General features: G+C 41.7%; 7 protein-coding genes across 7 annotated transcripts; 5 read left to right on the forward strand and 2 right to left on the reverse strand.

Annotated features, from left to right (window-relative positions):
- The first annotated feature begins 24,187 nt into the window (after window positions 1-24,187).
- Window positions 24,188-27,807, forward strand: LOC110684809. Its single transcript, XM_021861241.1, has 6 exons — window positions 24,188-24,515; window positions 24,645-24,809; window positions 26,753-26,833; window positions 26,931-27,056; window positions 27,222-27,320; window positions 27,431-27,807. Exons 1-6 carry the CDS (start codon window positions 24,398-24,400, stop codon window positions 27,502-27,504), a joined length of 663 nt encoding a protein of 220 aa, XP_021716933.1. The 5' UTR covers window positions 24,188-24,397; the 3' UTR covers window positions 27,505-27,807.
- Window positions 27,808-41,193: 13,386 nt separating this feature from the next.
- LOC110684885 lies at window positions 41,194-44,673 on the reverse strand. The gene is made up of 2 exons (XM_021861322.1): window positions 42,912-44,673; window positions 41,194-42,518 (listed from the first exon to the last, which is right to left on the reverse strand). Exons 1-2 carry the CDS (start codon window positions 44,671-44,673, stop codon window positions 41,194-41,196), a joined length of 3,087 nt encoding a protein of 1,028 aa, XP_021717014.1.
- Window positions 44,674-62,742: 18,069 nt separating this feature from the next.
- Window positions 62,743-71,741, reverse strand: LOC110684886 (transport inhibitor response 1-like protein Os04g0395600). The gene is made up of 7 exons (XM_021861324.1): window positions 71,656-71,741; window positions 66,202-66,309; window positions 65,896-66,027; window positions 65,722-65,788; window positions 64,607-64,694; window positions 64,406-64,497; window positions 62,743-63,518 (listed from the first exon to the last, which is right to left on the reverse strand). The coding sequence occupies exons 1-7, from the start codon at window positions 71,739-71,741 to the stop codon at window positions 62,871-62,873; spliced, it is 1,221 nt and encodes a 406-aa protein (XP_021717016.1). The 3' UTR covers window positions 62,743-62,870.
- Window positions 71,742-93,654: 21,913 nt separating this feature from the next.
- On the forward strand, window positions 93,655-95,921 carry LOC110684888. The gene is made up of 4 exons (XM_021861326.1): window positions 93,655-95,135; window positions 95,236-95,477; window positions 95,684-95,771; window positions 95,873-95,921. Exons 1-4 carry the CDS (start codon window positions 94,438-94,440, stop codon window positions 95,919-95,921), a joined length of 1,077 nt encoding a protein of 358 aa, XP_021717018.1. The 5' UTR covers window positions 93,655-94,437.
- LOC110684887 (F-box protein SKIP23-like) lies at window positions 93,885-94,394 on the forward strand. Its single transcript, XM_021861325.1, has one exon. The coding sequence runs from the start codon at window positions 93,885-93,887 to the stop codon at window positions 94,392-94,394; it is 510 nt and encodes a 169-aa protein (XP_021717017.1).
- Window positions 95,880-97,249, forward strand: LOC110684773. Its single transcript, XM_021861205.1, has 2 exons — window positions 95,880-96,346; window positions 96,949-97,249. Exons 1-2 carry the CDS (start codon window positions 95,942-95,944, stop codon window positions 96,958-96,960), a joined length of 417 nt encoding a protein of 138 aa, XP_021716897.1. The 5' UTR covers window positions 95,880-95,941; the 3' UTR covers window positions 96,961-97,249.
- Window positions 97,250-113,144: 15,895 nt separating this feature from the next.
- Window positions 113,145-116,176, forward strand: LOC110684810 (protein IQ-DOMAIN 14-like). Its single transcript, XM_021861242.1, has 4 exons — window positions 113,145-113,937; window positions 114,198-114,431; window positions 115,103-115,792; window positions 115,902-116,176. The coding sequence occupies exons 1-4, from the start codon at window positions 113,407-113,409 to the stop codon at window positions 115,911-115,913; spliced, it is 1,467 nt and encodes a 488-aa protein (XP_021716934.1). The 5' UTR covers window positions 113,145-113,406; the 3' UTR covers window positions 115,914-116,176.
- Window positions 116,177-127,485: the final 11,309 nt, after the last annotated feature.

The raw sequence follows: 127,485 nt of genomic DNA on the forward strand, positions 1-127,485 counted from the left end.
AAGTACCGCTTTCCTACCCCAGGAAAGAGAAAACCTGTTCGTCATATTCAGGCGGACGGCTCGAAGAAAACATACACAGATGCTCGGCTATTGCTAGAGCAGAAAAAGAATGACCGATTGTCAGAGTCGGCCTCTACTTCAGACTTCCAAGATAGTCTACGCAATACCTCGATGAGGTATACTCAGTCGCATCATGAGAGTCAGTCAGGCGGTACCTCCCGTCAGTCCGGCTTTCACAGTGACCAGGCGGTACCAAACTTACCGTTTGTACCGCAACAACAATATTTCTTGCAGCAACCTCTGTTTGGAGGACATGCGGCAAAGAATGTCCAACCTATGGACTGGCAGCTACGGTTGCTTAGACTTGGAGAACAGCCGTCGGCTTTCTCCAAGGAAATTACAGAAGCCGCTCAGCCGGCCAAAGTGAAAAATGTGTTAGTAGGCGCCTATGATGGCACTACTAACCTAGAAGACCATTTGATTGCATTCACCAACCTGATGTATCTTCAAGGGTTGGATGATCCCACTTGGTGCAAATGTTTTCCAGCGACTCTCAAAGGAATCGCCCAACAATGGTTCGGCAACCTGCCGACTGGTTGTGTAAATAACTTCAGGACGCTTGCTTACTTATTTACCTCCAACTTTGCCATGAACATACCTGCGAAGAAGACGACCCTAGATTTAGGGACGATTCAGCAGGGCGAGAAGGAGGGGCTTCGTTCTTACATCAGGCGGTTTAACCTAATGAGAATACAGATTCAAGGGTTACCAGATGAGGTAGCCTATATTGACTTTTTCAGAGGCCTCAAAGACGGGTCGACCTTCAAATTTGATTTGGTTCGAAAGAGGGTGGCGACTCTTCAAGAAGCCTTGATTGAAGCAGAAGCCTATATACAGGCGAATGATCTTTGTAGTACGGGAAAACAGTCGAACGGGAAAAGGTTCGACAAAAAAGAAGGACGACAGAGCCAGTCGTCTAATAAAGATGAGAAAAAGAGAAAAGAGGTCTGGGCGGTTGATTCCTCTAAACAGCCGGCCCAGAAGAAGAAGAAAGAGTTCAAACCATACTCCCCAAAGTATGCGTTTAACAAGGATAGCCAAGCTATCCTAAAAGAAATCAAGGGACGGATCTCAATTGAGAAGCCGGCCCCCATGAAGGGTTCTGCGAGCAATCGGAACCAAGAAAAATTCTGTGATTATCATGAAGATGTTGGTCATCAAACCAACGAATGCATCAGTCTCATGCGGTATCTGGACCGCCTGGCTGAGCAAGGCGATCTTGACTCTTATGTCAAGAAATCTGAGGGGAACAATTCCTCGAAAAAGCAGTCGGCCAAAAAGAGTCAACAAGCCGACAGCTCTGATACAGATGATGCAGTCGTCTACACCATTGCAAGCGGCTTCTCAGGAGGTGGCCCCACTATTAGGGGCAACAAAGACAATATCAGGCGGCTAGACGTAAATTCCGTTCACCAAGAACGACCCTCCAAATATTCATTTCCTGAGATTGTCATCACTGAAGAAGATCTAGGAGGGGTAAGGGGGCCGCATGACGACCCCATCGTTATTGAATGTAAGGTGGCCAACCAGAGAGTTGGCCGAATCCTCATAGATACCGGCAGCTCCTCAGATATTATCAGTAGCAAATGTCTGTCAAAACTCAAATATCAGACTGATTGCATACATCCGGTATCCCACCCTCTAGTAGGGTTTGGAGGAGGAGTCGTCCACCCAGTGGGACGAGTGGATTTACCCATCCGCCTGGGTGAAAAAGGAGAAGGACGACACATGGTAGTCCGGTTCCTAGTAGTAGAAGAACTCTCGACCTACAACATGATTCTGGGACGACCAACCCTGAATAATTCCAAGGCTGTTATAATCCCATCTCTTATGTTGCTCAAGTTTGAGAGGGATGATGGAACAGTCGGATCTCTAAGGGGAGATCAGAAGATGGCCCGAGAGTGCTATCTCTCGGATATCAAGCCCACTGTTATGGCCGCTGGGTCAAGTGGTGGAAAAACAGACCTTGACAATGTCAAGAAGAGAGCGCTTGTTCAAGAAACAGGCGGCAAGAAGAGAAAGGCGGCCCAGATGGGAGCCGCAAGAAAAGAGAAAAAATAGCAATCATTGGCAGAGGAGCGGTCGGATGAATTCCGCCCTCAGCCGGCTGGTGAGCATACGGACCTGATCTTAGGCGACTCGCGTCCTGACCGAGCAGTCAAGGTTGGGACGACTTCTTTGAGAGTCCTGGGTGACGACTTTCACCAACTCTTGAAAGAATACAAAGACATCTTTGCATTCGAAGTCCATGAAATGCCAGGCATCAGTCCTGACCTGGCGGTACATAAACTGGCTGTGGATCCGAAAAAGAAGGCGGTAAGGCAGAAGAAGCGGAACCATGGTGAAGAGAGAAGTCAGGCGGCAGCCTTTGAAGTTAAGAAATTACTTGATGCAGGGTTCATTCGGCAATGTTACTTCCCAGAGTGGGTTGCAAATGTAGTGCTTGTTAAAAAGCCGAATGGTACCTGGCAAATGTGTGTAGACTACACAGACTTGAACAAGGCGTGCCCCAAGGACAGTTACCCTCTGCCTAAAATTGATAATCTGGTTGACTCAACAGCCGGTCATGCTCTAATGAGCTTTATGGACGCCTACTCTGGTTTCCACCAAATTCCTTTATGGAAGAAAGATCAGGAGAAGACGGCCTTCGTCACTGATCAAGGGTTATACTGTTACACGGTCATGCCGTTTGGTCTGAAGAATGCCCCGGCCACCTTCCAGCGAATGATAAACACTGTGTTCTTTGATCAGATTGGGAAGAACGTCGAGGCATATATTGATGATATGATTGTCAAGTCTAAGCTTCAGACAGATCATCTGAAGGACCTCCGAGAAACTTTCGCCACACTCAGGCGGCACCATGTCATGCTCAATCCCAAGAAATGTGTATTTGGAGTTGAGTCTGGGAAATTTCTCGGATTCCTCATCAATCAGAGAGGAATAGAGGCGAACCCTGAGAAGGTGCAGGCGGTCATCGACATGCAGTCGCCTCGTACCGTCCGAGAGGTTCAGAAGCTAACAGGTTGTCTGGCGGCCTTGGGTAGATTTCTAAGCCGATCAGGCGACAAATGCTTATACTTCTTCCAGGCCATTAGGAAGAAGGCAAGGTTTGAATGGGGGCCGGATGCTGAGGCGGCCTTCCAGAAATTGAAAGTTCACTTGCATTCCTTGCCGAGGTTGGTCAGCCCTTTGCCCAAAGAAGTACTCTACATGTACCTGGCCGTCTCTGATCATGCGTTAAGCGCTGTTCTCCTTGCTGAAAGAGACGGCTGCCAGCTCCCGGTCTACTTTGTCAGTCATGTACTAAAAAATGCCGAGTTGAGGTATCCCCTAGTGGAGAAATTTGGTCTTGCACTCTTCATGGCTGTTAGAAAATTAAAGCCCTACTTTTTGGCACATGCAGTCGTCGTGTATATAGACCAACCTATCAAGCGGCCATTGACCACCATGGAGTCGTCAGGCCGGATGATCAAATGGGCCATAGAAATTCAGAGCCTAGAAGTTACTTTCGAGCCTAGAAAAGCAGTGAAGGGGCAAGCCTTTGCTGACTTTATTGTTGAGATGACTCGTCCTCCTGACTCTCAAGTTCCAGACCAAGTCTGGAAGGTATATGTGGACGGAAGCTCTACTTCAAATGGTTGTGGAGTAGGCGTCATATGTTAGCCGCCAGAGGGCGACAGGTACGAGTATGCTCTACGCATAAGTTTTCAGGCCTCAAACAATGAGGCAGAATATGAAGCTTTACTAGCCGGAATCCGCATGTGCAAGGCGGCAGGGGCAAGAAAGATAGACGCATGTTCCGATTCACAATTGATAGTGAGTCAGTACAATGGCGAATACGAAGCAACCCATCCGGCCATGATCAAGTATTTACAGGCGGTCCGACAAGCAGTCGGCTCCCTTGAGGATTTCCATCTGACTCAAGTGCCGAGATCAGAAAACAACCAGGCGGATGCACTTTCAAAATTAGCATCATCCTTCCTGTGATACTCCTCGAACTGTTTTTTGGGAAGTAATGGAGAGGAGAAGCATTGAGGAAGACCCTATTGGAATCCTAGACAGAAGCTCAACCTGGATGGATCCAATAAGGGCATATCTGACAGACGGTACCTTGCCGGATGATCATCACCAGGCGGCTGCGCTGAAAAAACGGGCAGCCAGTTTTGAAATGATAAGGGGAGAACTTCACAAAAGAGGGTACCTCCAACCCTTCTTGAAGTGCGTTACTCTAGAAAAGGGGAGAGAGATACTAGACGATCTCCACTCTGGTTACTGTGCTTCGCATGTAGGCGGCAGGTCGCTTGCCCAACGGACAAGACGGCTGGGCTACTTTTGGCCTACTTTAGAAGCAGACGCCATGGAGATGATGAAAAAGTGTGACAAGTGCCAAAGGTTTGGCAAACTAATTCACCGTCCGGCTACTGACCTCACTACCATTCATAGCCCACTACCGTTTGCTAACTGGGGCATGGATATTCTGGGTCCCTATGCGCCTGCTACAGGCAGTAGGAAGTACATACTTGTTGCAGTCGACTACTTCACTAAATGGGTGGAGGCGGAGGCTGTAAAGGGAATCAAGACGAAGGATGTAATTTCGTTCATCTGGAAAAATGTCATCACTCGGTTCGGAGTTCCCATGTCTATGGTTTTTGATAATGGTCCCCAATTTGAGACGCTTGTTCTCAAAAGCTGGTTGGGTGACCAAGGTATCGCACACCACTTCGCATCAGTCGGCCGTCCACAAGCAAACAGCCAGGTAGAAGCTTTTAATAAAATCATCTCAGACGGTCTCAAGAAAAAGATTGAACGAGCAGGCGGCCTATGGGCAGACGAACTACCACATGTTCTCTGGGCCATTAGGACGACTGAAAAAGGGGCGACTGGAGAAACTCCATTCCTCCTAACTTATGGTGCGGAAGCTGTTCTTCCAATTGAACACTACGAGCCGACTCTTCGAGTAATGTTATATGACGAAGAGGCAAATTGGGAAGCCATGCGCCTGGCATTAGACTCACTCCCAGAAAGGAGGGGCAATGTTGTCTTGCGCCATGAAATTTACCGCCTGAGAATGACCAGATCATACAACAAGAAAGTGCACAGGCGTCCACTCAAAGTAGGGGACTTTGTACTCAGAAAAATGGAAGTAGTCGGTAGGGCTAATGAGTCTGGAAAATTAACTCCCAACTGGGAAGGACCCTACCAAATCTATAAAGAGGTCAGGGACGGTACCTACCGTCTGGAAACACCAGACGGCCAACCGTTGCCTCGAACCTGGAATGTAGATAACTTAAAGAAATATTATTTTTGAATAATGTAAATAGCCGAGAGCTAATTAATAAAGTTTGCTGTTTCATTCAATTTTGTACTAAGAGGGGCATGCCTACTGACCAACAGTCGGCTACTCTCCATGTTTGATTTTAATTCTTACTAAAGAGGGGAACGCCGCTTGTTTCACACAACCGGCTACTCTCCCATAACACAGTTCATTAAGAACTATCAAAGGCTCATAGCCGAAATGATCAGACCAGGCGCCAGGCCAACTGATCCAAATATTAAACTAATTCGACCTGTCCCAACATTATAGCAGGCGTCCGGCGGCATCCATCCGGATGAAATTCGTCGCAGAGAGCAGCTCCCTTTTGGGTGGAACATTGTTCTATAAAATCATTACACGGCACCTATACGACTGTCTAATTAAGACAACCACGTAGCCGTTTCCCGGGCAAGGATACCTCACTTAACTGACTAATCAGGTCAAACAAGTGTTTGCAGTAACCATCCGTGTCAACCAACCGACTGAACTATTTGGGATAAGAACAGCCGGTATCTTATGAGTTAATAGCCAACAAACATTGGCGAATAAAGGGGAACAACCGGTACCCACCGCTTGAAACCTCTACTACTCAGTCATTCGGCGACTAAGTAACAATCATGTTTACTTGGTCACTCCTTAAAAACTTAGTATGAAACTAAAAAGGTGTTCACATAGCGCCTATTTACACTAAGTTAAATATAGCAGGGACCAGTCGGCCTAGACCGCCTAGTGTCTCTAGCCTAAAAAACATGGCAGGTAGGAAACCACTTTACAAATGACAGGACCGCCTACCTAAAGGGGATCCAGTCTTTAAAATGAGTCAATTACCGATTGGATAAATGGCCGACTGATCGCCTAGCCCGGAAACAGACAACCAGTCGTCCAGGGGCATAGGCGGCGTGACTACCTCTCTGCAACTATCGGCCATGCAAAACAGTCGGTATAGTATGCAATTAGATATCAGAGTTTCGATACTTAGCAAAATAAAAAGCACAAATTCGAAACATTTTGTCAAAAAGGCGACCTAAAATAATGGTCGCCTGAGTTATATTAACAGCCGGCCATAAAGACCGGCATAAATATTCATGACCCCGGCCCCTTGGCCGGGTAAAAGAAACAAAAAGAAAAATATTCAGAGCCCCGGCCCCCTGGCCGGGTAAACAGAAACAAACGGCACGCAGGCCGTAGAAAGAAGACAAAAAGCTTAGGAAGGGGGCAGATCTTCAATAATAGCAGCTGCCGCCTGGTCAGCACTCTTTTTGCTGGACTCGGCTTCAGCTGCATCTTTCTTCAATGCATCCACCCCAAGCGACACCAGCGCCACTACCGGCTCCTCCTCCTCCAACGCCTCGTCCTCAGCAGCCGCCAGAATCTCTTGATTGTATCTATCAGAACACTGGCGGTACGTTTTTTCCCATGAGGAAAAGTAGGCATTGGGGAAGAGGCGGCCCCAGGTCAGGCGCTGGATCTGAGCAGAGTCTTCCATCATCTCTCGGACCAGCTCCTTCTTTTCCTGCTCGGCCTTTGCCGAGAGCTCCTGAGTGAGGCTCTTCTCCTGATTCGCCAGGCGCTCCTTAGCGGCCGCCAAGGATTTCTCCAAGGTGTCGTATGAGCTTGCTTTTTGGCGAAGAGGTCTCACCTCGGTCTTGAGATTGTTGATGGTCGCCTCCAGCTCATTATTTTTCTTCTGGGCCGCCTCCAACTGAGCCCGGATAGCAGAAGTAGCCTCCGCCTGATAATAAAGAATATCAGTTGTCAAAATCTCATTTTGGGCAATTTGAAACATTGCCTTATCACAGTCAGAGGCGGCCATAGCTTTTGCAACCTTTACCTCTTTGTTCTTCCTGTCAAGCGGCTTGCGAAGGCCGTTTACTCGGAGCAGGGCCTACGTAAAAGAGAACAAGCGTCAGTTTTCAAACAAAAAACAGGCGTCCTGGGATTTAAATAACAAGAATATGCTAAGTATACCTCAGCAAGGACCCCTGCGATCCCGTCCAGGTCAAGGGTGCCGACACCCCTGACCGCCTCCCTTTCAGCCGGAGGGACGGCTTGAATCATAGACTTGGCCACCTCGACCAAGTCTGGCTCCTGGGGGCCGGCTGTATCAAGCATAAACAAGCATGTTAGACCTAGCAAAAGGAAAGCAAGTTTGAATTCACAAGGACAGTTTCATACTCCTAGGCGGCCTGATTGGAGTTTGAGAAGGGGTGGCCGGCTGTTTCTCAGCCGCCGCATGCTTCCTGGCAGTACCAGGAGAGCTCGCAAAAGTCGTCCTCCGGGTCTTGGAGTCCGGCTGTTGGGAAGAAGAGGTTCTTGGAGTGCCCGTCTAAAAAAAAAAAAAAAAAAAAAAAAAAAAAAAAAAAAAAGAAAGCACTCGGTCAGTATATACATAAACCCAACTCCAAAAAGAGAGTGCAAGGCTTGGAACTCACCAAGGGCGCCTCCTTGTTGGGGGAGTCGGTTGAGGATTGTTGCATAATAGAGGCCCGCAACATGGCCGCCGCAGTCTTGGAAGCGGTGATCTTGCTCATGGCGTCCGCTGCAACGACAAAAATACCAAGTTAATAAAAGATAAACAGTAACGCATGGAAAAAAAGAGTATTCGACAGGCCGGCTACCTCTTGAACACCGACTGCTAAGGCCATAGGCGGCCAAAAAGTACTCGTCATAGAGCCACTTGAAGCTCGGGACGCAGTGCAGGGGTACTTGCTCTCGTACCCCTGTAGTAGAGTCGACCCTCGACTCTACTTTGAAGAGTCCTTTATCCAGGATCTCTTTCTTAGCCTTTAGAGGAACAGGCGGCATGCTGCGGCCGCCTGCAAGAAGAGGCGGATCCCTGTTCCACCTGTTGAATCGCTTGTTCAGCTCTTTGTCTGAACTTTCAATGATAAGGAAGGTGCTTCGCCAATCCTTCCACTTGTTTTCTTTACCTCTTGTCATGAGGTAGCCTCTGTGGCTCGTCAATTGATACCAGCCGGTACCGCCTGCCTTAGGGGTCCGGCTGAGGTAGTTCATGTGGGCGAAAGCCTCGGAGTTTGGCTCCACCCCGTGCAGTTCGCACCCGGCCACATAGCCGAGTACGTTGAACCAGGAGTTTGGGGCTAACTGCCATAACCCCAACTCATACCCATCCAAGATCCACTGAATAGCCGGATATAGTGGGAAGCGCAACCCAAACCTGATGGCCGCCTCGTAGCAGCCAAAGCAGGCGCTATCATAACTAGTACCAGCCGGCCAGACGACTGTGTCTTCTGGATCCGGCACAAAAACTAAAAATCCGGGGCCCATTGTGTGGTTCGCAATAAAGCTCCCCACTCTCTCTTGCATGGCCTTGATCCGGCCCTGAGGGACAGTGCAGTAGTAAGGGGTATTTTGCTCTCGGTAAGAGGCGGATGGCTCCGCCCAATTGTCCCCCTTATCAACTGCATGAGAAAGCCTCGCCTCTTGTAGGCGGTTGTTTTTCTCTTCTGTGTCTAAGGAAGCATGACCAGAAGAGCTAGACTCGGACTCCTCAGAGGATGAGTCTGAAGAGGACGACTCATCCCCTCTCCCAGAGGGGCCCGCCTCCTTTCCTCCAATAGGAGTAGGAGAGAATGTAGACGTGTCAACGGCAAAATGGGACGGGGTCATCTTGAACCCTCCCTCAGAACTGTCGGCGGTCAAGCCGCCTTGGTCCACTTCCGCATCTGGCGCCTGGTCAGATGTTTCACTAATCGGCACCCGGTGGGAAGAGCCGTCTGAGTTCGAGATCATAGCAGTCCTTTTTGTTCTGGCCATTATGTTCTGCATAGACACAGAGACAGTCGGACTTTGTATAAAGGGCAAAGATGGGTCCGGAAAAGGGCAGGCGGCACTCCTAGTCCTAGATTCAGCCGTCCCCGGTGACCGGCTGATCACTAACCTAGGCCGTGTCGTGTGCTTCCGTGGTGCCATTTCAAAAAAAAAGAAAAAGAATAAAATAAAAAGAAAATTAAGAGTAAGAGAACCGACGGTTACCTGAACGAGTGAAGCTGACGGAGTTCTGGAAATTCTGAGTAGCCGGCTTGTCAGAGCAGGCGGCAGGCAGAAAGTGTTCGGGATGTCAGAGCAAGTTCAGGGGTCCGAATGTTCTCTTCAAAAGTTCTCAAGTGTGAAAAAGACTGAAGTCAACACACTCTTATATAGGGAAAATTGAGAAGGCGAAGGGTCACTCCCAAATTCAAAACTTGAGCGGGAAAATCTCCCGGCCTCTCACCGAGTGACAACTGTAGCAGACCGTCGCCTGTTACGGTCCGACACCTATCACAGGTAACACGTGACCAGTCACGTGCCACCTGTGAGGGGCAAATGATTAGGGGATTTCTATCCACCAATCACCGTCTGACAAGTGGACCAACCAGGTTCCGCCACGTGTCCTTCACGTAGGCCAATAGGAGCCTGCCACGTGTCAATCGCAGATACGTCCTCTACGGACCAATTGAGACACGACACGTGTCCTTCCCATGACACATGGGAAAATCAGCCAACAAGGCCCAATCCTGTTTGGAGGCCCAGTCAGCCCTAGGTTTACCCTAAACCTAGAGAGTGGCACGCTTCCCAAGGTTATAAATACCTTCATTAATCCTCATTAAGGGGGATTACGCACATTTAACACTCTCACCTAGAGAGACCAAAACAATTTTATTTCCGCATTAATTACTCCTTAATCAAGTACTAACTTGACCGTCGGAGGCGGATCTCCAATCGTCCGGAGCATCCGTTTGTTTTGCAGGTACAGGCGTCCGGTTCTAGTCTCGGAATTGTAACTCTCCCGTAGGACACAAAAAACCTCGAAACAATTTCCACTGCTTTTTTTTTTTGTTCTACATGATTTTCCTAAAAAACCTTAATTTGATAGTAACCTAATTTTGATGGTTTATTGCGGTAAGAATAAAGAATTTTGATGAATTTGATGGTTACTTAAAATCTGCGTTAATCCTGGTTTAAAAGTGAAAAAAAAGAACAAAAAAAAATGTAGGAATTTTTATCAATGAACTATGATTAGTTTATGAACTACAGTATGAATGATAAACTTAAGAAATGTGATGAAGTGTTGTTTGGGAAGAAATCAAATACTCTGTAGGAATGATTTAAAGAAGGGGCAACGCGTCATTTGGGAAATACCAGAACAAAAGCTTTTTTTCCTTTTTTTTCACATATATTAAAAAAATTAAAAAATTAAAAACGACAGGTGGCACTCTAAATTTCCTTTAAGTTTTCCTAGTATTAAATATTAGTATAGATTTACTTTATATTGGAAATTATTTTTTAACAACGTTTTATTTATAAGACGTATGTATTTGCATACATCTTACTATATTAGTTATGAACATTTGATGATACAAAAATGAACATCTGATAAGTTGAAACATGAATAAATAAAAATGAACATTTTATGATGTAATACTTCTATAAATACTGTTTCGGGGTTTTCTGATGTCCTGCGGGAGAGTTACAATTCCGAGACTGGAACCGTACGCCTGTACCTGCAAAACAAACAGATGCTCCGGATGATTGGAGATCCGCCTCCGACGGTCAAATTAGTACTTGATTAAGGAGTAATTAATGCGGAAATTAAAGTGATTGGGTCTCTCTAGGTGAAAGTGTTTAATGTGTGTAATCTGCCTTCTCTCCCTTAATGAGGATTAAGGGAGGTATTTATAACCTCGGGAAACGTGCCAATCTAGGTTTAGGTTAACCTTGGGCTGATTGGGCTTCCCTCGGAAGTTGGGCCTAGGTGACCGGCTTCTCCATTAGGCATGGAGTATGCCACATGTCATGACATAATAAGTCCAGGGTGGACGAATAAGCGTGTGCCACATGGCAAGCCCTGAGAGGTCCAACTAGGGGACACTTGGCAGGACCTGATTGGCCCACGTGGCGCATTCCGATTGGTGGGAGCAAAATCCCCTAATCATTTGCCCCTCACAGGTGGCACGTGACTGGTCACGTGTTACCTGTGACAGGTGTCGCCCTGTAACAGGCGACGACCTGCTACAGGTGTCACTCGGCGAGAGGCCGAGAGATTCTCCCGCCAAAATTTTGAATTCTGGAAGTGACCCTTCGCCTTCTCACTTCGCCTATATAAAGGAGTGTTGACTTCGGTCATTTTCACACTTGAAAATTTTGTGAGAGAACATTCGGACCCCTGAACTTGCTCTGACATTTTGGACCCTTTCTGCCTACCGCCTGCTCTGATAAGCCAACTGCAAAGGATTTTCAGAACTTCATCAATCGTCACTCGTTCAGGTAACCTTCGGTTCTCTTACTCTTAATTTTCTCTTTACTTTATTCTTTTTTGAAATGGCACCACGGAAACACACGACACGACCTAGGTTAGTGATCAGCCGGTCACCGGGGACGGCTGAATCTAGGACTAGGAGTGCCGCCTACCCTTTTCTGGACCCATCTTTGCCCTTTATACAAAGTCTGACTGTATCTGTGTTTATGCAGAGCATGATGACCAGAACAAAAAAGACTGCCAGGATCTCAAACTCAGACGGCTCCTCCCACAGGGTGCCGATTAGTGAAACATCTGACCAGGCGCCAGATGTGGAAGTGAAACAAAGCGGCTTGAAAGCCGGCAATTCTGAGGGAGGAGTCAAAGTGACCCCTTCCCATTTTACAGTTGACAATTCTACATTCTCTCCTGCTCCTTTGAAAGGAGAGGAGGCGGGCCCCTCCGGGAGAGGAGAGGAGTCGTCCTCTTCGGACTCGTCAGAGGACGAATCCGAGTCTAGCTCTTCTGGCCATGCTTCTCTGGACACAAAAGAGAAAAACAGTCGCCTACAAGAGGCGAGGCTTTCTCACGCAGTTGAGAAGGGGGACGATTGGGCGGAGCCATCCGCCTCTCACCGAGAGCAAAATACCCCCTACTACTGCACGGTACCTCGGGGCCGGATCACGGCCATGCAAGAGAAAGTGGGGAGCTTTATCGCAAACCACACAATGGGCCCCGGCTTTTTAGTGTTCGTGCCGGATCCAGAGGACACAGTCGTCTGGCCGGCTGGTACCAGTTATGATGGCGCCTGCTTTGGCTGCTACGAGGCGGCCATTAAGGCTGGGCTGCGCTTCCCACTACATTCGGCTGTTCAGCGGATCTTGGATGGGTATGAGTTGGGGTTTTGGCAGTTAGCCCCGAACTCCTGGGTCAACGTACTCGGCTATGTGGCCGGGTGCGAACTGCACGGGGTGGAGCCAAACTCCGAGGCTTTCGCCCACATGAACTACCTCAGCCGGACCCCTAAGGCAGGCGGTACCGGCTGGTATCAATTGACGAGCCACAGGGGCTACCTCATGACGAAAGGTAAAGCAAACAAATGAAAGGACTGGCGGAGCACCTTCCTTATCATTGAGAGTTCAGACACAGAGCTGAACAAGCACTTCAACAGGTGGAACACGAATCCGCCCCTTCTTGCAGGCGGCCGCAGCATGCCGCCTGTTCCCCCCAAGGCTAAGAAAGAGATCCTAGATAAAGGACTCTTCAAAGTAGAGTCGAAGGTGAACTCTACTTCAGGGGTACGAGAGCAAGTACCCCTGCACTGCGTCCCGAGCTTCAAATGGCTCTACGACGAGTACTTTTTGGCCGCCTGTGACCTCAGCAGTCGGTGCTCAAGAGGTAGCCGGCCTGTCGAATACTCTGTTGTTCCGTGCATTTCTTGTTATGACTTTTATTAACTTTGCTATTTGTTTTTGCAGCGCACGCCATGAGCAAAATTACCACCTCCAAGACTACGGCGGCCATGTTGCGGGCCTCCATCATGCAACAGTCTTCAACCGACTCCCCCAACAAGGGGGCACCCTTGGTGGGCTTCGAACCTTTCACCCTCTTTTTGGAGTTGTGTTTATGCATATACTGACTCTTTTCTTCTTTTTTAGACGGGCGCTCCAAGAGCTTCTTCTTCCCAACAGCCGGACCCCAAGGCCCGGAGGACGACTGTTGCGAGCTCTCCTGGTTCTGCCAGGAAACATGCGGCGGCTGAGAAACAGCCGGCCACTTCTTCTAAAACTCCAGCTGGGCCACCTAGAAGTATGAAATTGTCCTTGTAAATTTTAGACTTGCTCCCTTCTTTACTAGGTCTAATCCGTTTGTTTATGCTTGATGCAGCCGGCCCTCAGGAGCCTGACTTGGTCGAAGTGGCCAAGTCTATGATCAAAGCCGTACCTCCAGCTGAAAGGGAGGCGGTCAAGGGTGTCGGCACCCTTGACCTAGACGGGATTGCAGGGGTCCTTGCTGAGGTATACTTAGCATATTTTTGAGTATTTGAATTCCAGGACGCCTGTTTTCTTTTTTGTTTGGAAACTGACGCCTGTTCCCCTTTTTACTTAGGCCCTGCTCCGAGTGAACGGCCTTCGCAAGCTGCTCGATCGGAAGAACAAAGAGGTAAAGGCTGCAAAAGCTATGGCCGCCTCTGACTGTGATAAGGCAATGTTTCAAATTGCCCAAAATGAAGTTCTGACAATTGATATTCTTTATTATCAGGCGCAGGCTACCGCCGCTATCCGGGCTCAGTTAGAGGCGGCCCAGAAGAGGAATACCGAGCTGGAGGCGACCATCAACAACCTCAAGACCGAGCTGAGACCTCTTCGCCAAAAGATGTCCTCATACGAAACCTTGGAGAAATCCTTGGCGAGCGTAAAGGAACGCTTGGTGACCCAGGAGAAGAGTCTTACTCAGGAGCTCTCGGAAAAGGCCGAGCAAGAAAAGAAAGAGTTGGTCCGAGAGATGATGGAAGACTCTGCTCAAATCCAGCGCATGACTTGGGGCCGCCTCTTCCCCAATGCCGACTTTGCCTCCTGGGAAAAAACGTACCGCCAGTGTTCTGATAGATATAATCAAGAGATCCTGGCGGCTGCTGAGGAAGAGGCGTTGGAGGAGGAGGAGCAGCCGGTAGTGGCGCTTGTGCCGCTTGGGGGTAATGCATCGAAGAAGGATGCAGCTGAAGCCGAGTCCAGCAAAAAGAGTGCTGACCAGGCGGCAGCTGCTAATATTGAAGATCTGCCCCCTTCATAAGCTTTATGTCTTCTTTCCCCGGCCTGCGTGCCGTTTGTTTGTATTTACCCGGCCAGGGGGCCGGGGCTCTGAATATTTTGCCGGTCTTTAATGACCGACTTCCTTTTAATGAATATTTTTGTTTTGCTTCAAATTTGTTTAAGTATTGAATATTCTGATATCCAATTGTACACTATACCGACTGTTTTACATGTCCGATAGTTGCAGACAGGTACGGATAGTTAGTCACGCCGCCTATGCCCCTGGACGACTGGTTGTCTGTTTCCAGGCTAGACGATCAGTCGGCCATTTATCCAATCGGTCATTTGTAAAATTAACCAAGTAGGAAAGTGGTTTCCTACTTGTCATGTTTTTAGGCTAGAGACTTTAGGCCGTCTAGGCCGACTGTTCCCCGCCATATTTAATCTAGTGTGAACAGGTGCTGTATGAACACCTTTTTAGTTTCATACTAAATTTTTAAGGAGTGACCAAGTAAACATGATTGTTACCTAGTCGCCAAGTAACTGAGTAGTAGAGGTATCAAGCGGTGGGTACCGGTTGTTCCCCTTTATTCGCCAATGTTTGTTGGCTTTTAACTCATAGGTTGTTAACCTAGCAGGAGTAGTGGTTGAGAGCCCCTGTTTTCTAAAAACAGGCGGACGACTCATACCTTTTAGGCTCCATACTAAGTTTGAGAGAGTGACTATGAGTTAACTTTTGTGTTACTCAGTCGCCGTCACTCCTGCTTGAGTAGTAAAGGTACCAGGCGGCGGAGGCCGGCTGAACCTTTTGATTCGCCAATGTTTGTTGGCTATTAACTCAAGAGGTACCCCCTGCATTTATCCCAAGTAATACAGGCGGTCATTTGACTCAGATGTCAACTGCTACCACTGGTTTGGTTAGTGATAGAGTTATCATTGTCTCAAAAACGGCTACGTGGTTGCCCTTGGGGACAGTCGTATAGGTGTCGTGTAATTAGTTTATAGAGCAATGTTCCACCCAAAAGGGATCTGCTCTCTGCGACGAATTTCATCCGGAGGGATGCCGCCGGACGTCTGCTATGATGTTGGGACAGGTCGTATTAGTTTTGAAGATTGGATCAGTTGGCTTGGCGCCTGGTCTGATCATTCGGCCTGTGGCCTTGGTTAGTCCTTTGGTGGACGCAGATGCTAAGTAAGAGGAGGGCAGCTGCCTATTTAGGCACAGGGTCGGCCAGGCCACCATCATTTTTAGTTAAGTATAGGAGGATGGCCGTCTGTCTTGGAATCGACTGTATGTCCAGACGGCATGCCCCTATGGTGATAGAGTAAAATATTCAATGGAGAGTAGCCGACTGTAAAGGTACAGGCGGCATGCCCTCTGAAGATAGAGTAAAATACTCAATGGAGAGTAGCCGACTGTAAAGGTACAGACGGCATGCCCCTCTGATGATAAAGTGAAATACTCAATGGAGAGTAAAAATGACTGTTTGTCAGTAGGCATGCCCCTCTTAAGTAAAAATGAAAATTGAGTATGGAGAGTAGCCGACTGTTTGTTAGTAGGCGTGCCCCTCTTAGTACAAAATTGAATATCATGTATGCAAACTTTTATTAAGTAGCCCTTGACTATTTACATCATTCAAAAGAAATATTTCATAAGATTATCTACATTCCAAGTTCGAGGCAACGGTTGGCCATCTGGTGTTTCCAGACGGTAGGTACCGTCCCTGACCTCTTCACAGATTCGGTAGGGTCCTTCCCAGTTGGGAGTTAGTTTGCCAGACTCATTAGCCCTCCCAACTGCTTCCATTTTTCTAAGTACAAAGTCCCCCACTTTAAGTGGACGCCTGTGTACTTTTTTGTTGTATGATCTAGTCATTCTCAGGCGGTAAATTTCATGGCGCAAGACAGCATTGCCCCTCCTTTCAGGAAGTGAGTCTAATGCCAGGCGCATGGCTTCCCAGTTTGCCTCTTCGTCATATAGCATTACTCGAAGAGTCGGCTCGTAGTGTTCTATTGGAAGAACAGCTTCCGCACCATAAGTTAGGAGGAATGGAGTTTCTCCAGTCGCCCCTTTTTCAGTCGTCCTAATGGCCCAGAGAACATGTGGTAATTCATCCGCCCATAGGCCGCCTGCTCGTTCAATCTTTTTCTTGAGACCGTCTGAGATGATTTTATTAAAGGCTTCTACCTGGTCGTTTGCTTGTGGACGACCGACAGATGGAAAGTAGTGTCCAATTCCTTGGTCACCCAACCAGCTTTTGAGAACAGGCGTCTCAAATTGGGGACCATTATCAAAAACCATAGACATGGGAACCCCGAACCGAGTGATGACATTTTTCCAAATGAATGAAATTACATCCTTCGTCTTGATTCCCTTTACAGCCTCCGCCTCTACCCATTTAGTGAAGTAGTCGACGGCAACAAGTATGTACCTCCTTCCGCCTGTAGCAGGCGTATATGGACCAAGAATATCCATGCCCCACTTAGCAAACGGTAGTGGGCTATGAATGGTAGTGAGGTCAGTAGCCGGACGGTGAATTAGTTTGCCAAACCTTTGGCACTTGTCACATTTTTTCACCATCTCCATCACATCTGCTTCTAAAGTAGGCCAAAAGTAGCCCTGTCGCCTTGCCCGTTGAGCAAGCGTCCTACTGCCTATATGGGAAGCACAGTAACCAGAGTGAAGATCATCTAGTATCTCTCGCCCCTTTTCTGGAGTAACACACTTTAAGAAGGGTCGAAGGTACCCCCTTTTGTGAAGTTCTCCCTTTATTATTTCAAAACTGGTTGCTCGTTTTTTCAGTGCTGGCGCCAGTTGATGATCATCCGGCAGGGTACCATTTGTCAGATATGCCCTGATTGGATCCATCCAGGTTGAGCTTCTGTCTAAGATTCCAATAGGGTCTTCCTCAATGCTTCTCCTCTCCATTACTTCCCAAAAAACAGTTCGAGGAGTATCACAGGAGGCGGATGATGCTAATTTTGAAAGTGCATCCGCCTGGTTGTTTTCTGATCTCGGCACTTGGGTCAGATGGAAATCCTCAAGGGAGCCGACTGCTTGTCGGACCGCCTGTAAATACTTGATCATGGCCGGATGGGTTGCTTCATATTCGCCATTGTACTGACTCACTATCAATTGTGAATCGGAACAGGCGTCTATTTTTCTTGCCCCTGCCGCCTTGCACATGCGGATTCCGGCTAGTAAAGCTTCATATTCTGCCTCATTGTTTGAGGCCTGAAAACTGAAGCGTAGAGCATACTCGTACCTGTCGCCTTCTGGCGACTGACATATGACGCCTGCTCCACAACCATTTGAAGTAGAGCTTCCATCCACATATACCTTCCAGACTTGGTCTGGAACTTGAGAGTCAGGAGGACGAGTCATCTCAACAATAAAGTCAGCAAAGGCTTGCCCCTTCACTACTTTTCTAGGCTCGAAGGTAACTTCGAGGCTCTGTATTTCTATGGCCCATTTGATCATTCGGCCTGACGACTCCATGATGGTCTGTGGCCGCTTGATAGGTTGGTCTGTATACACGACGACTGCATGTGCCAAAAAATAGGGATTCAATTTTTTAACAGCCATGAAGACTGCAAGACCAAATTTCTCCACTAAGGGATACCTCAACTCGGCATTTTTCAGTACGTGACTGACAAAGTAGACCGGGAGCTGACATCCGTCTCTTTCAGCAAGGAGAACAGCGCTTAACGCATGATCAGAGACGGCCAGGTACATGTAGAGTACTTCTTTGGGCAAAGGGCTGACCAGCCTCGGCAAGGAATGCAAGTGAACTTTCAATTTCTGGAAGGCCTCCTCAGCATCCGGCCCCCATTCAAACCTTGCCTTTTTCTTAATTGCCTTGAAAATGTATAGGCATTTGTCGCCTGATCGGCTTAGAAATCTTCCCAAGGCCGCCAGACAACCTGTTAACTTCTGAACCTCTCGGATGGTACGAGGCGACTGCATGTCGATGACCGCCTGCACCTTCTCAGGGTTCGCCTTTATTCCTCTCTGATTGATAAGGAATCCGAGAAATTTCCCAGACTCAACTCCAAAGAAACATTTCCTGGGATTGAGCATGACATGGTGCCGCCTGAGTGTGGCGAAAGTTTCTCGGAGGTCCGACAGATGATCTTTCTGAAGTTTAGTCTTGACAATCATATCATCAATATATGCCTCGACGTTTCTCCCAATCTGATCAAAGAACACTGTGTTTATCATTCGTTGGAAGGTAGCCGGGGCATTCTTAAGACCAAACGGCATGACCGTGTAACAGTATAACCCCTGATCAGTGACGAAGGCCGTCTTCTCCTGATCTTTCTTCCATAAGGGAATTTGATGGAAACCAGAATAGGCGTCCATGAAACTCATCAAGGCATGGCCGGCTATTGAGTCGACCAGGTTATCAATTTTAGGCAGAGGGTAACTGTCTTTGGGGCACGCCTTGTTTAAGTCTGTGTAGTCTACACACATTCGCCAGGTGCCATTCGGCTTTTTAACAATCACCACATTTGCAACCCAGTCTGGGAAGTAACATTGCCGAATGAACCCTGCATCAAGTAATTTTTTAACTTCGGCGGCTGCCGCCTGACTTCTTTCTTCGCCATGGTTCCGCTTCTTCTGCCGTACTGGCTTCTTTTTCGGATCCACGACCAGTTTATGTACCGCCAGATCAGGACTAATGCCTGGCATTTCATGGACTTCGAATGCAAAGATGTCCTTGTATTCTTTCAATAGTTTGTGAAAGTCGTCACACAGGTCCCTTAGAGCAGTCGTCCCAACCTTGATTGTTCTGTCAGGACGCGAGTCATCTAAGATCAGGTCCGTATGCTCACCAGCTGGCTGAGGGCGGAATTCATCCGACCGCTCCTCTGCCAATGATTACTATTTTCTGTCTTTTCTTGCGGCCCCTGTCTGGGATGCCTTTCTCTTCTTGCCGCCTGCTTCTTGAACAGGCGCACTCTCCTTGACATTGTCAAGGTCTATTTTTCCACCGCTCGACATAGTGGCCAGAACAGTGGGCTTGACATCCGAGAGATAGCACTCTCGGGCCATCCTCTGATCTCCCCTTAGGGACCCGACTGTTCCATTATCCCTCTCAAACTTGAGCAACATAAGAGATGGGATTATAACAGCCTTGGAATTATTCAGGGTTGGTCGTCCCAGAATCATGTTGTAGGCCGAGAGTTCTTATACTACCAGGAACCGGACTACCATGTGTCGTCCTTCCCCTTTTTCGTCCAGGCGGATGGGTAAATCCACTCGTCCCATTGGGTGGACGACTCCTCCTCCAAACCCTACTAAAGGGTGGGATGCCGGATGTATGCAATCAGTCTGATATTTTAGTTTCGACAGACATTTGCTACTGATGAGATCTGAGGAGCTTCCGGTATCTATGAGGATTCGGCCAACTCTCTGGTTGGCCACTTTACATTCAATAACGATAGGGTCGTCATGCGGCCCTCTTACCCCTCCTAGATCTTCTTCAGTGATGACAATCTCAGGAAATGAATATTTGGAGGGCCGTTCTTGGTGAACGGAATTTACATCTAACCGTCTGATATTGTCTTTGTTGCCCCTAATAGTGGGCCGCCTCCTGAGAAGCCGCCTGCAATGGTGTAGAAGACTGCATCATCTGTATCGAAGCTGTCGGCCTGTTGATTTTTTTTGGTCGACTGCTTTTTCGAGGAAGTGTTCCCCGTAGATTTCTTGACATAAGTGTCAAGGTCACCTTGCTCAGCCAGGTGGTCCAGATACCGCATGAGAGTGATGCGTTCATTGGTGTGATGACCAACATCTTCATGATAATCACATAATTTTTCTTGGTTCCGATTGTTTGCAGAACCCTTCATGGGGACCGGCTTCTCAATTGAGATCCGTCCCTTGATTTCCTTTAGGATAAATTGGCTATCCTTGTTAAACACATACTTTGGGGAGTATGGTTTGAATTATTTTTTCTTCTTCTAGGACGGTTGTTTAGAGGAATCAGTTGCCCAGACCTCTTTTCTCTTCTCGTCTTTGTTTGACGACTGCTTCTGTCGTCCTTCTCTTTTGTCGGACCTTTTCCCGTCTGACTGTTTTACCGTACTACAAAGATCAGTCGCCTGTATATAGGCTTCCGCTTCAATCAAGGCCTCTTGAAGAGTCGCCACCCTCTTTCGGACCAAATCAAATTTGAAGGTCGACCCGTCTTTGAGACGTCTGAAAAAGTCAGTATAGGCTACTTCATCCGGTAACCCTTGAATCTATATTCTCATCAGGTTAAATCGCCTGATGTAAGAACGAAGCCCCTCCTTCTCGCCCTGCTGAATTGTTCCTAAATCAAGGGTCGTCTTCTTCGCAGGGATGTTCATGGCGAAGTTGGAGGTGAACAAGTAAGCAAGCGTCTTGAAGTTATTTACACAACCAGTCGGCAGGTTGCCAAACCATTGTTGTGCGATTCCTTTGAGAGTCGCTGGGAAACACTTGCACCAAGTGGGATCATCCAACCCTTGAAGGTACATCAGGTTGGTGAATGCCATCAGATGGTCTTCTAGGTTAGTAGTGCCGTCATAGGCGCCTACTAATACATTTTTCACTTTGGCCGGCTGAGCGGCTTCAGTAATTTCTTTGGAGAAGGCCGACGGCTGTTCACCAAGTCTAAGCAACCGTAGCTGCCAGTCCATAGGTTGGACATTTTTTGCTGCATGTCCACCAAACGGAGGTGGCTGTAAAAAATACTATTGTTGCGGTACAAACGGTAAGTTTGGTACCGCCTGGTCGCTATGAAAGCCGGACTGACGGGAGGTGCCGCCTGACTGACTCTCATGATACGACTGAGTATGCCTCATCGAGGTATTTCGCAGACTGTCTTGGAAGTTTGAAGGAGTGGCCGACGCTGACAATCGGTCACTCTTCTTCTGCTCTAGCAGTAGCCGAGCGTCTGTGTATGTTTTCCTCGACCCGTCCGCCTGAATATGACGAACAGGTTTCCTATTTCCTGGAGTAGGAAAACGGTATTTTGTGAAATCAAGGGCAGGTGGCTCCCACTTCCTATATTTAGGATGAGGGGTCGCCTCTCGCCCTTGAACTGGCTTCCTCTTCCGTGAAGTGGAGGGTTTCTTAGCCGACTGCTCCTTGTCCAGAGCAGGCGGCTTCTTGTTGATCAACTCTTGAATTTCTCCCTTGAAGTCCCTCATGAAGGTCATGAGTTCGTTCCTTGTGATGGGAGCAGACCCATCAGTCGGCTGCTGCCGAAAAGGCGGAGCGTCTGCTGGCTCGCTTCCAGTTTGAAGATGTTCCCGTTCCCTCCTTTCGGTATGACGGGTACGTCGGGCCCTTAGGGTCCCGTCTGAAGCTGTGTGAGCTTCAACTTCAAATTCATTCTCAGTATCGTGGTCCGACTGAACTAGAGGATCGTCCAGGGGACGTCTCTCTTCAGGAGCCGGTACAAACGTGGGTGCCATCTCAGAAGTACTCTCCCCACAGACGGCGCCAAAATGTTTCGGGGTTTTCTGATGTCCTGCGGGAGAGTTACAATTCCGAGACTGGAACCGGACGCCTGTACCTGCAAAACAAACGGATGCTCCGGATGATTGGAGATCCGCCTCCGACGGTCAAGTTAGTACTTGATTAAGGAGTAGTTAATGCGGAAATTAAAGTGATTGGGTCTCTCTAGGTGAGAGTGTTTAATGTGTGTAATCTGCCTTCTCTCCCTTAATGAGGATTAAGGGAGGTATTTATAACCTCGGGAAACGTGCCAATCTAGGTTTAGGTTAACCTTGGGCTGATTGGGCTTCCCTCGGAAGTTGGGCCTAGGTGACCGGCTTCTCCATTAGGCATGGAGTATGCCACATGTCATGACATAATAAGTCCAGGGTGGACGAATAAGCGTGTGCCACGTGGCAAGCCCTGAGAGGTCCAACTGGGGGACACTTGGCAGGACCTGATTGGCCCACGTGGCGCATTCCGATTGGTGGGAGCAAAATCCCCTAATCAAATACAATTTAGAAAATATATTAATTTGAACAAAAAATCTCGTTATAAAAGTGAACATCTAATGATAATAAAATTGAACATTTACCAATACAAAAATGAACGTGTTATAAAAATTTACAGAAAAATTCATATATGAAAAAGGGCGGGGCGGGGCACTCGCGGAGGGTGGGGAGGTGTAGGCAGTGTTCCCTCCCCGGGGGTGTAGGTAAAAATATGTAGATATTATGTGTTTAACTGTTTCTAGTTGGCTCGATTTTCAACAATGTAAGATCCTTTGGGTCTAATCATTGCATTTGATGCATTTGGGTCCGTTATTAATCAAGATTAAACATGTATGGGCACATTTTAGGCCTAATTAGTAATCGGACTAGGCTCTAAGATAATTTGGTCTCAAATGTGGGTTTTAACTTACTTCATAATGCATTTCGAAGTCCATAAACACTCCAACTTTGTTCTACCATGAAGAACAGGTTTTTGTAACATCATCGCACTTCCCGTCGTGACAGGAGGCCAAAAGTAGGTGTCTACACTTAGTCAAAAGACGTAAAGATAGAGAAGGGGAATTGGTAAGAGAATTAGAGAAAAGCATAAATGTGGAGTTAGCCCGACCCCCTCGTTCTCGGTCAAAATGTAGAAGTGCAATAGATGAGGTCATAATAGTGCACTAGATGGAGCATAGAAAACAAAAATTAGACAAAGGTTTAGACAACGGGAATTGGTTGGATCTTAATAAAGGATGAATATGTACCTGTATAAGACATGCTGTACATACTAGGCAATTCAACACTCCAAGTGCGGGTTGAGCTATTGGTGATAGGGTTGTTCATCGATCTAAGACCGGGCCAGACTGAAAAACAAAAATTTGAATTTCAAGAAATCGGAGACCGGATCGCTTAAGCTAGGACCGGATCTGGACGGGACTGGAAAAGTTGGTCCATAACCCGGACCGAACTGGTTTAGACTGATTTTGCAAATCTTTTTGAAAATATTCAAAATTTTGAATAATTTTACGAAAACTCAAAAAGAAGTTTAAGGGGGATAGCAGTTTTTGACATCTTTGTAAGTTTAGTACAAAAAAGGTCATACGATTAAAGTTTTCTAAACTTGTTAAGGATAATTTTAATTATTATTTGAGGATTTATGTATAATTTTGAAGCAAAAAACCGGTCCGATTTGCAAACCAATTAATTCGGTACGACCTGGTCCATTTTTTTGTTCCGTACCAGTTTTTGAACACCCCTAATCTGTGATAAGAAGTGTCATTCAAGCGAGACAATCTTTCTCATTAAACATTAAGCTGCAAACTGATTGTAACGTGACCATAGAATCCTTAAACGACCTAAATAGGACTGATTTGGTAGCCAAGAGCCTTGTCCTAGACTTTAACCATCTATGCAATTCCTTGTCCTCTTTTTGCAGTTGACATGTTCCAAGAGTAATTTATAATAGAGCCCATAATTAAGGCATTTAGGCTAGATAAAGTGCCTAGTTCTCTTTATATTTTCATTATAGTTATTTTTTTAATAAGTAGAACATGCAGATTGAAAACTTACGATAAATAAAAGTATCATTAAAGCATTGACCTAGAAAGAATTAATGTTCTATTGTGCTTTATTTTTTTTTTTTTTTTTTTGACAAGACTTATTAAAATCATTAAGATAAACATAAGTCTATGGTGGATTCAATATTTATTAATCCAACAAAAAAATGTGACTTATTCCTTCTTTTATTCCAAAACTTCCTCTAGATGGTAACCTAATTACTCATCCATTTCAAAGAAATTAGAAAAAGGGCCAAAAGAAGAAGTATCCCACAATTGAGATTTGAGAACCGGCCTTACAATTAAGGCACCTACATCAACTATTCAGCTCCCAACGGCCCACTCGTTCAAACTACACATCATTTTCTTTTTCGACTCCAAACAAAAACCATTTCAATTCGTCAAACTCTCCATTAAATTCCAACTACCATCTTCCACGCTCTTTTCTTTACTCCTTGGTCTTCTTCTTCACTTGTATCTTGCTTCAAATTACCCTATCATCCAAACTACAATCATGGCTTCCAATTCATCTCTTATTTTCGCGGTATTCGCTATTTTGATCACCATTTTGCAACCCTCTCTTGCTGATACTGAACCTGATTTCTTGTCTCCCCTTCTTTCTCCTATTCTTGGTTCGTCTCTCTTTATTTTCTTATTAATTTTACTAACTCTCTTCGTCTCTAAAAGTTTTTTCTGTTTCAACAACTGCGACGAGAGTATTAATTGGATTTGATTTGATTTGACTTGATTTGTTTTGGCAGGTAATATATGTAAAACGGTGGGATGTGGAAAGGGCAAATGCAAGACTTTCGGAAATAATGATTTTGAGTATGAATGTGAATGTGATCCTGGTTGGAGGCAAACTCTTTCTTCCAATTTTTCTTCTGATTTCAACTTCAAGTTCCTGCCTTGCGTCATCCCTAACTGTTAGTTTTATCTTATCTCTCCTTTTTTTCCTCTGTTTTATTGAATGTGTCAAAAAAATTTGTTTCCCTGTAATATTTTGCACATGGGTGAAGCTTGTTTAACTTTGAAATTATATATTTGTATTTGTCTTGTACTAGGAAAATCTTTTTTGTATGAAGTTTAGTTAAAACTTAAAACTTTAGTGATTTTATTTGTAGTTAGGATTGCTATACCTTAAGAGCTAACAATACAAGTATTGAATATATATTATAAATTGATTTTAATTTATTGATGTATGAGAAAAATAACTCCTTGATTAATGTTTGATTATTTGTATATTTGTTTGATATACCAACTTATTAACCCTTTATTATGAGTTTTATATACATTTCCATTAAAAACCCCTTCATTCGCGCTGTGAAATAAAGTAGGATAAAGTAAGATAATATAAAAGGTAGGTGGGTTCGTAAAAAAAAAGGTTGAATAAAGTAAGAGAAAGAGTGAAAGGGTTAATTATTGTGGGATAAAGGCGTTAAATGGTAAAGCAAAAACGCCATAAAGAGAATAAAACAAAGTAAGTAAAACAAAAATGAACTGACTTAATTATAATAGAAAGTGATTAGGACATAGAATAATGAAGTTATATGGAGTATATGGCTAGTATCATTTAGTCATTTAGTTACACCCTATGTTTGATTGTATAGATACTTTCCAACTTATATTCCCTTCAATTCTTAGATCATTTTGTATTTTACTTAGTTCCGGTTTTGTAATTTTAAGGTTGGAATTAACCTCTAGAAATGAAGCGGGTTTTGAATTAGAACACAACTCTACAAAATTAAGTGTTTGTTTAGTTGACATATACAATCATAGAAGTTGAAACTCGTAAGTAGAAGTAGAGTTGTTTGGATGACAAATACAAGAGAAATTGCATTTTCTATGAAATTTTACGTCATAGAAAATGGAAATTTTTGCTTATCTACGTCTCTCTAGGCAAGTCTAACTTCCCATGAGGAGTTTAAATCTATATACTCTGTCGAACGACATTTTTCCATATCTAGGAAAAGAAACTACATGGGAATAGAAGGGGTAGTGATTGTGGAATGAAAGAAACTGATATGCATGTTCAATTGTGTAACATATGAGTACATAGTTATGCAAAATAGGCAAACTTGCTAGTCAGTACTGTAAAGAAAGTCATATGAAGTACTGCTTCAAATTTCAATTACCATTGCTTTTACTTAGTTTAATGTAAGTTAGCCAACGGCAATGGAGAAAGTCTTCTATGGAAGTATTATAGGATGTAGCAAATGATAAAAAAAAACAAGCACGAGCTCAAATACACAGTATTTAGTGTTATATATCTAATACTCAGTATTTCCTTTGTTCTCAGAATGTGAAACAGATTTGTATTGTTTATGCAACTATTAGTTTGACAAGAAGATTTTGATGGATGATGTACCTATTTCCAAGTAAAAGTTGTTATTTTGTAGAATTTGTGGCTGTTTTCGAGTAGGTTTCTTTTATACAACAAACAAGCTTGAGTAAATTGAGCAGATCATATGTCGTAGTATCCCTACTTACGTCCTGAGTTTGAAGCTTGCTACCCCTTGTTCCCCACCATTTTCCCTGGGCACTCTAATTTACCACTTTGACTGCATAGATATTATCTCAAAGCCTAATTTTCATGAAATTCTTCTGCTTATATAATAATGTCGATGCTGTTCACGAAATTTCTTACTACATGAAAATTCTGTTGACAATGATTTCATAAATTCTTAAACAAAGTTGATTTGCTTCTTACCTTTGTATATTTCTCGAAATATTGTTCATAAATATGGCCTAATTTACAGCATGATATGAGTCATATTACTGAATTGGAAAGTTAAAATCAGGCATTTTCTGCATAGATTTTAGGTAGTAGACTAACTTTTGTCTCCTTGTTATTCTTATTACTTTGAAGGCACACTTAATTATTCCTGCTCAGAAGTTGCTCCCTCACCTCAGTCATCAGAAACTCCATCAAATGCATCAATTTTTGAACGTAACTACAGCAATGCCTTCTACAAATTCTCAGATCATTTTTTTATATATATAATGTAGCTGATGCTTATTTGACAAAACTCTTCTTTGTTTGATAGCTTGTAGATGGGCTAATTGTGGTGAAGGTGTGTGCAATAAAACAACGGCGTTCTCATATACATGTAATTGTAAAGAAGGATACAGCAATCTCTTAAACAATACTGGTTTCCCCTGTTTCAAAGAATGTAAGAACAATCATTTTCTTGGTCAAATCTAACACTATATATATTTGTAGATGTAAAGATTGGTCTTCGCTTCGTCCATGGATGTTTTAGGCCTAGACTTTATTTCAACTTGTTCCAAAATATGAATGTTGATTTTTTACTTTCATATATAACTATTATGTATAGGCTCAATTGGTGGAGATTGTCCGAACTTGGGACTAGGAATGTCGAATAAAACAACCACTCCACCTCCTAGCATTGCTGATAGCAGAGGCAGCAATCAAGGTAAAGGCTTCCTTAATTTCTTGTAGAATTTCTTCATTGCATTAAACTGACATAATCAGTGTCCTAACCTCTTCAATGCTTTTTTGGTTTGTTCTTGTCATCACCCTCAGCATGGTCGCAGAAGCACGTCTTGTCCCAACCAATGATCCTACTGTTGATTTCAGTTGCTGTTCTTGCTCTTTAAAGTTTTGATTGCTCCCTTGAACTTGTTTAGAATAGAATGCAAACTACTGGCTAACATTAAAGGCATTTAGCCTCGGTTTGAAGGTACAAATATGTAGAACACGCGTATATTGGAAGTCGAAATGCATGTGTAGTTCCTATGGAGCTTCTAGGACGTGTATTGTATATTGATTTATCATCTGATTCTAAACTTGAGCATAGGTATCTTTAGTTTTGCCATCATTTCAGGATATTTGTTTGTAGTCTTTCGGACGTTTTAGGAATTGGCTTTTTTTGGCTTTTGTATCATTTGTTGCTGATTTTATTACCATGCCGTACTTAGCTGAAACAATAGGTGATTTCTACTCATTATGATTAAATGATAAAGTTGATTTAGCCAATTAGACGGCATTTTAATGACTTTAGTAGATACTGTAAGACAGAATTTAAGATGGATGAAAAGAAGTTTTAGAGACCACTTAAGTTAACCTTTTCAATTATTATTTCATTAAACTAATAGTTAAGATGCTCGATCTCAAATAAAAAAAAAAAAAAACATTTAGTAGAATAGAAAACAAGGGAAAATTTGATTTCAGTAACCTGACCTTTGGCTGATATTTTTCACTAGGTTGGATTATTTATATCAAATTAGCATTTTGGCCTATGCGATGCACGGGTTTATTAATATTAGTAGTAAAATTAAAAAGAAGAAGAAAAAACAAAAAAAAAATCACTCATAGCTAAAGGTGTTAATTCGGATAACCTGATGGAGTTGGGGTTGGGTTTATTCAAGTGGGGTTTGTTCGAGTCGGATATGTTCGGGTCAAAATTATTCTTTTAACTCGGATCGGGTCGGGTCGGGTTAAATTCGGGTCAGATCATATTCGGTTCATGGTCTATCGAGTTCAGGTCATATATGGGTCGGGTCAACTCCAGCTCGATTCATGTTCGGTTCGGATAAATTCGAACTGGGTTCAAACGGGTTTGATCGATTAATTTTGGGTCAAATGAATTTGGGTCGGGTTGATTTCGGTTCGGTCAAGTTCGATTTGATTAAGATAAGGTTGATTCAATATTTGGTCGATTCCGATTCAAATCCTTTTCGTGTTTGTCTAGATTTTGGTCGAGTTAAAAAAATTCAATTTCCAAATAAGGTCATTTTTAAACTAGAGTAATTATTGAATTTTTACCTTATTATTGGGTGAATATCAAGTCATTCATGTGTCATTTCTCATATTGCATGGTTAATTATTACGAAATGCGAAGAATTAGTTTTGTCATTCAATCAATTCTTGTGTATTATTTATTTTTGAGCCAAATTTATATTGAATTACTATTGATGACTTATCATACCTACGTACATATATAAGTGAGACGATTAGTATTGAACTAGTGATAGACTGATAGATGATAGTCACATATGGTGATATAAAAAAAGAATGTCCTCTTTTTAAGGTACTACTCTTCAATTGTTTAATCTCATGAGGCTACGAATACTATTAGTTTGCTTTATTACTAATTCCATTTTTATAAGATATTTGTTAGAGTTTTAGACATTCTAACTTATTAATAATTAGTAAATTTGTAAATATATAGTAGAATAAGAACTTGAAAAAAAGGTCAATAATAGGTTAGGTTTAAAATTATGGCCGGGTTAAAATCGGATCGGGTTAAATTAGATCGGTTTAAAACTGGATCAAGTTAATATCAGTTCGGGTAAAACATATCGGATTAAATCAGTTATTTGTCGGGTCATTTTCGTTTCGGGTTGAGTTCAAGTTGGGTCAAATCAGTTTGGTTTGAGTTCAAGTTGGGTCATACTGATACGTGTCGTTTACCGTATAAAATTAAATTTTATTTTCCTAACTTAACCTTCAAAAATATTAACAACTAGTAAAAGGGTAAACAAGGGTCGATCCCACGAGGAGACTTTTAACTCTTAAATCAACGTTTAACTAAATTACGATATATTACGGAAATATACATAGTATACATTTATTCACATATGTAATAAAATGGGGGGTTTGTTTAAGATAATACTAAACTAATAAAACTAATACGGAACTAAACTAATAAGCTACTATTGACGACACAATGCAACTAACCATTCCATTAAATAGCTCTTACATGATTTAGTTTATTGGCAATAACATACAATTCACCTTGAGTACCACCAATTATAATTACTAGACTAACTGTAGAGCCTAAGATAACAAAGACTCCCTATATATCATCCCTTAATTTTAGTCAATTACGAACTAAGCCAAATTGACTCTAAACCATTCTAACTTATACAAATATGATCGCAACTCATATAATTTAGAAGTGGAAGCATTATAAACTAGGAGACATCATTAGTCCTAATTATTCTAATGACATAAATGCTTAAAATAATTAGATTGATCATGAACTTACTCTCTAATCTAAATAAAACCATAATCGCAAATCTCATATAAATTAGGTGTCACTTGACTATATGATTTAAACTAACAACCATTCACACACTAGTAACATGTATAATCGTAATTTAATCAATGAATTACAAGCAAGTTCAAATAATAATTAAACAAAACTGAAAAATGACTTAAACTAAAATATAATCAAATGTAATACCAATAATCCCATCAAGTTTTTCATCAAATGATCAAAATAATTCAAACAAGAAGTAATATGAACAATAGAGTTAAGAAGAAGACTTTGAATTATACTCCCAAGAATTGTTGAATAAACCCGGCTTCAAATTATACTCCCAAGAATTGTTGAATAAACCCGGCTTCGACCCCGAATTCACCGTCGTTCTTGTTCTACCTTGGATTCGAGACCAAGCTTCCCTCCAACGGCTATCTTCTCTTCACCAATTGCCCAATTCACGAACTCACTCAAATTACTTTGTAGTTGGTATATTTCGGCTAGGTTGTGTGTGTGTTTTTTTTTGTGGGATAATTGGGCTATACTTATATACCCAATTGTATAACTGATTTTCACGAATTTTCCTCTGCCAAACTGTATCTTGTATATAAGATAAATCTGGTGTCTTCATCACATTATACATCCGAAAATTTGGATAGAATTTACGAGAATTTGGGTATTTGGATGATTACCCTTTAGCCCTAGGGTGTTTCTTCGGTTTCATCGCCACAGGCTTTCTGCTTCTGTTCTTATCTTCTCATTGTTGCTTTCCTCATTCTTTAATTGTTTTGATGTTGCTTTCCTCCTTCAGTAGCGCACGTGCTACTTCTTTTATTTTTTTTATTTTTATTATTTTACTTGTTGGCTTGCTGGTTTGTTGAGATATTTCGTGCTGCTTGCCTTCAATTATTCGACTTGATGACTAATCCAATTTATCGTACCAAAAACACACAACATAAAATTAAGTATCAATTATTATAAAAATAATGAATAAAATAAAATAATGAATAAAATAAAATCTAAAATAATAAAAGTAAATAAAATCATAATTTAACCAATATAAAGAGACCATTGGACTAATATTAAGGACTAAAAATATAGTATATTATGCACTTATCACATATCGGGTTCGGGTTGAGTTCAAGTCGGGTGAAATTGGTGTTGGGTTAAGTTCAGATCGGTTAAATTCGGATCCGGATTAAGTTCAGGTTGGTTACATATTGGATTTGGGTCCTGAATTTCTCACTAATTGAAAAAATGAAATAGGCATCGCACAATGCGCACCGGTTTTTGAAAACCGGTGCTAAAAAAAATAGGCGGGATTGGGAAATAGAGTTTTCGCACCGGTTCCAACCAAGGTTCAAACCGGTGCGAATTTAAAAAAAAAAAAAAAAAAAACCGGTTCAACCCTAACATTTTCTAAACCCTTTATACTCCCTCAGCCCCTCTCTCTCTCTCTCTCATAATCCGCCTCTCTATTTCTTCTCTCCTTCTCTCTCTTCTCTCCTTCTCTGTAATCTCTCGTTCTTCTCTTCTTCTCTCTCATCTATCCTTCTTCTCTGATCTCTCATCTTCTTCTTCCTCATATATTCTCTCATCTTCTTCTTCTTCCTAATCTGTTCTCTCTTCCTCATTTTCGAAACCTTAATCGAAGTTTTGAAACCATCGCTGCCGCCGTTCATGCAAGCACCAGCCGATGTTCTTCTCTCTGTTAATTATTAGAAAATAAAAAATTTGAGGTTAGGGTTTCTGGGTTCGTAATACTTTTTTTTTTTTTGAGAAATTCTGGGTTCGTAACTAACCCTTACATTTTTGGTGTTTTAATTGGTGCAGGTAGTATTCCTCCAAAAAAAAAAAAATTACAACTGCAGCGACTATAGACGAAGGATTCAAGATTCAAGTTTGTTGTTCATTGTTACGTTTTTTTTTTTTTTTTTTTTTTATTGTAAAATAACAATTTATTTGATGCATATATATATATATATATATATATATATATATATATATATATATATATATATATATATATATATATATATATATATATATATATTCATGTATATTACGATTTTGGTGTACATGGTTGTTCATTTTTTTTCCGTGATTAATGTATATTAATACGTACTTTTTGGGTTTTGTTTTATTGTATGCTGATTTTGAAGTGAAAAAATTGCAATTTTTTTAATTTTTTTTTATTTTTTGACGGCATAATAGGCACCGGTTAACCGTGCCAATTGTAGTTAAAACCAAAAAAAAAATAAGCGCGGCACTTACTTTTAGCACCGGTTAACCGATGCGAAATCTCTTGGTTTTTGGCATCCCTCAAATCAGGATCGGTTCAAAATTGGTGCTAAATGGGGGTTTTGAACCGGTGCTGATTACCATTTTTTGCCTAGTTTTCTCGGGTCAAATCGGATTGGTTACAGTTCAAAACAGATGATTTTTTTAGACCGGTTAGGATTTGACACCTCTACTCATAGCCCAGCCTCCCTTGTAGACTTCGCTCCCCCCACCCCATTGACGTTTCAACGGCTTTAAGCTCGCCGGTGACCACCTCCCCTCCATAGGTCGCCAGCGCGAGCTTTTCTTCTTTTAGAGGGCAGCTCGGAGTTTAGTTGACTCCGATTTTTCCTTGAAGATCCGTGGGTGGCCGCCGTCACTAGGTGCTCTATAAGTAGTCTTTCCATTGAATCTATCTCCCTTTGTTCGCTTCTGAGTCTACATCATCACTGCATGCTTGCTTGTCCAGTTTTAGCTTGCTGTATTTTAATTAGATCTTGCTGTTTAGGTAATTTTAAAGTATGAGGGAATTTTCAAGTTTAGGACCTTTAATGTTGCATCACCTAGATCAGTTAGAGGAGGATGATACTGATGTTGAGAAAATGTTTGAGGAAACCAATTGTTTGGGGTAAAATTACCCCAGCCACGTGGCCCAATGGCAGCGCGACACGTGGCACCTTGGTATTGGTCAGCAGGGCTCCAATCCCATGCTGACACGTGTCCTAGGAACCCTAAATGGGGAACCAATGCTCTCCACTATTTATCCTCATTAATGGGGTATTCAATTGGCATTTAATTTACATTCACTTACATCCAATTGCATTCAATACAATCATAAAGACACTTACACCAAAACCGAGCAATCTTAATTGCGGAATTCTCCCATTACGCGAGAAGTAATTTTACTCTTTACGCACTTTCTTCCTCTCGTACATCACTGACTTGATCGTCGAAGGCGGAGCTCCCCCTAACCGGAGTCTTCTTGGTTTTGCAGGTATAGGCGGTCGAAGGACATTCTTGGAATTGTAACTCTCCCGCAGGACACATCAGAAAACCCTGAAACATTTGGCGCCGTCTGTGGGGAGAGTACTTCCATGATGACTTCTAATCCGGTATCACCGGATCAGGTCAAGCGGCCATCGGCCGAGCCTGAGTTCCAGACGGACCATGAAAGCGATGATGATTACGGACTCGACACCTATGTGGCCCCAGACGGGTCCTTCAGAACAAAGCACACCCGTTCCAGGGATAAGAAGGAATGGGAAAACATCCAAGCTGCTCCAAGCAACCCAGCCGGCAACCCGGTTGGAGCTGCACAGGCGGCAAAAGGCTCTGCTCCTGTCACGAGGAACGAACTCATGACCTTCATGAATAGTTTCAAAGGCGAAATTCAGAGCCTTATTCGGTCAGCTACTCCTAAGAAGAGTCAGTCGGCCAAGAAGCCTTCTAACAAGAAGGCAATCAAAGACCGGGTCCCTACCCCTCATCCAAAGCCAAAGGAGGGGGAGGGCCTCTGGTTCGATCAAAACCGGCTCCGCTTCCCGCAAGCGGAACCAAGAAAACCCATCCGGCACTTGCAGCCGGATGGTTCAAAAAAGATATTCTCCGACGCCCGAACGTTTCTCCAAGAAAAGAGAAGTCTGGCGTCTGCGTCGGCTTCAACGTCGACTTTTCCAAACAGTTTCCGTGACACCTCTAACAGGCGTACGGGAACAAGTCTAGCGAGTCAGACGGGCGAACCATCCGCCCGGTCTGGACCCCAAGTGATCCGACCTGGTCTATTTGGTTCGCCGAATGGGCTGGGTGGATCCCCTTTTACCCAAACGGGTCCGTTTGGCAGAAATGTGCAGCAGCCGTTCCAACTCATGGATTGGCAGCAGCGCCTGCTGAATTTGGGAGAACAGCCCTCGGCGTTCTCCCCTGAGATAACCCAGGAGACACAGCCGGCTAAGATTAAAAACGTGTTGGTAGGGGCCTATGATGGTACCTCCAACCCAGAAGATCATTTAATGGCTTATTCCAACCTCATGTACCTACAGGGGTTGGATGATGCCGTCTGGTGCTGGTATTATTTAGGGATTACTTTTCCTTGTGAGCATATAATTAATTGATTGGGGTAGGAATTTATCTTGTATTGATTATATTAGCGGTAATACTTAATTCTAGAGTCTTTATTATTATTAGATTTATTTTGTTAGTTCATAGTATATATTATTCAACTCATTATTTTATCTTGATTCGGCTATTATAATTCATAGAAACCATTGTTTAGTCCAACCTTCTCTGTGGGATCGACCCTGACTTACCCTACTACATATTAGGAGGTTTAGTTAGGTTTTTATTATTTTTGTTAGGTGTGCGACCGCCTACCAAATTTTGGTAGGCGTGTCGCGTACCTATCAAAAATAACCTAACAGACCAATACTAATGTAGACTGGTAAGCAAGGGTCGGATCCCAAGAGACTAAGGTTCAAAAATAATTAAATAGACTCGAATTTCTACTAAGCAAGAATCAATTATAATCGATAACTAAGGGTCTAAAATATAGGAAAAATTCGAAAATAAACTAAGTAAGATGATTAAATCAAGCAATTAAAAACATCCAAGATCTTAGTTTCACCACAATTATTATTGAAGCAATTGTAATTCTACCCTTAACATACGAATTCAATTGAACGGGGAAAAGTAAACCCTAATAAATACCAAGGATCTCTCTCGAGTATCAATGGCTTCCCTAACATACAATCAATCCTATTCTCATGGTATCATGCATATTAAAGACATTAAACACGTTACTCTCACTTCCTAATTATCAAACCCAACTACTCTCGTGTTGAGAATCAAACCCTAAATTGATTTACTCAATTCCGTTTATACCTAACTCTCGCTGTGATAAAAACAATGGAATAATCGCAATATTATAGTTACGTCTAACCTAGCATTGGCATAATCAAAATCAATTTAGCAATTCAATTGTTAAAGTTATTAAAGAATTTAAAGATTTAATTCATGCATCAATAATAATAGGGCTACACTAGATCTTGAATTAAAGAATCTACTCACACATTAAAGAAACAAAAACAATAATAAGTAATGAAAACATAATTAAATAACAAAGGATGAAAAATAAATACCAAATCTTGAATAAATTAATAGTAGAAACCTTGAATCTTGAATTACAAAACTTAGAAAATAATAATTGGAGAACTAGTTCTTAATGAGAGAATAAAATAAAATATGGCTTAATGAAAATTCAAGAAAAACAAGGCTAAAAAGTATTTATACGAACCTAAAAAAGATAAGAAAAACGACTAAGCCTTGGCGCACAAGAATCCCAGGAGGCACGGACGTGCCTCCTCATAGGCACGGACGTGCCTCTTTACGTAGCAAAATTGCTGCAGTTTCTGTCTTCCAGGCACGGACGTGCCTGATGCTGGGCACGGACGTGCCTGCTTCTTTACCTAGGCACGGACGTGCCTCTTCTGCTAGGCACGGACGTGCCTAGGGTCTTCTTTTGGCGCAGCTTCTGGCACAGAGGCACGGACGTGCCTAATGGGGAGGCACGACCGTGCCTACCTCTAAAATGCCATTTTCTTGATTTTTCTTCAATCTCCAAACTCCATGGGCTTTGACTTACTTCGTGGATCTATAATTTATCCAAATTAGCTCCATTATTCTTGAAAATCATCAAAAACAACAAAACTACCCATAAAAGCATCGGATTATCCAAAGTAGAGCAAAATACGCCAAAACGGACTCAAATACTCAACTAAACTAACAAAACTAACTAAAAACCAACCAAATAACATACACAAAACACGACTTATTAAACTCCCCCAAGCTAAACTAATGCTTGTCCTCAAGCATTTCACCATGAATCACAAGGGAAGAGAATGATAACCCCTCAAACAATCACAATGTGTCATCGAGTTCAAAATCACGATAAAAAACGAAACCAAGGATCAACATGTACAAAAACCGCCATTCATCTCATATAATTAGACTTGACAACCAATCTTACCACACATATCCCCATACCTACTCACACAAACATGAATAGTTCTCACTTTAGTTGTGAAAAATAAAAAACAATAACGCTCATGTGTTTTCGGGGTGAAATATGGAGCCACTCAACCTAAGCATAGCATGCATATCAACTTCACACAACCGGCCTCTTGAGGCTTGCAATGCAACTTTCTCCTCTTTTAGTGATTGATGCAAACACGAAAATCATGAAATCCATATTAGGTAAGCTCGGTAAATAAGGGTTGGACGACGTAATTTGGGAATGTGGTGCTCAAAATAAAACAAATCCTAATCCCACTACACATTCAAATGTCGGGTTCGATCCAACCTTATTTCCTCCAATCTCCATACAATTATGAACATAGCCCTTTTATTCTTTCTTTGCCTCATTTTTTTCTTCTTCTTTTTTTTTTTCACAAAGAGGAGGGAATTAATAAATTAAAGCGAATGGAAGAACTCTCAATTTTTTCAAAGGCCTTTAAGGCCATTTTTCTTTTCTTTCCTTTCTTCCTTTTTCTAATATCCCCTCTTTCTCTTGTTTTCTTTCCCTTTTTTTTCGGTTTTTTTTTTTCAACATCATTCACACTCATAGGGGTTAACAAATGTAAAACACCTTCAAAATAAACCTAGAAAAATAGCTCTAAAACTTTAAATGTAGGGTATCAAGAAGGGGTTAATATGGCTCAAATTGGTTCAACCTACGGGTGAATGTAAAATAAAAATAAAAAAAAACAAAAAGAAAAAAAAAACATGAAGGCCTAGAATGTGGAGGCTCTAAATTCTACAAGGAAATTTCAATCATCTTTTCGCGACATGCATCATAAAGTCTCAAATAGTCAAAAAGCAAGACCAAGAATTCGATTATGTGAAGGACAATCTAATCACACAAGAAGAAACATGACTGAGGTAGAGTGAAATCAGTCAAATAAGGCTCAAGACTCTCACCGGGTACACAAACTATTCACATAAGTAGAGCGGGGAGACCATCCTGGCCACTACCTAGCTCAATTCCAAGCACATCAATGAATGGGTTTTCGAAGACTCTCTTTTTTTCAAAAAGCACACAAATGTGATTATAATCATAGAAGCATAGTCATGCAATGGCATATTATTCGACATTAGAGAGAAAAAAGAAACTACCCAAAAACTGAAATAAAACTAATATATACATGGTGAAAAGCAAATCCTCCCCCAAGCTAAACCATACATTGTCCTCAATGTATGCATAAACCAAGGCAAATAAACAAGGGGAGGGGAAAGACAAACTACTGATCAGGGGGGGGGTGGGGGGAAAACCATACCTCGGGTCGGTACTAGGACCGCCCTAGAAGTGCTGTCTCATCATGCCCCCTATATCATAGAACTGAGACTGGAAGGCGGCAAGTTGATCTCACAGGTCGCCGAAGGTGGTCGCCATGCTATCATGGGACATCGACAGATTTGTGACCGCTCTCTGGGTCTTATTGACGTCCCTCCTCAAGTCACCCATGCTTAGCACAACATGGTTGAGATTGGCCCTCATGGAGGCTATTTGCTCCTCCAAAGTAGGTGGGGTGTGGGTCTCCTGATGTGGAGCATCCTGCTCCATGTGTGCATGTCCCTCACCACCATATGCTTGCCCCTGTCCTCCATAAGCATGCCCCTCACCACCAGGCAACTGGGCTCCTTCTCCCATAGGCATCGGGACTCCCTTCCCAGTCTGTGGTGGCCACATGAAATCAGGAGGGATAATCCATGTATCCCTCCCGGTCACCTGAGGGATCCCGAACTTCGGGAGGTAAGCATAAGGAACCGGTCGGGGTAGAGTGGGACGCCCGACCAACCACACAAAACCTTGGGCGTTGCGGCGCCTCTTCACCCAGCACATCTGCTGGAAACTCTGAAAGCTCATCGTGGTGGGGCCTCCAACCCTGTACTGGTCGATACCTGTCCAATCCTGCACATAGCCAACAACCAACAAAGAAAGCATACCACCTATAGCAATCTCCCCAGATCCCATGGCTACATTATATAGGTGGTCTAAAAACCATGCCCCAGGGTTAATCATGTCTTCTGCCTCAGTGGGGGTCGGGGTGGCAAAGCAAATGCCATAGAAAATAGAGTTCCTTGGCCGAGCAAACTCCTCCTGTGTTACATCTAGCAAAAAGGGTCCAAGAAAAGAGTCGGCATATAAGTCTCATGGCCGGGTGAACTATACATGAGGTCTTGGAATGGCTAGGGTAATAGTCATCTAGCCCAGTCAAATCCCGCCACATGTTAAGGTCACTGTAGCCGGTCAACCTACTGTAATTTGGTCTACCTATTTGGCCGAAGGTGGGGAAGCCTAACAGGACATTAACCTCCCTCACCGTAAGGGTGTGACGTTCACCAAACAAGTTGAAAGAAACGTCCCTAGGAGTGTGGCCGTCCGATCTACGGCGGACCTCTAAGGTAGAAAGGAACTCATAGGTGATATTGGAGTAGGTGTTGGCATGTTTGGCTAAGAAACCGTCCCAACCTAGTTGGTTAAGAATGCGTTGAACCTCACCTCCCATACCCAAGCTTTCCATGGCCTCTTGGTCAAAAAACCGTGTAGGCACTAAGGGTCATGATCTAATGCGAAGAAAATTGTTTAAGTGTTCTTCATTACCCTTAAAGTCGATCCCAAAAGTCTCGATGGGTGGGATATGGGCAAGTGATGTGGGAGAAGGTTGTGGAACGAGTGGGGTTCTAAGGCCCTTGGAAGAGGTGTTCCTAGGCCTATTTCTTCTTTGGTGAGATGAGGATGCCATGATTTCAATTAGCAAACAATGTGTATCAATTCAAGCACACAAACAAGCAATCAATCAACCACAAATTCACAAGGGTCCACAATAATTTAACAATACTCCAACAATGCTTCAAGATTAATAATGGTTTTTCAATCACACCACACCAAAATATAATCACAAATATCCAAACAAATAGAACAAACCAAACACAATTAACAATCTCCAACAATTTTTTTATGAACAATTGTTAGCAAATTATTCATGAAAACCTAGAGAGAGAAAGTGTGAGAAAAGGGGTTACCCAAGGTATGCTGGATGTTGAATACCCACAAATGATCCACAATTGACGTATGTAGCACCCTTGAATCCTTTCCTTGCCTTCCAATTGCTCCAAAGGACTTTAAATCAAAAAGCCCCAAATTGATTTTTGAATCTAGGGTTCTTGAAAAAATTGGTTAAAATTGTGTTTGGGATGATTTTTGTTGATAATGGAGTGTGAGAATGAAGTAGAAGGATGAGAATGTTGGAGATTATGTGAAGAATTGTGAGTTTGGGTGATGGATTGAAGAGGGGAAGGCCAAAAATCTTGAGTGGAAGGAGAGGAGAGAGAAACTCTTGAGTTTGAAAGTGGGGGAATTGTAAATGAAGGAGTAGGGATTGTGAAGCCCGTGCCTCTATTTCAGAGGGGGCACGGACGTGCCTTATGGGAGGCACGGACGTGCCTTATGGGAGGCACAGACGTGCCTCTTCAGAGATCAACTGTCAAAAACAATCTGCCTCAGGGGCACGGACTTGCCTCCTATGCAGTTTTAGTTTTTTTTTTTTTTTTTTTTAAATAATAAAAAAAATAAAATAAAAAGTAAAAATTAAATACGGAAAACTGAGGCACGGACGTGCCTCTCTAAACTTCCATCTCCCCAAACTTTCTGCCTTAGACGCACGGACGTGCCTCTGCAGAAATTGAATTTTTCTCCTTTTCCTTCCTTTTGGCGCTTTTCCTCCTTGTTTCTTCTTCCTTTTGCTCACTTTTCACCTAAATAAATACCATAAACGACTCAAAAACTAAAACACAAGAATCAAACCAAATAAATTAAAACGAAAAAGGAAAATAAAAATAAATAAAATAAATAAAAACGCCAAAAATAACGAACTAAAAGTGAAAACTAGAGAATGGGTTGCCTCCCATTTAGCGCTTGTTTATGAGGTATTTAGCTCGACCGTATGGCTTCTCATGGGCTTGGTGATGGGGACGAGAGTGTGATGTCCACCCCCTCATCGATGGGATCACCGACTCGGTAGTGCTTCACTCGTTGTCCATTGACTTTGAAGGGTTCCCCTCTTGTGTTTTCTAACTCAATCGTGCCATAGGGGAAAACTTTTCTAATCTTGAATGGTCCCGACCATCTAGACCGAAGCTTTCCAGGGAATAATTTTAACCTAGAGTTGAAAAGAAGGACTTGATCCCCTTCTTTGAACTCCCTTCTCACAAGATTCTTGTCATGCCACCTTTTTGTCTTCTCTTTGTATAGCTTCGAACTCTCATAAGCATCAAGGCGAAGTTCATCCAATTCGTTGAGTTGCAACAACCTATTCTCTTCTGCTGCTTTGGCATCAAAGTTCAAGCTTTTTATGGCCCAAAATGCCCTGTGTTCTAGCTCAACGGGGAGATGGCATGCTTTACCATAGACAAGCCTGTATGGGGTCGTACCAATTGGTGTTTTAAAGGCCGTTCGGTACGCCCATAGTGCATCGTCTAGCTTCACAGACCAGTCCTTTCTTGTTCGCGCAACAGTTTTCTCTATGATGGACTTGATCTCTCGGTTAGACACTTCTACCTGGCCACTTGTCTGTGGGTGATAACCAATTCCAAGTTTGTGGTGCACTCCACATTTTTTCAACATTGCCTTGAATCGATGCTCCAAAAAGTGTGTTCCCCTGATCAAAACACGTGGTAAACCAAAACGAGGGAAAATAACTTTCTTGAAAAACTTGCTTACCACACGAGCATCATTGGTTGGAGTAGCTATTGCTTCCACCCACTTTGAAACGTAATCAACAGCTAGCAATATGTAACGGTTGCCATGGGAGGAGGGAAACGGACCCATGAAGTCTATCCCCCACACATCAAACAACTCGACCTCGAGTATGTTATTAAGTGGCATCTCGTTCTTCTTGGAAATCGTGCCTGTCCGTTGACATCTATCACATGCCTTGACATAAGCATAAATATCTTTGAACATCGTAGTTCAGTAAAATCCACATTGCAAAACTTTAGCAACTGTTTTCGAGGGGCCTGCATGTCCACCACAAGGTAGGTCATGGCAATATGAAATAATATTACTTATCTCGGTTTCTGGAACGCATCTACGGATCATGGTGTCTGCGCATTCCTTGTAGAGGAAGGGATCGTCCCAGTGGTATCTCCTTACTTCAGAAAAGAATTTCTTCTTTTGTTGAGAAGAATAGCCATGAGGCATTGTACCTGTGGAGAGAAAATTGGCTAAGTCAGCAAACCAAGGGGATTCAGTCTGTAATAAAGCTAATAAATGTTCAGCAGGAAAAGAATCATCAAAAGGGATATCATCTCCATCTTCAGGGTCAAGGAGAAGACGGGAAAGATGGTCTGCAACGACAATCTCTGTTCCTTTGGTATCCCTGATTTCGATGTCGTAATCCTGTAGCTGGAGAATCCATCGAATCAGCCTTGGTTTGGCATGTGTCTTAGTCATCAAGTACCTCAATGCTGCATGATCTGTATGAATGATGACCTTGGAACCTACCAAATAAGAATGAAACTTGTCAATAACATATATAACTGCTAACATCTCTTTTTCAGTTGTGGCATAATTCATTTGAGCAGAGCTTAAAGTCTTGCTAGCATAGTATATGGCATAAAGCTTCTTCTCCTTCCTTTGCCCCAAAACAGCTCCCACCGCATAATCACTAGCATCGCACATGATCTCAAACGGCAGACTCCAATATGGGGGTTGCATGACTGGAGCAGTGATTAAAGCTTCCTTCAACCTGTTAAAAGCTTCAAGACAAGCATCAGAAAAGACAAAAGGGACATCCTTGGCCAATAGCTCAGTTAAAGGTCTAGCAATTTTCGAAAAATCCTTAATAAAACGCCGATAAAAACCTGCGTGACCAAGGAAGCTTCGAACTCCTTTTACAGAGTTAGGGGGTGGTAAGCGCTCTATAACCTCTATTTTGGCCTTATCAACCTCAATCCCTTTATTAGACACAACATGACCTAAAACAATTCCCTGTTGAACCATAAAATGACATTTCTCCCAGTTTAAGATTAGATTAACTTCTTTACATCTTTGGAGCACCTTTTTTAGATTTTCAAAACATACATCAAAGGTTGTTCCATAGAAGGAGAAATCATCCATAAATACTTCCATAGAGTTTTCTATGAGTCCTGAGAAAATTGCCATCATACATCGCTGAAAAGTGGCAGGAGCATTACATAATCCAAATGGCATCCTGCGATATGCAAAGGTGCCATATGGACATGTGAAAGTAGTCTTTTCCTGGTCACAAGGACAGATGGGAATTTGAAAGAAACCTGAATATCCATCCAAGTAACAGAAAAAGGAATGCTTTGCCAACCTTTCAAGCATCTGGTCGATAAAGGGTAAGGGGAAGTGATCCTTCAAGGTGGCCTTATTCAACTTCCTATAATCTATACACATTCGCCATCCTGTGACAGTTCTAGAGGCGACTGGCTCACCCTTGTCATTCTTAACAACGGTCATACCTCCCTTCTATGGTACTACTTGTACAGGGCTAACCCACTTACTATCTGAGATAGGGTAGATTATACCTGCAGCAAGCAATTTCAGAACCTCTTTTTTAACTACCTCCATCATATTAGGATTAAGTCTTCGTTGAGGTTCTACAGAAGAGGCATGATCGTTTTCAAGAATGATCTTATGCATACAAAAAGAAGGATTAATGCCCTTGATATCATCAATGGTGTACCCAATGACACTTTTATATGTTTTCAAAACGTTGAGCAATTGCTCCAATTTTGTGTCCTTGAGTTCAACATTGACAATAACGGGATATGAATTATTGGGACCAAGATATGCATATTTTAAGTTAGAGGGGAGGGGTTTCAACTCTACCTCGGGAGGCTTAGAACTCTCCCCAATACTCATTGCTTCCAATGTCTCTCTGATCGGGTTCTGATTTGGATTGGCCTTTGCTTCATTAAGTAACCTGGTATACTCCTTAGACTGCCAATCTCCACTATCATCTTCCTTCCCTAATAGCACTTGTTCGAGGGCATCATCATTTTGATTCAAGGGAAGTTGCTCGTTCTGCAGCTCATCGAGCACATCAACCTGACAAACAGTGTCTCCCATAGAAGGGGCACCCATAACATTCAAAAGTGAGTATTCCAATTTCTCATCACCTACTTCAAAAGTAATCTTACCTTTCTTCATATCAATAATTGCACCTGCAGTAGCTAAGAAATGTCTACCAAGTATAATTGGAACATTCACATCTTCATCCATCTCCATTACAACAAAATCACAGGGGATGAAAAACTTACCTACTCGGAGGGGTACATCCTTAAGTACGCCCAAAGGAAACTTCACTGACCTGTCTGCAAGTTGCAGAGATATGTGTGTGGGTTTGAGTTCACCCATCTGCAACTTCTTGCATATTGACAGTGGCATGAGGCTCACACTTGCACCTAAGTCACATAGCGCCCTGTTGATCTCAATATCTCCAAGCTTCACTGGAATTGAATAGCTACCTGGATCTCCTAATTTCTTAGGGAGAGTGTTCTGTAAAATAACACTGCACTCTGCATTCAAAGCAACTGTAGTATTCTCTTCTAACTTCCTCTTATTAGATAGCATATCTTTCAAAAATTTTGCATAGGAAGGCATTTCAGATATGGCATCTAGAAATGGAATATTAATATGAAGCTTTTTAAGTACATCAAGGAACTTACTGAAATTTTTCTCAAGTTTAGCTTGTGCTAACCTTTGAGGAAAAGGAACCTTAGGCACATACGGAGCAAGTGGCTTTGGTGGTGCTCCCTGTGAATCATCCTCGACCCTAGAGTTGTCAACTTCCTTTTCTCTTGCACCTGCTTCTTCAACAACCTCCCTTGATGGCTCCTTTGTATGAGATTGTTTAGTCTGGCCCGGGAAGGTTCCTGGAGTCTTTAGGGCTTGGCTAAATTGGTTGGCCAATTGGCTTATCTGATTCTCCATAAGTTTACCCTGAGCTTGCAACTGTTGGATAGAGCTATTTTGATGTTGGATAGCACTGTTTGTTGCGGTTATAAAGCTCTCTAATGTCACCTCTAGGCTTGATTTCTGAGGTTGTTGTTGCATTGGTTGTTGGGCATTGGTTGTTTTCTGTTGGAAACCAGGTGGTGGTTGGTTGTAGGTGTTGGATGGAGGTGGTGGTGGAGGGTTTTGTTGTGCTTGGGAATTTTTGTATGAGAAGTTAGGATGGTGTTTCCATCCCTCATTGTAGGTGTTGGAATAAGGGTCATAAGGTCTCTTTGAGTTAGAGGAGTAGAAAGCATTGGCTTGCTCGATTGACATCTCTTCTGTATTCTGCGAAATCTGTGGGCAATCTGGAGCAACATGACCCTGCACATGACATAACTGACACAACTCCTGTGGGGTGTTAGAAGTTCCTGCTTGGAACTTATCAAACCTGCTTGTTAGTGCTTGAACAGAACTAGTTAGCATAGTTAAAGCATCAACATCAAATTTACCTCCCTTTTTCACAGTGTTTCGGCCTCCATCTTCTCTATGAGCTCCCTAGCTTCAGTGGGGTTCTTTGTCAAGAGAGAACCTCCTGACGCGGCATCTATATAAATACGGAACTCATGAGTCATGCCATTGTAAAAGGTTTGCATCAAAATCCAATCTGGAATGCCATGGTGAGGGCATTGTCTCTGTAATCTTTTAAATCTCCTCCAAGCCTCATCGAGAGACTCATCATCTGACTGCTTAAAAGTTTGTAGCTCATTCCTCAATCTTTAAGTCTTCTCATTCCCTAAAAACTTCACTAGGAAGGCTTTCACTAACTTGTCCCATGTATCGAACGAGCCAGTACCTTCATCTCTTTACCACTCCTTTGCCCTGTCTCGAAGTGAGAAGGGAAAAAGGCGTAGTCTGATTGCATCATCTGTAACACCATTCAACTTCATAGTGTCACATTTCTCCAAAAAGCTATCTATATGGCTTATGGGGCAATTGTGTAGTAGCCTTGCAAATGAATCATTGGAGATGAACTGTATGAATTGTGGCTTGAGCTCGAAATGCTGAGCCGTGACTGGTGGTCTTATGATGCTTGAAAGGACTCCGGTAGTCGTATCAGGAATACCGTACTCCAAAAGGGATTTCGTTGGTTGGTCTACCATGTTTCTATTGGCTTGATTTCTCCTTCTTCTTCTACCTGCCCGTCTTCTTGCGGTTGCTTCGATTTCAGAATCAAAAGGTGCTAGATCTTCTGAACCTGAGCTTCGTGTGGGCATGCAACAAGAAAACTAGAGAAAGAGTATCAAAAACACAAGTGAAAGTAGCCGAAGCAACGAAATAAGCCTAGCAAAAATGAATAACAATTAATCTAGTGAAACCGTTAGTCCCCGGCAACGGCGCCAAAATTTGGTAGGCGTGTCGCGTACCTATCAAAAATAACCTAACAAACCAATACTAATGTAGACTGGAAAGCAAGGGTCAGATCCCAAGAGACTAAGGTTCAAAAATAATTAAATAGACTCGAATTTCTACTAAGCAAGAATCAATTATAATCGATAACTAAGGGTCTAAAATATAGGAAAAATTCGAAAATAAACTAAGTAAGATGATTAAATCAAGCAATTAAAAACATCCAAGATCTTAGTTTCACCACAATTATTATTGAAGCAATTGTAATTCTACCCTTAACATACGAATTCAATTGAATGGGGAAAAGTAAACCCTAATAAATACCAAGGATCTCTCTCGAGTATCAATGGCTTCCCTAACATACAATCAATCCTATTCTCATGGTATCATGCATATTAAAGACAATAAACACGTTACTCTCACTTCCCAATTATCAAACCCAACTACTCTCGTGTTGAGAATCAAACCCTAAATTGATTTACTCAATTCCGTTTATACCCAACTCTCGCTGTGATAAAAACAATGGAATAATCGCAATACTATAGTTACGTCTAACCTAGCATTGGCATAATCACAATCAATTTAGCAATTCAATTGTTAAAGTTATTAAAGAATTTAAAGATTTAATTCATGCATCAATAATAATAGGGCTACACTAGATCTTGAATTAAAGAATCTACTCACACATGATTAAAGAAACAAAAACAATAATAAGTAATGAAAACATAATTAAATAACAAAGGATGAAAAATAAATACCAAATCTTGAATAAAATTAATAGTAGAAACCTTGAATCTTGAATTACAAAACTTAGAAAATAATAATTGGATAACTAGTTCTTAATGAGAGAATAAAATAAAATATGGCTTAATGAAAATTCAAGAAAAACAAGGCTAAAAAGTATTTATATGAACCTAAAAAAGATAAGAAAAACGGCTAATCCTTGGCGCACAAGAATCCCAGGAGGCACGGACGTGCCTCCTCATAGGCACGGACGTGCCTCCTCATAGGCACGGACGTGCCTCTTTACGTAGCAAAATTGCTGCAGTTTCTCTCTTCCAGGCACGGACGTGCCTGATGCTGGGCACGGACGTGCCTGCTTCTTCACTTAGGCACGGACGTGCCTCTTCTGCTAAGCACGGACGTGCCTAGGGTCTTCTTTTGGCGCAACTTCTGGCACAGAGGCACGGACGTGCCTAATGGGGAGGCACGGCCGTGCCTACCTCTAAAATGCCATTTTCTTGACTTTTCTTCAATCTCCAAACTCCATGGGCTTTGACTTACTTCGTGGATCTATAATTCATCCAAATTAGCTCCATTATTCCTGAAAATCATCAAAAACAACAAAACTACCCATAAAAGCATCGGATTATCCAAAGTAGAGCAAAATACGCCAAAACGGACTCAAATACTCAACTAAACTAACAAAACTAACTAAAAACCAACCAAATAACATACACAAAACACGACTTATCAGGTGCCGATGCTTCCCGGTTACCCTGAAGGGCATTGCCCAACGGTGGTTTAGTAACTTACCATCCGGCTGCATCAACAACTTCAAGACCTTGGCGTACTTGTTTACGTCAAACTTCTCAATGAACATCCCGGCTACAAAGACAAGCCTCGATCTGGGGGCAATACAACAGGGTGACCGAGAAGGGCTCTGATCGTATGTCAGGCGGTTCAATCTAATGAGAATTCAGATTCAAGGGCTATCTGACGAAGTTGCTTACACAGACTTCTTTAAGGGTCTGAAGGATGGGTCAACCTTCAAGTTTGACCTCGTCCGGAAAAGGGTAGCCACCCTCCAAGAGGCGTTAATGGAAGCTGAAGCCTACATACAGGCGACGGAGCTTTGTGCTGTAAGGCAGCCGTCGGATTTCAAAAAATCCGACAGAAGAGACAGCCGGCAACAACAACAACAGCCGGCTAAAAAGGAAGAAAAGAAGAGAAAGGAGGTCTGGGCGGCAGACCGATTTGGTCAGCCGGCTCAGAAGCTCAGACGGAAATCTGAACCGTACGTTCCCAAGTACGAGTTCACAAAGGACTGCTCCTCCATCCTCATGGAGATCAAGGACCGGATGTCTCTCGACAAAAGAAAATGCTGCCAGTACCATGAGGATGTTGTCCATGACACTAATGGTTGCTATAGCCTCAAGCGGCTATTAGACCGTCTGGCTGATGAAGGGGCTCTAAAGTCTTATCTGCCCAAAGCCAAGGGCAACACCCTGGCCAAGAAAGGGGAGGTGGAAAAAGCTGTTCTTGCCAATTCAGAAACGGATGAAGAGACAATCTTCACAATAGCAGGCGGCTTTGCCGAAGGGGGTCCCACTATCCGGGGCACCAAAGATAACATCAGGAAGCTGGTTAACTCAGTTGAGGAGACCCAGGCTTCGAAAGACATCTTTCCTAAGGCAAGGTCAGGCGGCCTCACGATGACCCATAGTCATCGAAGCAAGGTTGCCAATCAGAGAGTTGGCCGGATCTTAATAGATACCGGGAGCTCGTCTGACCTAATTAGCTATCAGTGCTTGATCAAGCTCAAGTACAAATCCAATAGCATGCACCAGGTGCCCCACCCGCTTGTTGGTTTATGGGGAGGCGTAGTGCATCCGATAGGAAGCATAGATCTTCCCACACGGCTGGGTGAAAAGGGGGAAGGACGCCACATGGTGATTAAATTCCTGGTTGTAGAAGAGCTTGTCGCCTACAACATGATTTTTGGCCGTCCGACCCTCAACGAATCCAAGGCTGTCATCGTTCCCTCCCTCATGCTCGTCAAATTTGAAAAAGACGATGGTACAGTCGGTTCCCTTAAGGGGGACCAGAGGACGGCTAGGGAGTTCTATCTCTCTGACGTCAGGCCTACTATGGGGGCAGCTGGAGACGGCACCTCCATAGACCTTGATAACTGTGATACAGCAGTCCCGGCTCCAAGGGCAGCCGGTAAGAAAATAAAGGCGGGCCAGATGGATCCCGTCAAGCAAGAAAAATAGCAATCACTAGCCGGGGAAAGGTCAGATGATCAACGACCTCAGCCGGCTGGTGACTGCATTGATGTCGTCTTAGACGACAACCGTCCTGACAGAGCTGTCAAGGTTGGGACGCTTGCTTATGAAGGTTGGGAGCAGACCTGCTCCAACTTCTAAGAGAATTCAAAGACATCTTTGCCTTTGAAGTGGAAGATATGCCAGGCGTCAGCCCGGATCTAGCTGTCCACAAACTCGCCGTAGATCCTAAAAAGAAGCCGGTCAGGCAGAAAAAGAGGGATCATGGCGAGGAGAGATCTCAGGCGGCAGCGGTTGAGGTCAAAAAACTGTTAGAGGCTGGGTTCATCCGGCAATGCTACTACCCGGATTGGGTAGCAAACGTTGTCCTCGTAAAAAAGCCGAATGGTACCTGGCGGATGTGTGTAGACTACACAGATCTGAACAGAGCATGCCCAAAGGACAGTTACCCACTTCCAAAGATCGACAATCTGGTCGACTCTACAGCCGGTCATGCTCTGATGAGTTTCATGGATGCCTACTCAAGTTTCCACCAAATACCCTTATGGAAAAACGATCAAGAGAAGACAGCCTTCGTCCCTGATCAGGGGTTATTTTGTTACAAGGTGATGCCGTTTGGGTTAAAGAATGCACTAGCTACATTCCAGCGCATGATAAACACCGTCTTCATCAATCAGATTGGCAGGAATGTAGAGGCGTACATTGATGACATGATAGTCAAATCCAAGCTACAGATGGATCATCTACTGGACCTCCGAGAAACATTCACCACACTCAGGCGGCACCGGGTCATGCTTAACCCAAAGAAGTGTGTATTTGGTGTTGAGTCTGGGAAGTTTCTCGGATTCTTGATCGACCAAAGGGGCATAGAGGCTAATCCGGAAAAAGTACAGGCGGTCATTGACATGCGTTCTCCCCGCACTGTAAAAGAAGCTCAGAAATTGACCGGTTGCCTGGCGGCGTTGGGAAGATTTCTCAGCCGGTCAGGTGACAAGTGCCTCTATTTCTTCCAAGCCATCCGGAAGAGGTCCAGATTCGAGTGGGGTGAGGAGGCGGAAATGGCATTCCAGAAGCTAAAGCAGCATTTGCATTCGTTGCCAAGGCTAGTGAGCCCCTTGCCCCGGGAGGTCCTCTATATGTATCTAGCTGTCTCTGATCATGCCCTTAGTGCCGTTCTCCTCGCTTAGAGAGACGGTAATCAGCTCCCGGTGTATTTCATCAGCCATGTTCTTAAGAATGCTGAACTCCGGTACCCCATGATCGAAAAATTTGGGTTGGCCCTGTTCGTCGCAGTCAAACGGTTGAAGCCCTATTTTTTGGCTCACCCGGTGATTGTATATACAGACCAGCCGCTCAAGCGCCCAATGACCACCATCGAGTCATCCGGCAGAATGATCAAGTGGGCTGTTGAAATACAGAGCCTCGAAATAACTTTTGAACCCAGGCGGACAGTGAAAGGTCAGGCGTTTGTCGACTTCATTGTCGAGATGACTAGGCCGGTACAATCGGAAAATCTTGATCAGGTTTGGAAGTTATTCGTAGACGGTAGCTCTACGGTGAATGGCTGTGGTGCAGGCGTCATATGTCATTCTCCGGAAGGGGATAAGTTTGAGTATGCACTACGGTTCCGGTTCCAAGCCTCTAATAATGAGGCGGAGTATGAAGTCCTACTAGCCGGTATACGCATGTGTAAGGCAGCAGGGGCAAAGAAAGTCAACGCCTGCTCAGACTCTCAATTGATTGTTAGCCAATACAATGGTGACTACGAGGCCACCCATCCGGCTATGATCAAATATCTGCAGGCATTCAGAGAAGAGGCCGTGTCACTTGATGAATTTCATCTAAGTCAAGTGCCCCGGTCCGAGAATAATCAGGCGGATGCCCTTTCCAAATTGGCATCATCCGCTTCCTGTGATGCACCTAGAACGGTATTTTGGGAAGTCATTAGGAGAAGAAGCATTGATCATGACCCCATAGGTATCCTGGACCGAAGTGCCACCTGGATGGACCCCATCCGGGCTTACTTGGCAGACGGTACCTTACCGGATGACCCTTCTGAAGCAATGGCGCTCAAGAAGCGTGCTCTGAGCTTCGTTATACATCATGGAGAACTTCTCCGGAAGGGTTACCTACAGCCGTATCTAAAGTGCGTAACCCCTGAAAGGGGAAGAGAGGTTCTAGAGGATCTGCACGCGGGTTTTTGTGCCTTACACATAGGTGGCAGGTCCTTGGCAAGAAGAACCAGGCGGCAGGGTTATTTGTGGCCCACTCTTGAGGCAGACGCCATGGATCTGGTAAAACGGTGTGACAAATGCCAAAAGTTCGCCCGGCTGATACATCGACCGGCAACTGACTTGACAGCCATCTATAGTCCGGTTCCGTTCGCAAAATGGGGCATGGATATTTTGGGTCCGTATATGCCTTCCACAAGCGGTCGCCGAGATATTTTGGTGGGAGTAGATTACTTCACCAAATGGGTTGAAGTAGAGGCGGTCAAAGGCATAAAAACAAAAGACGTGATCTCCTTCATTTGGAGAAATGTCATCACCCGGTTTGGGGTTCGAATGTCTATGGTCTTTGATAATGGACCTCAATTTGAAACGCCTGTCCTCAAGAGCTGGTTGGGAGACCAAGGAATCTCCCATTGCTTCACATCCGTCGGCCGTCCTCAGGCAAACGGACAAGTTGAGGCCTTCATTAAGCTGATTTCAGACGGTATAAAAAAGAAGGTGGAGGGAGCCGGTGGACTATGGGCAGAGAAACTACCTTATGTCCTTTGGGCCATCAAGACCACAGAAAAAGGGGCAACCGATGAAACCCCGTTTCTTATGACATATGGCACTGAGGCGGTGCTCCCCATTGAACATTATGAGCCGACGCTTCGCATCATGCTATATGATGAGGCGGCTAACTGGGAAGCCATGCGACTTGCACTAGATGCTCTCCCAGAGCGAAGGGGCAACGCCAGCATTGCGTATTTTGTCTTGTAGGAGATTTTACCGCCTGAGAATGACAAGAGCCTACAACAAGCGGGTTCACAAATGGCCCCTGAAAGTAGGAGATTTTGTGCTTCGCAAAATGGAAGCAACTGGTAGGGCCAATGAACAAGGCAAATTGACCCCAAATTGGGAGGGACCCTACCGGATCTTTGAAGAAGTACGAGACGGCACATACCGCCTGGAAACCCCAGACGGTAGAAAGCTGCCTAGAACTCGGAATGTAGATAATCTCAAAAAGTACTACTTCTAGAAATTGTATAGTTTTTGTATATTTCTGTATATAATGAGAAAGATTCACTACATATAGTGCTTACATGCGCCATGTCTTGTGCTTAACACAAGCAGCCCCTTTTACCTGTCTTGTGCCCAACACAAGCGGGCCCGGAAATTTAATGAACCAGCCGGTGACGCCCATTCGGGTGAATTCATCGAAGAGAACATCTCCCATTTGGGTGGAAAATTGTTCTAGTGATCAAAAATCAGGCGGTCCTACCCGCCTGAATGATCCATGGCACCAAGGATTGTGGGCTAGCATTCCCAAACATGCATCCGGCCCCCTCTTTGGATCGAGTACCATTTAAGGTTGATCTCAAAACAGACAGCCGGTACCTAATGTACCGCCTAATCAACTAAGAGAAGGCAGGCCCCAACATTTGGGTTAGGCCAAAAATCTATGAAGGGTGTTCTTGCAAAAACCTAACCGGCAAATTGACACCCTAAATCCTTTGAAAGTCTTTCCCAAAAACCCAACCGGCAAATCGGTAAAAACGGTTGGCACTTAGCATTCAGCTAACGTCGTTAGCATTTGCGCTTATCATATGGATAGCCGCCTGGCACCATTTCATCTATGCCAGCCTCCTATCTAGGGGCAATTACCTATCCTAACCCCAACAAGTTAAACATTCAAGACATTCATGGTTTGACTTTAGAAAAAAGACTAATACTCATGGCCGCTACCACCATGGTTTACACAAGGCAAAGAGTACAATTGCTTGCGAAGACTCAGACGGTAATGGTACCGGTTGGGTTCTCTTGTCTACCCTCACAAATTCCTTTGCCTAGCTTGCGAAGACACAGACTGCAGAGATACCGGATGGGTTTTCTTGGTTATCCTCGCAAAAATTATTATACATAGCCGGCTTGCCGCTTGTATGGGCTGACTTCTTGCGTACAATAATACGCTTTGTGATAAATGCTTGATGATACCAATTGCAAGCTGTTTATTCGAGTTCATTCAAAGCAAGAAAAATGCGATATTCAAGACATTCAAAACAACAAAAAGAAAGAAGCAAATTCATTCAAAACCGGACCAACCGGTAGAAATATAGCAGAATTAACCGGCATAGCCGGTGAAAATATTACTGTTTACAAGATAAACCGGCACAGCCGGTAAAAATATCAGTACTCAAAATGAAAAACAATAGCAGAGTAAGCCGACCCTTCCGGCGCTATTACAAGATAATGCACGGCGCGCAGGCCGGGAGGTCGTTGCTACTCTACTTGCACTGTCACCCAGTCGCCCTGAGCCTGGCTCCCTTCCGGATGAATTGGGTCGGTGTTGGGAACGGAGCCGGGAGCAACCTCGTCCTCGAATGTTGCCTCCAAAGCAGCCGTTTCTGCCTGCATTCGCTGGAACTCAGCGTCCACCCATTGCTCATACGGTTCGGGCCCCGGCTGGCCCTCTTCTTCAGCCAGAATGGCCAGGTCTGCGTATTTGTAGGCGAGCTCCCAGACGTTGTAGTCTGCACCCGGGTGGATGATGGAGAACGCCCTCTTCATTCTGTTTTGGCAGTCCTGCTCATTCTCCTCAATGAGCCGGCTCTGATCAGCTTCTAGGGTGGCCTGGAAATTGCGCTGAGCATCTGCAGCCTCCTTGACCAGGCGGTCATTTTCTAATTGCAGCCGTTTGCTGCTCTTCTCCGCCTGGTCGAGCCGCTTGAGGGGCTCTTCATGATTTTTTAGCTCATCTTCAGCGTTATCCAGGGCCGCCTGGAGGTTGTCGATTTTGAGCTTGGACTCCGAGAGGGCCCGTTGGAGGGACTTGATCTGATCCGCCTGTTGCATGATTATAGATTTAGTTTCTAAGTCATGCACAATCATGGAATAGTGAGCAACGCCATGTGCGTCATCCGCAGAACGTTTGGCTCTTCTTACCTCTTTCTGCTTGCGGATGTAGGCCTTCTTAAGCCCCTCCACGCGGAGCAGTGCCTGCAAACAACAACACAACCGGGACCGGATGGGTGTACTACAAATTAAATGTCGGGTGGGTACTCATTGACTTACATCGGCCAGGTCGACCATCACCCGGTCGGCATTGAAGGTATTGATTCTAGGAATCGCCTCCTTCTTGCCCGGGGGACGGCTTTCAGCATGGCCCGGGCGTATTGAGCAGCGTCCGGCCAGCGTGGTGAGTTATCTTCACCAGAAACAGATGGTGAGAATGCTGCGTATGCTCCACCAACGGACAGCCGGCTGATCGGAGAATCTCCTGGCTGCGAAGAGGAGTATGACTTTACCCCCATGGGTAGGTCGAGCAACGTGAGGTTGAAGGGGTTTGTACCTTTTTGGGAAGCCTTTTGGCCTCCGGCAGAAGATGGACCGGTTGCGGTCCTTATTGGAGTTACCTCTTTCAAGGCCGTTTCAGTGTTAGACCCACTCGGGGTCTTTATTGATTTACCGCCGATCGTAGGCCGGGCGGTAGAAGCAGTTCTCCGCACCTTGAGTGCAGGCTCTTCAACAGACGGCCTTTGCCGGATCTGTTTTTGCAGAGAGCGGGGAATAACACCCCCATCCTGAGACAAGACCACAAACGGTCAAGTGAATAAATAGCTAAAACAGCATCAAAGCCAGCACATAGAGGAGATCAGGCGGGCTAACCTTTTTAGCCGCCTGAGCGGCAAGTTTCTTCTCCAGATTCTCCTTACGGATATCTGAAGCCTTCTTTGCGGGTGTTTTGGCAGTGGGCAGCATCTTCTTAGCTTCTTCTGCAAAACGAAAATACATCCGGTCAGAAATATGAATTTTACATTACAATCAAGAGAAAAAGGTCAGCCGGCATCAAATTAACCGGCTAGGGTTCGTAACCTTTGCTCTTAAACATTCTGCTAAGCCCACAGGCGGACAAGAAACACTCGTCCTTGAAAAATTCGTGTTTGGGCACCCAGTTCTTGGGTACCCTTATTATCTCTCCGGTTGTGAGAGAGGTAGAGGTCAGCTCGAAAAATCCAGAGTCTAGAATGGCCACCCTGTCATTATCAGGAACAGGGGGCAGCCGGCACTGCCCCAAAAGCTCTGGTTTCCGGTTGTAGGTCCGGTACTCCTTGTTCTCCTCTTGAGACGGAGCTTTGACCAGGTCGAACCGGTTCTTCCAGTCCGACCATTTGGACGGCTTGTCCAAGGTCATCATATATTGGGGGTGGGTTGTCAAGGTGTACTAGGCCCTCCAGCCGCCTGGACTCCGGCTCAAATAGTGCATATGGGCAAACGCCTCCCAGCTGCGGTTGAGACCCTGCATCTCGCAGGTGGCGATGTACCCTTAAATGTTCACCCAAGAATTCGGGGTGAGTTGCCAAACGCCTAGACCATACCCCCTAAGTATGGCCTTGATTGTGTTGTGAAGGGGGAAGCGGACGCCGGCTAGGAAAGCCGCTTCGTAGCATCCAAACCAGCTATTAGCGTTGGGCTGGTCATCTTCCCATACAACCGTCCCGAACTCCCCGGGAACGGTTATCTTGAATCCTCCACCAAGCGGTCGCTTGGTAATAAAGTCTTGTAGAGAAGACCGCATGAGGGCACGATCCTTCAAAGACACGGCGATCATGAGAGGGTCGTTTCGGCTTTGCCACGAAGGCCTCTCCGCCTCCTCGCTATCCTCTGACATGGTTAAGTAGCTGGCGCTACTGCTTTCAACCCGACCGTCATCAGAGCCGGATGGGGAGTTGGGACCCTCATTAACGAATCCTGGCTGCTCAGCCTCCTGAGCCGGAGAGGTCTCCTCGTTGTAGGAGCCTAGAATACTATCGCTTGGGGTGGCGGGGGTGCCGCCGGATGGTTCTCTGACCGCCTCCTCTGGGCCTTGTCTTTCAGGCGATAACTCGTTTGAGTCTCCGCCTCTGTAATTGGGGTCCATAGCTATTCCCCTAATTCTGGCCATTGTGTGATGCACAGACACGGAGTCGGTCGATACAGGCGTTGAAAAGGGGAAATTCCAAAGATCAGAGGCGGCATATCCAGTTCTAGACTCAGCCGTACTAATTGACCGGCTGAGTTCACAACTATGGTCCGGGTATGGGTATAAAGGGTCCATCTACCTATGGGATTTATAAACAAAAATGCAAGAAAAAGACGCAAACTGAAATACATGGAAAAGCAAGAAGGAATAAAGACGGTACCTAGAGTAGAAGAGAGTTGAAACCTCAAGAAATTTCTTGGGGATGCTTGCGAAGACACAGACGGTTGGAAGACCGGCTGGGTTCTCTGGGGTACCCTCTCGAAAAACTTTTGCTTGCTTACTACTTCACAGGCGGTCTGAAAACCGGCTGCTCGTAAACTATCAAGTCTCCGTGTGCTCTGAATTTCAAGTATCGGGTGCTCTCAAAGGCCGGATGCTCTCAAAATTCAAGAAAATTCACGAAGTTATAAATGAGCTCTCGTGTGCTTCCTTCCCTATTTATAGGGGTTGTCCCGGAAGGCGAAGGGACGTGACCCTTCACCTTCTGCTTTTCCCTCTTCCTTCAGTTAGAATCTGAAGGGGTTTCCAAAAAAAAAAAAAAAAAAAATTTTTTTTCATATTCTCCTCAGATCTCTTCTCAGGTGCCACGTGACACCTTGCCACGTCAGCACTTGAGAGGGGCAAATGTTTGGGGTAAAATTACCCTTGCCACGTGGCCCAATGGCAGCGCGACACGTGGCACCTTGCTATTGGTCAGCAGGGCTCCAATCCCCTGCTGACACGTGTCCTAGGAATCCTAAATGGGGAACAAATGCTCCCCACAATAAATAGTGGGGGAATCCTCATTAATGGGGTATTCAATTGACATTTAATTTACATTCACGTACATCCAATTGCATTCAATACAATCATAAAGACACTTACACCAAAACCGAGCAATCTTAATTGCGGAATTCTCCCATTACGCGAGAAGTAATTTTACTCTTTACGCACTTTCTTCCTCCCGTACATCACTGACTTGATCGTCAGAGGCGGAGCTCCCCCCAACCAGAGTCTTCGTGGTTTTGCAGGTACAGGCGGTCGAAGGGCATTTTTGGAATTGTAACTCTCCCGCAGGACACATCAGAAAACCCCGAAACACCAATAGTTTAGAAGGGGCTATCTTGTATGTGTCCGGATTGAAGGAAGAGGCAAATTCCTTGTTCAAATTGAATGATTTTTCTTTTGCTTTTGTGCTTTACAATAAGGGTATCAAATGCTTGTGTGTTATAATTTGTGCCATTTGTGAATATCCTCATACGCGTGAGGTTAGTCTTAAGCTGAAAGAATTAGCTATTAATCTGCATTCGAATATTGCAGCTAGTGCAATTAAACTCAAAAATTATAGTGTTGTTATTACTTCTTGTTCTCTGGTTTTGGAGTACAATAAAAGGAAAGTGAAGGCCTTATTTAGGAGAGGAGTAGCGTTAGAGAAGTCGAGATTTTTAGAGAAAGCATTTGGTGATTCAAGTTAGCAACAGAGATAGAACAAAAAAAAAACAAGGAAATAGTGAAGGAATTGGAAAGATTACAGAAAGTTAGCTATGTGGCAAGGAGTTAAGATTTGAGGAGAGAATGCACCCCCAACAGTGTGCTAATGAACAAAAAAGCCCAGCCATTGAAAGAATGATGGACTATGGCAAAAAACTTGTAGAGTCCAAGGAAGAGAAGAATAAGGAGGAGTGTCCTATTACTAAGCGTACTTAGCTAAAAACAAGAGCTACCAATGAGTGCCTAATTGGTAATCATGAGTCACATTCAAAGGGAGATAAAGATCCCTTGAGTATTGATAAGTTGAAAAACTCAAAGTAAAGGTCTTTTTCAAATCTTGGCCCTCCAGAAGCTTAGGTATCATTTGTTAATCAGTTAAAACCATCTGCATACTTGAGAATTGTCCATGCAAATTTAGATAAATTGAGGCATGGGAAAGAGTTGTGGCTTTATCAACCACAATTAATTTCTATGTTGAGGGTACGTACTCTTACCCCAAAAGAACTTACATAATGATGGAGACCCCCAATAAACATAGTTTGAGGGAAGCAGCAGTATCTCACTCGATACCCACTTTAAGTGTTACCCATGATGATGACACCAGTCCAAAAAAGTTGTCATCATCAACTGATGGAGAGGAGAATGCCTTTGTTAATGTGGAATTCAATTATGTTCATCTGCAACAAAAAGATGAGTGCAACAAGGAACCGAAGGAGCATCAAGTCCATGACCTAGATATGAAGGAGAACAGTAGGCCAGTTCTTAGGAAGGACAACGTTCTTCCATAGCCCAAGTTCAAGAGGAAGTCAAGAAGAAAAAACTTTTCTGAAGCAATGGCCAAATCCCAATCTGCAGAAGTGAGAACCAGAGAAAGGGCTTGAAGAAGAAAGAAGAGTTTGCTTCTTAATGTAGCCTATCCTAACATTAAGTCCAGTTTTCATGCAGGTATATATGAAGAGGAAGGGTGGTACGGGTACGGTAATTCTAAATCTAAGTGTAGTTGTATCCATTTTAAGACTACTCATAATCTAGCTTGTAGCACTAGAGAAAAGAAGTAGTTTTTGTTTTCCTGTTTTGCTTACTACATTGTAAAAAAATAAAACAAAATTAAATAAATAAATAAAATTAGAAGGAAAAAAAACTTTTTTTTTTGTTATTATTTTTTATTTTACATTATTCTTGAGAAAAATGAGAGTTTAAAAGGAAAACGGAGTGACAATTAAAATGCTCCCATAAATAGTACTTGTATGTAAACATTAAATACATATAGTGAATTAGTAATAAGGTTATAGTTTTTTTAAAGCATTAAAAAAATGGAGAAATAAAAGGGGGACACATGTCATTTGTGGCTTGTGTTATTATACACTAAGTATAGATAGATAGATCTATATTTAACGTAAGACAGAATTTAAGATCCAAGATCTAGAATTAAAAAAAAAAATTTAAAAATTAATAATAAATTATAGATTGATATTTTTTAACAAACAAAATTTTGTTATTAAAAACCATTTTTTTTATAATAAATTATTTTTTAGGATTGGTAACAAGACTAAGGCCCTATTCACTTCACCTTATTTTTGCTGAATTCAAATTACTTTTGGAAGAAATTGTCCGGAATAATTCGACCTTTGGCTCATCCGCCCAAAATAATCTCAATTTTGGATTATTTTTTAATAATCCCACCTTTAATATCAATTCGCTTTAAATGGTCCCAGATAACCGGTAACCTATAAAATAGGGTTTTTTTAATAGTTTAAAATACACATGTCACTACGTGATTCATCAAAAATTTAAAATTAAAAAATAATTGAATTTAACAAAATAAAAAATAGCCCTAAAAAAAATTAAAATAAAAAAAATAAAAAATAAAAAATCGACAGCCCCCAACCCCAACCCCACCACTTGAAGCTGCAGTTAACGGGGGGGGTGGCCTGAAAATGTAGACGGAGACAAGCTGCTGCTAACTGGTGGCCGAAATCATTGATGGGGACGGTGAGTAGAGCTGAAATTGAGATAGGGGAAGGGAATGAAGGTCGAAATCAGGGCAGAGGAAGGAGAGGGAGGCCAAAATTAGGACGGGGGAAGGGGAGAGTGTTTTAGGTATTTTTGGAATAACCTAAAAGGGGGTATGAATCCCTTGGGAGACAGATCCGGAATGCAACGTCTAGTTAACCGGAGATCCGCCTCCGACGATCAAGTTTGTGATCGGAAACGAAATTTTAGAGAGAGAAAGTAGAGAGAAGTGAGAGCATATTTTTGGGCATAGAGCCTTTTGGAATTATGTAGTTCCTTTCCCATCATGGAATCATGGGGTATATATAGGGAAGTAGGAGATCATGCTTCTAGGGTTTCATAACCTAGGAAGATCGGCTACCTTATACGTGGTTGACACGTGTATTAGGGTTTGCTTCATGCTAGGCATATTTCTTTTAATGGGCTTTGAGCCGTTCATTTTCTGGTATCTCTCTTAGGCCACGTGTCATGCTCATATTGGCCTTTTTTAGCTAAGCATGATGCCACGTGTCGACTTATAATAGGGCCACTTTTCGGCCTCTCATTTGTCTATAAAAGGGGGTAAAAATACCCATAAACATAAGCCCCTCGAGACGGGTAATTTCTCTTCTCAAGAGGGATTATACCTCTCGAAAATGAATTTATAACTTCTTTGGATTCGGCATCATGTCTACTTCAATTAAAAATGTTTGATTAACTTGGAAAATTTTTATACTTTGGCCGGTATGATATTTTCTAAGTTAATCATACTAATGATTGCCCTTGAACTAGTCAGATGTCGATCCTTATACTTTTAAGCCCCACTTTGATTGTCTTGTGACTAATGGGTTACTTTAAATACCTTCTTACAAGGTTTGTTTGGCTATTAAGCTTTTCCAATTCCTCTCATTTATTCGAATGAGGTTTGCGCTATTTGGTCTATCCCTTAAGGATCATTTTTGGACCTAGGCTTCACTAGTAGAAAAAACTAATAGGCAACCCCCCTATGGCAGCGGTTCATGAAAACCGGTGCCAACTAAAATGAGCGCCAATTAAAATTTCAGAGTTGGCAACGGTTAACCGTTGCCAACTGATTATTTTTTTTTAAAAAGAAAAAAAAATAAAAGGGTTAGAGTTGGCAACGGTTAACCGTTGCCAACTGATTATTTAAAAAAAAAAATAAATAAATAAAAGGATTAGTGTTGGCAATGGTTAACCGTTGCCAATTAATAAAAAAAAAATTGGGCTCCTTTTATTCTTTCCCTCAGCTGCCTCTCTATCTCTCTCTCAAATTCATTCTCATTCTAATTCATTCAGAGCTCCTTCTCTCTCATCTCCCTTAGAATTATCTCCAAAATCCGCATGCACCTCAGATCTCTCTAATCTCTTAAATCACTCGTTCTTCTTGTTTCCTGATATTCGCAAGGTATTTTCTTGAATTTTTTTGGTTGTTTTCGTGTTTTAATTTTTGGGTTCGAAATTTTTTCGTTTTTTTTGGGTTTTTCTAGGTTCGAATACCTGGTTTTTTTTTGTTTTTTCTCGATTTTTTCTCAATTTCTTAGTTTCTTGAATTTTTTGGGTTTTTTGGGTTTAAATTTCTGGGTTCGGATTTTTTTCGAATTTTTGGGTTCGAATTCCTTTGGTTTTTTCTGGGTTTTTGGGTTCGGATTGTTTTCTGGGTTTTGAAATTGATTGGTTCGAATTTTTTGGTTTTTTCTGTTTAAATTTCTGGGTTTCTGGGTTCGGATTTTTTCAGAATTTTCTAGGTTCGAATTCCTTTGGTTTTTTCTGGGTTTTTTGTTTCTAGTTTTTTTGTTAGTTTTTTCTGGGTTTATTAGGTTCGTTCTAGATTATTGGTTTTTTCTGGATTTATTAGGTTCTAGATTAAAACGTAACAATCGTTTTTTCTTTGTTTAATGTTCTGGGTTTATTAGTTTCCAGGTTATTGGTTCGAATTTTTTTTCTGATTTTTGGGGTTTTAATTTAATTGATGCAGGTAGTATTACAACTACAGCGATTGCTCATAGACGAAGGATTCAAGATTCAAGGATTTGGTGTTTTGTTGTTCATTGTTACGTTTTTATTTATATAATTTTTTTATAAATTGTAAAATAACAATTTATTTAATATAACATATTCATGTATATTATGGTGTTCATTGTTTTTCTGGTGTTTTGTTGTTCATTGATACGATTTTGGTGTTTTTTTTTTTTTGGTTTAAACGATTATGGTGCAAGTTTATGCTGATTTTGAACTGTAAAAAAAAAAAAAAAAACAAGTCAATGGCACCGGTTAACCGGTGCCAACTGCATTAAATTTAATTAAAAAAAAAGGCGCCATAGCAATTGGCAACGGTTTTGAACCGTTGCCAATTATTTTGGGATTTGGCAACCCTCTAATACGCAACGGTTCAAAACCGTTGCCTTTGGGGGGGGGGGGTTTGAACCGTTGCCAATTTGCTCTATTCGTGTAGTGCTTGTCTTGCCATTTAGACAAATTTTGTAGCCCTTTTAGGCTATATCTCAATTTTTCTTTAATGGCCAATTAGGCTTAGATGCTTCTTTTGCATTCGTTCGGTATTTGGTCTAGTTCAAAATAGAGAAGGTTTTGATTAACTTAGACTAGGCAAATGTCGAGAAACATTTAACACTAACCGAGGTGCTTTGCCTAGTGTCTGTGTCGAATAAAATATAACATTTGCTGAGATTCTTAGTCTCGTTTCTATGCCACGTGGGAAGAATTTTCCTTTGTCTTTTCTAGGCGTCCAACGATTTTTTAGTCGTTTGGACTAACCTTTGAGATGTCAATTGATTTTATCTTTTTATCCATCTCAATAACTTCAAGTTCTTGTTAACGAGAAATTTCATCCTATGCCCTTGTCACTTATGACTCAATCAGGCTTGGACTTAATTGGGGTGAAAGATGACCATCTGTCACTTCTTGCACTTGTCTTCGGAATTCTATTTGGCCCAAAAGACTTAGAATTCTTACACTTTGGAGTACGTTTAAGATTTCTATTTGACATTTCTGCTGCCTAGAATCTTTGTACTTTGGGAGTTTGAGCTATCACTAGGCAAAAAATACAAATGGGCACCGGTTCAAAACCCCCATTTCGCACCGGTTTTGAACCGGTCCTTATTTGAAAGATGCCAAAAATCAAAAGATTTCGCACTGGGTTCTTTGCTATGAGCCGGTGCGAAAAATGGCCCAAAAAAATTTTAAAAAAACTTTTAGCACCGGTTCTTGCCCGGTGCGAAAATGGCCCAAAAAATTACAAAAAAAAACTTTTTGCACCAGTTTTGGTTCAAAACCAGTGCTAAAAATACCCCAAAAAATAAAAAATAAAAATTTGCATTTTTTTTCACTTAAATTTATATAGAAACACTAATATATATATATATGAAGTTACATATTTTCATTAAAAAAAGGCTGTAATATTATAATTTTCGTCCAAAAAAATAAAATATAAAATAAAATACAAGGTTACACACAAAGAAAATAAAATAAAATACAAGATTACACCCTCCATTCCTTCTTTACTAGCTTGAAATTCATTGTTGACTTCGTCAACCATTATGACCTCAACCTAGGCATTTCCTTTGCCAACAGCCTACAGGCATTCATTGTGACATTGCAAGTCGACATCCAAAGAGATCTCATAGATTCATACTTCTCCAACCCTGAAAGAAGAGCATTATTACCAAAGGGGCAATCCCTTATTTCAAGCCGTCTCAGCTTAGGACAACCAGCTAGAACACATTGCATAGCTAAGTCACTACTTCCAACAAAAGCCACAGAAAGTGTCTCCAAGTTCTTGGCATATTTGCCAATATATTCGAATGTTAAATCAGTCAATAAACCGGACAATACAAGTCTTCTGAGCTTCTTACATGATTTTACCACCGAACCAAAAGCCTCATCCACAGATTCATCAGTCAAGTCGTCGGGTTCACCTGGATTCATTATACAGAGGCGGAAATGAGTAAAATTGGGGCAGTTTTTCGCAAACGTTGCTACAACGGCATCTGTCATCTGCCGACAAAAGTAGAGAACGTAGTGGAGCTTAGGGCATCCATAAGACACCGAAACTAAACCAGATTCTGTTACCCCGTAGACTACGTCAGCATCAAATGGGTTTGCAGGGAATACCCTGAGTTCCTCAAGCAAAGGGCAGCTGGACCCAACAGCTTCAAGACCTTTATCACCAACAGTGTCAAGTACCTATAACAAAAGGATGGCAATTTTAGAACCTAAGTACATGCAGCAAGATCAATACCAGTTCAATGTCTATTTACTTTAATCACAAAAGGCATTGAGAAACTTTATGTAAAAGACAAACAGTAAATATTGTTTGGATATGTAAAAGCTATCAGAATTTTGTGAGAAAATAAATATATCTAAGAAGAGGCATAATCATAAATTACTACGGAGTAGCAAGTACAATATAGTATTATATGGCTGAATCTACAATCTTAAATTCAATCTTTACAGGATTGCAAACCTAGTCATCACTCATTTACCACACTAATTAATACTTGGTTCAGACTCAGATGTACACTATTAACAATAAGCCATTAAATCAAAAAAATTATTCCACATATGGTCAAAGCTTCTTTCTAATGCATTTTGAACTCTGGCAATAACCTCAACTCTGCCTCGTAAAATATTAACATCTTGCATTTTTAATGTTTTCTATACTAGAAGCTTAAAATAAAAAAATAAAAAAAAATAAAAAAAACCACTATTCATGTTTAATTCTGCCAACTATAATGGCTTACATATAGCAAGTATAATCAACATTCAGTCACTTTTATGCGACCATTAGTTTGTATTCGATCATTTATCAAACCAATCAAATCGCAAATGTGATCATCAATGATGAAAGTCAATCCATATGACATAAGTGCATCAAAAACAAGACTTTTCACAGCTTTAGAAGAACCAAGTTCATTTAAATGTAGGAGTAAATCAAGCAATGCATCCAATAAACAAAAGAATGTGGAGATCATTCGAGCAAATTTATTTTGAAAGAGCAGCTGATTTGATTGTTAATCTGTGCAAGTAATAAACATCTTGTCTCACGTTAGAAAAAGGTTTTAGATGCCTACCCAAAGCCGTCGGAGATTAAGACAGTTACCAAGAAGCTGAGCAAGATCATCACATTGTAAAGGTACATCGCTCAAATTCAAAAATGTTACTCCTGAGCAACAGGATAGAGAATAGGCAGATAGAGTGGATTAGCTTCATATAAACCAGAGATAGTTTGAAGACTATGATAGTTGTTAAACACGCTCTCAAGACTAGAATACTGAGCTGGCTGGAGCTCTCGAGAAGGCACCTGTGCCTAGCTAAGAGTCCGTAAGTAAAGCACTCGGCACCATATATTGGTTCTTGAACCTGAGAAATAGAAGAACCCATATCATAAGAAAATCTTGACAATTTCACGGCAGCTGTAAGTATTTTCTCGGATCAATAGATCACACTAACATCAATCAGTAAAAACAAAATGGCAAGATTGGTTTACATGTTTTCAGGAGAGTATGGTTAGTTTAAAGGCTTAACATAGCAACTGTAGAATACTGGTAGCAGGACAACTTGGAGATTCTAGTAGACCACTCTTTTTCTTTTCTTTTTTTTTTTGGAACCAAAGCCCTAAGAGGGAACTCAATTATCATTACTCGACTGAAAATCAGAGATAGCCAAATCAGACATCCAAACTCTCCTATCAAGACCCCAGGGAGACACATGAGCAAGCTCATGAGCCTCCTTATTACCTTCTCTACCCACCCATGCCCAAGAAATACAACTGAACTTAGCTAGCAACAAAGTGAATATCCTCTAACAGAAGCTGGAATGAGTGATTGCCAGCTTCACCTTCTTTGATAGCATGAATGACGCTCTCATTGTCATTTTCAACCACCACATCAGTGCAGCCCACCCAATCAGCAAGTTGAAGCCCCACGAGGATAGCTTTTGCTTCGGCACACTTTCTCATCAATTCACTCAAAAATTGTGAGGATTCAGCCAAACAAAACTTGGTTTGGCACCACCAAAAGAACAGGCAACAGTAACATAGATTAAGAATTAGCATGATAATATGTTGAGATTGAGGTCCATACATTGATTCTCATCAATTTACTGCCGAAAATTGGCCTAGTATAGTTTGGTTTATTTAGTAATGTGCAATTTCAAGTAAAAACATTGGAATTAATCCCACAACTTGACAAGAAAGAATATACTAGCATTGAGAATACAATCTGTAAGGTGAAGCAAATGATCATATTCAAAGAATTGGCATCATTAAAAGAGCTTTGATCCATAACATGAGCTTAGACTTTGTTCCCTTTGAAGGTGTGGCCTTGATAGGATCACGAGTGGCTGAAAACCCCTGAGGTGTAGGAGGATTCGTTCTTATGGGCGATACCTTAGCCTCACGCTTAACATTGTTCAAATTCAGAGAAATAGGGATATTCTCTGCTTCATCATCTCTCCTGAAACATTCACAATTAAAGCATCAGCCTCTTGGGTATAACACTACAATACTAGAATTATATGAACATCATCAAAATCACAGTACATAAGGAACTAGCAAGCATACATGTTTCTCCTGAGCTTGGGTCTGGCATTGGTTTTGAGTGCACCTTCAGATTTAACCTCTTCCTTGGTGCAGTGACAATTGATCCTCCTCTTCCTCAGGGCTCTCATCCTCTTTCTCCCTAACTCTGGTAATCTTATATACTCACAGAATAAGAAGAATCAATCCACTTAGAGATGCAGCAACAACCACACTCAACAACAACAGTAGCACCCCACAACAGAGCACCACACAACACACACAACACGCAATAGCAGCACACCTTACACGCAACAATACACGCATAGCACCACACGCGCAACAACTAACCTCGCAGCACCACGATTAAAATGGAAGGGAAAAGGAAAACTAATCCACCAAAGACGCAATTGCTCATTGATCTCAACAGCAAAACTGATCAAATTAACATCAATAACACTAAACAAACACACAAACTCAAGTATAAAGAGAACAACGAGAACCTGAAAGAGCAAAAACTAACACTGTAAAAGAAACCGGTTTTTTTTTTTTAATTTTACAACAGCTTTGAACCGGTGCGATTTACTCACTTTTCGCACCGGTTTGGTTAGAACCGGTGCGAAAAGTCTTCCCCTCAATCCCGCCTATTTTCTTTCGCACCGTTTTTGCGATGCCTATTTCATTTTTTCTACTAGTGTATACAATGTGATTTGCCGAGTAAATCTTCTCAGGATTATACTCAGCATTTTATCATTGTATTGGGTATTATACTAGGCAATGTAGCCGTATGTATCATCCATCTTGCCTCACTCCTTTTATAGATGCTCGACATAAGTGCCGTTTTGCCTTTTTAAGACAAGTCTTACTCGGACTTGGAAGGGTGCTGTATGAACAGCTCAACCTCTTCTAGGGTTTTATGAACTTGTTCGGATGAAGGAGCCATACAATATACGTTTTAACCATATAAAGGTTTGTATATTGCCTCATACTAAGGGACTTTTTGTCCTTTATTTCAGGAAGTGGCTACTCAATAAGGAACGTATGGATCTTAGTCTTTCCTTATTGCCCCAATGGGTTGGCTTATCGTTCAAAGACTCGAATTAAATGTGACGGCTAGCCTTTGGTTTACTGATCTGGCCGTTCAATTACTAGAAGAAGCTGCCCCATCTTTGATGAGCTTTCTTCTATCTTCGATCATCAACTTGATTATGTTGCAATGATACCCGACCTTGAAACTATCTTGCGAGCAATGAATGCTTGCGTAGATGGTCGGACACTTAGTAGACATCTTGAAATCGTAGAGGGCCTACACGACCTAATGGTAATTCTTGCATTAATCTTTTGAAATTTGTTGCCTCTTGCGGTCTTTAGTAATAAGTCGAGGCCTAATGGTCCTCATCCACTTGGCTTCTCACAAGTGCTGCTTATCTTCCTAAAGGAAGGTTGTTTGCTCAAGCTAGGCCTTGGCTCATGTGTTGGCCAGCTCAATCGGTTGCTTGGTTACGTACTAAGCTTTGCTATCTTTTGTGTACTAGCTAGCCCCTATCCATTAGGACTTTATGGTTGGTTGGCCTCATGGCCGTTTGATTGTTTTCGAACAGGCCTGATCTTGGTGCTCGGTTTCACTTTGTTGTTGGACGATCTCAAGAGGCCCAACTTCGGATATTGCGTCGGCATACGGCTGATTTCATGATTTGGCTAGGACCTTAAAGCCTTGCCATTGATGTTGCTAGATACTCATATTAGTTTTATCATCACATTGATATGCTTGGCCTTGATTCATCTTGGTCAAGCATGAGTTAGATAGCTACTCGGTACTGATGTCATTCGGCTGGAGCATACTAAGTCTGTACCGACTCTTTTGTTTTGTACAATAAGTCTTAGCGCTTTGCATTTGTCTGCTCGACAAGTACGCCTCGTTGTTCAACAATCGTTTCCTACAACATGAAAGAAACATGGTTGGCTGGCACTTAGCCCCTGCCCTCGCAAGTGGCTCTCTTGCCCATCATTTGTCATCATTCTACCATCTTCGACATTTCCACTTGGACAAAGGTTATCTTGGATGCTTTGACTTTATATATAGTCGACTCTTAAATGTCGAGCAAATTATCATAGTCGACACTTTAACTTATGTAGCTGTGAATGCCGCTTAGTCTTTTAAAAGAAGGTCGTCTGCAAGGGTCGAGCTCATACCATTATTTTTCTATTTCATCCTTTCTCATGGATATTTTCCAACTCGGCATTCGTGCCATATAATTTTTCAGATTTGTCGAGTGGATATTCGCATATAAGCAAACTCGGTTAATTTCATTAGGTCAATCTTGTCGAATAAAAGCAAAGAGGTTGTCCTTTGCTGGAGGGAAGCTCAGCCTTTACAAACTTTCTTAACCAATTCACTTGGCCAAGTATGTGGAATGAAAGTTGGAAGGTGATCCACTACTAGAGGGCAACTCAGCCTCCACCGATCAGCTACGCATACGAGGACGAGCCTTGCCATTACACTCAGCCAAGTATGCCAAATATTGGCCATCATCAAGTGTTGTATAACAAAATTCATGGTTGCGAGGCCTCAAAAGGCTTCACTCAAGGGAAGCTCGGCCATCTTACTTAGTAGTTATGCTCTTGACTTAGGGTTGTCTTGCATGCCCATCTTCAAGAGATGACACGCAACGCCTGCTCGGAAAAGATGTTGGTTGGCCTTAACTCTTGCCCACTTAGCAATGGTTATGCCATATGCTCGGCAATATTACTATTCATGTCGCCTATTTTCTCAAAGCTAGCTTCATTAGTATGGCCAGCTCGGCTTCATATCCATATTCGGCGAGGGAACCAGAAGTTCAATTTGTCGGTCTATCTTGGTGCCGAGTTGCTTGTGCTAATTAACTTCTTTTGCAAAGGACGCCTAGAATCGAGTAGATGGTCCTTTGCTCAATAGCAGTTCGGCCACCTAGCTCGGCAAGACAAATGCCGTCTAGCCATGCTTACTTGTACATGTTGGTTTCTCTTCAGCATTATTTTTTCCGTCTTGTGATGCAATGAGCAATCTCCATTTAATTTCATTTAGCACATTGGCCAAGTCATTACCCGTCCACCTAAAAGTCATTAGGAGATCCTTTGCTTAATAGCAGCTCGGACACCCAATTTTATTCGGCACATTAGCCGACTTAATACCTGTCCACCTGAAAGTGATTAGGAGGTCCTTTGCTCAATAGCAGCTCGGACACCCAGCCATGGCTGACCATCTATGCACTCGGCTAGGCAGCTCGGACAGGTTTTTTTTTTTATTTTTTTATTTTTTTTTTATTTTGAATCAATATTTAGAATCATAATAATGATGTCGCCTAACAATAATACCACCATTCGGCCGTATCGCTCATTCAGTACATCGAATTCTGTCATTTTATTTGACTTGAAAAACATTTAAGTGCCTTTCTAGGGCTTTAAACGAACGCGGATGACTCGTTAGCCCATTTCCCTTTCTAAAAATATATTTTTTGAGGCATTCTGACAAGTACAAATTTTTGCCGATTTTTTTCATCGCTCGAAGGCATATATGTTTGCCTAAAAGAGAGAAGATAGTTCCTTACCCGAAGGCAACTCGGACGCCCAGTGCTGGCCGATCATCTATGCTTCCAAGGGCGAGGTTTCCTATTTCATTCGCCCAAGAAGCTCGGCCACATTGCTGACTGTATGAAAGTAGGAACATGGGCTCTTGCTCAATAGCAGCTCGGCCAGGCTGCTGCTCCGCCAAGCTACTGCTCTGCCAGGCTACTGCTCTGCCTTGGCCGAGTAGCTATGCTTGGTACGGCACACTTTGCTTTTTAACTCGGCCAGCTTGCTTGCCTTGCCGCCTAAAGAGGAGTAGCTGGTGCTTAAGTTGAAGGCAGCTCGACCAGGCTGTTGTTGCCGACCAGCTATGCTAGGAGGGGCATGCCTTGCATTTTCACTCAGTCGGCCTACTCGGCCTTGCTATATTCAACCATGTTGAGTTTCTTATAGAGTACATATTGAAGCTTTTATTCATCAATAATCTCTTTAGTGCCGCTTAAAAACTTTGCCTCGTGGCTATATTTATGCAAATGGTAGTGCCAGCTACCTATATGGATATAAGACACATAGTACGACACTTGGCTTTAGACAATTGCCACTCATCATGTGTGTATGTTCAATGGAAGGTATAATAATAATAATAAAAAAAATAAAAAAAAAATTTATACATGAATATTATAATATTATTATTAAACTATTATATATAAGCATAATAATAATGCTCATGCTAAAAGCATAGTATCATTATATGGCAGCTCGGCCACCGCTTTCACTCGGACAGGCAGCATGGCTGCCTAGAATTAGGAACATGGTGTTTCTTTGAAGGGCAACTCGGCCAGGCTGTAGCTTGGTCATGCTGCTTCACTGGCTTGGCCGGGTAGCTATGCTCGCAAGGGTGAGCTTCGTACTTTCATTTGGCCAGCCATGTCGTGTAGTAACAAGGGGCCGACCAGCTATATATACCTTGGAGGGTGCTTTGCAATTTTATTCGGCCAACAATGCTGCTGCCATTTTGCCGCCAAGAAGTGAAAAGGTGAGGCTTTGGTGGAAGGCAGCTCGGCCAGCTTCGCTCGAACACCAACTCGGCCAAGCCGCTCATATGATCATACTCTCATGGAGATGGGTTTGAGCCTATTTCCCACTTGCTTTTACGAAGTTGAGGACTTCCTCACATTGAGCTCGGTACTTAGCCGCCGTTTAATTTTCGTATTCATGAGGAGCTTGGCATGAAAATGCCGTATGTAGCATAGTTCTTGAAGATGAGCTTTCAAGTTTCACCAGGCTTAAGTGTCGTTCCGATGCTTGAACGTGAGATGATTCTCACATTGAGCTGTGCTGCTTAACTGAAGTATTCATGAGTAGCTACTCTTCTTGTTGTTCGGTCGTAATGCGGGGTTCGACAATCTGCCGGATAGCTCACTTAATGAGAGTGAGCTCTCAAGTCTTATGTTGCATTTATGCCACCTGAATGTATAAGGGCAGGCTTGTTCTCAAATGGTGGTCGGCATCATGGTATTATTGTGCCGAGTTGCTTTGTCGAGTGTTCTTGAATGCCGCTCCACTTAAGCTCACGCAAGAGGCAATACATGGAGCTCTTACATTTCCACCAATGACAGTAACAAAATAATATAGTATCTTTTCTTCGGCAAATTTATATTATGCTTCTTCACATTAGACATGTAAAAAATTTATATTATGATAAATTATTATCATAATATAATAATATAATAATTTGCAAAGCTGTAAAGCTCAACATGCCGACCATCATTGCTTGTACGGGGGAGCATACCTATTTCACTCGGCATTTGTCTTCAACTTGAGTAGCTTGTCCTCAAATGGAGCTTGGCAACAATGTTGTATGGCCATTTCATGCCGTATGCTTTGTAATTAACAAATTGGACACAGTATAACACACGACATCAATGGCTCCTCGTACTAGGGGATTCGCCCTGCTGGCCAAGTTTTCTTGTTCCGCATTTTACCGCTTGCTTTTACAAAGTTGCAAGCCTTCTCACATCGAGCTCGGCACTTGGCCATTTCGATGCATGAAGACAAGTTATCTTCTCAAATGGAGCTCGGCTTTCTATTTGCCGTGTCCTGAGTAGCTGGGTGGCTTTGTTCTCGGCCAACTACATCTTTTATATATGAATATTATAGCAATAATGGTGTATGAATTGTTTAGCACCAGATGTCATTCATACAAAGAAATGAATGAGCTTTTGATACATCATCAAATGGCCTTAAAGCCATGTATACCAGAGAACCTCAAAGTTGTTTGTCTTGGTGTTCAGGATGTAACCCAACAACCCGTACCCAGAATCCGTGAAGACCCTATTGTCCATGTAAGCACGAACACAGGAAATAAGGATTAGCTAATCTCGGGGTGAATCCGAGGATAACCACTCCGATGGTAAAGTCAGAAAGTGTTTAAGAAGAAGAAAAAGTGAAGATAATAAGAGAGAGAATAAGAGAGAGAGACAGAGAGAGAGAGTGTAATAAATGCTACCCTTTAATGAAGAATTAACTTGCCTATTTATAGAGAATCCAACTGCCAGGTGGCTGCATGCCATGCAAGTCACATACATGCCAAGTGTTGGTCGCCTGACGCCACGTGTTGCTCACAGGACGACCATTACCTATGTCGTTATGAGTGTATACCGATATGGTCATTATGATCCGTAGTAGGAATCCATGTATTCTGTAATAGGGTTGATATCGACATTCTTATACCTGTTATTGGTATCTCCCTATACAACTAGGCCCCCAAGTGAGGATGTCTGTGAAACTGAGGTTCTCACTTTTAATGGGCTCAACCATTTAATCTCTAGGAGACTGAGTTTACACTTGAACTTTATTTGTACTCAATCATTTCAATTTTAGGAGACTGAGTTCTCATCTTAACTTAGTGATATGTTGAACTCTATGTTCAGGCTTAGAGCAAAAAATCTCCGATTAACACCCCAAGTAGAGCTGGGCACGGGCCAGGGTGGCCCGCGTGCCGCCCGGCACGGCCCGCCCTTCGACGAGGCACGGCACGGCCCGGGTGGTGGCCCGGCACAGCACGGTGGCCCGCCGGCGTGCCGTGGGCCGTGCCACGGACAAGAGGTGGACTTTTCGGCACGGCACGAGCCCGCCCCTACGCCCGCCGTGCCGGCCCGCCGTGCCAGCCCGCCCAGGCACGCCCTAAATAAATAAATATATATATATATTAATATATATATATTAATATATATATATATAAATATATATATTTATATATAAATTATATATTTATATATTTATATATATATATTTATTTATATAGTATTATAGTGTAAACATTATAATAATAATAATAATAATAATAAAAATAAAAAAAAAATAAAAAAAAAAATCTTGAACAGCCCAGCCCGCAGCTAGCCCGCCAGGCCAGCACGCAGGCTGGCACGTGGCCGGCACGGCACGAGCCCGCTAGGCACGAGGGCCGTGCCAGGCCGTGGGCTGGCCTGTGAGAATGGCCGGCACGGCACGGCACGGGGTCTTCGGCACGGTGGCACGACCGGCACGGCACGGCACGGGGTCTTCGGCACGGTGGCACGACCGGCACGGCACGCCGGAGCCCGTGGCCCGCCAGGCACGGCCCGCGGTGGCACGGCCCGGCACGATGCCCAGGTTTAACCCCAAGTGAGCTTGTCTGCTGACTATAGAGAAGCTCTACTTTATATTCAGGCTGAGAGAAAAAATCTCCGATTTGTCCCCCAAGTGAGCTTGTCTGCTGATAGCAGATAAGCTCTACTTTATAATTAGCTTGGGAGCAAAAAATCTCCGATTTGCCCCCCAAGTGAGCTTGCCTGCTGTCTATAGATAAGCTCTACTTTATAATCAGGCTGGGAGCAAAAAGTCTCTGATTTGCCCCCCAAGGGAGCTTGTCTACTATCAGCAGATAAGCTCTACTTTATAATCAGGTTGGGAGCAAAAAATTCTCCGACTTGCCCCCTAAGTGAGCTTGTCTGCTAACAGAAAATAAGCTCTACTCTGTAGTTAGGCTAGGAGCAAAAAATCTTCGATTTCCCCCCCAAGTGAGCTTGTTTACTGATAGCAGATAAGCTCTACTTTATAATTAGCCTGGGAGCAAAAAATCTCCGATTTGCCCCCCACGTGAGCTTGTCTGCTGTCTGTATATAAGCTTTACTTTATAATTAGGCTGGGAGCAAAAAAATCTCCGATTTGCCCCCCAAGTGAGCTTGTCTGCTGTTAGCAAATAAGCTCTACTTTATAATCGGGCTGGGAGCAAAAAATCTCCGATTTGCCCCCTAAGTGAGCTTGTCTGCTGATAGAAGATAAGCTTTACTTTATACTTAGGCCGATTGGAATACCAATCGCTATTTTAAAGTTTTATTTATTTTTATATATATATATATATTAGGCGGGAAGTTTGACTATTCCAAGGACACGTGTCGTTAATCCGGCTGAAAAGTTTTGAATTGACAATATTTCCCAGCCCTTTGATTTCTGACCAGCCCGTCACATCAACCGTCACTTTTTGAGACCCATATAAATAGTATTTGCTTCCCCTTTTTCTTTTCATCTTCCTAAAAAACCTCTCGAAATCAAACTTAAGCGAATTCAAGGCATCTCTGTGTAAGTTTTTTAGCGGCTATCAAGTGTTCTCAAATGCAGCGGGGATTTGGAGTACGACATCTTGTAACTTTTAGGTGCATTCATTGATTGGAATTTTGAAGGTATTCACGAACCCTAACATTAATTTTGCATGTTTTTTATTTTTCCGATTTTAGCGTAGTTAGCAGTTATAAATGTCTGAGAATAGTTTGGAGGAGGAACAAACCCACACTCAATACCGTTCGGCGTCGTCTTATTAGGCAATCTTTTGGTAAAGATATCGATAAAACCCAAGGTACAACGTCTTCTCTTTCTGATAATATTGAAGATCCGTTTCAGCCGTTAACTGCTAAAGAGCAAAGGCAGGCCTATTACAGTCACAAGGTTATAGCTGACTGTGAGAGGGTTTTTTGACCAAATAACCCTGATTCGCCTGCTGATATCGAGGTGCTTGACGTTGAGCCAGTTAGTGTCCGATATCATTTGCGTAGTTTCGCTGATAAACCAGATCTTGACCAATACGGTTCTAACGTTGGTCACATTAGGGTTGCAACCATGCCGATGACAAAGAGAACTAGCTACCAACCCCATGTTACATCTGATATCCCTTCTGCAGAAGCTGAAACCAGTCAGAGGCCTGATAAGGCGCAGGTTGTGAGTTCCTCCGATGAGTCAGAGCCTGAGGGCCCTAATTTGGGTCCTAGCGGTGATAATGGTAACAACGGGTCAGATGTTCATGATTCGACCGTTAAATTATGTCCTTCATGATGAAGAATTAAATGACGGTGAGGAGGTTAACCAAGAGGAGGCCGTAAACGCAGATGGCCAGGATGATTTGGTAAACCTAATGGAGCAGGTTACCAAAAAAGAAAGTTTAGATGAAGGGTACAACTTTGAGGAGGACGATGCTGAGTATCGGCATCCCATTAATTTTGACCCTACCAACAAAGTTGCCGAGGCCAAAACCAACAAAGTATGGCGCAAAGCTCGCTCTTCAGAAAGATTATTGCCGACATGCCAAGCGATTCTATCGGCTTCCTGATGGTTACGAACTGACCCTGCCTCCTGCCGAGTCCACTGTTCTGGACTGTCTTGTTGACCATGTTGCTATTTACGCTAAACACCTTAACTTCGGCCTCCGCTTCCTTATCCATGATTTTATTGTAAGATTCTACGGACCTAGAATGTCTACCTTGTACAACTCACTCTGCAGACTATTCAGACGGTAGTGGAAATTGTTTGGGTCATGCTCTATAAGAACTTTCCTTTGACTCTGAACTTGTTCAGGAGGCTTCATTGGCTAAAACGGGACGGCCAATCTGAGGGTTGGTGGTCAATTTACACAGCTCCCCGCAAGTATACCGTCCACCGCAAACTATCTAGCTCAAAGGCTGGAAAGACAAGTTTTTCTCTATGCATGTTCCAGAAGACTTCCCAATTAGGACCTTTTACCGTCCCCATACATGTTTTGACTCTATTGCTGAGAGGGGTCTTGGCGTTCAAGAACGCAGAGCTTGCGATTATTTCGGCATAGAAGAGATTGAGATTGACGATGATACTGTACAAATAGTTCCTAGGGTGTGGTTACCTGATATGTTCATCTTATATAGTGTTTTACCCCCGTCCCTTGGTCATCTTTAGGAGTATTTTTGGCTCTTTAGAGCCACTTTTGTTACTAATATGCGATTTCTGGTGTTCTCGTAGTCTTGGTATTATTTTATAGGAAATTGCGGATTTGGAGCATTTTCCCGGACTTATTTGAGCCACCACGAGCATTGGAGTAGGATCGCATTCATATGACCACATTCCGAAGCCCAAGGCCGCGTTGGAGCAATCAAACCGGTGATTAAGGGATCGGTGAAGAAGAAGAGTTCGAAGCATTGGACCGAGTCATAAAGACCCGAAGAGAAAATGCGGATTGGGCTAAGAAATAGACTAATTGAGGAAGTCCATGATGCCTGAGAGCTCGCCCGACTAGGGAAGCCCTCGCCTTGAGGCGCGTCCGGCCAGGCGAGGCAAAGGGAAAGAAGTAGCTCTTCGCCCGAAGGCGGGCCCGGCCTGGCGAGATGGCGCTCGACTGGGCGCGTGCTTTTAAGGAGCATTTTTGTGAATTTTACTTTGTTTTAATTTAGGATTTAGGAGCCTAAGTATAAATAGACTTTGTTAATCAAGTTTTGCGGACGTCTTTTCATTAGTTAACTTCCTGATTTTAGTTTTAAGCTTTTGGTTAATACTCTTGTTTTCTCTCTCTACACTTTGAGTTTTATGCAATTCATCATTTCCGTTTATTTTGGTAACGATTTCTTCCCTTTTATTTTAAGTAATTTAATTGCTTTGATTAATTATGTCTTGTTTATTTGCTTTGCTTAGTTTAGATTTAAATATGTGTGAGTAGTCTTATTTCTAGGGTTGTGAGGATCCATAAATAATATGAAGGGATAATTTACTATTGTTGATTGTCAATGCTTGATTGGTTTCCTATTGATTGATTTAATGCTATGAAATTATATTTGGCCAGGTTTAATTGTATGAGTTATGCATTATTGATTTGAGATTTGAAAGATGAGAATTGATGTTTAGGCTTATTTTCAATAGGCAAGTTAATTTATAATGGTTGAGTCAAGATTCGAGAGATGCGATTTAATTCCAGTAGGTTAATCTGTTATTGTAATACATAGCGAAAGCCTTTTATGATCTAATTAATTGATGCATTAATGATTGATTATTGTGTTTTACCCTGGAATATTATTTATTGGTGAACCTATACCCTAAGATTTTATTTATTGATTTCTCCTTAGTTTATTTTGCATCAGTTTATTTATTTTCCTTAGTTTAATTCTCACAAAAATAGTTTGCTACTTAATAGTTTAGATTATATTATTTATTTAGGAATAGAAAGACTTGTTTTCCTGTGGATTCGACCCTACTTCCCTATCTACTTTAGTTAGAGGACTTAGGTAAATCTTTTGATTAGGTGATACGACTTTAGCTTGTCACTGCCGAATGTGAAATATATACTTAGTAACGCCCCTTTGTCTCATATCGATCTCTATACTACTAATAGTTATGGTATTGCTCTTCTATTTTTGTATATATATGTGTACCAATCTTTGATATTGGATGTTTCCTTTTTGAGTGTCAATTCATAGTCTGGTATTTTTACTGCTCTCATCTAAGGTGACTTACTTGGTGCAGGTTTTGAGAAGTTAGACCGAAAAATCCTTGGGCTGTCTGCTGACTGAAAAAGAGTGTTGAAACGCTGCCCTTCTTCTCCCAAGCCTGCCTACGACACGCTCGCAACGTACTGCAGCCGATCTTCTTCCTAATCACGTAATCCGAAAAGGAGGGCTGAGAGAATGGCAGATGACAACACTAGAAGAAACCCTAAACGCATTACTCCTCTCGCTAACTGGCGTGGTGGGATGAGTGGAGCCTTTGGCTCGAGAAAAGAGGATGAGCAAGCCGCTAAAAGGGCGATGACGGATGAGGAGCAGCAAAGGCAGCAAGCCCCACAGCACAAGGACCAGGATTCTCAGCAGCAAACCCAGCCATAGCAGCAAGTGCCTCCTGAAGCTCCTATCCAAACGTTAAAGAAGACTATGCCGGATGGGGTCAAGGTGGAAGAAATTGAGGACTCTCCACCCCCCATTTAGCCTACGACTATACTTCATTCTGAGCCACGGGCTAAGGCCCATACCGGCTCTGATGCAAGCGCACCCGGTATTGTATACCAGGAAAATCAATGGATAGAGCGGCCGTCCGGTAAGATTCCTGACGAGGTGGCAAAGAGATTTGCCATTCCTGATGGCAACTCCCAGAATCGCTGGCAACCAGAGCTAGACGTATGCCGGAATGAGTCCATCTTTACCGATGACCTACTTTGGGGTGGTAACCTTGGATATCGGTTGCTTTGCAACCGGGCTACTCCTGTTGACAGGCCTGCTGGCCTCGTCGGCCCAGTTGCAGCTCAGCAAATGCATGATTTAATAAAGGTATTGTATCGGTCTAGCATGATTGCATTTCCAGCAAACCTTTATTGCATTTATTTATTTCTATTTTATTATTATTATTATTTTATGTATGTGTAGATGTATATTATTTTTTTTTACTTTGCCTCTTTCTTACATGTTTGGTTGCTGTACTAATTACGTAGGTTGTTGTCTCCGGTTCCGAGCTTGTTGAAATGTACCGGTATTATCAGGAACAACATCACCAAGCCTCGCTGAACCAGCAAACCGCGGAAACTGCTCTGAAAAATTCACAAAAGGCTCTTGACGGCATTAAGGCGGCAAAAAAGAAGGAAGATAAAGAGCTGAAAGCTCTTAGGGAAAAGGCTAATAAGTCCAAAGCTGCCGAAGATGAGATTAAGAGCCTCTGCTTACAATTGGAAGAAAAATCCAAGGCTATTGATCAACTGCCAGTGGTTCGGAAGGAGCTCGATGATGCTAAGGGTGTCATCGGCCTTTTTAAAGAGAAAGTCCAAAAGATGGAGGCTGACAAGCCTGACATCAAGCAGATAGCTGTCAGTCGGTACCTGAGGTCTACTGATTTCATAAAAAGACTTCAGAACCGTTATGACAGTGGGTGGACTGCAGCTCAGCGTTGTGTTGTTCAGGTTACCGGCTGGACAAAACCTGACTGGCTAAGGTCAAGGTAGCCTTCAATAGCAAAGCTCACGAGAAAACTACCGGCTTTGAACAGCAGCAGTTTGCTGATGAAGGTCTCTTCAATGCTGATCACAGCAGTGATAATGTTAATGGTGGACCCCAACCTTCTAAACTCTCTCGTAACTGAGGGAACAGATATACCTCAAGCTTGAAGGGGCGGGCAGTCATCACCGATATCATCATGTCGCTCATGTGTACTTGAACCTTATCAGCATTGATGTATTTGAATATTTTTGTTTATTGTAAAACTCTTTTTCTTTTGCTTGTGCTGTTTATCGACATATACCCTTTTTGTGGTGATGCCTGTCGAATGTATATTTGCTACCTCGTTTATCATTTTGCTACTTTAATCACGGTTACTCTTATCATGATTTATGCTTTAAAAATGTTGTTTACAACAGAAAAATATAAAAACATTTTATGTTTGACTATCGATGTTATCTGCCCCCTTAAGGAATGTACCTGCATAGCTGGTGCATTCATTAAGGAATCTAACTTATGTACTATACGCATTTCCATTTCCGTTTTCTTCTTTCAATTTTATCTTTATTATGCATTTCCATTTCCGTTTTCAGCCTATTAAATAGCTTTTTATTTAAAAGTTTTATGGAAATTATCTTCTGAATTGAGTTTGCTATTTTAATTTATTATATCTACTGTATGCATGTCTTTTACCGTCTTGCTGTAGTAGCCGAGTTGTGAACTGTTGGTTTAAATTATTACACCGGCAATTTGAGTAGTGTTTGTTTACACCTACTGAAATGCCTCTCTCGGCTATCTTTTTCATGGTTATGCCTCATGTCAGCATATACCGTGATCTGATTTGGCCGGTATTATACTTTGAAACTACAGCCTCACGAAGAGTAGATGTTCACAATTGATAAGACTGTGAATTCACTACCTTCGAGGGAGTGGTTTTTAGCTGTCCATCCCATTTGATTATGTTACCTCAAATGGAGGATGCCTAACAACAAGCTGCTATCAGATCAGGTACCCTTTATATTTTTATCGGTATTATTTGATTAAGATAGTTCAAAAGCATACATGATACATTACCTTACCAAAATTATATACATATTTAAGCAATTTAAACATAAAACTTCTTAAGCACTGCAGCATTCCATACATTCTTTAATGGATTTCCTTCCATAATTTCTAGACGGTATGACCCTTGTCGGACTGAATCGCTGATTTTATAAGGCCCTTCCCAGTTTGCCGATATCTTGCCGTCAAAGTTTCCTTTTCCTATTGTTGTCGTTCTCCTCAAAACCATATCTCCAATGGTCATAGGACGATGATTGACCCTTCTATTATATGCCCTTGACATTCTGTAGTTATATGCCGCTAACTTAACTGCAGCTTTCTCCCAAAGTTCAGGCAAGAAATCTAATTGTTGTCGTACCAAAAGATCATTTTATTCCTTACAATAATGCTGAATTCTAAATTTCGGAAGCCCTACCTCAGCTGGTATCACCGCTTCTATGCCAAATACCAGGTTAAAGGGAGATTCACCAGTTGCTTCTCTGGTTGTATTTCGGTTTACCCACAAGATCTCCGGTATAAAGACGGCCTACAACCCCGTTGTATCTTCTATTTTATTTTTTAGCACCGTTAAGATCTTCTAGTTGGCCGCCTCCACCTGGCAGTTAGATTGTGGATGGCACACTGCCACATACGCAAACTTTACCTTGTACATTGCCATAAGGTCTTTTACCAGCTTACAATCGAATTGCGACCCGTGATAAAAAACCGTTGCCATCGGCAATCCAAATCTAGTGAAGATATTCTTCCAGATGAGCTTTTTTACTTTGGATGCAGATATCTTCGTGACTGGCTCCACCTCTATCCATTTTGAGAAGTAGTCAATACCCACTATCAAGAATTTTCTACCCCTAGTGGCTGATGGAAACGGTCCCACTATAACCATTCCCTATTGTGCATATGGGACTGGATTCAGTATCAGTGTCAAATCGTTAGGCGGAAGATTGATAAATGGTGCATACTTCTGGCACTTTTCACACCGCTTTACATACTCCAAAGCGTCCTCGCTCATTGTCGGCCAGTAATATCCCCGTTTCATTGCTTCCAATCACAAGGCTCTGCCCCCGATATGATTATCGCAGGTACCCTCATGTATTTCTTCAATGAGTCTTGCCGATTCAAAGTCCGTTATACATCTCTGAAGAGGCAATGAGAAACCCCTTTTGTACATTGCCCCTGGTGCATAACGAATAATCATACACTATCTCACTTCAGCTTTCCCGACTCAGCCTTATCAGTTCGTAAGGTACCAAACAATATGTACCCCAGAATTTTATCATACCACGGTTGCTGCTATTAACATAGTGCACCTGTTCAGAACCTTCATCAATACTTCTTTGTTTCAATATCTTGACCATGACTGTTCTCTCTAGGTCGTTGAAACTGGAACTGGCCAATCTTACTAAAGCATCAGCCTGTGAGTTTTGCGCTCTCTGAACCAAGGTTATCTCAAAGTGTTCCAACTTTGCCGACAATTGCTTGAGCTTTTCAAGATATTTTACCATTACTAGCTCCCTTGCCTCATATTCTCAAGTAAACTGACTTGACACCAACTGCAAATCCATAATCAGAATTAATCGCTTGACCTCTACCGCTATGGACAATTGGACCCCTACTATCGCTGCTTCATACTCATCTTCGTTATTTGAAGCCTTGAATTTGAACTTTAATGCATACTCGAACACATCCCCCTATGGAGACGGTATCACTATTCAGGCCCCCGATCCAGCCATAGTTGAAGATTCCTCTACTGACACTTGCCATGTTCTCAGTTGCTCTTCCTCGTTAGTGTAAGAGGCTTCTACAATGAAGTCCGATAACGCCTATGCCTTAATTGATACTCTGGACTTATAGACCAACTCATATTCCGACAGCTCAATTGCCCATTTTAATAATCGACCTGAAGTGTCCATCTTCTGCAATGACTTTTCTAGCGGCTGATTGGTCAACACATGTATTACATGAGCATCAAAATAAGGGCGAAGTTTCCTTGCCGCTATCACAATGGCATATGCCATCTTCTGAATTATCGGATATCTGCGTTCTGCAGCATTCAGAACATGGCTGACAAAGTATATCGGCATTTGTTGTTTATTTCTCTCTACCAAAAACACCGCTGCCACCGTCTTCGACGAGGCTAATATGTACAATTGTAACTGTACTCCACGTTCTGGTCTTGCTACCGTCAGCAACGACCTTAAATGATTTCTAACCACCTCCCAGGCTTTGACCTGATCCTTTCCCCACTCAAAAGTTTTATTCGGCCGCAAGACCACAAAGAATGGGAGTGCCTTATCAGCTGACTTACTAATGAACCGGGTTAAGGCTGCCATTCGGCCTGTGAGCCTTTGTATGTCACGTATTGTCTTCAGTTGCTTCATATCAAGTATTGCATTAACCTTATCTGGATTGGCATCAATACCTCGCTCATTAACCATAAACCCTAAAAATTTGCCTGAGCGAACCCCAAACACACACTTTTCTGGGTTCAATTTCATCTGATACTTCCATAAGGTTTCAAAGGTTTCCCTTAAGTCTGCATTGTGATCTTTTTCCAGCCGACTTTTCACAATTGTGTCATCCACATACGCCTCTATATTTTGCCCTTTTTGGTTCTCAAAGATCTTATCGACCAGTTTCTGATAAGTTGCACCGGCGTTCTTTAATCCAAACGGCATGGCCTTATAGCAGTAGACGCCTGCATCCGTTATGAATGCGGCTTTGACCCTGTCAATTCATGAAGGCTAATCTAGTGGTACCCCGAAAAGGCATCTAGAAAACTGAGCATTGCATGGCCGGATGTCAAATCCACCAATCTGTCTATCCATGGTAACGGATATCAGTCTTTAGGGCATGCTTCATTCAAATCTATAAAGTCGATGCACATTCGCTATTTTCCTGTTGGCTTTCTCACCATAACCACATTCGCCAACCATTCCGGATATGTGCAAGGCTCAATGAACCCTACCGCTAAGAGCTTGTTAACTTCAGCCTGTATTGCCTTAATCTTTTCTGCCGAGAAGTTTCTCTTCTTTTGTCTTATCGGCCTAAAAAATCTATCAACATTCAACTTGTGTACCACAACGTTAGGGTGTATCCCGGGCATCGCATCTGCCGAGAAAGCAAACACATCTGCGTTTTTTCGCAGCAAACTGATCAAATTAATCTCATGTCTGCATCCATATTTGACCCCACTTTCACTGTTCTTCCTTGAACTCCTGGATGAAGCTCGACCTGCACTATTTCTCCTCCGAGGGCCGGTCTGGGAACTGACACTGGCCTTGTGTCAAAGTTTTCCATTGACTGGTCACACATTGACGGTTCTCTGTCCCTTTTCGAATTATTCAAAACAGCCACCTCTTCGGCGGGTTGTTTTAATGCAGTTACATAACAGGATTTTGCAATTACCTGTCCTCCATGCACCTTTTCCACACGCCCTAAGTTCGATACATAGGCCATTGTGAGGTGGTATGTCAACACTACAGCCTATGTGTCATGAATCAGCGGTCTGCCGATAATCGCATTATATGCCAAGGGTACATCAACTACTATGAACTCAGCCATTGCATCCCTTGTTGTCGGTCTTTCACCAAACCGAACCGGTAAGACGATATTGCCCTCTGACCTTACAGTCGATCTGTTAAACTCAATCACAGGATAAGAGACCTGTGTTAAATATTTCCTGCCTATCATCATTGCATCGAAAGCCTTCATGAACAGAATATTTGTGGAACTTCCTCCATCAACTAGAACCCGTTTATCTCATCCCCGTTTATCATAATAATTAACACCAAAGGATCATCATGAGGAAAAACTAGTGCCTTTGCGTCCTCCTTTGAGAATGTGACACTAGGAATGTCAGAAGGTCGAGGACGGCTCTCAGCATCCAGCGCATTCACTATATATAGGTGCTCTGACAAGCTTTTTCTCACACCGCTAACTGTTCCTTCATGAACCGGACCGCCGGTAATCACCTAAACTACTATGTTTCTTCCAAACGATGATGGTGGTTGCCTTCCATCTCCCTGTCGGTTTCCCCCGGCCTGCTGCCTGTCATTTCTGGCTTCTGGCTACCGATATTCTATTAGGCGGGGAGCTAATTAACGGTGGCTGGCTTCCCCCCGAATGCAAACGGTACTGGGTTAAATGCCCTTTTCTAATTAGCTCTTCTATATTATCTTTCAGCTGCGTACAATCTTCAGTATAATGGCCGACATCACGATGAAAGATGCAGTACTTCTTCATATCTCTACCCTTCACCTTCATTGGCGCCGATCTAACCCAATCTTCTCTATTCTAATTCACTGAGTAAATGGCAGCCCTTGGTGTATTCAATGGAGTAAAAGTATTGTACCGTGCCGGTGCTTTTGCAACTCTCCCTTCCTGTCGGCCTCCACCCCCTCTTACCGGACTCGGGGTTCTGGGCCTACTACTACTAGAGGCAGTGTTGTCGGATAGATGTTGATTCTTCTTTACCGATACAGTTTTTCTACTTGTTTTCAACAGCTCTTCCCCTTTGATGTAATCATGAGCCTTGTTAAAGGTCGCTGCTAACGTCGGGAGGTTTTTCCGTGGCAGGTACTGTTTGAACTCACAATTATTCACTACAAGAAAACAACTGGATTCCGACGGAATTTTTCCGTCGAAAACATCGGAAAATCCGTCGGAAAACGGCCTTCCGTCGGAATCAGTCTGTCACAATACCCTTTGTAGGAAATTCGACGTTTTTTTAGGGAAATTCCGTCGGAAGCCACTTTTCCGACGGAAACCATTCTGTCGGAGCTGGTTTTGACTTTAAACGAAATTCCGTCGCAATTTTCCGACGGAAATTTCCGTCGGAATTGGAGAGGATTCCGACGGAAAATTCCGTCAGAAGAGGTATATTACGTCGGAAAAGTCAATAAAAAAAATAAAAAAAAAAAAAAAAAAAAAAAAAAAAAAAAAACTGCCTCCACCACCCCCACCACCAGCCCCCTACCACCTTAACCCACCTCACCAGACCCACCCACCTACCACCTCACAAGACCCACCCACCTGTCTGAAACCCACCTCCCCACCTCACTAGACCCACCCACCCACCCACCTCATCGAAACCCACCTCACCACCGAAACCCACCTCACCGCAACCCACCTCACTGCTAAAACCACCACCAAAACCCACCTCACCACCCAAAACAACCACCGAAACCACCAAAAAAAAACATCAAAAAAATCCATAATTCACCACCACCATATATTTTCAAAAAAATCAGAAAAATCAACAAGTTAATTAGAATCAAAATTAAGAAGAAAAAACGAGACACATACCTTAATTTGACAAAAAAAAAACGTCGAAATTGGGTTTATAAGGTCAAATTCGACCATAAAAACTCTAGATCTAGAGTTTTCATGGTCGAATTTGACATGAAAACCTTAATTTTCATTGAAAATCTTGAAATTACCTTGAGTCGAAAACCAAAGAAAACGAAACGAAAAAGAAAAGAAAGAGGAAAGAGAAAGAGGGGAAGAGGAGAGGAAGGAGAAGGAGAGGAAGGAGAAAGAGGGGAAGAGGAAAGAGAAGTGAGGAGCCGAGGAAGGAGAAGGCCGGAAAGGAAGGAGAAAAAGGGGAAGAGGAAAGAAAAGAGGAGAGAGAAAGAGAAGAGAGGCGGGGAAAGAAGAGGAGAGGAGAGAAAATAGGGTTTTCGAGTTTTTAAACCCTTTTTTTAAAAAAAAAAACCAAATTCCGTCGGAATGTCATTTAGTTCCATCGGAAATTTCCGACAGAATGGAAATCCGTCGGAAATTTCCGACGGATTTTAAATCCATCGGAAAACACTTAGCTTCCGACGGAAAATTCCGTCTGTAGCTAAGTGTTTTCCGATGGATAAAAATTTCGTCGGAAATTTCCGACGAAAAATCTAAATTCGTCGGAAAGTTCCGACAGAATTTAAATCCCTCGGAAATCACGTTTTTTCCGACGGATTTTCCTGTCCGTCGAAACACGTCCGTCATAAATCGCCCTATTTCTAGTAGTGATTGAGGCCATTCATCAACGCCATAACTGTGAGCTCCTATTGTAACTTTGGGATTGTATTTGCTTCATTGTTGAACCTCCTGATGTAGTCCGTTAGAGACTCATCCGGCCTTTGCTCCACCGCCATCAACTCTCCCGAAGTCCTTTGTCGAACACTGTTGCTAATATACTGCCCTACAAACATCTCTCTCAACTTCTCGAATCTATCAATTGTCCCATTTCCCAAGTTGGAAAACCAATCTAAAGCTGCCCGGTCAAGGTAGTTGGGAAAACCTTGCACCAGATGGCATCAGAATTTTTGTATAGGATCATGTGCCCTTCATAGGACGTTATGTATCTGTTTGAATCACCCTTACCGTCATACCAGCACATCGGCATCTTAATCTTTTCCACCGGCTGATCCAGGATATCTTGCGTAAACGGTGAGGCCCTTGGCTTCACAACTGCTCGTGCTGCACCTTGCCCTACACTTTGTGAGGTTCTCTACCTTTGAATTGGGTCCTCGATTTTTTATATGCAACATCGAAGACGCTATTTTGTACCTCCGTCTTCCGATTGGTTATATGCGTCCTTACCGGCGACGCCTCCCGGGATGAACGTCTAAGTGAACCTGTTGCATTGTGAAATTGGCTGTCAAGATAGACTATCGACACCTCACCCCTTATCCGGCCTCTTTTTTTTTTCCGCTCACCGCCCTCATTACCGTAGCTGTCACCCCCAGCTCTTCCAAAGTAAACTCGACCAACGGATCCGATATTGCATTATTCTGCAGTTTAGGTGTTACCGACATATTGAACTGATTCCCTTCTCTAAGGTATGGGTCTCATCCTCTATTTCAACTTGTGGGATACCCGTACCATTTCCAGCTGCCACATTCAAATTTACAGTTTTTCTATTTCCGTTATCATTTTCAGGTGTTTCTTTATTTCCAGTCATAATTTTACTTTGTTAGGTTCTTAGGCGATAGAAGTAATCACTACCCCCTCCTTCGAGCTCCAAATTGTTCCGGATGTAACCCAACAACCTGTACCCAGGATCCGTGAAGACCCTATCGTCCAGCTAAGCACCTACACAGGAAATAAGCATTAGCTAATCCCGGGCCGGGATGAATTCGGGGATAACCACTCCGATGGTAAAGTCAGAAAGTGATTCAGAAGAAGAAGAAGAAGAGAAGATATATAGAGAGAGAATAAGAGAGAGAGACATAGAGAGAGAGAGTGTAATAAATGCTACCTTTTAATGAAGAATTAACTTGCCTATTTATAGAGGATCCAACTGCCAGGTGCCTGCATGCCATGCAAGTCACATACATGCCAAGTGTTAGTCCCCTGACGCCACATGTTGCTCGCCGGACGACCGTTACCTATGCCGTTATGAGTGTATACCGATAGGGTCATTATGATCCGTAGTAGGAATCCATGTATTTGTACTAGGGTTGATATCGGCATTCTTGTATCCGTTATCGGTATCTCCCCATACACTTGGTTCAAGTTCTCATAAGAGATAATTACTATATAATATGTATTAAATATATTAATATAATCAAGATATTTTGATTATATTACATATATGAATATAATCAAGATAGGCGAGTAAAAACTCTTGCTGCATGAGTGAATAATGCATTTCCTTCACTCAACTCATTGCGCATGGATATTTGCCGAATATAGAGGTGTCGTTCATATAGGCACTTTTACTCCACTTTGGCTGCTTCATTGCCTTGTTGGCTATTGTAAAATCATAGCACTTAAGAGAAATTGTATTGATATTTGGCCGTTTGGCTTGGTATGTAAGCAATTTGCTAAGCTTTACAGCTCGGCAATTTTACTCGGCCATGAATACCGATTTGAAGGTAGTAGGTGAGTCTTCATTCCAGTGCAGCTCGGCCACTCTTGGCTGCCTTGGTCGTCTAAAATGACGAGCTGAGTATTTGAGCTACACCTTATAATGGAGAACTTCTCTACTTGTTGACCGAAAGAAATGGTTTTGGGCATTTTATGCCTTAGTTTTTTTAGCTACTCAAATGCAAGTAAATGGGAATATGTTCCTTTATGTATATATTAATGTATATACATTAATATATACTGGCGGTAAGCGGCAAATTTGGTAACTCATGTACTCCACTTTTGCAATAACTTATTTATTTTTTTATTTTACTTTTTTTTATTTTATAAATATATCTAATAATGATTAATCAATCATTATAATGATCAATCACTTATTAGTACAACTCTGCTAGTTGCCACCTTCTGTCTAGAAGTGACATCTATGCTTGTTCGATTGTTTATATGTGCTTGATCAGTTGCTTGATCAAGTGCCGGATGTTCATACACTTGAGACTTGAGAGGTATACCTTAATAAATGCTTCTCATTAGCTCGGACATTAGCTCGGCTATCCTGGCCGAGCATCTATGCTTGCATATGCAAGCTTCATACTTTCTTTCGGACAGGCTACGTGATTGGCTGCCTCGGCCGAGCATCAATTCTCGTATCAACAAGCTTTTCACTTTTGCTCGGACAGGCTGCTTGGCTGCCCTGTACGAGCATCCATGCTCGTGTCAACGAGCTTCTCGATCACTTTGGCTCGGACAGCCTTCTTGAATTGGCTGCCCTGTATGAGCATCCATGCTCGTGTCAACAAGCTTCTCACTTTGGCTCAGACAGGCTACTTGGCTGCCCTATACGAGCATCCATGCTTGTGTCAACGAGCTTCTCACTTTGGCTCGGATAGGCTTCTTGGCTACCCTGTACGAGCATCCATGCTCGTGTCAACGAGCTTCTCACTTTTGCTCGGACAGGCTTCTTAAATTGGCTGCCCTGTACGAGCATTTATGCTCGTGTCAACAAGCTTCTCACTTTGGCTCGGACAGGCTACTTGGCTGCCCTTTACGAGCATTCATGCTCGTGTCAACGAGCTTCTCATTTTTGTTTGACCAAATTGCTTGGTAGCATGCGAGTACCTATGCTGTGAAGAGAGAGCTTAGGCAATTCACTCGGCCATCATGTCACTTGGCTCGTTTCTTGCTGCTCGAACAGCCATAGAGGGGCTTGACATTCTAGCCGTTCAAATGCTTTTCTTGTGCCGACTTTGATGGCACTCGGCAGATGTTGTTGCATGTATATATATCAAACAATATAGTTTGACGAAAATTTTATTTGAATTTTTTTTGTAATCATAATAATGATCATGATTTTGGCACATAGTACCGCCCAAGTTTTGTCTTCACACAAGACTTCGTCTCATTCTCTTAAGGACGACAATCTGGGATCATTATGACTTTGCCCTCACATTGGGTTACATTTATAACAGAGCATTCTATTTCTGGAGTTGGTGTTCTATCATGGCTAAGTGTCATTCCAGATGTGCCTCCCCACAGACGGCGCTAAATGTTTCCAGGATTTTTGGAATAACCTGAAAGGGGGTATGAATTCCCTTGGGAGACAGATCCGGAATGCAACGGCTTGAACACCTGCAAAACAACAAATCTCCGGTTTAACGGAGATCCGCCCCCGACGATCAAGTTAGTGACCGAAAACGGAATTTTAGAGAGAGAAGTGAGAGCATATTTTTGGTCATAGTGCCTTTTAGAATTATGTAGTTCCTTTCCCATCGTGAAATCATGGGGTATTTATAGGGAAGTGGAAGATCATGCTCCTAGGGTTTCATAACCTAGGAAGATCGGCTGCCCTATACGTGGTTGACACGTGTATTAGGGTTTGCTTCATGCTAGGCATATTTCCTTTAATGGGCTTTGAGCCCTTCATTTTCTGATATCTCTCTTAGGCCACATGTCATGCTCATATTGGCCATTTTTAGCTGAGCATGATGCCATGTTTCGACTTACTTTTCGGCCTCTCATTTGTCTATAAAAGGGGGTAAAATTACCCCTAAACAGAGAGTGTTGAAATCACACCGTATCGGGAAGGGGGATGGGGGATGGAATCGGGACGGGGAAGGGGAGGAGAGCTGGGATCGGGACGGGGAAGGAGTTTTTGAGGGTAGTTGGTGGTTTCAGAGTTAGAGGGAGAGGAGTCGGCGGCTCAAGGGGAAGGGGAGGGTGTTGCCGCGGCGCAACGCTCCGGCGCTAGTGGCCAAGCAGGGGATCGGGATGGTGGGGCTGCGCGGCTAAGGTGGTTGGCTGGTGGGGGTAGCTTATTTTATTTTATTCTTTAAAAAAAATTAATTATTTTATTTTATTCTTTAACAAAATTAATTAGTTTTTTTTTAACCAATCAAATGCCGACACGTGTCATGTAACTTGCTATAACAAGTTAAATGACCAGTTGGGACCATTTAAAGCGGATTGACATTAAAGGTGGGATTATTAAATTATAATCGTAAGGTGGAATTATTTTAGGCGGATGAGCCAAAGGTCGGATTATTTCGGGCAATTTTTCCTTATTTTTATTAAAGTTTTGGCTGAAATTAAATTAATTTACTAAACTGAAATTATTTTTGCTAAACTAAAATTATGTTTACTGATTCTCTTTTGTATTTCTTCTTGAAGGTTGCGGATTTTTTACTAAACTAAAATTATTTTTATGAACTTATATTTACCGAACTGAAATTAATATTATTGAACTGAATATTATTTTTACTAAATATTTTTTTTAAGGTGAAGTGAACAGGACCTAACAACCTTAGTTATTGACTGCCTCCATCACCTCCACATCTCCATCTTCCTCTTTTTTTCCCTTTAATTTCATGAAATTGTGGCCTTTAGAATATGCTTTTTTAATGTTATATTTTATAAAACATGAAAAAATGTTGTAACAAAATTTTTTAATTATGACTTAAGCATACAATCAAATAGCATTAATTGTACACAAATTCTTATATTTGTGGTCAGCCATATGGTGTAGCCACTTTGTATATATTAATGTAAGAGGATGATGGGTCAGGGTTACCATGAGCAAATGAGGTTACCCGAAGTCCCGAATAGTTAGGGTTAGTCCACTAGAAAAATGGCCTTACTCTTATAAATAAGTGGAGTTATTTTCTTAACAGTTTCTATTTTTTTTTTTTAAATGATTTTTTTTTTTTTGAACAAAGGAGGTTACTTTTATGTTTAATTAGTTTTTTTTTTGAAAGAATTATGTTTAATTAGTTGCACCATGACATGACGCAAAATAAGATGGAATTATCACTTTTGCTACATACAAAACCAATCTGCAAAAGATAATTAGCAAACAGTTGATACCAAGCCCGAGGAGCCTGTTTAAGGCCATACAGAGATTTGCGGAGTCGGCAAACATAAGTAGGAGCATTAGGATTCACAAATCCTGGAGGTTGATGCATAAACACGGTTTCTTTGAGATTACCATGAAGAAACGCATTTTGAACATCTAACTGATGAATGTGCCAACCTCTACCCATAGCAATACTCAACACAGTCGGAATAGTAGCCGGCTTCTTAAAATATTGTAAAATTGGCCTAATTTACTAAAGATACAACATGACTAAAATTGTGAAGTTAAAACAATCTGACATTTTTTTGTATATTGCTTACATAGAAACCTCTACCTTTTGTCTCCTTGTTATGCTTATTACTTTGAAGGTACACTTAATTATTCCAGCTCAGATGTTGCTCCATCACCTCAATAATCGGAAAAGTCCATCAAATGCATCAATTTTCGAACGTAACTACAGCAATGCCTTCTACAAATTCTCATATCAGTTTTTTATAATGTGGCTGACACTTATTTGACAAAACTCTTCTTTATTTGATAGCTTGTAGATGGGCTAATTGTGGTAGAGGTGTTTGCAATAAAACTACGGCGTTCTCATATACATGTCATTGTAAAGAAGGATACATCAATGATCATCTCTTAAACAATACTGGTTTCCCCTGTTTTCAAAGAATGTAAGAACACTTATTTTCTTGTATAGGTAAAGATTGATCTTCCCTCGGTCCCTGGATCTTTTAGGCCTAGTTTTTATTTCAAGTTGTTGTATAACTATTATCTATAGGTTTCGATTGGTGGGGATTGTCCGAATTTGGGACTGAATGTTCAAATTTCTTGTATAACTATTACGATTACAATCGAGGAACATGACAGCTCAAATTAGTTTACCAAAAGAACTAATACTCCCTCCATGTTTTAATAAGTATAACACTTTGACCGACACATAGTTTTAGCCTTTTAGGTAATTTAATTGATTGAAATAAAATAAGAGGAACCTGGGATAGTTGGAGTATTAAAAAAATTGTAAATGAAAGTTAGTGGAGTTAATAGTTTATTGTAAAGTAATGAATGTGAAGAAAAAAAGTTAGTGGGTTTCGGTAGGGATCATGAAAATAAAAGATATAATATTAAAATGAAGTTTTTTGCCAAAAAAGAAAATGTAACACTTATTAAAACACGGCTGAATTTAATAAGTGTAATACTTATTAAAACACGGAGGGAGTATTAAAGAACATTATATAATATAACCATGACTATACCGAAATGCATTTTGTTGATATTTAATCATAAATTACAAACAAATATAAAGCACATAATTTTTTTTGATAAAAAATAGAAACTATTATTAAATATCACAATGAACATCACAAGAAATACATAAGATCATATTTTAGACAGGCATTATAATTAAATATAAGGAAAAAAAATGGAAAAATTGCCCACAATAATCCGAACTTTTCTTCATTTGCCCAAAATAATCCTAACTATCGATTATTTTTTAATAATTCCAACTTTATACCTTATTAATTTTAAACGGTCCCAAGTGATTTGAAACCGGTTAAACAGGTTCATATTTGTGATTTGAGATTAATTGCACATGCGTCACCATGTGGTTGGTCAATATGAAAAAAAAAAAAAATTAATCAAATTGAAAAAAAAAAAAGTAAAATCAAATATTATAAAAACCACCACCACCTTAGCCACCACCATCCCCACCGACACTCGAACCCAAACCTTAGAACCATCACCCCCACCCCCATCCAGACCCCGAAACCACCACCACTACCCCATCCCGACTCCAAAACCACCACATCCAACCCAAACCAAACCTGAAACCACCCATCTACCCAGATCTGAAACGGGATGGGTGAGTGGGATAGGGGCCGAGAACGGGGTAAGGGGAAGGGAAAAGGGTCGGAAAATGGGCGGAAAAGGGGAGGAGGGCAAGAAAATGGGCAGGGCAAGGGGGGGAGGGTCGTAAAATGGGCAGAGAAAGGGAAGGAGGGCCGAAAAATGGGCGGGGGAAAGGTAGGAGGGCCGGAAAATGGATGGAGAAAGGGTTAGAGGGCCGGAAAATGGGTGGGGAAAGGGATGGCGGCCGAAAATGGGACGGGGAAGGGGAGGGGTGCCGGCGGCAACAGCCTGCCGGCGGTGGCAGGGGTTGCCGTTAAGTTTGAGTTTTTAATTTTTTTAAAGGTTTTTTATTTAATTTTTCTGACCTATCATATGCCGACACGTGTCATGTAACTTGTTATAACAAGTTACATGACCGGTTGGAATCATTAAAAGTAAATTCATATCAAAGTTCGAATTATTAAAAAAAAATCAAAAGTTGTGATTATTTAGGGCGAATTGAGCAAAGTTGGGATTATACTCATCAAATTTTCCAACAAAATTTGGGTGAAAAAACATGAACAATTTCTTTTGAATAATCTTTTTTTTTTTTTTTTTTTTTTTAGTGAGAGGAAATGAAAATAAAAATATTGAAAATTGGATACTTTCTGAAAATAGATTCTAGATTTATGTGGGGTAGGTAACATTAAATGCTTACCTTTTCATAAATTAAAAAATTAAATGATTAAGTTTTTGTTTTTTATACTACGTATATGCATGCAGTGTTCTTTATATATGTATGCAGTGTTTTATTTTGCTCAATTTGAGGAAATTTGAATAAATTTGCTCGAGTATTTTATATTTGTGATCAAATATTTTTTTCTGTGTTTATCAATAGTTAGGTTTACCATCAATCTTGGTCCAGGCCCTAAGCCATTGCCAGGGCCCAAATTATAACTCAAAGTGAAAACTCCTATAAAAACCTAGGATAAAATTTTGGCGGCAAGAACTATGTCCTTTTAGGCGGGCACCAAAAGCCAAAAATAGAGGATGTATATACAACTCCAAACACTCTCAACTCTACTTGCTTGTTATCCAAAAACCACAATTTACAATCATCAAAAATTCAAATGTCTTCTCCTAAAATGAAAACCCACCGTCTCCGGGAACTTTCCTGGTCGGAATTACCGCCGGAGCTACTTCCTGCCATCGCAAAACGCCTCGAAGCCAGAACCGATATCCTCCATTTCCGGCGAGTCTGCAAGACATGGCGAGCTTCAGCTCCTCTCTCTCTCCTCGACTCAAAAACCATCTTAACCCCTCTTCTCCCTCACAAACTTCCAGATTCTGAGAAAAATTACACTAAATTTTTAGTAGCACACTCTGTTTTTCTAATAAAATCTGACGCCAATCCAAATCTCCCGCCTTGGTTATGCACCGCTGAAGAGTTGTTCCCCGGTTCGTTATGCGTTAGACTGCCTCTTTCTCGCAACATCGCCGATTATATTGTTATGCCTATCGATTTCCCGTCTGAATTGGATTTGTCTAAGTTTCGTGTGTTGGAGTTAGGTATGTTTTATAATTATAGTTATGTTGATAGTAATAATACATCGTTTGGTTTTGATGTTCGTGTGATTGATAATCCTGTTTTTTAGAACGAAGCCGTCATTTCCACATGAGTATAAGATTGTTCTGTTTATGAACCCGAATTGCGCAACTCACCGTCCTAGTCTCGATGATTGTATGATTGTGGAACTATCTAATGAGATAGCTCTTACAGTGAAGAGTCTAAAGAGTGGGGAGGAACGGAAGGTATATTTTACGGGTAAAAGGAAATTTGATGATATTTTTAGTTTTAAGGGGAAGATTTATGGTGTTGATAGGAAAGGTAGGGTGTGTTCGATGGATTATAACTCGCTGAAGATGTCGAGTGTTGTTGAGGAACCGCTGTGGGAGGGGTCGGGTAGTGAGAATAAGAAACGATTAGTCGTGTCGAGTGATGATATATTGTACTTAGTGTATAGATGGTCTAAGAAAGGAAACGCGGCGTTTAAAGTGTTCAAGCTTAATGAGGAGGAGGAGAAGTGGGATATGGTTGATGGTATTGGTAGTGATAGGATGCTTTTTGTGACTCCTGATGGTTGTTTTTTCGCCGCGGTTAAGGATTTTCCGGGGTGGAGGGGCAATTGTATTGTATTCCCTTGGGGATGCTTTCCTCAATATTCAGGTAAGACGGCTCTTGACAGTAAGATATTCATGGCCTGGGATGAATTTTCTGTTGCTGTTTATCACTTTGAGGGTGATGATTGTGATCTTGTATATGTTTATCCGGGCTATGCCGATCTCTTCTGGCCACCCCCGTCATGGCTCTGGACCGATTTGTGTTTGAACACAAGGTGAGATTAGCCTAGACTTTTGTAAAATGACATTGAAAAAAATGTTTGAGGTTTTCTTCAAAAATGCTAATTCAAATGGTTGTGCTTTGTATGTGTTAAGTGGAATGGATTCTGAAGGAGGTGAACAAAGAAAAGATAAAGAAAGTGTTCAATCAAAAGTTGAAGTAGAAGAACACGGACAAGGAGGAGATGGAGAACATAAAAATACGAGTAATAATAAGCTATTAAGTGATTCTTCTTGTCACAATGCTCCTGAGCTCATCCATGAAGAAGTGAATCCCCACAATGGCGCACAACTTTCCCAGGGTATTCAAACTAATCAAAAGCACATAGTTCATAAAGGTATTCAACTTTATCCCCCACATTTCATGTTGAAAACACAATTTAGAATAAGAGGAAGAATTTGTGAGCACATATTTGCTAGAATTGATGAAGAATTTGCACATCATATACTTGAGCTTCTTGCTCTTTTACTATCAATTGTAGCTATGTTTATACTCTGTATGTTATATTCATCTCTCAAACTAATTCGTTAAATTTGATTTCAGAGTTCAAGGGTCAGAAAAATGGTGATTCAGCTCCAGCGGTGAACTCTTCTAAGGTACTGTGTATTGGTGACCCCTATTTCTTAGTTAGGTTGTCACAAACCTGCATATAACCATTACTCTATCTATTTTATAAATCGCAATTCTTTTGTTTCTCGGCCTCTGCCTCAACTGTTATATATTTCTTTGCAGATTGCTGAAAAAGATGTATCACAAGCAAAATTCCTTGGAGTTGATGTGAGCTCTCATTTGATTCCGATTATGCAGAAGATATGGGATAAGTACGGGAACATTTTAGAAGGGCATGCTGTGAACAGTGGAAGTCTTCTTACTTGGGCCTTAGAATCTCTAGCTAAGATGGTTGTTTTTCTTGAGAACAATGAAGGAAGGTCATTAGATAAATCTGAAGCTAATTACCTCAACTCAGTCCTACTTGACCTTCGACTGATGCACTTTAAATTAGATTGGCTAATGCCCTCAGTAGAGAGAGTTTTGGCACCTCACAAAAACAAGTTATGTATGGATCTTGAAATGACGAATCTCAAGTTCCAAACAGAGTTTCATTGGACGGAAGAGACATTGGCTGAACAAACAAAGCTTGTTTCAGAGAACCAAATGGGCTCAGCTGAAGGACCATGCCCACTCCTCAACCTCCTCAGCTTCATGGTAAAATTTTACTAACTGCTCAATTTCCTTTTTCTTGAACCATTATATAGTTCTTTCTAGCACTTGTTTCGCCATTAACATAAATTCTTATATTGGTCATTTTGGTGAGCAATTGAGCATGAGTTTTGGTGTGCTTCCAACTATGTGTAAGCAATCCCAGGGGGATGGATGGTATTGATCACTCATGATCGCGGTTGCCATATTTGATGCCCCAACCAAAAAAGTTACGAAATTTTTTAATTTGACCATCTCTGTAGCAAGGGCGGAGCCCAGGGGGGCTGGTGGAGGCCCGGCTCCCCTTGACCCAACTGGTCACCTTTTTATTTTGAAGGTTGGCACCCATATATTTATACAATAAAGTTGTACTTATGTTTAACCTTCTAGTGTATAGCTTAGTGGTTGAAGCAGATTTTGACAACTTCAATAAATCACAGCCTCCCCATGTTTCAATTCCTGGCTTCACCCCTGATCTGTAGTATCTATGTTATGCACTTATGCCACCAAGTTGTACCAACAAATATGCTTTTGCTAATTCGTATGTGATTTCATATATGGAAAATATTTTCTTGCTAAGTTCTTATGCTTCTGCGTTTTTTTTCAAGGACAAGCACTAGCTGTCAAGAATAAAAAGTCAAGCTGATCAGGCAGCACTTTTGGAGATGCATCATCAGTTTAAGTTGTAAAGTAATGGTTCTGTAATCCATACAGTTTTTTAGAGTAATGATGCTCAAGTCTTTAGGATTCGAAAATAGCCACTCGTAGTTGCAGGATTAATAGGACCTCTTTTGCAGGATAAGTCTTTTGATACAAATTGACTGGTCTAGTTCTATCTTCCTTTTGTGAAGTGACTGTTATGTAATATATTTGACTTTGAGCCAATACAGCTTGATGGTATCTCGCCCCCCTCCGAATCTTTATTCAAACAACATTCATTCCCATATCTTCTGGCTTGTGCATCATTCTTCCTGCTATATAGACAATTAATGATACTGGATTGTATTATTCTGAGTTTCGCCTTCTGTTGCATCTAAAATACTCAAGAATAGCCACCCGTAATTCGGCCAATTGCATCTAAAATTACCTAAAATTCATCAAACACACAAATAAAAAGTAGTAGAGCACAATTCAAGTATATAATGCAAATGTGCACCTAAGACCTCTAAAATTATAAGCAATTAAGGGTAGATATGCATCTAAAAAAAAAAAAAAAATTAGGTCTTATTAAACTCAAATTTGACCCAACCTTAATTTACTTGCCATAAACCCTCTAAACCCAACTTGATTACAATGGAACCCAAAATTAAACTCAACTCGAATTTGATTTGAATTAAACCCAATCAACACCCAAAAATGCTTAACAAAAGTAAACGACCCTACATAACCTAATCTTATCTTAGACCCGAATCGGGCTTGAGTTTGACTTGGAGGCTATGTTAATTTGGCATAAACTCAATCAAATATATGACCTGTTACTTGAAACAATTCAACACAAACCCAACTTGAATAGGCAAATTGGTTCTAAATTAATGATAATAGAAAACTAATTCTTGCGTACAACGGGTGTACGTCAATTTATTGTAAAACAGGTTAAAGTTATGTTAAAAGTATTTAAAGTTACCCTTTATACTGCAAAAGTTATTATTTTTCTATTAACAAATTTTATCTGACAAAAAACCTATAATGTATTATATTAATCATATTAATCTTTATAGTATGTAATCATGTATCTATAAGGAATTACACATAAAATAAAATTCAAACCAACGACAATTAAAAGTTACCCTTTAAGTGGTTAAAGTTACCACAAATATAGTTAAACTTACGCTCAAACTGACCGTTTTACAATAAAATTAATGTACACTCGTTGTACATAAGACTTAGTCATATAAAATAATGAGTTCTAAATTCATTATTTATATGAAATCAAAATGTAGTAAGAAAAAAGTGGAAAGGAACCCCCCCTTTTTTTTTAAAGTGTCTTAGTTTCACTGTGTATGTATAATTTTGACCACTAATATTTTCAATTATAAATTTATATGAATTATTAAATTTTGATTTTGATAAACTATATTTACGATTCAAACAAGTATACCAATGACTATACTTTTCTTATCTTATGCATAAGCAAATCACTAACATTGTCAAAATATTTACTCATAAAGTCAAATTAGAGCCCTTAAAAAGTATATCTTAATATCTATAGTTCTAGGAGAACAACTAGCGCATAGACGGTATTTACATAGTTTGTAAATAGGATGACAATGTTTGTAAATAAGTTGAAGTATTTGTTGGGACCACGTATAGCTGGCAGCGGGGCTAGTTTGGAGAAAGCGGGAAAGTGAAATGGTACATTTGATATTCAAAATGGTACTTTTCATGGTTACAGTGATACTTTTTGTGTATTATTATGCATGTATATTATATCATTAGATTATAAATTGTCTTAGTAGTACTATTAAATCTCACAGTGGTGCAATATTTGATGTGCAATTTACATGCATATTTGTACCATTTGACAAATATTTATACCACTACAGCATTTAATGGTACTCCCTTCATATTTTTTTAATACATCACTTTCCTTTTATGGGTGTTTTTTTTTTTTTTTTAAATGCATCACTTCTTTATTTGGTAACTTTATATAATATTTTACTCCCTCCGTCCCCGAAACTTCGATCCTTTTGGGTTGATTTCGCGGGTATTAAGAAGTTAAATTGGAAGTGTAAGAGTGTATGGGGAAACTAAGAAAAGTACATTGAAAAGAGAATTTTATATTGGAATTGCAAAAAAGTAGAGAGAGAAAGTAATAAAAATATATAGAAAAAGCAAAATTTGCATGGGGAAGCTAATTTTGCACAAATATTATTGCAAATTAGTGGGTATTTAAATGCAAATGGGATGAACATTTTGGGACTAAAATTAGGCCAAAAGGGTCGAAGTTTCGGGGACGGAGGGAGTATCTTTTTTCTCTCTTACTTTAAACTCTACTTATATTATTTTATCATTTCTCTCTCCCATGGTCCCCACTTATATAATAAAAATATCTATTCTCACTCATATTCTTTCTCTTTCTTGGTCTCCATCTTACTTTTACTATAATAAATTATTCACCCACTCACAATATTACATTACTCTCCTAAAACTCCGCGCATCACTAAGTGATGCAAATTAAAAAAAAATCGAAGGAAGTACTATTTACCTATTTGATGGTACGTGTTTCGGGGTTTTCTGATGTCCTGCGGGAGAGTTACAATTCCGAGACTGGAACCGGACGCCTGTACCTGCAAAACAACGGAGACTCCTGGTGGTGGGAGCTCCGCCTCCGACGGTCAAGTTAGTACTTGATTAAGGAGTAATTAATGCGGAAATTAAAGTGATTGGGTCTCTCTAGGTGAGAGTGTTTAATGTGTGTAATCTGCGTTTTTAGCATGTCCTCCTCTCTTAATGAGGATTAAGGGAGGTATTTATAACCTTGGGAAACGTGCCAATCCTAGGTTTAGGTTAACCTAGGGCTGATTGGGCTTCCCTCGGAAGTTGGGCCTGGGTGGCCGGTTTCTCCATTAGGCATGGAGTATGCCACGTGTCATGACATAATAGGTCCAAGATGGACGAATAAGCGTGTGCCACGTGGCAAGCCTGACAGTTCCAACTGGGGGACACTTGGCAGGACCTGATTGGCCCACGTGGCGCATTCCGATTGGTGGGAGCAAAATCCCCTAATCATTTGCCCCTCACAGGTGGCACGTGACTGGTCACGTGTTACCTGTGACAGGTGTCGCACTGTAACAGGCGACGGCCTGCTATAGGTGTCACTCGGCGAAAGGCCGAGAGATTCTCCCGCCCAAATTATGAATTCTGGAAGTGACCCTTCGCCTTCTCACTTCGCCTATATAAGGGAGTGTTGACTTCAGTCATTTTCACACTTGAGAACTTTGTGAGAGAACATTCAGACCCCTGAACTTGCTCTGACATTTTGGACCCTTTCTGCCTACCGCCTGCTCTGACAAGCCGACTGCACAGGATTTTCAGAACTCCATCAACGTCACTCGTTCAGGTAACCGTCGGTTCTCTTACTCTTAATTTTCTCTTTACTTTATTCTTTTTTGAAATGGCACCACGGAAGCACACGACACGACCTAGGTTAGTGATCAGCCGGTCACCGGGGACGGCTGAATCTAGGACTAGGAGTGCCGCCTGCCCTTTTCTGGACCCATCTTTGCCCTTTATACAAAGTCCGACTGTATCTGTGTCTATGTAGAGCATGATGGCCAGAACAAAAAATACTGCTAGGATCTCAAACTCAGACGGCTCCTCCCACAGGGTGCCGATTAGTGAAACATCTGACCAGGCGCCAGATGTGGAGGTGAAACAAAGCGGCTTGAAAGCCGGCAGTTCTGAGGGAGGAGTCAAAGTGACCCCTTCCCATTTTACAGTTGACAATTCTTCATTCTCTCCTGCTCCTTTTAAAGGAGAGGAGGCGGGCCCCTCCGGGAGAGGGGAGGAGTCGTCCTCTTCGGACTCGTCAGAGGACGATTCCGAGTCTAGCTCTTCTGGCCATGCTTCCCTGGACACAGAAGAGAAAAACAGTCGCCTACAAGAGGCGAGGCTTTCTCACGCAGTTGAGAAGGGGGACGATTAGGCGGAGCCATCCGCCTCTCACCGAGAGCAAAATACCCCCTACTACTGCACGGTACCTCGGGGCCGGATCACAGCCATGTAAGAGAAAGTGGAGAGCTTTATCGCAAACCACACAATGGGCCCCGGCTTTTTAGTGTTTGTGCCGGATCCAGAAGACACAGTCGTCTGGCCGGCTGGTACCAGTTATGATGGCGCCTGCTTTGGCTGCTACGAGGCGGCCATCAAGGTTGGGTTGCGCTTCCCATTACATCCGGCTGTTCAGCGGATCTTGGATGGGTATGAGTTGGGGTTATGGCAGTTAGCCCCGAACTCCTGGGTCAACGTACTCGGCTATGTGGCCGGGTGCGAACTGCACGGGGTGGAGCCGAGCTTTGAGGCTTTCGCCCACATGAACTACCTCAGCCCCCTAAGGCAGGCGGTACCGGCTGGTATCAATTGACGAGCCACAGGGGCTACCTCATGACGAGAGGTAAAGCAAACAAATGGAAGGACTGGCGGAGCACCTTCCTCATCATTGAGAGTTCAGACACAGAGCTGAACAAGCGCTTCAACAGGTGGAACAGGAATCTTCCCCTTCTTGTAGGCGGCCGCAGCATGCCGCCTGTTCCCCCCAAGGCTAAGAAAGAGATCCTAGATAAAGGACTCTTCAAAGTAGAGTCGAAGGTGAACTCTACTTCAGGGGTACGAGAGCAAGTACCCCTGCACTGCGTCCCGAGCTTCAAATGGCTCTACGACGAGTACTTTTTGGCCGCCTGTGGCCTCAGCAGTTGGTGCTCAAGAGGTAGCCGGCCTGTCGAATACTCTGTTGTTCCATGCATTTCTTTTTATGACTTATATTAACTTTGCTATTTGTTTTTGCAGCGGACGCCATGAGAAAAATTACCGCCTCCAAGTCTGCGGCGGCCATGTTGCGGGCCTCCATCATGCAACAGTCTTCAACCGACTCCCCAACAAGGGGGCACCCTTGGTGGGCTTCGAACCTTTCACCCTTTTTTTTGGAGTTGTGTTTATGCATATACTGACTCTTTTCTTCCTTTTTAGACGGGCGCTCCAAGAGCTTCTTCTTCCCAACAGCCGGACCCCAAGGCCCGGAGGACGACTGTTGCGAGCTCTCCTGGTTCTGCCAGGAAACATGCGGCGGCTGAGAAACAGCCGGCCACTTCTTCTAAAACTCCAGCTGGGCCACCTAGAAGTATGAAATTGTCCTTGTAAATTTTAGACTTGCTCCCTTCTTTACTAGGTCTAATCCGTTTGTTTATGCTTGATGCAGCCGGCCCTCAGGAGCCTGACTTGGTCGAGGTGGCCAAGTCTATGATCAAGGTCGTTCCTCCGGCTGAAAGGGAGGCGGTCAGGGGTGTCGGCACCCTTGACCTAGACGGGATTGCAGGGGTCCTTGCTGAGGTATACTTAGCATATTTTTGAGTATTTGAATTCCAGGACGCCTGTTTTCTTTTTGTTTGGAAACTGACGCCTGTTCCCCTTTGTACTTAAGCCCTGTTCCGAGTGAACGGCCTTCGCAAGCCGCTTGGCCGGAAGAACAAAGAGGTAAAGGCTGCAAAAGCTATGGCCGCCTCTGACTGTGATAAGGCAATGTTTCAAATTGCCCAAAATGAAGTTCTGACCATTGATATTCTTTATTATCAGGCGCAGGCTACCGCCGCTATCCGGGCTCAGTTAGAGGCGGCCCACAAGAGGAATAGCGAGCTGGAGGCGACCATCAACAATCTCAAGGCCGAGCTGAGACCTCTTCGCCAAAAGATGTCCTCATACGAAACCTTGGAGAAATCCTTGGCGAGCGTAAAGGTACGCCTGGTGACCCAGGAGAAGAGTCTTACTCAGGAGCTCTCGGAAAAGGCCGAGCAAGAAAAGAAAGAGCTGGTCTGGGAGATGATGGAAGACTCTGCTCAAATCCAGCGCATGACTTGGGGCCACCTCTTCCCCAATGCCGACTTTGCCTCATGGGAAAAAACGTACCGCCAGTGCTCTGATAGATATAATCAAGAGATCCTGGCGGCTGCTGAGGAAGAGGCGTTGGAGGAGGCGTTGGAGGAGGAGCAGCCGGTAGTGGCGCTTGTGCCGCTTGGGGGTAATGCATCAAAGAAGGATGCAGCTGAAGCCGAGTCCAGCAAGAAGAGTGCTGACCAGGCGGCAGCTGCTAATATTGAAGATCTGCCCCCTTCTTAAGCTTTATGTCTTCTTTCCACGGCCTGCGTGCCGTTTGTTTTGTATTTACCCGGCTAGGGGGCCGGGGCTCTGAATATTTTGCCGGTCTTTAATGACCGGCTTCTTTTTAATGAATTTTTATGTTTTGCTTCAAATTTGTTTAAGTATTGAATATTCTGATATCCAATTGTACACTATACCGACTGTTTTACATGGCCGATAGTTGCAGACAGGTACGGATAGTTAGTCACGCCGCCTATGCCCCTGGACGACTGGTTGTCTGTTTCCAGGCTAGACGATCAGTCGGCCATTTATCCAATCGGTATTCGAACCATTTTAAAGACTGGATCCCCTTTAGGCAGGCGGTCCTGTAATTTGTAAAATTAACCACCAAGTAGGAAAGTGGTTTGACCAAGTAAACATGATTGTTACCTAGTCGCCAAGTAACTGAGTAGTAGAGGTATCAAGCGGTGGGTACCGGTTGTTCCCTTTATTCGCCAATGTTTGTTGGCTTTCAACTCATAAGTTGTTAACCTAGCAGGAGTAGTGGTTGAGAGCCCCTGTTTGCTAAAAACAGGCGGACGACTCATACCTTTTAGGCTCCATACTAAGTTTGAGAGAGTGACTATGAGTTAACTTTGGAGTTACTCAGTCGCCGTCACTCCTGCTTGAGTAGTAAAGGTACCAGGCGGCGGAGGGCGGCTGAGCCTTTTGATTCGCCAATGTCTGTTGGCTATTAACTCAAGAGGTACCCCCTGTATTTATCCCAAGTAATACAGGCAGTCATCTGACTCAGATGTCAACTGCTACCACTAGTTTAGTTAGTGATAGAGTTATCCTTGTCTCAAAAACGGCTACGTGGTTGCCCTTGGGGACAGTCGTATAGGTGCCGTGTAATTAGTTTATAGAGCAATGTTCCACCCAAAAGGGAGCTGCTCTCTGCGACGAATTTCATCCGGAGGGATGCCGCCGGACGCCTGCTATGATGTTGGGACAGGTCGTATTAGTTTTGAAGATTGGATCAGTTGGCTGGGCGCCTGGTCTGATCATTCGGCCTGTGGCCTTGGTTAGTTCTTGGTGAACGTAGGTGCTAAGTAAAAGGAGGGTAGCCGCCTGTTTAGGCACAGGGTCGGCCAGGCCCTGATCATTTTTAGTTAAGTATAAGGGGGGTGGCTGTGTGTTTGGAACCAGTCGGCCTTCTTCAATGGAGAGTAGCCGACTATATGTCCAGACGGCATGCCCCTATGGTGATAGAGTAAAATATTCAATGGAGAGTAGCCAACTGTAAAGGTACAGGCGGCATGCCCCTCTGAAGATAGAGTAAAATACTCAATGGAGAGTAGCTGACTGTAAAGGTACAGACGGCATGCACCTCTGAAGATAAGAGTAAAATACTCAATGGAGAGTAGCCGACTGTAAAGGTACAGACGGCATGCCCCTCTGAAGATAGAGTAAAATACTCAATGGAGAGTAGCCGACTGTAAAGGTACAGACGGCATGCCCCTCTGAAGTATAAAAATTAAACATGGAGAGTAGCCGACTGTTTGTTAGTAGGCGTGCCCCTCTTAGTACAAAATTGAATATTAAGTATGCAAACTTTTATTAAGTAGCCCTTGACTATTTACATCATTCAAAAGAAATATTTCTTAAGATTATCTACATTCCAAGTTCGAGGCAACGATTGTCCGTCTGGTGTTCCCAGACGGTAGGTACCGTCCCTGACCTCTTCACAGATTCGGTAGGGTCCTTCCCAGTTGGGAGTTAGTTTGCCAGACTCATTAGCCCTACCAACTGCTTCCATTTTTCTAAGTACAAAGTCCCCCACTTTGAGTGGACGCCTGTGTACTTTTTTGTTGTATGATCTAGTCATTCTCAGGCGGTAAATTTCATGGCGCAATACAGCATTGCCCCTCCTTTCAGGAAGTGAGTCTAATGCCAGGCGCATGGCTTCCCAGTTTGCCTCTTCGTCATATAGCATTACTCGAAGAGTCGGCTCGTAGTGTTCTATTGGAAGAACAGCTTCCGCACCATAAGTTAGGAGGAATGGAGTTTCTCCAGTCGCCCCTTTTTCAGTCGTCCTAATGGCCCAGAGAACATGTGGTAATTCATCCGCCCATAGGCCGCCTGCTCGTTCAATCTTTTTCTTGAGACCGTCTGAGATGATTTTATTAAAGGCTTCTACCTGGCCGTTTGCTTGTGGACGGCCGACAGATGCAAAGTAGTGTGCAATTCCTTGGTCACCCAACCAGCTTTTGAGAACAGGCGTCTCAAATTGGGGACCATTATCAAAAACCATAGACATGGGAACCCCGAACCGAGTGATGACATTTTTCCAAATGAATGAAATTACATCCTTCGTCTTGATTCCCTTTACAGCCTCCGCCTCTACCCATTTAGTGAAGTAGTCGACGGCAACAAGTATGTACCTCCTTCCGCCTGTAGCAGGCGTATATGGACCCAGAATATCCATGCCCCACTTAGCAAACGGTAGTGGGCTATGAATGGTAGTGAGGTCAGTAGCCGGACGGTGAATTAGTTTTCCAAACCTTTGGCACTTGTCACATTTTTTCACCATCACCATCGCATCTAAAGTAGGCCAAAAGTAGCCCTGCCGCCTTGCCCGTTGAGCAAGCGTCCTACCGCCTATATGGGAAGCACAGTAACCAGAGTGAAGATCGTCTAGAATCTCTCGTCCCTTTTCTGGAGGAACACACTTTAAGAAGGGTTGAAGGTACCCCCTTTTGTGAAGTTCTCCCTTTATTATTTCAAAACTGGTTGCTCGTTTTTTCAGTGCTGCCGCCTGTTGATGATCATCCGGCAGGGTACCGTTTGTCAGATATGCCCTGATTGGATCCATCCAGGTTGAGCTTCTGTCTAAGATTCCAATAGGTTCTTCCTCAATGCTTCTCCTCTCCATTACTTCCCAAAAAACAGTTCGAGGAGTATCACAGGAGGCGGATGATGCTAATTTTGAAAGTGCATCCGCCTGGTTGTTTTCTGATCTCGGCACTTTGACCAAGTGGAAATCCTCAAGGGAGCCGACTGCTTGTCGGACCGCCTGTAAATACTTGATCATGGCCGGATGTGTTGCTTCGTATTCGCCATTGTACTGACTCACTATCAATTGTGAATCGGAACAGGCGTCTATTTTTCTTGCCCCTGCTGCCTTGCACATGCAGATTCCGGCTAGTAAAGCTTCATATTCTGCCTCATTGTTTGAGGCCTGAAAACTGAAGCGTAGAGCATACTCGTACCTGTCGCCCTCTGGCGACTGACATATGACGCCTGCTCCACAACCATTTGAAGTAGAGCTTCCATCCACATATACCTTCCAGAATTGGTCTGTAACTTGAGAGTCAGGAGGACGAGTCATCTCAACAATAAAGTCAGCAAAGGCTTGCCCCTTCACTGCTTTTCTAGGCTCGAAAGTAACTTCGAGGCTCTGTATTTCTATGGCCCATTTGATCATTCGGCCTGACGACTCCATGATGGTCAGTGGCCGCTTGATAGGTTGGTCTGTATACACGACGACTGCATGTGCCAAAAAGTAGGGTTTCAATTTTTTAACAGCCATGAAGAGTGCAAGACCAAATTTCTCCACTAAGGGATACCTCAACTCGGCATTTTTAAGTACATGACTGACAAAGTAGACCGAGAGCTGACAGCCGTCTCTTTCATCAAGGAGAACAGCGCTTAACGCATGATCAGAGACGGCCAGGTACATGTAGAGTACTTCTTTGGGCAAAGGGCTGACCAGCCTCGGTAAGGAATGCAAGTGAACTTTCAATTTTTGGAAGGCCGCCTCAGCATCCGGCCCCCATTCAAACCTTGCCTTTTTCTTAATTGCCTGGAAAAAGTATAGGCATTTGTCGCCTGATCGGCTTAGAAATCTTCCCAAGGCCGCCAGACAACCTGTTAACTTCTGAACCTCTCGGATGGTACGAGGCGACTGCATGTCGATGACCGCCTGCACCTTCTCAGGGTTCGCCTCTATTCCTCTCTGATTGATAAGGAATCCGAGAAATTTCCCAGACTCAACTCCAAAGACACCTTTCTTGGGATTGAGCATGACATGGTGCCGCCTGAGTGTGGCGAAAGTTTCTCGGAGGTCCGACAGATGATCTTTCTGAAGTTTAGACTTGACAATCATATCATCAATATATGCCTCGACATTTCTCCCAATCTGATCAAAGAACACAGTGTTTATCATTCGCTGGAAAGTGGCCGGGGCATTCTTAAGACCAAACGGCATGACCGTGTAACAGTATAACCCCTGATCAGTGACGAAGGCCGTCTTCTCCTGATCTTTCTTCCATAAAGGAATTTGATGGAAACCAGAGTAGGCGTCCATAAAGCTCATCAAAGCATGGCCGGCTGTTGAGTCGACCAGATTATCAATTTTAGGCAGAGGGTAACTGTCTTTGGGGCACGCCTTGTTTAAGTCTGTGTAGTCTACACACATTCGCCAGGTGCCATTCGGCTTTTTAACAAGCACCACATTTGCAACCCAGTCTGGAAGTAACATTGCCGAATGAACCCTGCATCAAGTAATTTTTTAACTTCGGCGGCTGCCGCCTGACTTCTTTCTTCGCCATGGTTCCGCATCTTCTGCCGTACCGGCTTCTTTTTCGGATCCACGGCCAGTTTATGTACCGCCACATCAGGACTAATGCCTGGAATTTCATGGACTTCGAATGCAAAGATGTCCTTGTATTCTTTCAATAGTTTGTGAAAGTCGTCACCTAGGACTCTCAGAACAGTCGTCCCAACTTTGATTGTTCGGTCAGGACGCGAGTCGTCTAAGATCAGGTCCGCATGCTCACCAGCCGGCTGAAGGCGGAATTCATCCGACCGCTCCTCTGCCAATGATTGCTATTTTCTGTCTTTTCTTGCGGCCCCTGTTTGGGATGCCTTTCTCTTCTTGCCGCCTGCTTCTTGAACAGGCGCACTCTCCTTGACATTGTCAAGGTCTATTTTTCCACCACTCGACCCAGTGGCCATAACAGTGGGCTTGACATCCGAGAGATAGCACTCTCGGGCCATCCTCTGATCTCCCCTTAGGGACCCGACTGTTCCATTATCCCTCTCAAACTTGAGCAACATAAGAGATGGGATTATAACAGCCTTGGAATTATTCAGGGTTGGTCGTCCCAGAATCATGTTGTAGGTCGAGAGTTCTTCTACTACCAGGAACCGGACTACCATGTGTCGTTCTTCCCCTTTTTCGCTCAGGCGGATGGGTAAATCCACTCGTCCCACTGGGTGGACGACTCCTCCTCCAAACCCTACTAAAGGGTGGGATGCTGGATGTATGCAATCAGTATGATATTTTAGTTTCGACAGACATTTGCTACTGATGAAATCTGAGGAGCTTCCGGTATCTATGAGGATTCGGCCAACTCTCTGGTTGGCCACTTTACATTCAATAACGATAGGGTCGTCATGCGGCCCTCTTACCCCTCCTAGATCTTCTTCAGTGATGACAATCTCAGGAAATGAATATTTGGAGGGCCGTTCTTGGTGAACGGAATTTACATCTAACCGTCTGATGTTGTCTTTGTTGCCCCTAATAGTGGGGCCGCCTCCTGAGAAGCCGCCTGCAATGGTGTAGACGACTGCATCATCTGTATCGGAGCTGTCGGCCTGTTTGGTACCGCCTGCTGAATTGTTCCTAAATCAAGGGTCGTCTTCTTCGCAGGGATGTTCATGGCGAAGTTGGAGGTGAATAAGTAAGCAAGCGTCCTGAAGTTATTTACACAACCAGACGGCAGGTTGCCGAACCATTGTTGTGCGATTCCTTTGAGAGTCGCTGGGAAACACTTGCACCAAGTGGGATCATCCAACCCTTGAAGGTACATCAGGTTGCTGAATGCCATCAGATGGTCTTCTGGGTTAGTAGTGCCGTCATAGGCGCCTACTAATACATTTTTCACTTTGGCCGGCTGAGCGGCTTCAGTAATTTCCTTGGAGAAGGCCGACGGCTGTTCACCAAGTCTAAGCAACCGTAGCTGCCAGTCCATAGGTTGGACATTTTTTGCTGCATGTCCACCAAACGGAGGTGGCTGTAAAAAATACTGTTGTTGCGGTACAAACGGTAAGTTTGGTACCGCCTGGTCGCTATGAAAGCCGGACTGACGGGAGGTGCCGCCTGACTGACTCTCATGATACGACTGAGTATGCCTCATCGAGGTATTTCGCAGACTGTCTTGGAAGTTTGAAGTAGAGGCCGACTTTGACAATCGGTCACTCTTCTTCTGCTCTAGCAGTAGCCGAGCGTCTGTGTATGTTTTCCTCGACCCGTCCGCCTGAACATGACGAACAGGTTTCCTATTTCCTGGAGTAGGAAAACGGTATTTTGTGAGATCAAGGGCAGTCGGCTCCCGCTTCCTAGATTTAGGATGAGGAGTCGCCTATCGCCCTTGAACTGGCTTCCTCTTCAGTGAAGTGGAGGGTTTCTTAGCCGACTGCTCCTTGTCCAGAGCAGGCGGCTTCTTGTTGATCAACTCTTGAATTTCTCCCTTGAAGTTCCTCATGAAGGTCATGAGTTCGTTCCTTGTGATGGGAGCAGACCCATCAGTCGGCTGTTGCCGAACAGGCGGTGCGCCTGCTGGCTCGCTTCCAGTTTGAAGATGTTCCCGTTCCCTCCTTTCGGTATGACGGGTACGTCGGGCCCTTAGGGTCCCGTCTGAAGCTGTGTGAGCTTCAACTTCAAATTCATTCTCAGTATCGTGGTCCGACTGAACTTGAGGGTCGTCTTGGGGATGCCTCTCTTCAGGAGTCGGTACAGACTTGGATGCCATCTCAGAAGTACTCTCCCCACAGACGGCGCCAAATGTTTCGGGGTTTTCTGATGTCCTGCGGGAGAGTTACAATTCCGAGACTGGAACCGGACGCCTGTACCTGCAAAACAACGGAGACTCCTGGTGGTGGGAGCTCCGCCTCCGACGGTCAAGTTAGTACTTGATTAAGGAGTAATTAATGCGGAAATTAAAGTGATTGGGTCTCTCTAGGTGAGAGTGTTTAATGTGTGTAATCTGCGTTTTTAGCATGTCCTCCTCTCTTAATGAGGATTAAGGGAGGTATTTATAACCTTGGGAAACGTGCCAATCCTAGGTTTAGGTTAACCTAGGGCTGATTGGGCTTCCCTCAGAAGTTGGGCCTGGGTGGCCGGTTTCTCCATTAGGCATGGAGTATGCCACGTGTCATGACATAATAGGTCCAAGGTGGACGAATAAGCGTGTGCCACGTGGCAAGCCCTGACAGTTCCAACTGGGGGACACTTGGCAGGACCTGATTGGCCCACGTGGCGCATTCCGATTGGTGGGAGCAAAATCCCCTAATCAGTACGTATCGCTCAAAAATAGAACGGGGTCAAACAAAAGTCAGCTCACCCAACCCACGTGAAATTATGCCTCTGCCCTCCAATTTACAACCCATGTAAATACCGCCTACAACCCCGGCCCTGGCATAGGCGAGAGGTGCGACGGCCTATGCCAGGGCTGGTAGGGGCCATAAACTTGTTGTAGCCCAGCGGAATGAACTGGGCCAGATAGTGCAACCTCCAAATAAGGTGCAAGGATCGACTCCTCTAACTGACTAATTTTTTGGTGACCCTATATGCATGTGCCTTGTTTTGTATTTTTTTAAAGATATTTTCTTATACTTTTCTGTAAATAATATTGACATTTTTATTAAATTTATTTCTCTTTTTTTTTTAGGAAAATTTATTTCTCATATTAAAAAGAACCATCTTTTAAGTTTGCATTTTTCCAAAAAAAATAAATAAATTAAAACAGTTGTGAATAGCTACGAAGTATTTATACAAGTAGTAATTATACGTACTTACATTTCTCTTTTTTTTTTTCGAGCAACAAACTACCTATCTATAAGTGAAATCAAATTAAATGAATAAATATTACTCCCACAATTTTTAATAAGTACTCCATTAGTACTTTTGCACTATTCATTTGCTCTACTTCTGACTAATATTAGTGAGATATAACTACTTGTTGGAATTGTTTTAATAAATAAATTATTAATTATTAATTTTTATAATTTATACATATTGATAATTAAAGATATTATGATCAAAGATTTGTATTGATATATGTACCCCAAGAGAACAGAGCACTTATTAAAAAAAAGTGGAGAAACTATGTACGTATATGTATCATACTAAATTGTCAATTATTTTATTATAAGAGGTGCTAATTTCTTACTTTATCTAGGACCCACAAAATTACAAGAACAGGTCTGACCGCCTATGCGCCTAAATACACTCATAGTTCTATAATCATCACTTAATAAACTCATGGTTGAGGTTGCCATCACAAAGGGCATTCATTGGAAACTTACAAAACTGACCTTGGGATCAGTAGAATAAGAAGAAACTTTTAAATCCATGTGATTCAACAAATTGAGGTAATAAACATGCTTTGGGATTGCAAAGATACATTTTATAGCTGTAAATTAATTCCATTCCTTATCCTTACAAATTGATTTAACAATGGACCGTCAAAAAAAATAAAAATAATTGTAAATGAAGTTTACATAAGCATGTGGCCCCATACTATTAAATTGAATTGAAGTGGTCTCCACTTCTGTACAAGATCTCGAGAGAAAAAGCCTTCAACACCCAAAAATAGCACACTTCCAAATTGGCCAACCATACTTCATCTCACCTTTATTTTCTGATTAGAAGTATTTTACACGAATTCTTAAAAATAATGTTGCAGACCTTATGCACATGGGTGTTTTCTGACCTTATTCAAGACCATTTATCATTTTGGACAGTAATTATATTACTATGGTACACTCATTTCTGATTTTGTAATTGTTACAGAAATACACTAGATCTAGTAAAGATTATTTACCCTTACATAAAGAAAGATTGTCATTTTCCAATCTGAATTTGTATTAATTAAGTTTGAAATGAGCTTTAAAATTATGTAATGTGAATAACTTGGTTTAACAATAAACTCAAATTAATTTCATTATTGAAATTGTATAAGACATATGGAGTTTTCAATTTCCTAGTGAAGATAGTAATATGTGTATGATACTCATAGGTAGTGCATTTGACGTTTTACTACGTTTAATATACATTAAAGATAAGATAACATTTAAATTATTAAGATAAATACTCTAATTAATTTTTCAAATAGCTAATGTTTAGAAAATCTATGTGTTCCAAGAAAATATAAACTGACATAAATTTATATAAAACAATTTTAGATAAAATCACCCAAACATTAATTTATAGTATGATTGACATCATTCTAAAAATGTTTTTGTTCTATTATGTCATGCTCTTTTGACAATGATAAACCTTGCCTTGGAAAAATGAAAATCAATTCTTCAACCAATACAAAATCTTTAATAAATCAACCAATTTGAACCCAATCCAAAAAAAAATGTACTTGTAGCTAGTAAATTCTACTCCATAATTCAATCCCCTAGCAAAATTGACAGGTAGGGCAAAGAAAGATAGATAATAATTGAAAAGATTCAACCCATAATTATATCAAGTCTAATCCAATTAATATGCTTAACCAATCTGGAGCTTCCTCTCTACTTCCTTGGTTCCTTCACTAAGTGACCAACCACTTTATGCTCAGGAAGTTGCCCATTTAAAAACCAAAAAAAAACAAAAACAAAAAAACTTAAATTCTTCATCACTCTGTTGAAGTTATTGACAGTTGTGTTAATACTCTAAAAAAGATATCTATAGTATGTTGCTAACGAACGTTCCGGAACGTTAAATAAGCATTTAAAATATTTTTTAATGTGGTATTAATTTAAGGATACATGTCAAAATCACGCGTTGATCGGTGTAATTAATGTTCATTATTTCTACTTTTAGTTATGTTATTCAACGTCTCCGGAACGTTTGTTAGTTTTCGCCATAATAATAATAATATATTTGTTTTATAGGTAAGAAGAAGACATTCAATCAGATCATAAACTCTTACAAAGCCAACCCAATCTGGGTTAATAATAATGACGGATGTAAGGATATGCACAGATATTGACAAGTAGTAGATGAGAGAGAATACAAAGAAGTACGTATAAAGCTCAATTATACAACATAAGAGACAATATCAATAGTTATTAAATATGAACTAACCAACTAACGACAGCTGAGACACAAGGAAGGAAGAGCTGCTGTTATTTTGTAATTATTATTAGTTCCAATGTATTTGGTCTAATCTTTTTTATATTTTGTATAGTAGGATTTGTATTCATTGTTGAAGCTAAAGATGGGAAAAACAGGGAAATGGTTCAAGAGTTTTCTTGTTGGAAAGAAAGACAAAGGTGGGAAAGATCAAAAGTGTATTGGAAGCAATAATAGTAATAGTAATAGTAATAATCAGGAGTCCGTTTCGACTGATCATCCGAATACTACGACTCCGGTGGTGGCGGTGGTGGTGCCGAGGCCAACGACTCCGAAAGAAAAGAAGAGATGGAGTTTCAGAAGATCATCTGCTAGTAATAATAGTAATAGTAATACTAATGCTAATAATAATGTCAAGGATCAAAATTCTGCTAATGCTGCTAGTGTTCAGAAATCTGAAGTCCTGCAGGTGGGATCAAATTTGGCGAGTGCAGCGGAGGATAAGCAACCGGAGGAGGTGGAAGCCGAGACTGAAGTAGTAGACGATGTAACAGTTGAAGATATAGAAGGGGAAGTTGTAGTGATTCCTATCGAGGAGTGCGGCGATGATGGCAGAGATAGCTTTGTTGAGGAGGCTGCTGCTGTCAAGATTCAGTCGGTGTTTCGCTCGTATCTGGTATGTATATTGTCCTTGATTGTGGAGTATTACAATTTTAATTGAATTCCATTAACAAATTAAAATGTTGAGTATTTGTTGTTTTGAAAGGAAGAATAAATGGTCAAAGATTTGCAAAATTGACAACAGAAAAAAAATATATGACAATGACAGTGGCAGTTATACAGGGGATACTTATATTATATGAAGGATCAAACATATGTAAATTTTCTCTTAAGTGTGATTAATGTTATATAATCGTATGGAAATTTGTGATACAGGCGAGGAAGGCACTGAAGGCATTAAGGGGATTGGTGAAGTTGCAGGCATTGGTAAGGGGTCATTTGGTAAGAAAGCAGGCAACTGCAACATTGAGATGTATGCAAGCGCTTATCACGGCTCAAGCACGAGCTCGAGCTCAAAGGATCCGATCAGGGGAAGACGGGACGGTCATAAATCATAGGCAGTCTACTCACCGACGAAACGGACAAGAGAAGATCAAGCACACGAATTATGTTAGTATCTTTTATTTGACTTTTCTAGTTCATAATTTGCATTGACATCTTGACAGTAACAGCAACTTAGAATCAGATTATGCTTAAAACAGATCATACAGAACCAATTGAATCGATTTATTTCGGTTTTTTTTTTTTTTTAATTAATTTTGCACTAGCTAATCTATTTAAATTGATTATGCTAGATCCATCTAACAACTTCATTTACATGATTTGGTGTTCTGCCTAATTGATTCTGTTTTATTGATCAAATCACGTTCCCCTTTGTCTTGATTTCGGAATTAGTTGCCACCACTTATTTTAATGGCATATTATGAAGTCCAGTCATAACGAAGTACTTATTATTGTGAAAGTTGACAGCTATTTTCGGATATCTTAAAATAGTATTTGATAAACAGTAAAAGTAGTAATTAACCAGTCTCGCACATGGATTAATAACTGGCCAAAAAGCCTCTCAAATCTGTATTTACTGAACTAATCTCTTATTCTCTTAACAAATAGGATAGAGAATGATAAATTCTTTGAGAAATATTTGTATGAGCTATCTCTTATTATAGAATTACTTATTTGATCACCTATGAAAACCAATTGGACATAGCAGTAAATATATCAAATAATGTCTTGTCAGATTTTTTTAATGATCAAGATTTTGGACTTTATAAAAAATGCAGGACATGGAGGAGAACATCAAGATAGTGGAGATGGATCGTGGCGACTTTATATCGAATGTTAACAGCAGGGACAGCTACTCGATTTCAAGCCAACAACAGATTATTGATGATCGAATGGATAATAGAATGACTACGTATTATTCTCCCCAGCAGGTATATCTAAAGCAGCAGGACTATCAGCAATACTCCCCTGCTCCTTCAGCAATCACAGAACTGAGCCCAAGAACTTGCAGTGGCCACTTTGAGGATTATTCTTTCGCCACTGCACAAAGCAGCCCACAATGCTACTCTGCAATATCGCGGCCAGACCCATCAAGGACCCCGTTTTCATTCCCTCAGCCAGATTTTACAGAGACAATATCGTATGATTTCCCTCTCTACCCGAACTACATGGCAAATACTCAATCTTCAAAAGCTAAAGTGCGGTCTCAAAGTGCACCCAAACAAAGGCCGGAGTTGGAGAGGCAGCCAAGTCGTGGGCGAAGGCCTTCAGTTGAAGGACGGAATATACCAAGGGGTGCAAAGATGCAACGGTCATCCTCACATGTTGGGTCTAACCCACAAAAATACAATTATCCGTGGTCTGTCAAGCTGGATAAGTCGAGTGTTTCACTTAGAGATAGTGAGTGTGGATCCACTTGCTCGATGGCTACCAATGCTTACTACTGCAGATCAGTTGTATCTTATGATGTAAGTAACAAAGCTTAAAAATTGCTAAGGTATAGTTAGAACAACTTTAAGTAGAGTATATGTGAACTTTATAAGATATTTACTTAATGTTTTCGCTTTGTGAATGCAGCCAAGATGCTAAAGAGTTTCTATTTTCATGCTTAACTCAACTCGAATGTCTGACAATGGTTTAGTCACAGGAGTATAGAGCATTCAGAAGAACAATTCTGCTCCAAGATTGCTTGAAATTGTTTGGATTTAATTGGTGATTTTGTAATAATTGATTAATTGTAAAAGAGTGTGGTATGTATCGAAATTTCTTATTTCTAGATTTCAGATTGTTGAAGTTATTTGTATTTAACGTGTTCTTGGATTAATTAGTGAAAAAACAGACAATTATGTGCAGAGAGTAACCACTTGTTGGGCCCGGGTCGCACACACATTCCACTCCACATTAGTATGATATTGTCTGCTTTGGACCTAGCTAGCACAAATTTGTTTTTGGGCACCTTTCCAAAAAGCCTCATACTATTGGAGTCTGCTTCCACTTATAAGGAGCTCTTCACTTCCTTAATCTTTCCATGTGGGACTTGGGATGAACAACCCCAACAAACCTCCCCCCAGACCAAGGACCACATAACTCATGGCCTCCCCTCCAACGAAACTATGTTGCACCGCCGCTTGAGCCATAGTATCAGGAGGACTTTTGACGCAAGGACCACAATCGCGACGTCAAACATTTGAGGGAGCGTCCCACACACATAACGCCCGTGTTTGTCCCGCCAAATCATCGGCTCTGATATCACTTATTGGGCTCGGGTCACCCACCTTGACGAGTCACACGCACACTCCACTCCACATTAGTATGATATTGTCTGCTTTGGGCCTAGCCCGCACGAATTTGTTTTTGGACATCTTTCCAAAAGGCCTCATACTATTGAAGTGTGCTTCCACTTATAAGGAACTCTTCACTTCCTTAATCTTTCCATGTGGGACTTGTGATGAACAACCACAACACCACTATGTATAGCTTATATATGGTCCATTTGGATGCTTTAAGTTGTGAGACTTGTGACCAAGAACATTGCCAGAATGCAATTTGCCAATATATATATATATATATATATATATATATATATATATATATATATATATATATATATATATATATATTAATTTTTAAAACTAATATGTGTATTATCTAGATAAACATTTGATATTTATATAATTATACTATGGGTAAACTAGTCATTTTCAGTACAAAGTGGAGGCTATTTTTGTCATTCTCCCTTCTCCTTCCTTCATTCTTGACATCACCATTCATTTTCTTCATCTTCTCCACCTTCATCTTCTTCCAACATCACCATCTCCGACACCACCATTTCCGACATCGATGCCAACACCTTTATTTTCTTCCTATCGACACCGACCACCATGAATAAAACGAAATTACCGGAGAAAATAAAGGATTAAAGGACATAGTTAACATCAAAGGGTATGTAAGTTTTTCCTCCTCCATTGAGGATGAGCTTTAACTCTCTAATTAAAGTTGAGCTTAAAAAAGCAAGACAAAAGTACAAAAATCGATATTTTTTACTTAAAAGCACAAATTTCAAGAAAATATTTATATACTTGTCACTTGATTAAAAAACAAATTTATTTATCAAGGTGATAAACTTGTATTTTCTCCTTTATAACATTAGATAAATTTTTGTTATCGCTTTCGTCAGCAAGTGTGCCTCTTTTATGTTGTTAGAGAATGAAAAACGAATAAGAAATTCTACATGGTGGCCTTTAAAACCGACAATTCTATTTGGTGGAAATATTTATATTCCATAATTTCTAGTAATTCCCTAGGTTGGTATAACACTATTTAGTGACCTAAGTTCATTACATGGCTGAACATTTCTGATTTTGGGTTCATTTTTAACCCTAATTCCCTAAATTACTAACCTACCCCCAAAAAACAACTAACCCACATCACCATACCCAAAACCAACCCTTACCCTTCCCGTCAACCAACTAGGGCGCTTAACAGTCTACGAACGTCGGTGGCTAAGTTTCGAACAGTGAATTTGGGTTTCAGGTGGTGTGTTTTCAAGTTTTGGTCGCTAGTTTTTCTGGTGGTGATTGGATTTGATTGGTAGGTTTTTAGGTGGGTGGTGGCTGGGTTTCGGGTGTTAGGTGTTTAGGGGGGTGGTTTTTGAAGGGTTTGTGTGGCTGGATTTCCGGTGGTGGGTTTTTAGGGGGGGTGGTGGAGCTTAGTGAAGGTGTGGTGTAAATAAAGAGTTAGGTTAGTAATTTAATAAATTAGGGTCAAAAGGCTAGTCGTAAATCAATGGGTTAATCATATTTACGTAGAATTAGTCCACTACTTAGATTCTTTCGATTCTATAAAGTCACTTAAAATTATGGTCAAAATTTATTTCCACCAAATAGAATTTCCAAATCTTGGAGACCAACATGTAAAATTTCTCAAAATGAAAAGTAGAATGTGAAATAACCTTAGAGCACCCACAATGACAAGCTACAATTATGCGTGGTAGCTTTGCCGCTTTGCTACACCAATATTCCCAAATTACATTCATTGCAAACTACAACCCATACAATGAAAAGTAATCACCTATTGTCATTTTAGTATGTAGGTCCTACTTTTCAATCAACTATTACATTTTGATGTCAAGTAATTACTCATATAAAGATATTAAATGACCAATATACCCTTATATAATCTTATCCTCAGGCCACTTTCCCTTTGAACCAAATTTCTCCTTCAACCTCGTTTGTAATACCCTGTATTTTTCTATATTTTATTATATTATTTAAAGCATTTTAATATTTTTTAAGTAAAGAATTCATAATAAATATATAATATTCAATATTTATTTTATTTTAAATTGGGCAAAAATATTTATTTAAATAAAGTTAATTTTTAACTTGAAAAAATTGATTTTAGAAAGGGGGATTTTTCTGTGTGGCCAGGGTTACTCGAATTACTCAGTCAGGGGTTACTCGAGTTACTCCTGATCGAGTAACCCCTCAAGTAATCCCTGACCGAGTAACCTCTCGAGTAACCCCTGACCGAACCTCTCAAGTAACCCCTGACCGAGTAACTTCTTGAGTAACCCCTCTATTAATTGCTGACCGAGTTTCCCCTCGAGTAACCCTTGACCAAGTAATCCCTGACTAAGTAACCCCTCGAGTAACCCCTGACAAAACCTCTGAAGTAACCCTTGGTTGAACCCCTCAAGTAACCCCTGATCGAGTAACTCGAGTAACCCTGCCACACGGTGTGGCTAACCACATATAAAAATTTGTCTTTTAAAAAAGTATTTAAATACGAAAACAAGTAAGTAAGTTTCCTTAAAAATTTAAGGCAAAATTGGGCGCAACACTCTGAAGTATAGTGAAGGTGTATTGAGCACCCTGAACTTTACGAAGTAGCTAAAACACCATGAAATATGATAGTAGGTGCAGCGCGTGCCTTTAATGAAATTTTTCAACCAAAAAAGTTGCCGGAGAAGGGAATCTTTTATTTTTTATTATTATTTGGCCCCTATTACAATTTTTATTTTTTTCCCTTTAATCCTAAACCTAAACCTAAACCTAAACCTCACGTGACCCTCTTCTTCTAATCCTTCGTTTCTTCTTCTTTTTATTTTCTTTTCTCTCTGACCATTTTGTTATAACCAGGTCCTCCAAGTTCTTCCCCAATTTGAAAACTCTAAAAAGTTTCGAATTGAAATTCTTCCCCGATTGAAGCATGAGCTCAACATCAACGACTTCATTTAGGAGGAAATCGAATTCTCGTGCAAATGTGAGGGTGTATTGTGGACATCGATTGCCTGCTGTAATTTGTACTGCGTGGAAGTTCAATGAAAATCAAGGGAAGCGTTTCTATGGGTGTTCAAAGTGGAAGATAATTGTAATTTCAAATCTCACTGTTAAGTTTTTTATTTGGAATGGAATGAATTAGATTCATTTGAAAATGTAGGTTGATGATTGCAAATTTTTTGAATGGATTGACAAGGAAGAATTTGGACCACGCGTAATTGAATTAATTAACGGTCTAGCTGCATATAATGAGAGGATGGAAGCTGAATTGGAGCATCTGAAGAATAACACAGGCTGTCAAAAGCAAGCATATGAAGATGGGGTAAAACTAAGAGCAATGGAAGATGAGAACAAGATATTGAAGCAACAACTGAAGGTTATGAGTGGAAGAGAAAGGGGCTATATTGCGGCAATCTTAATTTGTTGGATAAGCTTTGTGTTATTTTTTGCAAGGCTGTAGGTTGGCCAAGATGTCTGGGTAGTTGAATTGAGTAGGGTGGTTAGTAGTATGTGAGATGGTATAATAGTATGTATTAGAGTAGTTGAATATGTAGTACTTTAGTAATTTGTGTGGAAAACCAAGTTGTTCTCCATTTTCATGAAACGAAATGAAAACAGGTTTTGGTGCACTGTGTTATGTGTTGTTATTCTATTGTGTGCTAGTGTAATAAAATAGGTATGGCAATAAAATAAGGACCACTAATGACAAAACTAACAACATTTGTACTTTTCATATTAAATGCTTTAAATCACATGGGTAACAACAAAAAGGTAGTTCAAAGATGCTTTTACAAGGACAAAAACTAATTGTTTTAGATATGATATTTGACTACTTCAATATCCCAAAAACTGCACACCCAAAAAAATATCAACCCTAAATACTAAATTTTTCATTGCTGAACTATCAAGGTTGCTTAGCTGCTGTTGAAGCTTGTGTTCCCACTTCTCTACAATCTGTTAGGATTGATTTTATTCCTTTTCTTGGTCCGCCCCTCTCTCTTCGAGGTTCTGATGCTGATTTGTGTTATGCAGAGGCAGAAACAATGTTCCTTGACCTTGATCTTGTGGTAGGTGCAACAGATGTAGATGCAGAAGTGTTGCTGGCTAGTGTTCTTGTTGCTTTTTTGGTGGGAGCTGCAGCAGATGCAGATGCAGAAGGGTTATTTCTTCCTCTTTTACTTGCATGAAGAAAGAAACTAGTTGTTAGATTTAAGTAGTAGCTTTAAATAGTCATAGGTAGTCATAGGTAAGGATAAAGCTTACCTTTTGCAGTTGGTTCGTTGGTGTATCATCACTTGGTTTGAGAGGGCATTTTCTCTTGTTATGTATCTTTGACTTGCATATACTACAACTCATTTGCAAACCATGCCTGCTTAATTTGCCTGGTTTTTCTTGTCTTTCATGGGGAGCTTTTTTCCTAGCCTTTCTTGGTCTTCCTGCTCCTATTTTAATCTCAGGTGGGTGGAATGGGAAAAGTACATGTTCCTAGTGACTCTCTCCCCTTAATGCTTTAATAAACCACTGTATGCTTGCAAATACTTTGCCTTAGTAAGCCTGGCATCTACATAATCCTCACAAGGAACTCTTAGACAGTTACATGCTGGAATGGCATGACAACAAGGGAAATCATGTAATCCCACCTTCTGCATGTGTATGTCTTCAGATCTAAATTTACCACTAGCTCTTCCATCCCATGAAGTACTTCAAATTCTTTGCTTTTAGATGCCAATACAGTGTAAGACTTGGCATACTCTTTGTTTATTTTTTTTTAAGTCTTTTCCTTATTCTTAGACAGATTATGTCCTTAGATCTCTCCATCAATGTTTCTTTAAATATAACCTCTCCATCAGAGCCCTTCTTATGTCTTCAAGCATGTGTATTATAAGTTTAGATCTAGCTTCTAGTATCTACCCATTGAAGGTCTCTACTATGTTATTTACCACTAGATTGCACTTAGTTGCTGTTCTGAATCCATATCTGCAAAAACGCTTGAGGGTTTTGTTTGATGAAGTCTTCTACAACAGCAGGAGAGATTGCTTTCATATCTTCAAGAGCCTTTTCATGGTCTGCCTTAGTGTATGCATACACTGCCTTCCAGAACAAGGACTTCAATTCATCATCAACTCCATGTTTCTTGTGCCTTGGTGGGTATATATGCCTTGCACATAATCTATGTTCCACATCTGGAAACCATAGTTTGACTGTTGCTACAATTGACTGCTAGGTGAAGTGCCAAAAGTAGTTGTTAATGTACTTATTACTTACACAAGATGTTAAAGTAAGATGACTACGTAATTAAAGTTTTACATTACCTTATGTTGATCAGAAATAATTGTGCTATCTTCTCCACCAAAGTCAAGCATATCATGTTTTATTGTTTCTAAGAACCAAGAGCATGAGACATTATTTTCAGCCTCTACCACACCCCATGCAACTGGAAACATTGGGTTGTTTCCATCACGACCAATTGCAGTTAGCAACTCCCCCCAAGAAAGTTTTGAGAAAGCAACATCAAGGCATAATACCTTCCTGCAGCTGGACATGTACCCTTCCCTTAGAGTTGGAAAGCTGATGTACAATCTTTTAAAAACATGATCACCATCTTTTTCTCTCTCAGTTGTCTGCAATTCAAACCTCATACCATCATCACTCTTTTTCAACATGTGGCCAGTTGAGAGTAATGATCAGACAAATTCCCATGAAGTATCTTGTGAGCAATAGATTTAACTCTATAGCAATTCCATTTTGAGAGTTTAACACCAAATATTTCCATGACATCTTTTTCCAACTCTTTCCTTGACCAATTAGGGTTGTCTCTGAACTTTTGCATATACTCCTTAGCAAACCATCCAGCCTTAGCTTGCAAACTCTCATAATCAGCCCTATTTCATGTGTGCTCTGGATTGCATGATTTGACAATAAAGGACTTTTTCCGACCATCCCAAGATGCATTACAACTCCCACTCACACCCACTCTTGCACCTAGCTTCCATTTTCTTATTTTTGTCAACCTTGTACCACCTGATGCTATAACCTGCATACACCGCATACCTGTTCACCATATCTCTAAACTATTTCTGGAGAGTGGAATTTAATTCCCACCTGCCATACAAGTTTCTTAAAATCAGTGTTCTTATCCACCACTTTGACTGCATTGCTTCTAAGTGCTTCTAGTTCACCTTCACTAATTTCTTCAATATCTGAGTTAGGGATTAAATCTTCATCTTCATCCTCATACCCACTCTCCCATCCACTTGACAATGGTATTCTTAACAACACTTTTTCCCGAGAACTCCCAGCCTCTTGAGTGTTACATGCAATTTTCTTGCTCTTTTTCAAATTGATAACTAACTGCACATGTTCCTCATCACTTGAATTGCCTGTTCATGTTAGAGGTGAGCATGGGACGGGTACCCGTACCGTTAGTACTAACTCTTTGTGTAACCGATAACCAATATCACTAAAAGTGATATCAATAAACCGAACCGATAAGTTCGGGTACCTAGACTTTGGGTACTCGGATTTTCGGTTCGGTTATCGGGTACCCAATAAGATATCCAATAATGATAATTAAACTTAATAATGTAGTTATTATGATATCATTTAACAATAATTAACAACAATACCACATGATTTTGACCAAATTATTAATAATATTACTAATCATTGATATTATAAAGTGTTATGAAGTAAAGTAAGAGTTTAGATTTTAGAAAAATAGATTTAAGTAGGAAAAAAAAAACAAAAATTGCTTCTCCGATCGGATCGGGTAACCGTTAATTTTAAAATGATACCCAATAACCATACCCGATAACAAATTATCGGAACGGGTACCCGAACCATTATGGTTATCGGATCGCGTACCCTAATTTTCGGAACGGTTATGGATCGGATTTTCGGTTTTTTGGGTAGTATTGCTCAGCCATAGTTCCTGTTCATAATCAACATCATTACTATCATCATTGTCCTCCTCAGATTCAGCTGGACTTAGCTGGATTTCACCCTTACTAACAACCCAATCATATTTCTCATACTCAACATCAGCACCATCACAGTCATTAATTGCAAAATCATGATCACTTTTAGAGTTATAACCCTCATTTTCAGTGTCATACCAATCATCTACATGTATGTACTCACATGACTGACCATCACCTCTCAAATCATCTAAATTCTCTCCAACTCCTCCCAAACCATCCACATTCTCTTCATCAACTCCCAACTCATCTACATTCTCTCCAACTCCCAAATCATGCACATTGTCTCCAACATCATCAGATGTACTTAGAAATTCAAGTCTAGACCTAATTTTGTTAAGCCTTTTCTAATACAAGTTACTTGATTTGGTGTTTAATATTGTTTTCTTACTCCTAGATGGTGGGTTAACAGACTGTGAGCATGGTTTGGGGACTATTGGAGTTTCTGGTTTTCTAGGGCTACTCCTAACTGGCCTTTTTGGTAAGAGTTTTTTCCTTTGTGTGGTTTTTGGGATAAGTTTTTGTGTATTTGATTGATTGTTTGCCACAATTGGCACATTTGGTTCAACTTGACTAGGGCCTTCAACAAAGGTGACTACTTTTTGTTCATCCACCCCAGGATTCACATACAATTCAACCATCCCATTCTCAAGACCCACTTTAACAAAATCTAACACTTCACTATCCTTCCATACGCTAACCAGACCCTTTTCCAAATCCAAACCAGGCAAACAATAACATATACAACATGTATTAGTGTACTTTACCCCCTCCTCCTTTAACATGGTTATAAATTTAAAGTAACTCACATAATTGGGGTCAACATTATCCCAATAATGCACTTCTCCCCCACTGTACTGCCAATCTGGAGACAATATCCCTCCATGATTAAGTTTAATAGTAAACTTATCATTGTCCATGACCTAATTCAATTTCGCAAACACACATGGAATCACAACCAAATCAACAATTTTTTTTCTATAATCAACACGCATGACAGTACAATTAAACAAAATAGCAAGCATAATTTAACTACATAAATTAAGCACAACCCCAAAAAATTCATTTTTTTCAGTACGCAATTCACCAAATTCAGCAAAAAATTGTTCGGCTAATTCAACATCATAACCACAATGCAGTGCAACAAAATAATTTTCTTAGTTAGAGTAACTCACAGTTGTTTTCCCAAGATGCTCCTGCCGTTGTTGACGTCTTCCGATTCTTATGCTGTACAACCATGGAGGTTTTGAATTTGGGTAGGTGGAAAATTAATGATCAGAGAGAAAAGAAAATAAAAAGAAAGAGAAACGACGGATTAGAAGAAGAGGGTCACGTGAGGTTTAGGTTTAGGATTAAAGGGAAAAAAATAAAAATTGTAATAGGGAAAGGCACGCGATGTACCTGCATATTTCGTGATGTTTTAGCTACTTCATAAACTTCAGAGTGCTCAGTGCACCTTTGCTATACTTCATAGTGTTGCGCCCAATTTTGCCAAAATTCAAAACAAAAGCAAGGGAGTCCTGGTAATAAAGCAAAAAGGTGATTTTTTTAAGCCTATATATACCCCCATGTGCTCATGAAATTTCTCACACAAAAGTCCAATTAAAATGTAAGAGCACAAAATTAAAAACCCCAAAAGCCTAACATTTTCTCTCTCTCCCACTCGCATCTCTCTCCTCCACGCACGACCACCGGAGATCTTGCCACCAGCAGTGACGCTGCCGATCAGCGACCAACGCTTTTATCTCTCTTCCCCTTGTGATTTTCCAGTTTGGTTAGACACGTGACAAACTTTGAGCTATGAGCTGATTTAGAAGCTTTCCATGTCTTTGGGCTTTGATTTTCATTGACTTAAGGCACAAATAGCCTTAACAAAAGGTTCATGGCTTTTAGAACCCAGTGAGATTCAGGTCCCAAAATGGTGGCCATTTTGTAACCCAACATCCGCCATTACCCAAACTTAAATTAGAAATTGTTAATTTGTTAGAATTATTAATTAGAAATCACCTTTTATACATTATGTTATAATTTTGAATGTATATGATTTGGTAACTGATTCAAAATTTTTAATTTCATTATTGATCACTTTATAAAAAAATATGACTTGAAAATGAAATTGTAATTAAAATTAATAGTTTATGCAATTACTTTTTTCAATAGTTTAAATTGATTGACTAAGTATTTTTTATTTTTGGATTGTAAAACTTAATTATAAATAGTAAACGTACAAATAAATGCCCTTAAAATTAATTTTGTATAAAACAGCTAGCAGCCAACCGCTATATTTACCAAAAAAAAGTTATTAATAGCCAACGATCAAACAACTAACATTAAAAGCCAATGCAAAACAGCTGGTTAGACCAACCAAGAAAAACAGCTCATTGCCAAACAAGGCCTACGTATTCAAGTATTTTAGTAAGGGGTTTTGTCGAATTATAGAACAACATCCTTCGATTGTCCCCATTAAGTGGCTTCGCCACTGCACGAATAACAATTGAAGTAATTGAGTAATTCTACCAAATTTCATTACGTGAAATGCATATTTAATTGCATAAATAAATTAAAATCTCCCTAAATTCAAAACTCAAGTGTTTCTCTCTCCACAACAAGAGTTGACTCATGAAATTAGCTCAAGTGGTTAGCAGATTGATGTCACTTAAGAAAAGTCTTAGGTTCAAACCTCACCATATGCATAAACTTTTTTTGGGACTTAGAAAACTCACCCTTTATAAATCAGATAGGCTAGATTGATACAATTGGAGCTAAGTTCTGAAGAATCAAGTGGACTTCCTTAAAAAAAATTGGCTTTTTCTCTCCTCTTGTTATGAAATATTAAATGTGGATGACTATTATCCCATGTATTATCTAGAATATTCTAGAGTTGGGTATTTGATTTTATCCGATGATGGAACCCTAGATAATATACATGTATATATATCCCCACTCTATGGAATAATAAACTGATCTATTCTCTCTCCATCTCTCATATTTTCTCCTTATTTTTATAACACGTTATCAGCACCATTGCTCTAGATTGATTTCAATATCAATTGAAGCATCTCAAACAACAATCAAAGTAACTACCAACATACTCTCAAATTTTTCCCCAATACTGCTACCTCTTGATTTCACGAACACCAACCAAAAAAGTAATTTCCCAAACCCCTCTGCCGAAACCACCGTTGCTCTGCCGATACCACCGATTCTTGTTCGTTGGGCTTGTTTGTACTCGTTCTTGCACTCTAATTTTAAGGTAACTAGTACTATCTCTTAGATTAGATTTCACCTAGTTTAGAATGCATGATTTAGGCTTACCTTGTATAAAATCGGTTTTTAATTTGACGAAATTATGGACTGTTTTCCCCCTACCGATTTTACGCGACTTATGTGCATCATGAACTTGCTATCTTCTAGTTTCTTGTCTAATTTTCAAGAATCAAAATCCATGTATAAATTATGATCATTGTAGTAGATAGCTATTTGTGCATTTCGGTTTCGTGGTGTATTTATATCACTTGGATTTGATGATTTCATGGGGTTTATGTGAAACAGGGAGTTGACTTTCATAACTTATAATGATTAAATTAGTTGCTTGAATCTTAGTTTAATTGGGTCATGGTTTTAATTGATATAATTGGTGTTTTGTGAAGTATAGAATGGTTTCGAGGAGTAATATAGAGTGAGTTGTTGCCTGCAATTTGTGTGAAAATAGCATTGGATTATTACTCTGATTATCACTTTAAATATCATGCTAGGAGTTCATGTCATGTAATGTATTTTCAATTATTTATTTTGAACTATGAGTAGTGATTAATAAGAAAAAAAAAATATTAATGGAGAATGGAGTAATTAAGTTTGAAATGTTTGATCTTTATGAAATGGGTATGTTTTTTGGGGAAGAGA

The sequence above is a fragment of the Chenopodium quinoa genome, unplaced genomic scaffold (genome assembly GCF_001683475.1).
Source record: "Chenopodium quinoa cultivar QQ74 unplaced genomic scaffold, ASM168347v1, whole genome shotgun sequence".
NCBI lineage: Eukaryota > Viridiplantae > Streptophyta > Magnoliopsida > Caryophyllales > Amaranthaceae > Chenopodium > Chenopodium quinoa.

Coding starts and splice junctions, on each gene's coding strand:
- LOC110684809 (XM_021861241.1), top strand. CDS start 24,398: ATGGCTTCCAATTCATCTCTTATTTTCGCGGTATTCGCTATTTTGATC. Junction 26,834..26,930: donor AAATGCATCAATTTTTGAAC/GTAACTACAGCA, acceptor TTTGTTTGATAG/CTTGTAGATGGGCTAATTGT. Junction 27,321..27,430: donor TAGCAGAGGCAGCAATCAAG/GTAAAGGCTTCC, acceptor CATCACCCTCAG/CATGGTCGCAGAAGCACGTC.
- LOC110684885 (XM_021861322.1), bottom strand. CDS start 44,673: ATGCTAACTAGTTCTGTTCAAGCACTAACAAGCAGGTTTGATAAGTTC. Junction 42,519..42,911: donor CACCATTGATGATATCAAGG/GCATTAATCCTT, acceptor ATGGATATTCAG/GTTTCTTTCAAATTCCCATC.
- LOC110684886 (XM_021861324.1), bottom strand. CDS start 71,741: ATGGACAATAGGGTCTTCACGGATTCTGGGTACGGGTTGTTGGGTTAC. Junction 65,789..65,895: donor CCCAAGCTCAGGAGAAACAT/GTATGCTTGCTA, acceptor TGAATGTTTCAG/GAGAGATGATGAAGCAGAGA. Junction 64,498..64,606: donor CGAGAGCTCCAGCCAGCTCA/GTATTCTAGTCT, acceptor CCTGTTGCTCAG/GAGTAACATTTTTGAATTTG.
- LOC110684887 (XM_021861325.1), top strand. CDS start 93,885: ATGAAAACCCACCGTCTCCGGGAACTTTCCTGGTCGGAATTACCGCCG.
- LOC110684888 (XM_021861326.1), top strand. CDS start 94,438: ATGAACCCGAATTGCGCAACTCACCGTCCTAGTCTCGATGATTGTATG. Junction 95,136..95,235: donor GATTTGTGTTTGAACACAAG/GTGAGATTAGCC, acceptor GTATGTGTTAAG/TGGAATGGATTCTGAAGGAG. Junction 95,478..95,683: donor AAAGCACATAGTTCATAAAG/GTATTCAACTTT, acceptor ATTTGATTTCAG/AGTTCAAGGGTCAGAAAAAT.
- LOC110684773 (XM_021861205.1), top strand. CDS start 95,942: ATGCAGAAGATATGGGATAAGTACGGGAACATTTTAGAAGGGCATGCT.
- LOC110684810 (XM_021861242.1), top strand. CDS start 113,407: ATGGGAAAAACAGGGAAATGGTTCAAGAGTTTTCTTGTTGGAAAGAAA. Junction 113,938..114,197: donor CGGTGTTTCGCTCGTATCTG/GTATGTATATTG, acceptor TTTGTGATACAG/GCGAGGAAGGCACTGAAGGC. Junction 114,432..115,102: donor AGATCAAGCACACGAATTAT/GTTAGTATCTTT, acceptor TAAAAAATGCAG/GACATGGAGGAGAACATCAA.